General features: G+C 42.4%; 2 protein-coding genes and 1 pseudogene across 2 annotated transcripts; 1 reads left to right on the top strand and 2 right to left on the bottom strand.

Moving 5' to 3' along the window:
- The first annotated feature begins 46,497 nt into the window (after positions 1–46,497).
- On the top strand, positions 46,498–49,896 carry LOC139415066 (myristoylated alanine-rich C-kinase substrate-like). Its single transcript, XM_071162829.1, has 2 exons — positions 46,498–46,877; positions 48,044–49,896. Exons 1-2 carry the CDS (start codon positions 46,782–46,784, stop codon positions 48,731–48,733), a joined length of 786 nt encoding a protein of 261 aa, XP_071018930.1. The 5' UTR covers positions 46,498–46,781; the 3' UTR covers positions 48,734–49,896.
- Positions 49,897–53,470: 3,574 nt separating this feature from the next.
- LOC139415404 (histone deacetylase 2-like) lies at positions 53,471–58,452 on the bottom strand (annotated as a pseudogene).
- Positions 58,453–62,416: 3,964 nt separating this feature from the next.
- LOC139415557 (heparan sulfate glucosamine 3-O-sulfotransferase 5-like) lies at positions 62,417–143,351 on the bottom strand. The gene is made up of 3 exons (XM_071163666.1): positions 142,950–143,351; positions 63,977–64,118; positions 62,417–63,737 (listed from the first exon to the last, which is right to left on the bottom strand). Exons 2-3 carry the CDS (start codon positions 64,081–64,083, stop codon positions 62,804–62,806), a joined length of 1,041 nt encoding a protein of 346 aa, XP_071019767.1. The 5' UTR covers positions 64,084–64,118; positions 142,950–143,351; the 3' UTR covers positions 62,417–62,803.
- Between the last annotated feature and the right edge of the window lie 828 nt (positions 143,352–144,179).

The following is a 144,179-nucleotide window of genomic DNA, read 5'->3' as shown; positions in this document are numbered from 1 at the left end:
AGCTGGTTGAGAGAAGGCCAAGAGTGTGCAAAGCTACCATCATGGCAAAGGGTGGCTATTTTTAAGAATCAAATATGAAATAGGAGCAGGTCACCTGTGTTCATCGACCAATGAGCTGTCAACCCTCATTCCTCAGCCTGATGAGAGCACGGGACCATAATCAGTGCCGTCATCACTGGGAGACATCATTAGACACACATGGCTGATCCTCTATGGCCAGCCTCTACACACTGGCTCTCAAGCTTCGGTAACAACTGCTGCTCCGCTATGTGATCCCAGGCCCCAGGAGTGCTAAGCACATTAGCACTGCTACTAAAACCACTGTCTCACTCTTCCCCCCCCTCCAGCCCTCAGCCTCTACCTCCAGCCGCCACCTCAGTCCTCAGACTCTACCGCCAGCCTCCATCCCCAGACATCACAGAGACAGAGAGAGACAGAGACAGAGACAGAGACAGAGACAGAGACAGAGACAGAGACAGAGACAGAGACAGAGAGAGAGAGAGAGAGAGAGAGAGAGAGAGAGAGAGAGAGGAGAGAGATATGTTAGATGGAGTACAAAGGGACTTGTGAAGTGAGACTATCATCATTATGGCTGGGTGTTTTTATGCACAGTAGCAGTCAGGCAACTGTATATTTGGCGAACCAGTGAAATGCAGAGGTGCTTACTGTAACTGGCAGGTGATCAAACATTAAAGGTCCAATGCAGCTGCTTTCATCTCAATATCAAATCATTTGTGGATAACAATTAGGTACCCTACTGTGATTCTTTTAAATTAAAATTGTCAAAAATTTAAAAAAAAATAGCTTAGCAAAGAGCACTTTCTCAAACAAAATTTTTTTCTAGGGCGGTCTGGGAGTGTTCTGAGTGTGGAGTGGAAAACTGAAACAATCTGTTTTTGGCACAGAAGTTTGGAAGTCTCTTTCTTATTGGTCTATTAATTCATTTATCACCTGGTGATGTCACCAGGCAGGCCAAAACTCCATCCCACCAAAACAGGCTGAAATGTAAGGCAATCTTTTCAAACAGCTTCATAAACACTAAAATGGCATTGTCATAATTTCACAGGATTATTCCAACATCATAGTGTGGCATAGTGGCAGCCATTTTTATTCTGCAGGGAATTCATATAACAGACGAGCAGAGCACCTTCTACTTTTTGGTGTTCAGAGCCAACCTGTTAATCATAGGCAGTGTTGGCACTGGCTGGCCCCTGATGCAGTGCAATGTTTCGTAATTCAATGATGATTGTAATTTATTTCCTTGTTAGAATATTTTTCTTGAGGTGAGCAATCAGTTGTAAACCAATAAAGGAATGTTGGCTGAGTAAGCTATTGTATGATGTGTGTGTGTGTGTTTGATTGCGTTTTGTGAAAAGCAATTAATAATAATAATTCATAAGGCCTTGAAACAAAGATCCGATGGCATGAAGAGAACAGAAAGAGTGTCTGTGATCATTTAATGTATATATTCTATATCTCAATGAATAGGCCATTTCCAGTTACAACAGGGATGCTGCTGAACAGTGGTCTTCAAGGAGAGACAATTACTATATTAAGGTAATCACATTTTTTGGAAGACCTTTCCACTGTGTCTTTCATGTCTAGCGCTATAAATATGTGTAGCTTAAATCACTCTTTGAGGAATTGCTATTTTTGGATAGAAAATGTGCAATAATCAAAATAGATGGGAATTAACTTTAAATATTGAGGTTTGTTGACAGTTTTGCCATCTCCTTTTAGAGGCCTCACAACCCTGGTGTTTACTGGTAGTTCAATTCTGGAACTGCCTAAAAGGTTCATATTAGAGGAAGCGCTTCTATCACAGTTCCCTTTTCTCGTTCCAATGCGTCATCTGGGTTCTGCAGACAACAAACATCACTGAGTTATCAGAAGCTCACCGCCAGACAGACTCATAATAACACTGATACAGTATGTTGCTCCACTAGGTGGTAATTTCAGGACTACCAGTGACAACAACAAGAGTAATGGCAGTGTTCACATGTGTTCGTACAGTTCAGTAGGTGTGAGAAGTTTGGAGAAGACTTTCCTTTTCATCCACTGTAAATCTAACTGCAGGGGCTGGTGGTGGGTTTGTCTCCAGCTGTGCTCCATACAGCATAATGAGAGGTAATTACTCTACATGACAAGTGAACATTACATCCCATGCCACAACGGCAGCTCTGAGTCAGCACCCAGCCTGTTTACTTTGGGAGAGGAGAGCGTTTCCCAGTGATTCATGACCTCAGACAGATCTCTTCCCACAGCCCAGGACCACTTATCTCAGCACAGTTAGTTCATCTGGGAAACCTGTCCTGCATCATTAATAGCGACTAAGAGTTATAGTTATGAGTAAGAACATAGCCAAGTTCCACTAAACTACCTCTCATTTTTAAATTATTATTTTTTAAATATATTTATTATATTTACATTTATGTTATTTAAATTTTTATATCATTTTTATATATATATATTTTTTTCAAAATGGTCCCGGAGAAGAATGCAGACGTTTTACGTGTCCCCAACAGATTTTGGTTTTTTGTTTGTTTATTTACGTTGTTTGTAACTTTTTAAAACGTATTTTGTGCATAATGTTGCCGCTACTGTCTCTTATGACCGAAAACAACTTCTGGACATCAGGACTGCGATTACTCACCACTGACTGGCAGAAACCTTTTTTCCTTTAATGAGTCTGACGAGCCCGACGCGAACAATATACTGCTTTCTTGGGAACAGGCCCAGATCCCTGTGATATGCGTGAAGAGGAGGTGGAGAAAAAGGGTCTGCCTTCTGAGAGTTCGTAGGCGATCGAATAAACCCCCACTTCTGTCCATTCTGCTAGCAAGCGTGCAATCTTTGGACAATAAAAGAGATGACCTACGAGCAAGAATAAACTACCAACGGGACATTCAAAACGGTAATATCTAATGCTTCACGAAGTCGTGACTAAACAGCGACACTATCAACATACTGGTTATACACTGCACCGGCAGGATAGAACAGTGGCGTCTGGCAAGACAAGAGGCGGCAGACTATGTATTTTTGTACCGGAGCGCCAAGTCTAGGTCCAAGAGGCTTCTAAACAGCTCCTACCCTCAAGCCATAAGACTCCCGAACACCTAATCTAATGGCTACCCAGACTATTTGCATTGCCCCCCCCCCTACTTTCATATACATATTACTTCAACTAACTGGTGCCCCCGCACATTGACTCCGGTACCGGTACCCCCCTGTATATAGTGTCTCTATTGTTATTTTACTGCTGCTCTTTAACTACTTTGTACTTTTATTTCTTATTCTTATCCCCCCAAAAATTAAACTGCATTGTTGGTTAGGGGCTCGTAAATAAGCATTTCACTGTAAGGTCTACTACACCTGTTGTATTTGGCGCATGTGACTAATAAAATGTGATTTGAGTATTACGATTCCAACTGTTTTAACACTCTCATATCGCATCATTGGATCTGTAACATATCATAACCTATATTTTCTTTAGACAAACAGCACAGTATATTGTGGACAGTTTCTGCCGACACTCTCTGTTTGTTCAACTGTTTACCCTGAACAGTAACAAAATAAATATCACTCATTCTTAACTCGCTTGCTGAGTTAATAAAACGGCTGCATGCACTTCAAACAGTTGGACATCTGATAGTGTCTACTAGGAAAATTGTATCGGTTAGTGCAGCTGATTGCAATGTCGCTGTTTAAGATTTAAGTGCAAACCTTTAAAGGGCTTTGGGGACTTATCATTTTGTTTCAATATTTTCAGAAAACATTCTTGGCCTCATTGGCGTCAAGTCTTCCATGACCAATGGTTTTAAGAGCTTTCATCATAACCATCAAGGCCAAGAGAGAAAAAGTTCTGCCGTAACGTTCTCAAGATAAGTCGAGCGAAGCTAGCTAAACAAAACAAACTAAAAGGGTGTTTCGAGTGGGGCAATATGAATGAAGTGTAAGTGAAATGGTAGGGCCAGCAGTTCATTTTGGTGTGTGTCTTAACTATTAGGTAACTCCTATTGATTTATTGGCACTTGTCTCATCTTTATCCAAGACAAGCCCTGTTGGTGTATTTCGAATGAACGATTTTATTAAGTAGTGTATGTTAATCCTCTCAACATATCCTATGGTGTGACTTGTGTATTTATCGGCTGTTCAGCTCAGGCACATATCAGTTTAGCCGGGGATTTTATAACATTAACTGGAGACCTGAACTTTGACCTTTTAGCCTGAAACTGCAAAACAATACTGTATGTTCAGTCATGTGAAAAACTCCATTCAGACTAATGAGATGACACAATGAGCAAGTCATGTATCATCAGTGACTGCACAATACTGTACGGGTCTAGAACGCTAAAGAAGCAATGCTGTCTGGAATGTGATGATCATTGCTAGACATTCAGTTCATGCCTTTAGATTTTCTCTGCACATTTCTTCTGCATGCTCTGCATAGATGACTAGGTTGATTGTTAAGTAATAAACACAGTGATAACAGGCAACATATAAACAATACACTAGGGGCAATAATAAAAAAAGATCACAAATTAATTCTACACATTTTAATAAAACAAATTTTGTCTCAGCTAATTCTGTAATCCTTCCTGCAGCTGAACAGCATTGCACCACATTCTGTGCTCTTTTAATCACTGCCGCCGTAATTATTTCAAATCCCATTATCATTACAATACATACATAATACATTAGTTTCTCTGTTAATGAAACACTGTTTTCTGCCTCGATGTTACGATCATTAAATTCACCAAGGCCACTCTGGACCTCTTAGCCTAAGGAGAGGGAAGTACTCTCTCTGTATAAGCACGGCCATGGAATAGAAAAACACCACAGACCTCCAGACATAAAACTAATGCTGTTTACTTCCCAAAAATAATAGTTTGAAGTTGAAAACCCCTGTGGGACTGAATGGGCCAGGTTTAGTTGCTGTGTTCCGGATGGTCTTTATTTTAGAGCCTGTCAATCACAGCTAATGACATGACCAATGAATCTATCCGCCCATGGGCCTGGTTACAGCCTGTTCCCTGCCACTTGGCTGTGAATGGAAAGCCAATGGCTTTTTAAATGTCTCAGTGTGCTGGAGCACTGAGCTGTAAGGATGGATAGAGAGAGACAGATAGACTGCTGGAAGGGAGACGGTCAGTAACTACTGAAGAATTAGTTTGAATACCTAATAAGTTGTAAGACGCTAGGACACGTTTTGGGACATGCTTGCAGTAGCTGTTGTAGATCATTGCAAAGACAATATCATGCTTACCTATGCTGATATTGGTACATACAATGACAGTGAAATGAATTGTGTTTCAATATAATTTACCAACCTGATTTTTTTTTAAACGACCACAAAGATCAAGCGAAGCCATGCCAACGGATGTACCCACGCTGCACCTGGCTCCAGCAGATGCTGGACTCCAATCCTAGCAGAGCCTGGGAGGGAGACTGGATCCGTGGGAAGAGTTCCTCAGACTCCTGTTTTAAACATTAGCAGGTCAAGGTGTGTCTTCCTCCTCACCGGCTCTGCTCTCTTTTCTCACACTATTAGGAACAGCAGCAGCTCCAATATCACTTGGTTAATTGGAGTGGCTTTAAATGGATGACATCATGACCCAGGCATCCTAGTACTTAAAGCGCTGGCGTGGAAGAGATGCAGACAGTGTCCCCTGGGGTTCTGCCCAGTTGTTCCCCCTACATGGTAATGGTTACCTTCACGTCTATGTGGATTTTTTCACTCTGATTTGGTCTATGTCCTAGTAACCAACTGACCATCTCTGAGAAATGTGCCGTTAGCTATAAATATCTTAGGGAATTAGGTTGGCTATAGCATATTGAGGCTTGACAATTGTTAAAGTATGATTGTTACAGTACTTTTTGAAGATGAGTGAAGTACTTGGATTACGTTTCAAATTCCGGGTTTGAAACTGCTGGAGTGTGTGTGTGTGTGTGTGTGTGTGTGTGTGTGTGTGTGTGTGTGTGTGTGTGTGTGTGTGTGTGTGTGTGTGTGTGTGTGTGTGTGTGTGTGTGTGTGTGTGTGTGTGTGTGTGTGTGAAATCAAGATGTAAAGTTTTTATAGCAGAGGTTAGAAACCCTACTCTCTCCCAATAGAGGAGTCTCTAAAAACCAAATAATAGTTAGCCCCTTTCATGCGCCACAGCAGGGGTTGAGGGACAAATCTGCCAACTTCAGAAGCCCGCCACAAACAAAAAGAACTCTGATGTTGGGTGTTGCTGCAGCTGTTATTCACCTTGAAACCCTCGGTGTGTCTGGGGCCTGGTGTAGATCACAAGAGGAAAATGGCAGGTTCCTATTCACATAGTTTCAGGAAGAAAGACCAACCATCTGCCAAATGCCTCCTCACATTCACACTGCACCATTGAAGCCGTGCTTCTACACCTGCATTGCTTGCTGTTTGTGGTTTTAGGCTGGGTTTCTGTACAGCACTTTGAGATATCAGCTGATGTACCAAGGGCTATATAAAATAAATTTGATTTGATTGATTTGATTTGATTGATAATGCAGGACAAAACTGCACAATGCAGGAGTCACGACGACACCAACCTGAATGTCAAGTAGTGTGCAGCTATTGTTTTATGGTTTTATGTGTCTAATCCTTTGTGTGTGTGTGTGTGTGTGTGTGTGTGTGTGTGTGTGTGTGTGTGTGTGTGTGTGTGTGTGTGTGTGTGTGTGTGTGTGTGTGTGTGTGTGTGTGTGTGTGTGTGTGTGTGTGTGTGTGTGTATTCCTACATATTAAATATCAAGGGAATGAAAGTAGGATTGGAAGCATTTACACCTACTTTAACTGTTTTGACATTATGTGAAAAAGTGTTTGTGGGGAAGTACCACTGGAATGTGGCTCCCTGTCGTTAGAGGCAGAGAAAGAGCACAAGCATTTTTTTGTAGGCAAGTCAGTTAACAATTCATTCTTATTTGCAATGACGGCCTACCAAAAGGCAAAAGGCCTCCTGCGGGGATGGGGGCTGGGATTAAAAATAAACATAAATTAAATACAAATATTGGACAAAACACACATCACAACAAGAGAGACAACACAACACTACATAGAGAGAGACCTAAGACGACAACATAGCAAGGCAGCAACACATGACAACACAGCATGGTAGCAACACAACATGACAACCACATGGAAGCAACACAACATCGCAGCAGCACAACATGGTAGCTGCACAAAACAGGGTACAAACGTTGTTGGGCACAAACAACAGCACAAAGGGAAAGAAGGTAGAGACAACAATACATCACGCAAAGCAGCCACAACTGTCAGTAAGAGTGTCCATGATTGAGTCTTTGAATGAAGAGATTGAGATAAAACTGTACAGTTTGAGTGTTTGTTGCAGCTCGTTCCAGTCGCTAGCTGAAGCAAACTGAAAAGAGGAGCGACCCAGGGATGTGTGTGCTTTGGGGACCTTTAACAGAATGTGACTGGCAGAACGGGTGTTATATGTGGAGGATGAGGGCTGCAGTAGATTTCTCAGATGAGGGGGAGTGAGGCCTAAGAGAGTTTGGGTCTTGCGATGGGTGTACAGAGATGACCAGTTTACAGAAGAGTATAGAGTGCAGTGATGTGTCCTTTATGGAGCATTGTTGGCAAATCTGATTGCCAAAGGGTAAAGAACATCTAGCTGCTCAAGAGCACCATTATCTTCCAATCTATAAATTACGTCTCCATAATCTAGCATGGGTAGGATGGCCTTCTGAATCAGGGTTAGTTTGGCAGCTGGGGTGAAAGAGAAGCGATTACGATAGAGGAAACCAAGTCTAGATTTAACTTTAGCCTGCAGCTTTGATATGTGCTGAGAGAAGGACAGTGTACCGTCTAGCCATACTCCCAAGTACTTGTATGAGGTGACTACCTCAAGCTCTAAACCCTAAGAGGTAGTGATCACACCTGTGGGGAGAGGGGCATACTTCTTACCAAACCACATGGCAGAGAAAGTTTGTTGGACACTAAGGAAGCTTTGTTGTAGAGCGTTTAACACTAAATCTGGTGAGGGTCCAGTTGAGTATAAGACTTTATCATCTGCATATGAATGGGTGAGAGTGCTTCCTACTGACTGAGCTATGTTGTTGATGTAAATTGAGAAGTGCATGGGGCCTAGGATCGAGCCTTGGGGTACACCCTTGGTGACAGGCAGTGGCTGAGACAGCAGATGTTCTGACTTTATACACTGCACCCTTTGAGAGAGGTAGTTAGCAAACCCGGCCAAAGACCACTCAGAGATACCAATACTCCTTAGCCGGCCCACAAGAATGGTATGGTGTACCATATCAAAAGCTTTGAGCAAGTCAATAAAAATAGCAGCACAACGTTGTTTAGAATCAGGGGCAATGGTGACATCATTGGGAACATTTAAGGTTGCAGTGACACATCTATAACCTGAGCAGAAACCAGATTGCATACCAGAGAGAATACTATAGACATCAAGAAAGCCAGTCAGTTGATTATTGACAAGTTTTTCCGAGACTTTTGATAAACTGTGCAAAATAGAAATAGGCCTATAACAGTTAGGATCAGCTTGATTAAGCAAGATTTTTGTTTTACATTTTACTCATGCTCTTATCCAGAGTGACTACATACATTTTCATACTGGTCCACCATGAGAATTGAACCCACAACCCTGGCATTGTAAGCGCCATGCTCTATCAACTGTGCCACACAGGACCCATGATAACAAGCTTTCTTAAAAAATTTGACAGATGCAGAAACAATTAATAAATTACGCTGAAAATAACTTCAATGTTCAATGTTTTAATACTGCCTTCTGTGGCAGTTGGCTGTAATCCAAGGTGACACGGTCCTATTAAGTTAAATCATTCAGATGGAAAGGAATGAGCTCTGGCAAAGCCCAAACCAAATGATGAGCTCATCTATACACTTCCTCTGTCCATTGAAGCCAGATCACCTGAGCAGTGCCACTGGTCCCTTTAACACCAATACATTGACTACCTAAAAAATAAAACTTTACCAACACAAAGAGGGGAGAGAGTAACAGAATGTCTCCTACAAGTTTCCTGGCCGCCTGGCATTATTTGGTCTTCTGGGCACCACCGACAGTGGCACTAAGGTTAGTTAGACCTGTTCAGGGGGAACTACAAGGCTGGCATGGAAGGACCCCAATCAAAGCAGCTTTTGTGAGCTGGACCAAGACTGGCATGGGGGCAAGGAAGAAGTCCGCAAGGAAGAGGTCCGCAGGCAAGAGTTTTCCTGGGATTGAATGGCAGCACTTGCAGACCAAGAACCGTTGGATAAGTAGGGTTGGAGAGTTCCTGACTATAGAGACAGGCAGAGCTCAGCTCAATGATATTGGTGTGAAGATGAGTAGCTTTGAAACTAGAAAACTGAGGCCTAGTATCAGCTGCCTCCCAAAATGAAAAAAATTGAGAAAAACTAAACATACATCTCAGTGGTTGCCAATAGCCCTGTGAATTAGAAGTCAATGGTTCAACGCCAGGCTGTAATCAGCTCTCGTATCAGTCTGATATTACCATGTCAGGCCTCACAGCCAACTCCTGGATGGGAGCACAGGGGAGGAGCTGGGGTCATTACAGTAAGGGTCACAGGGCTAGCTGGAGAGATCTTTCTAATTGAGCTCACTGAGGGAATAGAGACATTTCTCAGGACCCATGCCAGCATGACTGTTTCACAAGGCAGTCAAAGTGTCAGCCATGTCAATGTAAAATTGTCCAGCTCTTACTTAAAAAGCACAGAGTTTCTTAGCCTCCATTTCAAATCAATGCAAATAAGAGCTCAGGTAAAGTTACTGTGGAAGAGATACCCTAGAGCTTATTTTACTCAACATAGTGTTTGTGCGCCTGATTGAATCGCAGAAGGATGACACTTGGACAGATTCACAACAACTTTCTCAGCTATCAGTATTTTGAGTTAGGAGCTCAGTGTGGGCTGACAGAGCTTGATGAAATATTTCACAGGGAACACTTCTATTTGAGTGAGAGGATTTCTCTTCGTAAACTGCCTTTATCAGTGTACTCACAGAGGCAGATTGACGCTTGTTTTGCTAATCAGAGAACTAGCTTATAGCTTTGAGACAACCTGCCTTAATGACCTTTTACTGCAGTGGACTAAATCAGGGTCACACAGAGTGTTTCTTGGTAGTCTTAAACAAATCTACTTTGAAACATGGTTATGGGCTTTAATTAAAAAAAAGAAGACACCTGTACCATGTCAGATATAGTGTTGAAATGTTTTCATCACAATATTACACTTTACTGTATATATACACATCACAGAAGACTGAAATATAACAAAACCATTTGACATAGAAACACCAGATTTTCTGTGTAATTTTTAAAAAATATTATTAATTATGAAAAATATGAATAACATTCCACCATTGAGGCCACTAGGTAATTTGATAACAGGAAAGGTCTATGATGTTTACTGCACTGCACTCCACTCAACACACACAGTCATAGGTGTTCAGACACACACAGTTCAGAGTCAGTTTATAGCTATGACTCTGTGACTCTGTCAACACAGATCCATGATTGGCTTTCCATGACAACCAGCAGTCTAACTACTGCACTCCCGCAATGACAACAGAAAGTCACCAGAGACTCTGACTGTCTGTCAGAGGGGAGGGGAGAAAGTCAAACATCTCATATCCACTGAGGGGTGACCTTTCAGTGTGACTCCAATAACTAGACAAGTCTGTCTGGGCCTCACAGCCTCTAGTAATGTGACTTTTAGATGAGCCCCTGCTGTAATCCCCTTCTTTCCAATGAGAAGGCTGTGACTGATGACTCATCTCAACACAACAGAGTAAGAAAGTCAATGAAAGCGAATCATCATGATTTTACATAATTGTTGTTTGATTGTGTTATTCTGGAAGGTCGGCCTTTGAAATGAGTTAATCATACGTTGTCTTATGCTAATTAATCATTTAAAATATCTTCACAGAGTAACAATTTGAGAATTGTTTTTACAATCCCATTATGAGTGTATGTGCCTAACTATCAATAGACTTTAAAAGTGCCAACAATGGCTGACATCCATGGCTTTTGTTTCGCACACTTGTCAGGCATTTCAACTGAAATGTTCAGTGTCTCGACAAATATGAGATATTTTCAATCTATTCCCAACGAACTGAAATACCATAAAATTTCAGTTAAACACAGAGTCTCAAATAGCAGCCTGTCCCTTTTGATAGCAGAGCAACGGCACACATTTCAGCAGATAAACGCCTGTTTCTAAATGAATTGTTCACGAGGTTTCCATGAGTTACCATGAATTGATTACAAGGTTTAATGTTTGATTTGTTACATTAAATAGTTCAGTAATGACTAGAACAAATTATTGCAATCATCCATTTTTATCGCCTATCAGAAACTGCTAGCCATTGGCTGCTAACAGCTGAATACTGCTAGCTAACTGGCAAGCACATAAATAGTCAACAAGGTCGGGAGAACAGACCCCAAGAAATTGTCTCGTCGCCATCTAGTGGTGAAAATATGAACTGCTAACAATGCACAGTCAAAGGGGAGGATAATTATTTTTCTGTCACGGAAAAAAAATACAGAAATAGAGGCCTACTAAGACAAAATAAATGTGACACAGATCATAAATGATAACACATGTTAAAACATAGTGCTAACATGTGATAACAAATGATAACACATAGTGCAGGAAATGAAGAAATGTATTAAAATGCTGGAACTGAATGCTGGAAAAGAGCAAAAGATGTGTGCATTAAGGAAATAGACGCCTGGCTCAAATAGAAGCCTGTCTCTAATAAGCACCTGTTGTGTCCAGTGATTTCAGCAAATAAATGCCCAGGCTATTAATTGAAGTTTTACAGTAAACCAACATATTACAGATATCTACAAACTATGTATTACACGTGTAGGTACACACACAAAAAAGGAAATACATGTACATATTGAACTAGCTGCCACCTGAAATAACTTGGTATAACAAACCCAGAACCTCCTAAATATCCTTGCATGAGTGAAAGTGTTATTATGTAAAGACTGTATAAGCTTAGGCTGAGCTCACTGTACTCCCAGATTTACTCGAGTGAAAAAGATTGTGAGGCTGACACATAACAGTATATGCACAGACTGGCTCATTTGAAGCCCCGGGGTGAAATTAAGTCTTCAATATCACTTTCAGAAGATTTACTGAAAATGGAGCAGCCTTCAACTCTCTATAGTCCTAAATTCACAACTAAAAGCATTCCCTTGCCTTCAATCTTGGGGGATGTGTATGTTTAAATACATCGATTTATCTTGGGTCCTTTTGTTATCAAAACCTTTCTATTCCACTGGTTGCCATGGTATAATGCATACAGACTGGAAAATCTAGTTGTGGGGAAACAATGGCAGCAGAGATGAAATATCAGACCGTGGACCCCTGGGGGAAGGGTGAAGGAGAGTCTTACAGAAAGTCTCATTGTGATTTCCACACTAACGTTTATATGGGGAGAAAACAGGTGTGAACTGGTATACGAAGAGGAAATAAGTCAGCGTCACAAGAGCAAGATTTCTATTTCACATGTTCTTCATTAAAAGTGATGGAAGGAGACAGCTGTGTAGCTCACCAGCCTGTGTTATCAACTAGCACATGCTGACTGTATCGAATTAACCATCACATTAACAGTTCTCTCATGCTTTAATTTGTGAAGGAATGTTTTGACAGCATCCCGCTGTCCACACTGTTTCAGTTGACTATCTGAGGTAGCAGTAAATGCTCGCAGATTAGTTACCCATAATAAATTGTTGTTACCGACACATTTCCAAGATTTGCTCCACACCAAATAACTGCAGAGATCAACCAGACATCAGATAGTGTGCTTGTGCTGCACTCTAATAGGTTGGAAAACATAGGGTCAGTAGCTAGTGAGGAAATTGGTTGTATTGATTTCATACACAGGGAGAAAAGGCTTTCATTCTTATCCTTGGTAACAGGTAAAGGAGGAGGTGGGTCTGCTTGTCTCTCCGTCCGGGAGACGAGGGGCGTCTGCCAGCCATGGTGTGGCCATTTGCCATGTTGCAAACTGCCGCAGCAGGGAGACGGACAGACAGACAGACAGAGTGATGTTTGTCACCATTGTTATCTGAGCCGAGCCGAGCCTGGGCAGTTGGCAGGGTAGATTTCACCCATTGTAAATGTGAAGTGACAGTATGTTATTGTGATAAGTCAGAGTCAGGCCGGTCTAATTTCGGGGGGCTGTGTTGTGTTGGCAAGGTGGATGGAGGCAGAGTGTGGAGTGGGCCAACTTTGTAATGAGATCTGGGCTCAAACTGCCCCTTTTCATTTGTGTGAAAAACGGCTACATTTGGAACAGTAAAACATCCATTTACAGCACTGATTATTGCTTTCCTGGTAAATAGCTACCGATCCGTTTGTTTGGAACCAACACAATGTATTTTTTTCCTGTGACTAATATTATACCACTAACAGTAGAAATTGGTGTGAATTTTCAAGTCAGAAATGGTTATATTACTATGACTTTTGGTCTATTGTGAACAACGATTGTATATCACAAAAGGGGGTAAATATAATTGCCCTCTTAACCCATAAGAGTATAAGCCCTGTCTAAACTCGGGAGGAGGGGAATTGTTTTAAGGTCATACCAAGGATCATTTAGCTATTTGAGTTTGAATGTTAAGACCCCTTGAAGTATAAATAAATAAATGGATAACACATGTTATTTGGCTTTACTGCTATTAGCCCATACAAACACATTGAATAACAGATTCACTACATGGAACAAGCGCTCTTTCACCTTTTACTGCAGATGTGGAAGTATGACATCGGAGGATGCGGCGGATTGAGACCCATCCAATGCAAAAAACAGGATATCTCTACATTAAACTGATTAGCTTATGCCAATTCGATTTCAGTGGGGGCGCGGACTTCGACTCTAGAGGGTGTTAAAATGAATTAGATTTTTTTAAATCTAGATTTTGCTTTGTTCTGGTATTGAGTGGTGTTGTTGTGAGTGTGCAAATTTTCAAGATGGAGACAACATTACTGACCAGTGACCACTGACAGTGCAACTCAACACGTGGGGTGAAAAAAAAGAGAGAGGGAAAAAAACAGCAAACATGGCTGGCAGTGAATTGTGGGAGCATATGGCATGGGAGGGGAGGAGCAGCAGGCGCTATCCGCGTGGCTTAAAAGAGAAATGGACAAGAGAGAGGCTGAGTCTATCACTATCACTTCTCTCAGTGTCCACCTCAGAATAGGCCAGAGAGACTCTCTCCCTGTTCAACAGCCCACCACCATAATTTTAGGTCACCCATCCACCATATTGGAATTACATCCATCTGCATATGTGCTTTAATTATTCCCCAACAAAAAATGGAGGAGCCTGAATGAGAGACAGAGAGAGAGAGAGAGAGTGATGGGGAGGGGGGGTGGGGGCAACATCAATATGGGAGGGGAGCAGCCCACCATTTGCCACTTGGAAGGTCAGGATGATCCCTCACCTTCCCTCCCCTTCCTTCTGTCCCTTCGCCAGCCGCCTGTGCATCACTGGGGCATTGTGGAGTTGTTGCCATGGAGATGTGGGTCAGAGCGCTGATGTGCGAGCACCCTGTGGCTTTGAGGCTGGCAGCGGAGTGAAAACAGCCCAGACTGGAGCACATAGTAAACTCTGCTCTGAATCTAGGTCAGGGGGATTCTCCAGAGCAGCGGCAGGCGGTGACTGAGTTGTGCAGAAGTTGTTGGGGGGGGGGGGGGGCTGGAGGAAGGGTGGCGGTATACAGGAGGGAGTGAAAGAGGATGTTCGGGGAGGACTGGTGTGGGGGTGTGGTGGCTGAAGTGGAGAGCAGAGGTACTGCTAAAGCAGTTAAATGTTTGTGGGGGTTGCTATCAGCATTACATTTGATTACTGCTCTGCGGACATTTTTCAGGTCTTGAAAGTTAACCCTGAGGTCATTCAAAAGATTTGTATTTTCATTTTTCAGACCCCTTGCATTTTCCACATTTTGTTACATTACAGCCTTATTCTAAAATTTATTAATTTAAATAAAATCCTCAGCAATCTAAACAGGTTTTCGCTTTGTCATTATGGGGTATTATGTGTAGATTGTATTCACACTCTTTGCTATGAGACTAAAAATGTAGTTCAGGTGCATCCTGTTTCCATTGATCATCCTTGAGATGTTTCTACAACTTGATTGGTGTCCACCTGTGGTAAATTCAATTGATTGGACATGATTTGGAAAGTCACTCACCTGTCTATATAAGGTTCCACAATTGACAGTGGGACGAAGGTTCACCTTCCAACAGTTCACCGTCCAACAGGACGACCCTAAGCACACAGTCAAGACAACGCAGGAGTGGCTTCGGGACAAGTCTCTGAACATCCTTGATTGGCCCAGCCAGAGCCCGGACTTGAACCCGATCGAGACCTGAAAATAGCTGTGCAGCAACGCTCCCCATCTAACCCGACAGAGCTTGAGAGGATCTGCAAGGAAGAATGGGAGAAACTCCCCAAATACAGGTGTGCTAAGCTTGTAGCGTCATACCCAAGAAGACTCAATGCTGTAATCGCTGTGCGGTGCTTCAACAAAGTACTGGGTAAAGGGTCTGAATACTTATGTAAATGTGATATTTCAGTTGTTTATTTTTTATAAACGGGCAAAAATGTCTAAAGCCTTGTTTGCTTTGTCATTATGGGTTATTGCGTGTAGATTGATGAAGAAAATGGTTTTTTAAATTAATTTTAGAATAAGGCTGTAACGTAACAAAATGTGGAAAAAGTCAAGGGTCTGAATACTCTCCGAAGGCACTGTATATACACATGATAAGAGATCCATTAAAATATACAACATGAATTTTATAATTTTCTTTAAGATACTCCTATGGAATTAGATATCCATAACAAAGTCCAAACAAATACATTCTGAGTGTAGTTTTGGATAGTTTTTAAAATAACATTATTAATTTTTAAATGCACAGGGGAGCCAAATCATACACATTTAGGAAAATGTGCCTTGTATTGTGTTCAGGTCCTGTATAAGGCATATGAATGGCATAAGCTCTGCAAAAAGCAAACAGGTGGTTCTGCACATCTTAACTTCATATTTATCACTGGATGTGTACTGGAGGCGAAGTCAGGTGCAGGAGAGCAGAGTGAAGTGAACAGGCGCACACTTTATTCCTGTAAAATAACAAAAGCACAAACAACGTGCCCAAAACACGGAACATAGACACATGTCTGGCGCATAACAAAAGCACCAATAGAAAAAATACACGTAACACAAACAATTTTACACAAAGACATTATGGGAAACAGAGGAATAAATACATGTAGATTGATTCAGGAATGAAAACCAGGTGTGCAGGAAACAAGACAAAACAAATGGATACATGAAAAATGGAGCGGCGATGGCTAGAAAGCCGGTGACGTTGACCGCTGAACGCCGCCCGAAAAAGGAGAGGAGCCGACTTCGGCGGAAGTCGTGACAGTAACCCCCCCTGACGAGCGGCTCCAGCAGTGCGTCGACACCGGCCTCGGGGACGACCTGGAGGGCGAGGGTGGAACTCACGCAGCAGTTCAGGGTCCAATATATCAGCCACCGGAACCCAGCACCGGAACCCAGTGGAGGAGTGGCAGAGCGAGTTCTGCCCCATCTCTGTCCAGGGCACGAACACCGCCCACTCCCCCGGCCAGGACCGTAGAAACCTGCCCACATCCTGGTTCACTCTCTCCACTTGCCCATTACTCTCGGGGTGGAAACCCGATCAAGACCTCCAAACGTTCCATGAATGCCCTCCAGACTCTCGAAGTGAACTGGGGACCCCAATCAGACACCCCTTAGGCACCCCGTATTGCCGGAAGACGTGTGTAAACAGTGCCTCCGCAGTCTGTAGGGCCGTAGGGAGAACGGGCAGAGGGAGGAGACGACAGACCTTAGAGAAACGATCCACAACGACCAGGATCGTGGTGTTCCCCTGTGAGGGAGAAAGATCCGTTAGAAAATCCACCGACAGGTGTGACCAAGGCCGTTGTGGAATGGGTAAGGGATGTAGCTTACCTCTGGGCAGGTGCCTAGGAGCCTTACACTGGGCGCACACCGAGCAGGAGGAAACATAAACCCTCACGTCCTGAGCCAAGGTGGGCAACCAGTACTTCCCAGACAGACAGCGCACCGTCCGACCAATCCCCGGATGACCAGAGGAGGGTGATGTGTGGGCCCAATAGATCAACTGGTCATGGACAGCAGACGGAACGTACTGACGCCCGACGGGACACTGGAGTGGAGCAGGCTCCTGCTCAATGTTCGCGTCCAGCTCCCACACGACTGGCGCTACCAGGCAGGAGGCCGGGAGAATGGGAGACTGATCCATGGGCCGATCCTCTGTGTCATACAGCCGGGACAGTGCGTCTGTGGGACAGTGCCTTCACATTCTGGGAACCTGGTCTGTAGGACAGGGTAAACATAAACGGGTAATGAACATGGCCCACCGTGTCTGACGAGGATTCAGTCTCCTAGCTGCCCGGATGTACTCCAGGTTGCGATGGTCAGTCGAGATGAGAAAAGGGTGTTTAGCCCCCTCAGGCCAATGTTTCCATGCCTTCAAAGCCTTAACCACAGACAACAGCTCCCGGTCCCCCACAACATAGTTCCGCTCCGTCGGGCTGAGCTTCTTCTAGAAGAAAGCACAGGGGCGGAGCTTCGGTGGCGTGCCTGAGCGCTGGGAGAGCACAGCTCCGATCCCAGCCTCTGACGCGTCCACCTCCACTATGAATGCCAAAGAGGGATCTGGAAGGGCCAGCAATGGAGCCGAGGTAAACAGAGCTCTTAGGTGCCCAAAAGCCCTGTCCGCCTCAACCAACCACTGCAGACGTACAGGACCCCCATTCAGCAGTGAGGTAATGGGAGCAGTCACCTGGCCAAAACCCCGGATAAATCTCTGGTAGTAATTGGCAAACCCTAAAACTCTCTGCACCTCTTTTACCGTGGTGGGAGTCGGCCAATTACGCACGGCTGCTATGCGGTCACTCTCCATCTCCACCCCTGATGTGGAAATGCGACACCCTAGGCATATTCTGGGGGAATGCCCACGGTGGATACCTGGTCTGGACTTTCCACTGTGGTAGCACCAACGGAAACCCTTTCACACCTCCCCGAGCACTCTCACGACCACCCTGTGAGAGCCCTCTGTTGCCAGGAAATAGTGGGATTATGATGAGCCAACCAGGGAAGGCCTAGTACCATGGGAAACACAGGAGAGTCCATGAGAAAGAGACTGATTCTGTCCTCGTGACCCCCCTGCGTCTCCATGGCCAGGGAGATGGTGGCTTCCCTGATTAGCCCGGACCCTAATGGTCGACTATCCAGAGCGTGAACCGGGAAAGGTCTATCCACAGGAATAATGGAGATCCCTAAACTAAGGGCCAACGCTCTGTCGATAAAATTCCCAGCTGCGCCTGAATCGACGAGTGCCTTATGCTATGAATGCGGGGAGAACTCAGGGAAACAAACAGGTACAAACGTCAGAGTGCCCTGCCTGCTGCCTCGACTCCCAGAGGGACCAACCCGGCACCGACCGGCAGTGTGCCCTCTGCAGCCACAGATGGTGCACGTGAAGGCCCCTCCTCCAGCCTCCCTACGGGCAGCCCCTCCCAACTCCATGGGCACCGGAGCGGGAGTGCTGGGAGATGGAACCGACAGAGCCCTCTCAGGACGTTCAAGGATGACCAGCAGGTTATCCAACCAGATGGACAGATCCACCAGTTGGTCAAAGGTGATGGTGGCATCCCTGCAGGCCAACTACCGTTGGACGTACTCTCTCCCTTCCTGATGGAGCTTGGTGAACGGTGGCCAGGTATAGGTCCAGTTGTAAAAGGAACCCCTGGCACTGTGCGGCCGTCCCATCATACTCCCTGGGAAGGGAGAGACGCATTCCACTGAAACTGGATCCGGACGGGATGGGTAGAGATAACCCCGGTTGAGCTGGTCGAGGCGCTGAAGAGACTTCCTGTCTCTCCCAGCAGTCCATAGTCTGGACAACGCGATCCATCATGGCACTGAGATGATGTAGCATGTAGGACGCGTTCCTGGACTCCTCTGACCAGGGTAACTGCTCCTGCTGACTCCTTGGTGGGTGTAAGATTCTGTCACTGGATGTGTACTGGAGGCGAAGTCAGGTGCAGGAGAGCAGAGTGAAGTGAACAGACTCACACTTTATTCCTGTAAAATATCAAAAGCACAAACAACGTGCCCAAAACACGGAACATAGACAAATGTCTGGCGCATAACAAAAACACCAATAGACAAAATACAAGTAACACAAACAATCTTACACAAAGACATGATGGGGAACAGAGCAATAAATACATGTAGATTGATTGGGGAATGAAAACCAGATGTGCAGGGAACAAGACAAAACAAATGGATACATGAAAAATGGAGCGGCGGTGGCAAGAAAGCCGGTGACGTCGACCACCGAACGCCGCCCGAACAAGGAGAGGAGCCGACTTCGGCGGAAGTCGTGACAATATTAAAGGGTTATCATAGGAAAAGATGCCATTCTTATTTATTTAACATTCCTTCACTTTTTCCTTTAGAGAATGGCAGGTTTTCTGAGTGTTGAGTCTGTCAGCAACAGGACATGACAACTTACCAAATTGAAAGAGGGCCACCAAGGGCCATCATAACAAATCCTTAAATCGCCTTGTTGTGTCACAGTAAATACTCCCTAATACTGTTATGCAGTCTCTCTCTCGCCAACATAGTTTTTCATGGCCTTCGATGTGATTTCCCACATCGGGTTCTGAATGGATTATTAATGTCTTTGTGTATGTTTGTGAGTATCCATATGATGTTTGTTTCAGAGTAAAAATATCCATCTGTCTAATCTAGCTTCAGCACGGCTACTTTTATCACATGACAGTATACAGTACACAGGGAGGTGTTTGTCTCTATAGGCCTAGATTACTATGTGAAATATTATGTTATTAAAAGAACAGTGTCTGATAACATCATCCGGGCACATCAGGGTTTTAAACATCCATTAAGGTTAAGTCACATTTTGTGGGAAAATACGTCCAAAAGACCTGAATAGTCTTGGCTAGTCGAGAGCCATACCTCTGCTAATACTCTCTTTTAGGGCAAAATTCTAAATTATTTTGACTAACTGCGAACTTTCCAGAGGAAGACTCAGAGAGTCCAAAATGACCTGTTTAATAATTTGCTTCATTTGCTTTATATGAAAATATCTGAAGCTAACATTTCACTTGAAGTTTCAACAAGCCTAGTTATTTGGGCATTTTCTATAACTGACATACAAAAGTCTCCCAGAGGGTCTCCCAAAGCCCTCAGCACCACAGTCATTCAACCTCGGTCAATCTTTGACGTCCGGAAAACTTGCAACAATGAACTTTTTTTTTACTAGCAAACCAAAGAGAACAACACAAAAATAGGCAGGCTAAAGTCAGTGAATAGGCCTAGTGGCATCCACTACTTTTGAGAGTGTCCCTGTCCCAAAGAAAACACAGATTGGATGCTGGCAGTAAAAGGGTGGTGGTGAAACCGGGGAAGGACTCTCTCTCATCATGCTGATTCACAACTATGAAGGTAAGGCTAAATGAGTAACTTATTCAATAGCAAACACTTAAATCTCAAAGAACTAGGAATAACACAGCATCATGTATTATTCCTCCAAGCTCCTGACTTGCCATTTTCAGCAGCTTAATACTGATTCAACAGTGGGATTTGTCACAGCTCACTGCGTGCTGATTGCACTCCGTCACAAACAACATTGGTAGTCTTGACACAAGTCCCTCAGAAATAGATTTGGTAAATGTTTTGCGTACACCTGACGCCTGTTTTGCATATTTATTATACAACAGTGTAGTAAGGTTCAGCACTGGCATTAAATGCAAAGGACAGACAAATAAAAGCTTGGATACAGCAAACAGTGTAGCTAGCAAACGGGGAAGAAGCCAGTGTCTCAAAAAATAACATTGATCTATTTTTCTAACAAGAATCTCAGTGACCATTGACCACACAATGTGCTGTGTAAGAATCAGAAATGTTTGACAACATGCACTTATTAACCAGTTATAAGAGTAGCCTACAAATACTTCAGAATTCAAAAAGGCACAGTGAATGAGATATGGTTGCCATACTTGGTGATGACCCACTGGTCAACGGCGTCAGTTCAACATCTAGTTTTGATTAACATTTGGTTGAGTGAATTCAACTAATGTGTGAATTCAACATGAAATCAACCCAAAATGTCTCTGTCATTGGATTAAGGTTCAAAGTTGGGTGAATTAAGAGAAAATGCCCTTACACTGATGACTTTTTCCAAATCCAAAAAGTACCACGTTGAATCAACGTCATCACATTGATTTAGGGGGGGGGGGGGCGTGGAACCACATTGATTGAACCAGTTTTTGCCCAGTGAGGAGGCTTTTATAAAATACTTACATAAGCACTAAATTAGTTTCCCAAAATACCTTTACCGTGGAAAACTTGTTTCATTCTTTCACTCAAGCAAACAGTACCAAAATCAAAGTTATCTATAATATCTACTTACACTACATGACCAAAAGTATGTGGACACCTGCTTGTCGAACATCTCATTCCAAAATCACGGGCATTAATATGGAGTTGGTCCCCCCTTTGCTGCTATAACAGCCTCCACTCTTCTGGAAAGGCTTTCCAGTAGATGTTGGAACATTGCTGCGGGGATTTTCTTCCATCCAGCCACAAAAGTATTAGTGAGGTCGGGCACTGATGTCGGGTGATTAGGCCTGGCTGGCATTCGGCGTTCCAATTCATCCCAAACGTGTTCGATGGGGTTGAAGTCAGGGCTCTGTGCAGTCCAGTCAAGTTCTTCCACACTGATTTTGACAAACGATTTCTGTATGGACCTCGCTTTGTGCACAGGGGTATTGTCATGCTGAAACAGGAAAAGGCCTTCCCCAAACTGTTGCCACAAAGTTGGAAGCACAAAATTGTCTAGAATTTAATTGTATGCTGTAGCGTTAAGATTTCCTTTCACTGAAACCAAGGTGCTTAGACCGAACTATGAAAAACAGCCCCAGACCAATATTTCTCCTCCACCAAACTTAACAGTTGTCTCTATTTGGCCAGGTTAGGTTTTCCTGACATCCACCAAACCAAGATTCATCCATCGGACTGCCAGATGGTGAAGCGCGATTCTTCAATCCAGAGAACGCGTTTCCACTGATCCAGAGTCCAATGGCGGCGAGCTTTACACCACTCCAGCCAACGCTTGGCATTGCGCATTATGATCTTAGGCTTGTGTACAGCTGCTCGGCCATGGAAACCCATTTCATGAAGCTCCCGACGAACAGTTTTTGTGCTGATGTTGCATCCAGAGGCAGTTTGGAACTCAGTAGTGAGTGTTGCAACCGAGGACAGACCATTTTTAAGTGCTACACGCTTCGGGACTTGGCGGTCCCGTTCTGTGAGCTTGTGCAGCCTACCACTTTGCGAATGAGTAGTAAGGCTGACTATTCTCCTTGACATTTCCACTTCACTATAACAGCTCTTACAGTTGACCGGGGCATCTCTAGCGGGGCAGAAATTTTACGAACTGACTTGTTGGAAAGTTGGCATGCTATGAAAGTGCCATGTCACTGAGCTCTTCAGTATGGGCCATTCTACTGCCAATGTTTGTCTATGGAGATTGCATGGCTGTGTGCTCGACACCTGTCAGCAACGCGTGTGGCTGAAATAATTAATTTGTAGGGGTGTCCACATACGTTTGTATATATAGTGTATATTTCTAAGTTACTTAGTAACCAGTGTTTCATGCCTAGTTCAGAGCAGCTTGATTATTTTCTGAAGAACTTTTATTGCAAGACAGCTGATTGCGTAAATGTTTTTATTGTTAGCCCACTCAAAATTAAGAAACTGCTGGTTTAAATAGGCTAGACCATAGAAATATGTCCAGTATAAATAAAAATGTGAGGACTTGTTGAGGACTCGAAACGCAACACAGAGAGACAAGAACACGTACATCAGCATGGATTACCCACAACTCTAGGGAAAACGTTGAGATGTTCAATGATTGTTTTCAGCAGAACTAACACAGAAAAAAACACACTACATAGTTGAAAGCAATATGGAATTAAAAAGTTTTTCTGGCAACAGATCATGCATGCCATTGTATGCTCATAGTTTTTCCTTTGACCACAAAAACCCATTGACCATTAGAAATATCATATTGATGACTGTTCTATTTCCTACTAGAAATTAAGTGCAGAGAGATGTACGTTTCATATTTACACTTTCATGGGGATTCTCGTTGAAAGGAGAGGGCGGGATCGCCTGTATCGGTTCCTGCAGTTTTAAATCAGCCTTTTCTCTTCTCCAAATACTGTGTTGCTGACGTACAACTTAGAGATGTTTAGAACCTCCTCCAACAATGTTGTCACTTGTAACTGAATTCCCCAAACAAAAGGATTATTGTGTAACCAGGGAGTGTGCTATCACTGCAGACACCTGGAGACCTTTTATTCTCAACGGGCAAAGAGCAGCACAACAAAATCCTCACAGAAAACACTTCTGTGCACCTGACACAAAAGGTGATTCTTTTTTTTTCAGGGGGGGGGGGGTTATCGTATTTCCTTAAAGGTAAAAAGGTGGAGAAAAAAAGTCACATAAATTTTGACCCAGACATAAATGACAGAGATACTTTTTTAAATATGTGGACAGCCAAAACATAGTTTTGTTAGGGCCTATCATTTGAAGATTTTCTTATTGTGTTAGATGCTTACCCCATATCACACTGTTTCCATGTCGACTGATTTCTTTATTCCCTGAGAAATTCCATGCAGGCCATGGCCTTGCCATTCTTTTCATGAAAGCTCAACCCAAAGCAATTAGTTGGCTGTCAGATACAATATGTAGGGGGCTTGGGAACATAACATTCATGGACCTTACAAGACCTTTCAAAAGCCCCCAACAATGCACATCCGGCATTCCAGGCTACATACACTGTATGCATATATACCCTATAGCATGGGGGACTGTTCGCATTCCACATCGTAAAGGAATCATACAAGTGAGCCATCTGATCTAGTCTAAAGGGCTCACAATTAGCCTGTGATGGAGTACAAGAGGTCTGTGAGGTACAGTCTGGGGAAACACAGCCCAATTGTGATCAACCCTTTAATCCCAGCCGATTCAATGAGCACACGGATCTGTAAAGCATGAGGCACCGAACCCAGCCATAGTGGCAGGCCAGGCAGTGCAGTATAACTCCAGCCAGGGGATTAAACTCAGGCAAGGGTAACGGTTCATGTGTATCATATAATTACGAATTTCCTTCCATCCATCAAAGTGAATTACAAGCGAGACGGAATATAATGCAATCAGTCTGTTTCACGGTATAATTTCTTATCTACAACCATAATAAATGCCAGAGATGAGTTCCCTAGTTTTTATGCCACCTGAGAATTGGGGGTGGCAGGTAGCCTAGTGGTTAGAGCGTTGGACTAATAACCCAAAAGTTGAAAGATCAAATCTCCAAGCTGACAAGGTAAATATCTGTTGTTCTTCCCTTGAATAAGGCAGTTAACCCACTGTTCCTAAGCCATCAATGAAAATGAGAATATGTTCTTAACTGACTTGCCTAGTTAAATAAAACATTTTTTTTAGAGGGACCTATCCCAGACACTGGAGCATAGGCCTACATCTAGTTCTGAAGCAAAACATGCATCTGTGAACTTCCCCATCCCCACTCCCCATAGCCCTTGAAAGTCAATGACCCCTTCAAAACCAGTCTGACGCCGTCTTCAGTTTATCTGCAACAGACGAAAGGTCCAAACAAGCTTTAATTTGCTTGTCTCTGTATCAGTAGCTGTGGCTGACGATGTGGCTGTTCACAGGCAGACTGATAACAACATTAGCATGCCATAGGCTGAAGACTGGGAGCTAAACACCCTCCATTAATCCAGGGCTCAATCAGCTGCAGAGCAGACAACTAACTACCTCCAGAGGACTCCAGAGACACATCCTGCTTCATTTATCAGGGCTGTTGTCTTCCACATTGAGCTTAATTGATACCTAATCTATCAACAATTGCCCTCTCTCTCACAATAGGCTTACACCTGACCAGAGGCTGTAATTGTGCATCGTCCATTGACGCGTACTGTGTGGGGCAGCTGCAGTGTTTGAGAATGAAAATGAAAGTTGTTTATTCTTGTCCTAAACAGGGATGGGTGCCAAATGGCCTGTGAGGAACATGAAATAGCTTCACCACTGATTTGTTGTGTGGTGAGACGCCAGCTTGCTGTCACAGTCCACAGGGCCTCACAGACCTGCATCTGTGGCCCACATGTCATCTCCACCGAGAGGAGAGCAGAAGTGGCCTTCTGTTCACTTCTGTTTGTCTGCCAACAGCCTCTCAAGAGTGTCACGACTCTGTGGATGAGGTGTCATCGCCCCACTCACAATGCTGATAAAAATAACTGTCTAAACATTCAGCAGAACAGGGGACGTCATAGGCTGAGAGTGTCTATTTACATGGCAACCTTGTGTCTACAAGTTGGTCCATTTGGTTGTCATGTCGTCATCAGGGGAGATGTGCCATGTAATTCCAACCCTGATGAGAAATACACCTTTGTAGAGCAGTGGTTGAAATTGCATGTTAATGGTGCATGTTTTTAAATGTTTTAATGTGAGAATCATTCAAATAGTGTCACTAATTACAAGCTAAATGTTTGTTTCCTCCAAACTGGCATTCACTCAGTTAAACAAATCTACTTTGAAACAAATGTAACGTATTAAGTATACACCTCACAAAAAAAGAAGACTATATATTATAGAAATATATTCAATTTTGAATTTGAATCCCAATATTACACTTTATATACATCACTGAAGACTGAAATGCTGGAGAGGAGATTCAGTGTCAGACATCCTGCTTTAAAGAAGAAGACATTTTGAATTAGTAACTATCTTTCAGACTTTATCCTGTGTTCTAGTTCAGCAGATTGATACAGGCATCTTCTGTTGTCTATCAATGCTTTGGTGTTTTTATCCTTCCCACTGTCAAAACGTGTAATATAAAGCAATCCTTAAATCCTAAGACTAATAACGGGAAATTATTTTAGTCTTGTCTGAAGTGTAATTTATTTCCTCCAGTGCCTACTGCAATTTTAAGTTATGTTTCATCTTTGCTGGATCTTGTATCAATTATTTATGCTACCTACAAGCTTTCTGCTACAGCGCTATTTGTTGGCCCTGTTTCAATCAATTAACTTTATTCTTCCAGTTAGGGAACTTTTGTTTGGTGTGGTTAAAAAAACAAACAAACATGAAAACATAGTAGGCTACAAAAACATACTGTTCACACTTGGCAACGTCATTATCATTATCATTGCCATAGACATTGCAATAGAGCAGAGCTCTATACTAATAATCAGGTTTGAAGAGTAACAGTGCATTCGGAAAGAATTCAGACCCCTTGACTTTTTCCAAAATTTTTACGTTACAGCCATATTCTAAAAGGAATTAGATAAATTAAAAATGATCGTCAATCTACACACAATACCCCATAATGACAAAGCTAAAGGTGTTTAGAAATCAAATCAAATTGTATTTGTCATACACACGTGTTTAACAGATTTTATTGTGGGTGTAGCAAAATGCTTGAGTTTCTTGCTCCATCAGTGCAGTAACATCTATCGATCAATATCTAACAATACACACAATCTAAAGTAAAGAAATGGAATTTGGACAAGCAATATCGGAGAAGCATAGACTAAGATACAGTACAATAGGGGAGAATACAGTATACACATGAGAAAATATGTCAACATTATTAAAGTGACTAGTGATCCAATTATTAAAGTGGCCAGTGATTTCAAGTCTATGTACAGTTGAAGTCGGAAGTTTACATACACTTAGGTTGGCGTCATTAAAATTAGTTTTTTAACCACTTTCTTGTTATTAACAAACTATAGTTTTGGCAAGTCTGTTAGGACATCTACTTTGTGCATGACCCAAGTAATTTTTCCAAAGACTGTTTACAGACAGATTATTTCACTTATAAATCACTGTATCACAATTCCAGTGGGTCAGAAGTTTACATACACTAAGTTGACTGTCCCTTTAAACAACTTGGAAAATTCCAGACAATTATGTCATGGCTTTAGAAGCTTATGATAAGCTAATGGATTAATATGAGTCCATTGGAGGTGTGCCGTTTAATGTATTTCAAGGCCTACCTTCAAATTTCAGTGCCTCTTTGCTTGACACCATGGGAAAATCAAAAGAAAGACCTCAGAAAAGTATTGGAGACCTCCACAAGTCTGGCTCATCTATGGGAGCAATTTCCAAATTCCTGAAGGTACTATGTTCATCTGTACAAATAATAGTACGCAAGTATAAACACCATGGGACCACGCATTCGTCAAACCACTCAGGAAGGAGACGCGTTCTGTCTCCTAGAGATGAACGTACTTTTGTGCGAAAGAACAACAGAAAAGGACCTTCTGAAGATGCTGGAGGACACAGGTACAAAAGTATCTATATCCACAGTAAAACGAGTCCTATATTGACATAACCTGAAAGGCCGCTCAGCAAGGAAGAAGCCACAACTCCAAAACCGCCATAAAAAAAAGCCAGACTACGGTTTGCAACTGCACATGGGGACAAATATCGTACTTTTTGGAGAAATGTCCTCTGGTCTGATGAAACAAAAATAGAACTGTTTGGCCATAATGACCATTGTTCTGTTTGGAGGAAAAAGGGGGAAGCCTGCAAGCCGAAGAACACCATCCCAACCGTGAAGCACGGGTGTGGCAGCATCATGTTGTGGGGGTGCTTTGCTGCAGGAGTGACTGGTGCACTTCACGAAATAGATGGCATCATGAAGCAGGGAGATTTTGTGGATATATTGAAGCAACATCTCAAGACATCAGTCAGGAGGTTAAAGCTTGGTCGCAAATGGCTCTTCCAAATTAACAATGACCCTAAGCATACTTCCAAAGATGTGGCAAAATGGCTTAAGGACAACAAAGTCAAGGTATTGGAGTGGCCATCACAAGGCCCTGACCTCAATCCCATAGAAAATTTGTGGGCAGAACTGAAAAATCATGTGCGAGCAAGGAGGCCTGCAAACCTGATTCAGTTACACCAGCTCTGTCAGGAGGAATGGGTCAAAATTCACCCAACTTATTGTGGGAAGCTTGTGGAAGGCCCGAAACTTTTGACCCAAGTTAAACAATGTAAAGGCAGTGCTACCAAATACTAATTGAGTGTATGTAAACTTCTGACCCTCTGGGAATGTGATGAAATAAATAAATAATGAAATAATTAATTCTCTCTACTATTATTCTGACATTTCACATTCTTAAAATAAAGTGGACCTACAACAAGGATTTTTTACGAGGATTAAATGTCAGGAATTGTGAAAAACTGAGTTTCAATGTATTTGGCTAAGGTGTATGTAAACTTCCGACTTCAACTGTATATAGGGCAGCAGCCTCTAATGTGCTAGTGATGGTTAGTGATGCTAGTGATGGTCTGCAAACTTGATGATTGAGTTAGAGGCGTGCATGGCCACGCAGTCATGGGTGAACAGGGGGGGGGGGGGGGGGCTAGCACGCATTCTTGTGGGGCACCAGTGTTGAGGATCAGCGAAGTGGAGGTGTTGTTTCCTACCTTCACCACCTGGGGGTGGCCCGTCAGGAAGTCCAGGACCAAGTTGCACAGGGCGGGGTTCAGACCCAGGGCCTCGAGCTTAATGATGAGCTTGGAGGGTACTATGGTGTTGAATGCTGAGCTATAGTCAATGAACAGCATTCTTACATACTGTAGGTATTCCTCTTGTCCAGATGGGATAGGGCAGTGTGCAGTGCGATGGCGATTGCATCGCTGTGGATGTATTGGGGCGGTAAGCAAATTGAAGTGGGTCCAAGGTGTTAGGTAAGGTAGAGGTGATATGATCCTTGACTAGTCTCTCAAAGCACTTCATGATGACAGACGTAAGTGCAAATGGGCAATAGTCATTTAGTTCAGTTACCATTGCTTTCTTGGGTACAGGAATAATGGTGGACATCTTGAAGCATGTGGGGACAACAGACTGGGATAGGAAGAGTTTGTCAATAAACACTCCAACCAGCTGGTCTGCACATGCTCTGAGGATGCGGCTATGGATGCCTTCTGGGCCGGCTGCCTTGCGAGGGTTAACACACTTAACTGTCTTACTCAAGCCGGCCACAGAGAAGGAGAGCCCACAGTCCTTGGTAGCGGGCCGCATCGGTGGCACTGTGTTATCCTCAAAGTGGGCGAAGAAGGTTTTTAGCTTGTCTAGAAGCAAGTGGCTGGTTTTCCCTTTGTAGTCCGTGATTGTCTGTAGACCCTACCACATACGTTTTGTGTCTGAGCCATTGAATTGCTACTCCACCTAGTCTATACTAACGTTTTGCCTGTTTTATTGCCTTACGGAGGGATTAACTACACTGTTGTATTTGGCCATATTTCCAGTCACCTTTCCATGGTTAAATTCGATGGTTCGAGCTTTCAGTTTTGCTCGAATGCTGCCATCTATCCACGGTTTCTGGTTAGGGTAGGTTTTAATAGTCACAGTTGTTGCAACATCTCCTATACACCTCCTGATAAATTCAGTCACTGTATCAGTTTATTTGTCTATGTTGTTCTTGGAGGCTACCCGGAACATACTGTATCCCAGTCTTCGTGATCAAAACAATCTTGAAGCATGGATTCTGATTGGTCAGACCAGTGTTGAATAGTCCTTAGCACGGGTACCTCCTGTTTGAGTTTCTGCCTATAGGAAGGGAGGAGCAAAATGGCGTTGTGATCAGATTTGCCAAAGGGAGGGTGGGGGAAGACCTTGTAGGCATCCGGGAAGTTGAAGAAGCAACGGTTGAGTGTTTTAGCAGCGTGAGTACTACAGTCAATGTGTTGATAGAACTTCGATAACTTTTTTCTCAAATTTTATTTGTTAAAATCCCCAGGTACAATAAATGCGGCCTCGGGATATGTGGTTTCCTGTTTGCATCAAGGCCAGTGAAGGTCTTTGAGGGCCGTCGTGGTATCGGATTGAGGGGGAATATACACGGCTGTGACTATAACTGAGAAGGGAATTCTCTACGGTCGGCATTTGATTGTGAGGTATTCTAGGTCGGGTGAACAAAAGGACTTGAGTTCCTGTATGTTATCACAATCACACCATGAGTAGTTAATCATGAAACATACACCCCTTCCCTTCTTCTTCCCAGAGAGATATTCTTCCTGTCTGCGCGATGAAATTAAATGAGAACCCAACTGGCATAACGGACTCAGACAGTATGGTATATCCCGAGAGAGCATTGTTTCCATGAAACAGAGTATGTTATAATCCCTGATATCTCTCCGGAAGAAAATCAGAGATATCTGCAGTCCACCCATGGTAAATTCAATAGTTTGGACATGACTTGGAAAGGCACACACCTGTCTATATAAGGTCCCCTAAGCCATGAGGTTGAAGGAATTGTCCGAGGCAGGATTATGTCGAGGCACCGATATGGGGAAGAGTACCAAAAAATGTCTGCAGCATTGAAGGTCCAAAAGAACACAGTGGCCTCCATCATTCTTAAATGGAAGACGTGTGGAACCACCAAGACTCTTCCTAGACTGGCCACCCGGCCAAACTGAGCAATCGGGGGAGAAGGGCCTTGTTCAGGGAGGTGACCAGGAACCCGGTGGTCAATCTGACAGAGCTCCAGAGTTCCTTTGTGGAGATGGGAGAACCTTCCAGAAGGACAACCATCTCTGCAGCACTTCACCAATCAGGCCTTTAGGGTAGAGTGGCCAGATGGAAGCCACTCCTCAGTAAAAGGCACATGACAGCTCTGTTGGAGTTTACCAAAAGGCAGCTAAAACTCTCAAACCATGATAAACTAGATTCTCTGGTCTGATGAAATCAAGATTGAACTCTTTGGCCTGAACGCCAAGCGTCACATCTGGAGGAAATCTGGCACTATCCTTTCGGTGAAGCATGGAGGTGGCAGCATCATGCTCTGGGGATGTTTTCAGCATTAGGGACTGGGAGACTAGTCAGGATCGAGGGAAAGATGAACGGAGCAATCTACAGAGAGATCCTTGATGAAAACCTGCTCCAGCGCAGGAGTGGCTTCAGGACAAGTCTCTGAATGTCCTTTTGCCCAGCTAGAGTCTAGACTTGAACCCGATCGAACATCTCTCTAGAGACCTGAAAATAGCTGTGCAGCGACGCTCCCCATCCAACCTGACAGAGCTTGAGAGGATCTGTAGAGAAAGATGGGAGAAACTCCCCAAATACAGGTGTGCAAAGCTTGTAGTGTTAGACCCAAGAAGACTTCAGGCTGTAATCGCTGCCAAAGGTGCTTCAACAGGGTCTGAATACTTTTTTTTTATACTGTTTTGCTTTGTCATTATGGGGTATTGTGTGTAGATTGACGAGGCTGTAACGTAAAACTATTTGGAAAAGGGGTCTGAATACTTTCCGAAGGCACTGTATCCTTACATCACTTTGTCCAGCAAAGACTCAACATCAAAACTCAAAAGAACAGGCAACAAGTCTTCTGTTTCACCACTCACGCCACCCTGTCTGCATCGCAGCAAACATCGGGAATCTTCCCCTACAGTTGAACAACTTTTACATTTACTGCTACCCCAGTAATCACTCCTTTCCATAGTGCCCTTTTCTTGAGAGCAAAACAATTCATATCATTTGTCCCCATTGTCACCACAGACTCATCTTTATCCTGACCCTCGGTGCAAGCCTCGGGCTCCGAGAACTTCACCACACCTACCCCATCAGACAATTCGCCCTCACTCACTTCCATGTCTCCTCCTGTCTTCGATCTGGCATACAGCTCACTCTGCTTACACTTTCTACCATTCTTCTTTAACAAACCATCTCCCCTTTCTCCGCCATTTTTAACCGATTCAAGCTCCCCCTCTTCCTCCCTCTCTCTCTTCGACCACCTCTGCCTCTCTTTTTTTCCTTCATTCCTCCAAGTATACGTATCCTTATGATAATACAGCACTTCTCCTGACATACATCTTGTTTTGTCCCTCTCAAGGAACACCAATGTAGAACTAACTCATAGTTCTGGGCCAGCTATGTGAATCAACTTAACTACTTCCTGTTCTCTCCCAACAATTAGAAAACATCTGACCAATGATAATAGAGCAGTTGTTGCCAGGTAGATAAACAATACCAATACCCAAACAACTGGGGTGTATTCATTACGCCGATTCTGTTGCAAAACGTTTTTCAACATAAACTGTTGACTCAAACGGAAAACATTTTGCAGAGAAAACAAGAGTTCCTATTGGACAAATTCAGGTAGGTAATTCCCTGTTTTGTTCCATTTGCTCTGTTTGCTTCCGTTTGGTTCCTAAACGGTAAACGATTTCCATTGCAAGACGTCATGAATAGACCCCTGATTCACTATATTTTAGAACTACACGTAACAGTGATTTATGGCTCTATTCAATCTGTAACGCTGAAGCATTAGAAATCTTGCAATAGAAATGTAAAGGTAATTTCCGATTGAGCCAATATATGCAGCATTTACTGTGAATGCAGTCAATAATAATATTCCTCATCAAATAATCCTGCAACTGTATTAGTAATCACAATGTAGTAGAGGCTAAGGAATACGTCGTTTTTCATACCGGCCATCAGCTCAAGATGAGTCATCACTCAGAGACAATGGTCATCTATTATCAGCTAGGGTGGGTGATGACTTCATGTCACGTTTTGCATCAATAAACAATGCTGGACAAAATATTGATGCGGTGTCCTCTTGAGCGGACACATTTAAGGAGCAAGAGGAAGTATGTAGGGGTTTAGCTGTCGCTGAATGAGCTGAAAGATCAGAGCGGCTACTAAGGGCCAATTAGAAAGAATGTTCTCTTAACTAGCTGCCAATAAAGGACCACATCTGCAGCTAATGAAGGAGCAGAAAAGAAAAACAGAAGAAAAAATCAGTGGCAGATTAAGACTGTGTTGACAAATCAGAGCAGAGTCAACATAAACTACTTAACGTATGCAGAATGGACATTGAGGAGAAGTATGTTTGCAATGCTATTTTCATGACAAACCCATGGGTGAGCTTGGTGCTCCTCTTTTAGCTCCTGAAAATAATGTAGTCCTGGAGTCCTTGAACAGACAGACTGAACACAGATTCCGGAGTGTTTTAGGCAGACAACACATCCAATAAAGTAGGTTCTTGACCAGCCAAACAGAAACAGATGTTAAATGAGCAGAAGAGAAGCTCTCCAAGCTCTTAACCCTGACACTCTGATGAAGAATAAGCTGGCTACTGTCAGCTAGGCTGCTCTGTGTTAATCTATCTGCGTTAACAGCAGTAAATCCACTGGAAACAACTGGTTTGATAGTCTACAAAGCACTGTTTACCTTTCCAAAGTGGCTTCTATAAACTGCCTCTTCAGATTTCTACTTTAAGCGCTTCACTGGCTACAATACATTCAATAATGGAATCCTATAGTACAGTAAACTGATAAAACTCCTGGCTCCGGGTCTTTATCTCTTTCTACAGGTTTAAGGACTGATCCTGTCTTGAGATGAACTAATTACAGTGGTAATCTGGGATGATCTGTGTGATAGCAGCAGGGTGAACGGTACAGGACTGATCTGATCTGATCTGCATGATGAAGCTGAAGCATGCCCCAGCCCACACTCACATTAGCCAAACGCACATGCTAGTCAGTCAACTGTAGGCCTACAGTATTATCCCAAACCAATCCATTTGCTCTAATTTTATTTTTCAAATCCAGATTTCATCTGTTTCTACCGAAAGGCCCCAGAGGATTGTACCATTAATAATCTGTCAAAGAACATGAATGACAACTTTTAAGGGGACTTTCTCTATGGGGCACAGTATAACAGTGACTGTAGATTCACAGTAGATTCATGTCTTAATCATACAACTATCTCAGCAATTAATTTTGTAATACAGTAAATAGCCTAAAATGAAGGCTATCTTACAAACTAACATTAAAATGAGTTATACATCCATGGTTGCTGTTGTTGTGTAATAATATAAAGTGCACATGTTCAAGATAGCACGTATAGGAATTGGAATTTGGTTGTGCTCCTAGATGGCTGAAAGCATAGTAATAACACATAGAAAACGTTGCTAACTTTTGGCTGTTCGTGGATATAGGTTGTAATCTTAATGATCAACGCCACAACCAAATATTACCATATTACCCAATTATCCACGTTGAAATTACGTGGTGTGCCCAGTTACATACAACGATAGATACTTTGAATTTCATTGCTTTTCATAGGAAGTGCAGCTGCACAACAATCCATTATAGTAGTCTCACTGTAGCTAGTTGGATACTATGGTGATAGAATTGACAGAGAAGATCACACAGAGTGGATCCACTCCATTCTGTTCTGATGATGATATCCGTGGATGTGCAGTGCCTGCCTGTGTAACGTTAGTGTTTTAGGATTTAAAGGGAAGAGATTAGGTGTACAGCCTATGCAGGCCTAATCAACAGAAACATACCATAATTAGACCTTATATATTCTATATTACTTGGCGTTTGACATTATTATTATCTGGCCAATTCCCCAGTTAAGTGATCTTGAACATGCCCGATTACCTGGTCACTGATTACAATTTGACAGGTGATTGATGTTGCTTTTCTGTGGTAACCTAACAAATGAAAGGAAGTGAGTTTTTATATTGTAGATGAAACGGCTTTATTGACCCTCTGCTAAGCCTTCGCTCACAGATACAATCTGACTTCTTGCCAAATACTATTTTTGGCCAATGTTTTTCTTCCGGGAGTTACCCTATACAAATAAGGATTATTTTACTTTGGTCTATTCAATACTGAGGCTTTATGGGCTATTTACTTACATGATTGCTGCTGTTGGACAAACAACAGGTGCATCAGGGCTGTGCAGGCAGGGGCTTGCAAGCTGTTATCCAGGCAATTGCCTCCCTCCCCCACCACCCAAAACAATCTCTCTCTCCAAGGTTACTGTTATGCTAGTTGACTGGCTGCCAGAACAGAGCACCTCTCCCAACAACAATACAGTGACTAGGGTCTGGTTTCAATGATGGACTTTTTTTGCCTACGTCCCTACTTTATCCGCTTTAATAAAATACAAAACAGTAGCTAGCAAGATGGTACATGAGTGCATTTCACAAGTGGCTAGTTTGTGTCAACTACCTTAACCTTAATCACTGCAAAGATTTTTCCTGCAAACTTTGGTTTTGAATTGCGACGTTCAGACATGTCTGCCTCGTAATCTGTTGGGAGAGTCCCCAGCAAAGTTTTTTCCCCTCATCGACATAGGAAGTGACAAAGTTTCTCATTGCAACCAGACCCTAGTGTTGCTTAGGGTCAGGTTTTCAGGAGTAGCAGGGGATGCACATGCCACATTGTGGTTTCCAGATAGATTAGTAGGTCTAACCACACCACAAAAACACAAAAACAAGGTTTAATGGACATCCGGAATTAGCTAAGAGGCTAACTTGCATCATTGAGTCACACTACTTATTGTTTAGAGGAGCAGAAACAGCAAACATTAAATTCTGAACCTGGATTGGTGTTTACTTTTTTGCACATTTTCTACCAGCTAAATGGATTAATTCCAAATTATACATTATAGGATATACCATGTATTTAAAATCCTACATGTGGAATTCCTCAGAGCACTGCAACGTGCATTTATTCATCGCCATTACTAATTTGTCCTTTTTGTGATTTATGTAAGACTTAAAACACTCAAAATGCAAGAATGAGCACTGCCAAATTGAGATAAAGGGTTGAAGAGGAACTCCTTTCTCCTCTTGTGTAACTATGTATATATCTGTGCAGGCTGGGCCTCTGAACCAACCTAGCAGAAAAGATGGAAGATATCGTCAAACTCCCTGATACATCACCATCATTATGAAATTATATTTGCATTACATTCTTTGGTAAGCACAGTGGAGGCTGAAGAAGGGAGGACGCCTCATAATAATGGCTGGAATGGAGTGTAATGGCTGGAATGGAGTGAATGGAATGATATCAAACACCACTCCATTCCAAAATCATGTGTTTGATACCATTCCATTCACTCCATTCCTTCCTTTGGCCGCCTTTCCTTCCAGTTCTCTGCTGCCAATGACTGGAATGAATTGTAAAAATCGCTGAAGTTGGATACTTATATCTCCCTCACTAGCATCAGCTATCTGAGCAGCTTAGCGATCACTGCAGCTGTACACAGCCCATCTGTAAATAGCCCATCCAACTACCTACCTCATCCCCATAATGTTTTTATTTACTTTTTTGCTATTTTGCACACCAGTATTTCTACTTGCACATCATCATCTGCACATCTATCACTCCAGTGTTAATTTGCTAAATTGTAATTACTTCGCTACTATGGCCTATTTATTGCCTTACCTCCTTACTCCATTTGCACACACTGTAAATATATTTTTTATATTGTGTTATTGACTGTACTTTTGTTTATCCCATGTGTAACTCTCTGTTGTTTTTTGTCTCACTGCTTTGCTTTATCTTGGACAGGTCGCAGTTGTAAATGAGAACTTGTTCTCAACTGACCTACCTGGCTAAATAAAGGTGAAATAAATACATTTAAAATGTAAAATTCTGACCATTATAATGAGTCGTCCTCCCCTCAGCAGCCTCCACTGGTTATGTATTTATTTTTCTCCACCCCATGCTGAACGACTCATTGAGAGTTATTCAAATTCTGTAATTATGTTAAATCATGCACACTTTTGCCTCCAATGGGTTGCAACAAGTAAAATGAGAACCAACTCAAGTGCTTACACCAAGCAGTAATTATTTTCTGTATGAAAACTAAGTCAATTGGATTCGAAGCAAACTGATAGTCATCTTGTTTGGAGCTGGACTACCGACCGACTCATACTCAAAATGCTTGACACTGCAAACCACTGAAACCATGTTTGATTCATCAGCATTATGCACTGGAATTTTTTGTTGAAAAAGGGAAACGTTCAGTTTATGTCACCATTGTCTGAGTACAGACAATCAGAGCCTAGGTAATCTGGAGAGCATCATTCATTGTGTGTCATCACCAACACACTGAGCCTAAATAGAAGCTACTCCTCCGATAAAGAGTGATGTTTTTATTCAAGGCACAATCATGCCAATTAGGGATACTTTCTCTAATTGGAAGAGATTCAAAGCACTTTTAAAAGGGAAGTTCACCCATTTTGAACAAGTGAAAATAAGTTTACATGGAAATAGGGGTGAACTTCCTCTTTAAAGTAACTTGAGCAGTTCCAAAAAGTATTTTGCTTGTAAACATATCCATACATCTAAACACTGGCTCGAACAACTCATTCATGCAAAACACAAATCTCCATTGCCATCATTGACTTTGCCAAATATATCGATCAAGAAAGACTTGTATTCATTCCATAATTCACCCATATGGCAGCATTTAAAACTCTTTTGATCAAAAACATCCCAACTTTGTTCCTGCTTTGTGATTTTCAATCAAATGATTTACATCAATAAAACACAATGTGTTTTTTGTCAATAACTGTTACAAGTGCAAAATGTGCCAATTGATCCGTCCATCAATCACATGTGGAGAAGACTCCTCCCACTTATGGCCTAAAGGTGTGGTTATTTATCTCTGATTTAACTGATGAGAGGGAAGCTGGAATGCCTTGTGGGGGCTACAAGGTAAACAACAGATGTAGACTGACAGTGAAGTACTTACTTACAGGCCCTTCCCAACAATACAGAGAAGAAAAAAAATTATAACACAAAGAATAAATACACAATGAGTAACAATAACTTGGTTATGTACACAGGGTACCAGCACAGAGTCGATCTGCAGGGGTAATTGAGGTAGATATGTACATATAGGTAGGGATAAAGTGACTAGGTAACAAGATAGATAATATACAGTAACAGCAGCGCATGTGATGAGTCAAAAGAGTTCGTGCAAAAATGGTTAATGATAGTTAAATAGTTACCTGGACTAACTATTTTGCAGTCTTATGACTTGGTGGTAGAAGATGTTCAGGGTGCTGTTGGTTCCAGACTTGGTGTATCGGTACCGCTTGCCGTGCAGTAGCAGAGAGAACAGTCTATGACTTGGGTGGCTGGAGTCTTTGACATTTTTAAGGGCCTTCCTCGTACACCGATTGGTATAGAGGTCCTGGATGGCAGAGAGCTTGGCCCCAGTGATGTACTGGTTAGTATGCACTACCCTGTAGCGCAATGCGGTCAGATGCCAAGCAGTTGCCATACCAGGCAGTGATGCAATCAGTCAAGATGCTGTCAATGGTGCAGGTATAGAACTTTTTGGGTACTCTGTCCCTGTTCTTGTGCCCCTTAAATTCCTGCTTTAAACCACCTCTTATCTCATGCAACACACGCAGCAGCAGGCCTGTTTACTGAGGTCAGAGGTCAAAAATCCCAGACACGTGTTTGTCATTAATTGGGAGCAACAAAATAAACAGCAAACCTGGTTTCAAAAAACAGATAAAGCAACACCTCGTGGCACAACGCCTCTCCCCTATTTGACCTAGATAGTTTGTGTGTATGCATTGATATGTAGGCTTCGTGTGCCTTTTTAAAAATGTATGTAGTTCTGTCCTTGAGCTGTTCTTGTCTAATGATGTTCTGTATTATGTCATTCTGTATTATGTTTCATATTTTGTGTGGACCCCAGGAAGAGTAGTTGCTGCTTTTGCAACAGCTAATGGGGATCCTAATAAAATACCAAATACCAAATTTGGCCAATGGGACAATCAAAGGAGAGGTGGCAGGGGATCAAATGAGAGGGGGGCAGGGGTGTTTACTCCTCAGGCCATAGGGGGACCGTTGGTTGCTGGGGGGCAGTGAGTGGAGTCTGAGGGGAGTGGAGAGCACCACACCCAGGAAGGAGGAGCCCAGCTCAGTCAGTACCATGGTCAAGAATAACAATATGTGTCCCCCAAATGACACCCTATTCCCTTTATTGTAGACTACTTTGATCAGGCCCATTGGGCTGAAAAGTATTGCACTATGTAGGGGACAGGGTGCCATTTGGGAAGCAGATATGTCTAGGCTGTATTGTGTATATCATGATAATTTACTGTGATCAAGATTTAACCAGCCAGCCATCATGTTGTGACAACTCTGTACTGTCACATATTGGGCAGAAATGCTACTCCAATATGTGCAGCACATGTTCTATTGAAGCATGGCCACTGGCCATTATCATGTCCTTACTTCCTGATTCTAGCTAGGAAGAGCAGTGATTATCCTGGGAAAGAAGTCAGTCAGATAGACTAACGATATGACTGTAAACATTCAGTGCACATAGCTCTATGCCCACCATTCGTTCATTATATCTACAAATAACACTGGTTGGGGTGGCATCGACACTAACTGGCATACCAAAGATACCGGGATCATAAGCTTACACAATGCCGTGGCTTTTCTCCCTGTGGTCTAAGAGGGGGTACGGACAGGATGGTGGTCAGATTGAAACAGTGAGCTTGGCACCCACCGCGGCTGTCGGGCTGAACAGTTACTCTGGGAGACAGACACATGACGGTTCTGTTCTGGTGCATCTGTCAGACGGTGGCATTCCTGCAGCTGCAGCCTGTGCTGAGGCAGCGATGTGTGCAGACAAAAAGTCTTATCGAACCACCACACAAACAACAGTCTGCCCCTTCCAACCCCACCACCACTCTCCACTCCAAACCCCAGGGCCTGCTTTTAATCAATTGTATCTCTCCATAAGGGGTGGCGGTGTACTCTCCATCAGTCATAGGAGAGGGCCATCTTAGTGTCACTGATCAGAGAAGCACAATTGATCTGACTGAGCCTGATCCCTTCTGCTATCTGGCTGCTTGTGAAAGACACCGATGATAGATGCTTCAGCATTCAAGGTGAATAATAATGAGGTCTCTTTCAAGGATGTGTGGATGGAATGCTTTCATGCTTTAAGGTTGAATGGGAGCGACTGTTTCCTCCTGTACTAATGAGAAACATTTTACATCACCTTGGGATTGTGTAACTATTACTTCCAGCTGCCCATGCCCCCACATACACACACTCACTATTTCAGTAATTTAACCAGAGATTAAGAGATGACAAATTGATGACAATGAACAATATATTGAACCATTCATAACATTTGGCAATGCCTGTGTTGGCTTCATTAATTAGTGAATCAAAATTATTGTGTGATAAAATCTAATTGGTGTCATCAGCAAAGAAAAATGGGAAGTACGGTAGAAGACAGCAGCAAGGTCATTGATATAGATTAGGAATAACAATGGTCCAATTATCCAACCCTGTGGCACGCCACAGGATATCTTGGCTCGGGTAGATGCACAGCCGTTTGCATAAACACATTGCTCTCTACCATAAACATAACTATATAGCCAATTATATGTATAATCATGAAAATTGTAACAATGCCATTTAGAAAGTAATATTTCATGATCATCCGTGTCAAACTCTTTGGATAAATAAATCAAAATGCCAAGAGTGTATTCATTGTAGTTCAGGGCTTGAAAGATTTTATCCACAAGTTGCAAAAGAGCCATATCTGTGGAGTACTTGAATGTTTACCAAGATCATTAATATGTAAACACCTAAATACAATGATGCATTTAAGTCACACTTGGGAGCACTGGGACTTTGACTTTCCAGTGAATTTCCTACAATGTGGTACTGTGGGGAATATAAAACATGATCATAATTCCAAAAACACTTTGCAGTAAAACACAAATGTAATTCACTTGCATAATAGAAGCATTTCCATAACAACAATTGAATGGTGTTCCTTCCGGTGTTGTGCTGCTCCCACTCACAGATGTGAAGAGGCTGAGGGGATAGTTAACAGGCCCTGCATGGGATGGGTCCTAGGGGATAGGGGAGTGGAGAGGGAGGGTAAAACCATGTTGCATGCACACCCAGTCCCGCTGCTTAAATGCTTCAACAAGATGGCAGAAACCAGGGCTTTAAAAATGTCACATATCTTACTACTTCTGTTTCAGAATGTGATCTGGTGGATAAATAAAAGCCATCTATGTGGAGAGTGGAGTCGCTGTGAGAGATAAGCTAGGCTAGCACACTGTGGTGTTTGAAATGCAGGGGCTTGAATCGCCATCTGTGTCAGCACAGAGGCACACCCAAAACAGAAGGAGATATTCCCCCAATGCACCCAGGGGGGTGGGGTAGTGGTGCAGAGGAAGAAACAAAGCAACGGGAGCAGGAATCAAGGCCAGATCCACAGAGGGGAGTGGAGACCTGCAATTATTAGCCCAGCAGAAGCTGTTCCTCCTCTACCTCACACAAAAAACTAAGGCTTATGAAATAGAGTATTATATTTCCACATCTTTTGTGCAGACTGGGGTGTCTGGTTCCTGTACCTTTTGTTGGTACAACTACATGGACAAATATTAGTTTAGCCATTGAGGTTGAGTGGAGGACACAATGGGCACAACTAATAGGATTCCTGTAATGGTGGTGGAAAAGCTGTGTGGACTAACATTTACGGTTGGCCAGATTGAGTTTTAAAGAGGTTCCTTTCACCTCATGTCCCTGTCCTATTCAGCCAGGTCACCAGGCTCCTCCCTAGTGTTTTGTGTGCAGCTATTCACAGCTCTCCCTCCATCGCCCAGTGCCTTCACCTCTCTGCTTCCTCCTGCCCTCAGTGCCGTTACACAACATTGACCCTAAACAAATGAATTATTACATTCCTAAATGCTGAAGAAATGCTCAGAGCAAGGCTATTGAATGTTTTCCTATGAGGCAATAGAAAAAAGTCAACATTGACAGAACCAATAAGAAACAGGGAAGTAAAAAAAGAAAACAAAGAGAGTGTGGATCTGTATTCAGAGGATTTCAGTGATTCTGGTCATACTTTGGTGCTGTTGTTAACAGAAAGCTAGATATTGTTATCACTATATATTAAAGGTATACTTCAGGATTTTGGCAATGAAGCCCTTTATCTACTTTTCCAGAGCCAGATGAACTTGTGGATATCATTTTTATGTCTCTGTGTGTAGTTTGAAGGAAGTTACAAACTAACGTTAGCGCAATTGCTAAATTGCTGAGTTTCAGAAGAAAGTTATTTGATTCTGGCCATTTTGAGCCTGTAATCGAAACCACAAATGCTGATGCTCCTGATACTCAACTAGTCTAAAGAAGACCAGTTTTAATGCTTCTTTAATCAGAACAACAGTTTTCAGCTGTGCTAACATACCTGCAAAAGGGTTTTCTAATGATCAATTAGCCTTTTAAAATTATAAACTTGGATTAGCTAACTCAACGTGCCATTGGAACACAGGAGTGATGGTTGCTGATGATGGGCCTCTTTACGTCTATGTAGATATTCCATTAAAGATCTGCCGTTTCTAGCTACAATAGTCATTTACAACATTAACAATGTCTACACTGTATTTCTGATCAATTTGATGTTATTTTAATGGACAAAAAATATGCTTTCCTTTCAAAAACAAGGACATTTTTAAGTGACCCCAAACTTTTGAACGGTAGTGTATGTACTGTATACTGTATCCTTCACTATATAATCTTAGTATCTATTGCATCTTAGCCGCTCTGTCACTGCTCATCCATATACTTTATATTTATATATTCTCATCCCATTCCTATACTTGATTGTGTGTATTAGGTTTTATTGTGGAATTTGTTAGATATTAGGTTTTGTTGTGGAATTGTTAGATATTACCTGTTAGATACTGCTAAGCTGTCGGATCTAGAAGCATAAGCATTTCGCTACACTCGCAATAACATCTGTTAACCATGTGCATGTGACCAATGCAATTTGATTTTATTTATTTATCAGGCTCATACAAGAGAGTACAGTTGACTGTATTTTGGTGCTGCAATTGCACTGCAAACCGTGTACCTTTTTGAACACTCACTTCCCCCTAGGGCCAATCACTAGATGTCAACAAGCCTGTGCTGTGAGTAACTGAAACTTTCGGGAGACCACTTCCTCCCTTCTGCAGAACCCCCCTCCCTCCTCCTCCCCTCTCCACCACTGCCAAAACGACTGGAGCTTGTTAAACCATCATTTAGCTGAGAGAGTGACAAGGGGGAGACTCAGAGCTCAAGAGTGTAGCTGAGTGACTACTCTAAGTGGCTGTAGCTCCTGATTGGCTGCCACAGTGTTTACTGTGATATGTCATCTCACCCAACACACTACTCTTTCAATTCAATTCAAGGGGCTTTATTGGCATGGGAAACATATCATTGCCAAAGCAAGTGAAGTAGATAATATACAAAAGTGAAATAAACAATAAATATGAACAGTAAACATTACACTCACAGAAGAGCCAAAATAATAAAGACATTACAAATGTCATATTAGATATTTAAATAGTGTTGTAACGATTTACAAATTAAAGTACAAAAGGGAAAATAAATTAGCATACATATGGGTTGTATTTACAATGGTGTTTGTTCTTCACTGGTTGACCTTTTCTTGTGGCAACAGGTCACAAATATTGCTGCTGTGATGGCACACACTGTGATGTTTCACCCAGTAGATGGAGTTTATTAAAATTGGGTTTGTTTTCAAATTCTTTGTGGATCTGTGTAATCTGAGGGAAATATGTGTCTCTAATATGGGCATACTTTGGGCAGGAGGATAGGAAGTGCAGCTCAGTTTACACCTCATTTTGTGGGCAGTGTGCACATAGCCTCTCTGCTCTTGAGAACCAGGTCTGACTACAGTGGCCTTTCTCAATAGCAAGGCTATGCTCACTGAGTCTGTACATAGTCAAAGCTTTCCTTAGGTTTGGGTCTGTCAATGTGGTCAGGAATTAATTATTTTTTTCTAATGTGTCAAGTAATTATCTTTTTGTTTTCTCATGATTTGGTTGGGTCTAATTGTGTTCCTGTCCTGGGGCTCTGTGGGGTGTGTTTGTGTTTGTGAACAGAGCCCCAGGACCAGCTTGCTTACGGGACTCTTCTCCAGGTTCATCTCTCTGTAGGTGATGGCTTTGTTATGGAAGGTTTGGGAATCACTTCCTTTTAGGTGGTTGTAGAATTTAACGGCTCTTTTCTGGATTTTGATCATTAGCGGGTATGCATTATTTGGTGTTCTACGTTGTACACAGAGGATATTTTATCAGAATTCTTCCAAGGGGAGCTGTTGAGAAAGGAATGTGCAGGGAGAGAGAATGGCTATCAGTTTTATCACTGACCCTGAAAGGCTCTTTGCCCCTGACCTGTCACCTGAGAGGAGAAAGTCTTCACCCATCATGTGTCACCATTCCTATCTCTCAGATAAGTGAAATAAGCAAAGTGCCATAAGCTATTTGTCCAACTTGGGGAATGTGTGTGTGTGTTTGTGTAACACCACAACTATGAAACTGTGGACAAACTATTTTGCAGAACCATGGCCAGACAGGGAAGTGTGAATAGGAGATGGTCATCTTTACTGTGCTTTTGTTACCACACATCTTCACAATGGAAATATGGCAACTTGCAAAATGAATGCAAGACAGAAAGACAGACATACATACACACTAGTGATAAATCAAATCATGCATAATATTTCTGGATGCTTACACAAACCAATAGGGTTTGCAAAGTAAGGCAAAAACACATCAAGGTTTAACTTTATCTTCTAAGTTCACTTAATAATCATCTCTAACATACTTCAAGAGAACATATATTTAACTAGGTTTTCAATACAGTAAAAGTATTATTTCAGTCCAGCTAATGTGTCTTGGAAAAGCAGAGAAGAAAAGCAGAATGGTGACCACTTAGGTTCCAAATTAGTCTCCAAAAAGTTGTGCATAATGCCAAAAGTATGCAACTTCCGCAATCAGTCAACTAGGGGTGTCCTCAGCAAAGTAGATCCCCTGAATGATTTAGCCTTACATTGCAGTCAGTCTCTCCACTTTTGACAATTGAATCGCAGCGTCATGTCCTTCTCATTGGGCTTGTTTGACATTGCAGCCGACTGTGCAGGCGACAGCCGACTGACAGATCTACAAATAAAATTGCGTCATAAATAACTACTCATTATTACTTGTACATCAGTCAGTCACAATTTACCCATCATGCATTAAGTTTTGATTATCTCGAACACGGCCGCTGACTGTAATTAAATATCCGAAGACCTAACTTTACGAAAATACAAGTCACCACCCAGCATTTGTGCTCTAGTGCGCTCAATAACGAGTTCTCTCATTCACCCTCCTCAAGATTCCGTGGAGTTTTGCATACCGCGTTCGAATGACACTACTCTGCTGAGACGCTGGCGGTGTGCTGAAAGCTTTGTGCAAGTCTACTACTCGCCTCTCCTTGAAGCTTTGACCTCAGTTAAACCGGTCAGATTACCATGGAAACATGATGATTCCGAGCGACAAGACAATAGGAGAACACTGAATGTTTGAGTTGAGAAAAAAATGTGCTCAATAAATCCAAATACGATTATTTCCATAGACTACATACACATATATCACTGCCATGCAATAAGTATTGCAATCAATGAGGGAAAAGTACAGTTAGACCATGTTGTCAAGACATTTGAGAATTTCCACAGCAACGTTTTTGAAACCTCTTGACTTTAAACATGTATTCAGTAGCCAAGGCTATTGCATTTTATATAGCTTTAATTTAAGCCTGTCGCCCCTCCCTCTCGTTTCGTTTGGTAGGCATAACGGGACACTAAAATATTATTCGTTCAATCAATGTATTGTGTATACACACGGTGTGCATTGAGGGGAAAACTGCACCATAATTGCTCATTATTAATATCCTAACTGACGTTTTGTATACTGTAGAATACATAGAATGATGCAATCCATTCGACGGTATCTTTATTAAAAATAAACATCTTAAATTACAAAAAATATATAAACGTAACTTAAATGTGGTTCATATTGTGATTTGAGATTAATTCCTTACAAGATGGCAAAGGCTTGAAATGTGCATTTTATCAATATTTGATTGTCTCACATAAGCAGTATTTTTTCAATATGAAAAACAGCCGCCACTAAATATACCTTCTATGAACACTGTCTGTTTCAAGTGAATCTGGCTGTATTCAGAGCACGTTCTGAAAGCGGTGGCTGCTCGAGCTCACCGAGCCAAAAAGCCAAACACCAATTTCTGCCTAATGCAAATGCCGATTCCTCATATTCACATTACATAATTGAGATTAAATTGTTACAAACAATAATGTCACCCTAACAAATGGATCATTATTAATCAATAATTAGGTATGACTTTGTTATGAGTGATTAAAACGTATTTCAAACCTCTGTATGCACCATAATTGGCCAAATTACCTTCTCGGTCGACTTTTTTTAATTTTGTGATTTTGAAAGTAAAATGTGTTGCCGCGACAAGATTATTTTTTTCATATTTGTTACAATCTGAAAAAAATCCATTGTTTCACTCGTTTTTAAGCCTTGCCCACTCTCTGTGTGAGGACTCTGATTGGCTGTATCTGAGCGCGGATGCCGTCATCGCTTGGAATGCTCATTCATCTGTGTACTTGGGCGTTGGACTCCGCATCTTATTAGCAACAAGGGAAATTTCTCCATTTTCCACCCTGTCTACAGCGAAAGCCACAAATCTGGGATTTTTTATTACTTCTCTTCAGTTGGCAGGTTTTCTGACATTTTCCCATTTTGTTCACTGCGACTGGACTTTGATTGCTTCTCCAGTAAACTTTTCAAAGAGGAACCTTCGCAAAGAGCTTGCGTTTAAAAAAGAGGCTAGTGGTCTTTGTTCGTTTTTTTGGATCTGTTGAGTTTCTTTGTTGGAGCGAAAGCATGGGAGCGCAATTCTCCAAGACAGCTGCAAATGGCGAAACCGCGGTTGAAAAGCCTGGAGAGGCTGCCGCTTCACCAACCAAGACCAATGGACAGGTAATTGCGTTTGTTAAATGAAATATATGTATACGGTTGGTTTGCGTAAAAGTTTTCTCTGCGTTATTGTGGGCACTTATGGAGACGCACGCCGGGCTGTTGGAGCAAACGACCACGATGGGAAAACATTGATTCACAAGATTACATGTTCTATATAATCAGTACTATTTGATCATTGAGTTGAAATGTAATTTCTAAAAAATATATTAAGTCAAACTGATTTGGATAATTATGTGCATACAAATGCTGTAAATTAAACTCGTTTTCATTGATTCATTTGCGATGTGGGGATTTCCACACCGTTAAAATCCACAGCCTTTGTTTGAAATGTCTGATTGTGAGACTTTGGGAATTGGTATCACATTGTAGGGTCGGTCCATAGGTGGCCATGAATTGCTAAATGGCAATTGGATCGGTAATATTTTGAATCAAAATCATATTCAAAACTGAGCACAAATGTAGTAACTTGATGCTATCGGTAAGTGAATGGGGGAGATGCACGACGCCAACAATGGCTTGCCACGGTCTAGCTAACATCACCTCGCCTTTTGTTAGATGCTCGTGTAGAGAACAGGGATGGTTACTATGACACTGAAGGCAGCGGAGCCACATTCGATTAATGCGCCCGTCCTGTAGATCTTATACTAAGTGTTGGAAAGGGTGGTGTTTATGAACGCGATATTGCAACAACAAAAATATGATTGTTTGAAGGTTCTGTGTAGTTTGAGATATCCATCTAGACGTTGCTCTGCGTAGTCGGGTGTATTAATGAGCATCTGCTGTTTTAATGAGCAGCTGCTTTGCGTTGGTGCTTCGGTATTGGAGAGACTGGCAGAGGCGCATCGCCCCCTAGTGAAACACCCGAAACATTGCCTCCGTCATTGCTAGAATCAGCTCATTCTCGCTTGTGATTAGTGGGAAAATGTTTCAATCATGAATCACAAAAAAAAAATTGAATTCTTAACTCGCAAAGTAATTACCGCCGCACGTGCCAAAAAGCCCAGTGATACTAAACAGGTAAAAACTTGAGATGAGGCTATATGCTTTTGTCTCAGTTGAATTTGTGGTGTCTACTGCCCCTTGTGTAACTGTGTGGCAATGGTCCACGCCACACATTATATTTCCACGTTTGTTACTTGTATGATAAGACTTCAATTTCTCTTTAGGAAAATGGCCATGTGAAAGTGAATGGGGATGCCTCTCCTGCAGCTGCCGAGTCAGGCAAGGAGGTGCAGGCCAATGGCAGCACCACAGCTGAGGAGGCTCCAAAAGAGGAGGCTGCGCCTGCAGAAGTGGCGGCAGTAGATGGGGTGAAGACCGAGAATGCAGAGACTGTGTCTCCAGCAGCTGAGGGTGAGGCCACCAAGCCGGAGGGAGCCACGGCTTCAACCAGCAATGAGACCCCCAAAAAGAAGAAGAAGCGCTTCTCATTCAAAAAGTCCTTCAAGCTCAGTGGCTTCTCCTTCAAGAAAACCAAAAAGGAGACTGGCGATGGGGCAGAGGGTGAGGAGGCTGCTGCGTCCACTGAGGAGGCCAAGGCTGAGACAGCCGAGGCCCCAGAGGTCACGGCAGAGGGTGAGGAGGCCAAGCCTGCTGAGGGAGAGGCTGCACCTGCTGCTGCTGAAGAGGAGGCCAAGGAAGCAGCTAGCCCTGCAGAGGCCAAGCCTGAGGAAACAGCAGCAGCCCCCGCTGAGGAGGCCAGGGTAGCCCAAGCCACTGAGGAGCCAAAGGCAGAAGAAAAGCCAGCTGAGCCTGCTGCTGCAGAGGAAGCACCCATCTCGGAGGAGGCTGCACCTGCAACAGAGGCTGCATCCAGTCCAGAAGCCCCCGTTACTGCAGAGGCCGCTGTTGAGTAAAGCTGGAAACTCAGAGCAAAACAGAATAAATTAAAAAGGAGAAAAAAAGATAATCAAAGAACATTTCCCTGTTTGTATGTTGGAGTGGTGCCAGTTGATGGCTTTGGAGAACTTGTCTACAACCAGGGATATTTTAAAGCTTTCCTTTTTTTGGTTTTCCCTTCCCCCTCCACAAACCTATCTCGGTCCATTGTTACTACCATTCCAACGGGCAGAGGTGGGTGGCTTAAATGTAAAACTACAGAAAAATACATCCACGCTCTGCCATATATTTTTTGCATCAGTATTACATGTTTTGTTTTTGCATTTTTATACAAAATGTAAACTTGTCAAAATGTATGGACATCCCCATGGTATGAAGGAGGTGGGGAAAAGTTGAGTTGTAAATGAAGGGGATTTTGGGGTGGGCAGGGGATGGAATAGAAGGTGGCACAATTGTGCCACAGACTGATGTAAAGAGTAATCTTAAAAAATTTGAATGAAAAGACCAACACCTGTGTACCACGAGAGTACCATGCGATTTACAACACTAAGTCATTTTTACTATGAGACAAAATATTAAATTCCCAGAGCTAGGTTTAGGAAGTCATTTAAAATAAATCATAGGAGCTTTTCACTTCTCATTAGCTGTACCAGTCAGTGATTCAGTAGAAATACAAGTTGTATAGGCTTTATTGTTTATTGCTGGTTTTATGACCTTAATAAAGTGTAAGTATGTATAGGCGGGGTGTTTTTAACTGTGATTATTGTACAAATGAAATCTTGATCTCAAGAAGCACATGAAGTTTGCAGCTCTTTTTCCACCCGCTCATTTTTGTAAGATAACGAAAACAAATTCATCCTGGAAGACCTTTTAAGCAATTTTGAACTCAACCAAGCTGTGACAAGTGGAATGGTTACTGTTTATATACTGTGGTATGTTTTGATTACAGCAGACAATGCTTTTCAGTGGTCTTTGACGAATTAAGGAATCTCTATCAGATGCAATGTTTGTGTAGCATCTTGTCTCTTTCTTTTCTTTTGTAAATACTGGAGAAGGTTTTACCAATTTGACTTAGATGGAATGTAACTTTGCTTACAAAAATTGCTATTAAACTCCTGCTTAAGGTGTTCTAATTTTCTGTGAGCACACTAAAAGCAAAAATAAATGTGAATAAAATTTGTGCAGCATCTGTGTTTTCATTTAACCCATTTCTGTTCAGTTAACTGTAAAGATGGAGGTCGTAAATTGAGTAATTTCAACAGCGAAGTGAAGACTTGTCATCATTGGATACAAGTGTGTTAACAGTAGTGTATTCAGGCTAACTGCTTTTTCTACATACTCAAAAGTTTAGGTATGTTTGCAAAAGCACCTTGCCTTAAGCAACAACACCGAGATGGTTTTGCTGATCAAAGCCAGTGTCAATGCCCCTCGGTCATATACAAAAGTCCAACATGGACTCCTCAATGGTTTGGCCTATTTAATCTCACATTATTACAACTAGCATAAACTAGGTCTAACTTGTTCAAAGCCTTTTAAAATCAAGTATGGACCTGAATACAGTGCCTTTGGAAAGTATTCAGACCCCTTGACTTTCTCCACACTTGATTGTTACAGCCTTATTCTAACATTGATTAAATTCATTGTTTTCCTCATCAATCTACACCCCCCCCCCCCCCCCCCCCCCAAAATATGGTTTAAGCTTATTTATAAAAAATACAACTTACAGACCCTTTGCTATGAGACTTGAAATTGAGTGCATCCTGTTTCCATTGATCATCCTTGAACTGTTTCTACAACGATTGGAGTCCACCTGTGGTAAATACAATTGATTGAACATGATTGGGAAAGGCAGACACCTGTCTATGTAAGTTCCCACAGTTGACACTGCATGCCAAAGTAAAAACCAAGAAATAATGTTGAAGGAATCGTCCATAGAGCTCAGAGACAGGATTGTGTCGAGGCACAGATCTGGGGAAGGCTAGCAAAAAAATAATGTAGCATTGAAGAACACAGTGGCCTCCAACATTCTTAAATGGAAGAAGTTTGGAACCACCAAGACTACCTAGAGCTGTCCGCCCGGCCAAACTGAGCAATTGCGGGAGAAGGGCCTTGGTCAGGGAGTGACAGAGCTCCAGAATTCCTCTTTAGAGATGGGAGAACCTTCCAGAAGGACAACCATCTCTGCAGGACTCCACCAATCAGACTAGATTCTCTGGTCTGATGAAACCAAGATTAAACTCTTTGGCCTGAATGCCAAGCGTCACGTCTGGAGGAAATGTGGCACCGGACTTGAACCCGATCAAACATCTCTGGAGAAACCTGAAAATAGCTGTGCAGCGACACTCCCCATCCAACCTGCAGAGAAGAATGGGAGAAACTCCCAAAATACGTGTGCAACCTTATTAACGTCATACCCAAGAAGACTCATGGCTGTAATCGTTGCCGAAGATGCTTCAGCAAAGTACTGAGTAAAGGGTTTGAATACTTATGTAAATGTCTAAACCTGTTTTTGCGTTGTCATTATGGGGTATTGTCTGTAGATTTGAGGGGGTAAAAAACAATTGAATCCATTTTAGAATAAGGCTGTAATGTAACAAGGGGTCTGAATACTTTCAGAATGCACTGTACATGCGTTTGTCACAGGGATCAGGTTTTTTTTCATTGCAAGTTCCACTATTAGAGTGCTATTCCACCTCAACATCAGATGCTGTCTACATCACTGACATTAACCACGTTCACGTTTGCTAATTATATTTTGACTGGTGTGAGATTGTAGAACAATAGTTATTCTGTGACTGGTACAATTTGAACTGAAAATATAAAAAAAGTCAGTGCAGATCTATTGAGCAGCTCATTGCTGTAGCAAGAGACCGTCACTGCAGACTCAATACTTTGCAATGACGTTGAACAATGAATCGATCACAGACCCACCCAAGACATTAAAAGAAACCATCAATACGGTGGTTTGAAGCTACACATGGACAATGCAATATGCTTATCACAGATTTTGTTTCAGGGCCAGGGGTCCCTCCCAGCCAGGTTAGCTCACAAGTAACCTAGTCAAAGTTCGCAAGGAGCCCATGTTTAGAGACTAAAATGCACCTATTTTACAGTAGCTGGGGTAACACCTGGCAGTAGAAGGCCCGGCTACAGTGTTTACATGTTATACGTTAGTTTCTATTGTAGCTTAGGGCCTATATGGGCCATATATTCTGTAAGGAGGTGTTCATTAACCTGTTACCATGCTCTTCAGCTTCAGAGACTCAATGAATGGTGTTGCAGACACACAACATATTTTGATGTCAGATGCATTGGGTACAAACCTTTTCAAGGAAAGGCCTATTTCACAACAGACTAGTCATTTGGCATCTGTTCCTGTTCATTTGTTGCAGAAATAGGAAAGATTTCATATTAGCCCAGTTTACCTACTACCTAATGAAGATTGTGGCTTCTTGGTCAAAACTGTGGCAATGGCCTGTGCAACAGGTTCCAAGTAAAGTGAAATTGGCAAATGACTCAATGAGCAGTTGGGGAGCTGCAACATTGAAGCATATATCATTCTGTATCAAGTTATGTTATACAACATTGCAATAATTGCAACAAAACTAAAGAGCATGTTATACATGCCTCATAAATTGTCAGTTAAGAACCAATTCTAGTTGCCCATAGTTGCAGGAAGTAGGGGTGCTGAGGGTGCTGCAGCATGCCCATTTATTTGTTTGTTTTTAAATGTTTTTTACCCCCAAAATTTGGGGGACACAGGCCTTTATTACTCCGGTCGTCGTGTTTTTTTCAATCAAATCAGTGAACTACGCCTTTATTATTCCTGGTGGGAGCACCATATAAGCGAGGGTGGAAGGCCGCAACCCAACATATCTTCCCACAGCTATGGGTAGGCCAAAAATAAACATGTGCACATGCTACTCCAATTTTTTAAATCCACACATGCTCGTTTCCCTCTTGCAGGTGCATGTAATCACTAATACTATTAAGTTGCTGGACTGCAAATCTAAATATACTTTGTCTGTTCTTCAGGTGTAAAGTCCACACAACTTGAAGATCAAGGTTGTATTAGCTAGCAATCATTGCGGTTGAAATAAATAGGCCTAAATTGTAGGTGTGTGTTGATGAAAATAATGACCTGTGTATTGTAGGTGTTATAACGCCATCGTGTGGCTGCCATGTAATGCATCAACCACAAAAATCTCTAGTGGGTTTTGTATCTTAGATTTGACATAGTACATTATGCATATTTGAAAATACAGTACATTATTATTTGTAAACAGAGTAAAACAACCTTATATATTGGATTATGATAGGGTTGGTTACATTTAACCTAAACTCATGGCATTTAAAATGTATATTCTTCAGGAGTCAATGGGTATAAATCATTTAAATGATCATGGTGGATTTAGCATATTTTGCCCATACTTTAACTGATTTCTAACTACTCCAATTCATACATTCACACTAAGAATTAGTATACAAAGGTTGTAATTGGCAAATGCAAAATATCACATGTTCAACAAATATGAAATGATAGTAGGTTCAATTACGGGAACACCCACATCATCTTCTCTAAAAACATTTCATTAATTAAACGGTGGATATTTCATTCAGAAGATAAAGCACGTCACACTATAAGTGCATTCAAGGAGTACCAAAGGGAAGCATGGTAAATCCAGGTTGGTGTTGTGAATCCTAGAAATCAACTGTTACAGTACATAAAGGAAACTAAATCTAAGTGATTTCAATTTGGGAAATGATTAAACCATTATTTCAACAAAGGTCTAAGCTTGCACAAGGTGTCTTCTATTTGTAGAGGACAAACATGTCCTGTTTCTATAGAGGAAGCCTAGCTGGATTTTTAGCCGTTTACAAAGTTCATCAACATGCATTTTAAAAGACTGTTTATCATCCAACCACATCCCTAAGTATTTATATGCAGATACCTGATTCATTCGAGAACTATCTAAGCTCGTAAGTGCAAGTATATTTTCAACCAACTTTTTGAATCTATTAAAAATCATAAAATGTGTTTTCTTTGCATTTAAAACACGTTTCAGATGTATAAAAGACCCTTGTAATATCTTAAAATCTGTCTCACTAATTATCCAATTCACTACCATCACCTCCCTTCAGGAGTGGTAAAACAAAAGCTGTTTTCCAAGCTTTAGGAATCTTTCCTATCACTAATGTTTGATTAAAGATGTGCATCACTGCACTAGCAATGATAGGTGCCGCACACTTGAGTAAATATGGATCCAGATTGTCAGTGCCTTAAAATCTATAGCAGATAGTGCAGATAAGACCTCATCTTCTGTGACTTTTTGAAAATTAAAAACCGGCTTACTGTTTTCCACATCAGCTGAAGGCCGAGGGGCTGAAACAATAGACCGGTCAGGACCATGTTGGCCATTTTTTCTTTCAAAAAGAAAATCAGCAGAATTAAAATCTTTATCAAAAGCATCACAAATTTCAGTTCGGCCACTGATGATCCCAGATTCTGATGTAATTTGCTTCGGTAGGGAAGTCAAGGAGTTTCCTGGTTTAAGTGAGTTAACAGTTTTCCAGAATTTAGAGGGATCACCAGCAGACTCTGTCATAGCATCAAGAAAATACCTAGATTTAGCCTTTTTATTCCTCCAGTCCATTTATTTCTCAATTGCCTAAAAAGCAGCCAATCAGATGTTTCACCAGTTTTCCTCGCCAAAGGCCCATGCTTGATTCTTTTGCAGGAAAATGATTTTCAAATCACAGGAGAACCAAGAATTAGTTACATTTGTTTGCCTAATTCGCTTTAACGGGGCGTGTTTATCAGCCATGAAGATAAATATTGATGAAAAGAAAGAGAACGCTATAACTGGGTCTGCTATGCAGTTTACGGATAAAAGCTTGAATAAAAATATTTTCCCAAGAATTCCTATGGATAATAGATAGACACATGATCATGTACAAATGTAAGCAAAATTAGAAATGATTATGTTTTAGTAAAAAATGATATCTTTGGGCTTCTTGCTGTCAATTTGTAGTCTACAAATGTTTAATAATTATGTTCTGGCTCTATGACCATCTGCTCAAGAAAAAACGAATTGGTCCCCAGCTAAATCTAGTCGATGATCCCTGATATAGAAGGTGTGTAATGGTTAGGTTGTTACGAATGCACTGACATAAGTTGCATTTCGGCAACTTTTAAAAAACAACTTTATATCAGAGTTGTCTGTTGTTCACATGCGTATCTGCCCTCTCATAAAATTGCTAGAATGGTCCCACCTGATCTCGCCTGCCTTCCATCTTTGAGGGCATGCATTTCCATTGCTAGAGTGGTCCCTCGACCACCATGTCAATATAAGAAATGATCTTTGATACAGATCAATGACAATAAATATAATGCTTCAGTTATGTAGTCTGACACAAGGGAGTAGAATCAGCCGAGATGAGCTGCCCTTACTGCCACACTCGGGACTGTCCATGGAGAGATCACAGTGCCACCATGTGGCTGAATCAGGCACTACTAGTCTGCTCAGTCTTCACACTAGAAAGAACAGATGGAAAAATGAGAGTGCCATTTCACCTCCAATAAGACACTGTCAGGTCTGAATACATTTGTGACTACCTCTAATAAATCATAAATGCATGGTCCAACTATAAGCATAGTCCTGACAAGTGAATATAGCAGAGACCACAGTCACTCTTACCTTTGTGTCTGTTCTCTCAGTGCTTGTTTCTTTTGCATTCACCTCTTTCACCTCTAACAGCACAAATATACACATATATCAGGAAGCTACATCACAAGCGGCATTACATCAAGTTATCACCACTTGGATGAAATATTGCTAGGTGCTTTTCTATTATCACATTGAACTCAGTGCTCTTGCCAGGTTTGTATTCAGGATAAGTTCTGAATACTCACCAACTTACTCTTTCTTCTCCTCTCGCCCTTTGTCTTCCTCTACCCGGGGCCGCTTTGTTCTTTTTTGTTATCGGCCACGTTCCTCATTCCTTCCTGTCCCTTGTCCTCCGAGTCAGGGAACTCCTTATCGTAGGCTATCCTCTTGTCTGAAGCACTGTTTGAAACGAGACAGGAAGTCACCATTCAGATGCTGCTGCTGGCAATAGGATCCAAAATGGGATCCAAAATGGGATCCAATAGGATTGAATATGGAAAATACAGCCGCTGATACAATACGAATGGAACCGAGGACTCACTGGAAAACAGTAGAGTTTACAATCCTGGCAAAAGAACATACAAATTAAATAGAACCCCCTGAGTGATATAACTGCAACAGAGAGTATTTACAGGGAAGGTCAATGAGATGGTTCAGAGGTTGTAATGGGTTAGAGGAGGCGTGTCTAACCGGACATGCGTTTGTCAGGGTCCTCTGTATCCTCGTCCACTGTGTCATCAGGGATGGCATCCTCAGGGATAGCCTGCATCTGCACCACTCCCGGGGCGTTGGGTAGCATCCGGTTCTTAAACAGAAGGGTTCTCAAACAAAGGACATTGCCTTTAACGCAACGAATATCGGTGCAGTAACCACCATCAGCCCAAAAGCCCACGAGAAGGCTCTAAGAAATGTGGATAATATGACAATAAGGAAAAAGTAAGTAGACTACAACACCCCCACCAGAATACCTGTTTCATACAGTACTGGCAATGCAGATGCAACAACCTCACAATGCAAAATTGATGAATATGACACATCCAACTGGAGTTACTGAAGTACATGCGATATGATACATCTGACAGACTCAGTCCTTACTTGATCTTATCCATGTACTCTGATATGTTCTGGTTGGTCATGTTAGATGGGCTGATGTGCAGCTTGAAGTCAGGCTCAAACTACTCAAAGTAATCGTTGTATGGCAATTCTGAAAAGAAAGATAAAACATAAGGAAAAGTTGCACCCATCTCAGTGAACTAATCCATGTGAATTGTTTGCATTTGATTGTTAGTGTAGATCAATTCCCCATGACATATATCACCAGTAGTACATTTAATGTTAATGCCTATAATTTCTAATCTACAATGTTACCTTGGTTATGGTAATTTCTGTTAATGCATTCAATATTATTATTCCAGTCTTCCCGTTATCATTGTCAGAGTGGGCACATTGTTTGCAGAGAGCAAAACCTATGCTTCAATTGTGAGGAACAAGTTTTGGTTTATTTAATTCAATTTACGAGTTAGTCAATTTAGTCATTGTCTTTTTTTTGGAGAACTCCTGCCAATGTTGAGCTAGGACGCGCACACAGAGAAGTAGGCCTTGCTGGCCTGCCTGTTATAGGCTACCTGGCCTGCCTGTAAATGTAGGCCTATAAATGTGCCCATTTGGGGATCTGATAGTATTTCTGATTGGCTTAACACACCCCAATTAATGACATGTAGAGCTTCTCAAAGTAAGGTTTTCTTCACCTCAAACTTCAAGCAAACAAAGTCTGTTTTTACATCCATTAAGAGTTACAATAGTTCCTCAATGTATTTGAAAAATTGTTCCAGCTCTCTCCTTCTCCATAACCACTCTGCCTGAAAGGGGAAAATGTTATGCTCTGATCCAGTGGAAACGTCATAAAATAGGCCTACCTGATTACTTCTTATCAGTGCTTGACTTGGACTGAAATAGGTTCTATTTCTACCTTGCGGCTGCAATGTTTTTATTTGTTGGCTTTATGTAGTATATTTTAACATAGTGGGCAATAGAAGCCACTTTTAAGGTTTGTATCATTTTTGATTTAGATAGAATTTTCAAACACCACATGACAATGATTGAGATATGAAGACATTATTAAATTAAATGAAGATGTGAATATGAAAACCATAACTGACATGCATATCGTTAGAAATGGTAAGATAATTTGTCATTTCACATGACAAAGGTGGCCAACACCTCATGTAGCCTATTACTGGCAACTTCAAGAGAGTAATGGCATAATCTGCAAAAGCCAGCAGGAGCGGGAGGAGAATAGTTGGGTAAAGTTGAAGGTTTTTCTTCTGGTCTTCTAGACCTCTGGCGCCCTCTTGAGGCATTTGTCTTATTTCATCAAACCGTAAGCTCAATGCGTATAGTTGATTTTATTAAAACACATAGGGTATGTCTATATATGGAAAAATACACATTAAAAAATGTTGACCGATCAATTGGTCAAAAGAACAGACAACCTTCGGTGGACCAATATTTTTTGGGGTCGGGGACTGCTCTAATGTCCTCACACAATTGGTGGAACAATGACATTCTGCTTAGTCAGCTGGTATTACGTAAATCCTGGTATTAAGTAAATCCTTTAAAAGTATATAAATTAGTGACCCGCTGTGTTTGTCATTATACCCCATTATACAGCTTTGTTTGTAGAAACTGTACTTATACAATTATTGCATCTGAGCTCCTAGGGTGTGAGGCTCTCTTTTTCTTTTTCAATTGTATTAAGTAAACCATGAAAGTACACCGGTCTCAGTGGCCTGAAAATTTCCTTCCAGGATACAGGTCTTGGCACTGAAATGAGGAAAGCGTCTTAAAGAGGCAGGGATATGGGGTATTTTGAAAAGGGTGAACAACTCTAGAGGTAGACCGGCATGGCCGATTAATTAGGGCCGATTTCAAGTTTTCATAACAATCGGTAATCTGCATTTTTGGACGCTGATTATGGCCGATTACATTGCATTCCACGAGGAAACTGCATGGCAGGCTCACCACCTGTTACGAGAGTGCAGCAAGGAGCCAAGGTCAGTTGCTAGCATTCGCGAAAAATGCAAAATCGTTGCATCGAAGTACCTAACCATATACATCGTTCTTAAACTTAATACACAGAAGTATATTTTTTAAACCTGCATATTTAGCTAAAATAAATTCATGTTAGCATGCAATATTAACTAGGGAAATTGTGTCACTTATTTTGCGTTCATAGCACGCAGAGTCAGGGTATATGCAACAGTTTGGGCCGCCTGGCTCGTTGTGAACTAATTTGCCAGAATTTTAAATAATTACGACATAACATTGAAGGTTGTAATTTAACAGCAATATTTAGACTTAGGGTTGCTGCCCGTTCGATGAAATATGGAACGATTATGTATTTCACTGAAAGAATAAACTATAGTTTCCGGATTTGACCATATTAATGCCCAATGGCTTGTATTTCTGTGTTTATTATATTATAATTAGCTTTTTTACATGGCACATATTGCACTTTTACTTTCTTCTCCAACACTGTGTTTTTGCATTATTTAAACCAAATTGAGCATGCTTCATTATTTATTTGAGACTAAATATATTTTATTTATGTTTACATTAAGATAAATTTAATATTTTATTTAAGATAAAATAAAAGTATTCAGTGAAGACTGACAGAAAACGTTTGACCTCTGTCATTGCCAACAAAGGGTATATAACAAAGTATTGAGATAAACTTTTGTTATTGACCAAATACTTATTTTCCACCATAATTTGCAAATAAATTCATTAATAATCCTACAATGTGATTTTCTGGATTTTCTTTTCTCATTTTGTCTGTCATAGTTGAAGTGTATCTATGATGAAAATTACAGGCCTCTCATCTTTTTAAGTGGGAGAACTTGCACAATTGGTGGCTGACTAAATACTTTTTTGCCCCCCTGTATATGTGGAATTATGTATTTGCTGAGATGTGGGCAATTAATGAAGGTACCAGGAGTTTCTAGTTCTAATTGAATTGAAATGACAGACTCAATACAATGACCCAGTGATTATTAATGAAATGGGATTGGCGCCCCCCCTTGGGTTGTGCCGTGGCGGAGATCTTTGTGGGCTATACTCGGCCTTGTCTCAGGATGGTAAGTTGGTGGTTGAAGATATCCCTCTAGTAGTGTGGGGGCTGTGCTTTGGCAAAGTGGGTGGAGTTATATCCAGCCTGTTTGGCCCTGTCCGGGGGTATCATCGGATGGGGCCACAATGTCTCCTGACCCTCCTGTCTCAGCCTCCAGTATTTATGCTGCAGTAGTTTATGTGTCGGGGGGCTAGGGTCAGTCTGTTATATCTGGAGTATTTCTCCTGTCTTATCCGGTGTCCTGTGTGAATTTAAGTATGCTCTCTCTAATTCTCTCATTCTTTCTTTCTTTCTTTCTTTCTCTCTCTCGGAGGACCTGAGCCCTAGGACCATGCCTCAGGACTACCTGGCATGATGACTCCTTGCTGTCCCCAGTCCACCTGGCCGTGCTGCTGCTCCAGTTTCAACTGTTCTGCCTGCGGCTATGGAACCCTGACCTGTTCACCGGATGTGCTACCTGTCCCAGACCTGCTGTTTTCAACTCTCTAGAGACAGCAGGAGTGGTAGAGATACTCTTAATGATTGGCTATGAAAAGCCAACTGACATTTATTCCTGAGGTGCTGACTTGTTACACCCTCGACAACTACTGTGATTATTATTATTTGACCATGCTGGTCATTTATGAACATTTGAACATCTTGGCCATGTTCTGTTATAATCTCCACCCGGCACAGCCAGAAGAGGACTGGCCACCCCTCATAGCCTGGTTCCTCTCTTCCTAGGTTTTGGCCTTTCTAGGGAGTTTTTCCTAGCCACCGTGCTTCTACACCTGCATTGCTTGCTGTTTGGGGTTTTAGGCTGGGTTTCTGTACAGCACTTTGATATATCAGCTGATGTAAGAAGGGCTATATAAATAAATTTGATTTGATCAAGGAAGAGTCTCAGTCTTTGAACCACATAATAGATTACGAGACAAAACAGAAATAATGAATGACTCAGCTGACACGTGTTTAAATGTAATTTTAATTCAATCATTTTTTGATACAGAACAACACACTTATGATACAGGATGGCTATTTGCACATAAGACAAATATGTTAATTGTAGTAGAATAAGCATTAGATGGTTTGACAGTAACTAACAAATTACTTTTTTTACTGTGGCTTTTCACCAAGGGGAATGACAAACATGTTATTAATACTGGAGAAAAAGAATGAGAACAAAGTTACCACTTAAATCCCTTATTCAACATTTAAATGCTTGATGTATGAGGACGTCATCGGAGTCAGAATTTTATGAGATATCGATGTTCCCATTCCCTCATGAGAATCTCCTACCCTTCTACAGATTTCTGGGTTATATTACGGATACAAGTACGTAATGGTAGTTTGAGAAAAATTAAACTACCTAAAAACAACATAGAAACAAATAAAAGTAGCACATGTTTAAAGAATGATACTGGAAGAAATGAAATAACACAAAACTACATTAGAGAGCCCATGCTTTGTCAATTGTATGTTCAATACACATGCAGGAGAAAAGCAAAACCAAAATGAGAGGACTGTAATAAATGCAAGACTATCACACTTAGAACTGCAAGAACATGTAAGCCTACGTCTTTGTCAAGGTTGTTTTTATATGAAACATTGCCACATATATAGCTTCATGATATAGCCTTTAAATATGTTAAATGTATGTGTTGTTGACTGACAATTCGTCTTTTAAAATCCACATGTTCACTTAACATAATCTCATGTTTATCGCTCATTGTAGTATACCCTTCATTCAATATTGAGTTTATAATGGGCACAAGTGTCAGACAGGTGAATTATTATGAAGAAAGATCAGGTGCATTAAACTGAATTGTTTTGTAATCACACAACTCACAAACCCTTTATCCTCTTATGCCCCCTTACATATTAAGAAACAAACATACATTGATTCCATTACAGATTTTGGTCACATTGTCATTCTCACAGGGGAGAGTGGGGTATGTTGAGCCATTTTTACATTCAGCCTCACTACGACAATATAGTATTCTTTTTAACAAAGATATCTACATATATTTCAGGATGTTGTGTATCCCTGGAAATAATCATAATTCATGTAAGCATAACAGTTTTAAAAACATAGTTTGTCAAAAACTAAATTGGTCTCTTTGCACAACTTATCCCAGAGTAAATTGAGCATAGGGAAAAAGTTGAGCCACCTTGGGGTAAGTCGGTGTAGGTGCCCTGTGACAGTGGGTGATGGTGGTCAAAGTTTAATTCATGGAATGGGGGTGAGGTATATTTTACTGTACATTTCAAATGTATGCCTATATTCAGATATAGATGGATCTGTTAAATATGACTTACCCTTGCATTTCTTGACAAGTTGTCTGGGACAGTGATATTGTTTCGATGTGCCAATTCGTAGGCAAGTTCACTGCATTTGAGGCTACTAAGCCCATGAAGCTGGTCTGCGATATTCTGGATATGTTTAGCAAGCTCAGACTCCATGTCATCAGATAAGACCTTGTGTGTCTCTGTTACTCTGTCACAGCCTCTCTTTCACACAGGTACATGTTTGTTTTCATTTTTGTCAATGTACCTCAGCGTCATTCAGTACATTTTTTCATCCCTTGGTGCTTCTGGAATGGACTTTTTCCCTTCTCTCACTTCCTTGGCTGCTCTCTCAAGAACCTAACGGGGGGCTAAATCCCTGCATCTTTTACATTTGTATACACAGGGAATGATTAGGTCTGCTCTATAACAATACAAATGCAGTATATTGAGTTAATATGCATGACACATTGCAAAAATACTATGCATATTATGCATAAACCTGACTATATGTAATCATAATCTGTATGGGGTATGGTGGCCATTGGCTCAACTTACCCCAAGGCAAACATTTTTACTATATTAGCCCACATAGGTACAAGGATGCGCTTTCATGCTAGGTTTAGGACCTCATATTGTAGCTTATAGAGACCCCAACTGGTATACAAAACAATCCACCTTGGTTTAGATACAAGCCGCATGAAACCTATAACACAATACATTCATTTGCCCTAACTTGCTTACCAATTTGTCCATGTGTTTTTTTCTTCATAGACTCCATGAAATGACGACCTCTTCCTTAATATTTGGTCACATGGTACATTTTGTGTATGGTTTCCTAGAAACAAGGAGTAGCTCAACTAACCCTTCGGCTCGACTTACCCCACTCTCCTCGACGTATTAAATTCAATCAAAGTGCTTTAAATGTCCTTTAATATTGTTGTGGTTGACATCTTGAAAATGCCAACAGAACAACTTCAGTTAAGAAGTTCAAATAGGCTAGGCCTAGACCTTCCCTTAGTTTCTCAGGGCCAGTTGAACGTCCTCCCAGTAATCTGATAAAACTTCTGATTGAAGGGGTGGAAGAACTTCCTCAGTTTGGCCACTACTGAGGGGTCCACCTCAGGGTGGATGCGCCCCTTGCTGCCTGCCAGGCACTTGTTGAAGACATTGTTAAATCGCAGGCAGTAGAATCCCCTGGTGGCATTGAAATACAGGTTATACCGGCTGATCCTGGAGGGGAGGTTGAGGAAGCGCTCGACGAGCTGCAGCTCAGGCAGCGGGTCTGTGATCAGACGGTCGCCGTCCACAATGTGAAAATGTTCCACGGGGAAGAACTTCAGCCAGCGCTCCAAGTGCTTGGTGTAAATGCTGGTCCGTACCGCCTTATACTTTGTGTTCACATCACACGTGTTGCCGTCGATGGCCAGCTTCTCAAACTTGTGGTAGGTCTTATTCTTACGCTCCTTGCCCTCCAGCACCTGTGTGTAGTCGGACACAGCTCTGGTGGTGGGCTCACGCACAATAATCAACAGCTTGATGGAGGAGTTCATCTTGAAGATGCGTTCGGGGACCTCCTCTGTGATGAAGTAGGCGGGGCTCTTCTCAATGGTGATCTGGTGGAGGAAGGAGAAGGGCATCTTCTCCCGGTACCAGTCGATGCCCCGGGCGTAGTTCTGTTCGTTGTCAAAGAAGTGGATCTCCTGCGAGGCCTTGACCACAGCTGGGTGCAGGTTGAGCATCTCCAGCAGGGCGCGCGTGCCCCCCTTGCGCACTCCGATGATGATGGCCCGTGGCAGTTGCTGCACCAGGTTGTGCAGGCGGATCTGCTCTTTGGTGGCATTGCCCTTGCGGATCTCGTGGAGCAGACCACGCTTATACTGCAGGGTCCGGAGAGGGATCTGCTCCGGCAGGTGAGGAGGGCCCAGTCGGCTCTCTATGGGGCAAATAGGCTGCAGCCTGGAGGAGGGGAAAACACAGAAAGAGACATTTAGTTCTATATAATAATTTCATCAATAAACTTTAGAGCATTTTTGAATTAACTTTAAACACATTGTTAAATACAATGAAGTCTTATCATAATCTAATCATATATGATCAAGATTTTGCTATTTGAAAAAAATATTAGATTATTTATATAAACTAAAATCATTCTATACTTGACATTCAACAGGCATTGCTTTCAGCAAACAACGTACCTATCCAAGCTCCCAACCCTGGCCACTAGATAGAGGAGACTCCCAATAGCAAGGCTGCCCAACAAGAAGAGCTTCTGTCTCAGCAACGCCTGCTGTTTGAATAGCATGGCCCTCCATCAATCTTCAGGACTGCGTCTTCAGCCTGGGGACGGGAGAGCAGAGCACATAAACCACTAATCACTGGCGAGGAGAGAGACAGACTAATGTTTATTAACACACACTAAATCAAGTCTTACAAGTGATTAAGCCAAACTCACAGGAGCCTGCAAAGTGCTGCAGTGCCATTAGAGCAGACGGCTGGGGTTAGTCGGGTTCCGTTGTAAAACGTTTTGTCTGTTGCAAAACGTTATGCAACAGAAACCGTTTACTCCAAACGTAAAACGTTTTCCAACAAAAAATATAGTTTCTATTGGGCAAATTCAGGTAGGTCCCTCCACGTTTGGTTCCGTTTGGTTCATAGAGTAACAGTTCAACAGTAAAAGGTTTCCTTTGGAAAACGTTTTGCAACAGACAAAACCGACTGAGAATATATATATATATATACAGTAGCAGTCAAAAGTTTGGACACACCCACTCATTCAATGATTTTTCTTTATTTTTACTATTTTCTACATTGTAGAATAATTGTGCAGACATCAAAACTAGGAAAAACACATATCGAATCATGTAATAACCAAAAGAGTGTTAAACAAATCTAAATATATTTTAGATTCTTCAAATTAGCCAACCTTTGCCATGATGACAGGTTTGCACACTATTGGCATTCTCTCAACCAGCTTCATGAGGAACGCTTTTCCAACAGTCTTGAAGGAGTTCCCACATATGCTGAGCACTTGCTGGCTGTTTTTCCTTCACTCCTTCACTCTGCACTCCATCACTCGTCCTTGGTCAAATAGGCCCTCCTCAGCCTGGAGCTGTGTTTTGGGTCATTGTCCTGTTAAAAACAAATGATAGTCCCACTAACTGCAAACCAGATGGGATGGCGTATCGCTGCAGAATGCTGTGGTAGCCATGCTGGTTAAGTGTGCCTTGAATTCTAAATACATCACAGACGGTGTCACCAGCAAAGCACCCCCACACCATCACACCTCCTCCTCCATGCTTCACGGTGGGAACCACACATGAGGAGATCATCCGTTCACCTACTCTACATCTCACAAAAACACTGCAGTTGGAACAAAAAATCTCAAATTCGGACTCATCAGACCAAAGGACAGATTTCCACCAGTCAGACTGAGACCACTCAGCCTGTGACAATCTGCCAGACCACTGACTCAAACAGCCCTCATTCCCCTTCCTTTATAGTAGAAGCCTCAATCAAGTTTCTAAAGACGGTTGACATCTAGTGGAAGCCTTAGGAAGTGCAATTTGACCCATAGACACTGTGTATTCGATAGGCCAAGCTTTGAAAAACTACAACCCTCAGATTTCACACTTCCTGGTTGGATTTGTCTCAGGTTTTCATCTGCCATATGAGTTCTGTTATACTCACAGACATCATTCAAACAGTTTTAGAAACTTTAGAGTGTTTTCTATACAAATCTACTAATAATATACATATATTAGCATCTGGGACTGAGTAGGAGGCAGTTTACTCTGGGCACGCTTTTCATTCAAAAGTGAAAATGCTGCCCCCTATCCCAAAGATGTTTTAAGACATGAAGGTCAGTCAGTCCATAAAATTTCAAGAACTTTGAAAGTTTCTTCAAGTGCAATCGCAAAAACCATCAAGCATTATGGTGAAAATGGCTTTCAAGAGGACCACCACAGGAAAGGAAGACTCAGAGTTACATCTGCTGCAGAGGATAAATTCATTAAAGTTAACAGGACCTCAGATGGCAGCCCAAATAAATGCTTCACAGAGTTCAAGTTACAGCCACATCTCAACATCAACTGTTCAGAGGAGACTGCATGAATCAGGCCTTGATCGAAACCTCTAATAAAAGGTGAATAATAGGATGAAGAGACTTGCTTGGGCCAAGAAAGCAGTCAGTCTCTCACGAGAGAGTTAGCTCTCATTCCTAGGCTTTTCTACAGACAATGGAATTCTCCGGTTGGAACATTATTGAACATTTATGATAAAAACATCCTAAAGATTGATTCTATACAACGTTTGATATGTTTCTACGACCAGTAATCTAACTGTTTGGAATTTTTGTCAGACCTTTCCGCTGGAAGTTGCACGCGCGTTTAGATTTGTTTACCAAACGCCCTAACAAAAGGAGGTATATGGACATAAATTATGAACTTTATCGAACAAATCAAACATTTATTGTGGAACTGGGATTCCTGGGAGTGCATTCTGATGAAGATCATCAAAGGTAAGTGAATATTTATAATGCTATTTCTGACTAATGTTGACTGCGCAACATGGCGGATATATCCGTACTCAGATTATTGCATGGTATGCTTTTTTCCGTGACGTTTTTTTAAAATCTGATGTTTTGGAACTACTGAACATAACACACCAATGTAAAATGAGATTTTTGGATATAAATATTCACTTTATCGAACAAAACAGACATGTATTGTGTAACATGAAGTCCTATGAGTGTCATCTGATGAAGATCATCAAAGGTTAGTGATTAATGTTATCTCTATTTATGCTTTTTGTGACTCCTCTCTTTGGCTGGAAAAATGGCTGGGTTTTTCTGTGACTTGGTGGTGACCTAACATAATCGTTTGTGGAGCTTTTGCTGTAAAGCGTTTTTGAAATCAGACACTGTGGCTGGATTAACAAGAATTTTATCTTTAAAATGGTGACTAATACTTGTATGTTTGAGAAATTTGATTTATGAGATTTCTGTTGATTTGTATTTGACGCCCTGCAATTTCATTGGCTGTTGGCGAGGGGTTCCGCTAGCGGAACAACACAACTGATTGGCTCAAACGCATTAAGAAGGAAAGAAATTCCACAAATTAGCTTATAACAAGGCACACCTGTTAATTGAAATGCATTCCAGGTGACTACCTCATGAAGCTGAATGAAAGAATGCCAAGAGTGTGCAAAGCTGTCATCAAGGCAAAGGGTGGCTCCTTTGAAGAATCTCAAATATAAAATATATTTTGATTTGTATAACACTCTTTTGGTTACTACATGATTTCATAGTTTTGATGTCTTCACTATTATTCTACAATGTAGAAAATAGTAAAAATAAAGAAAACCCCTGGAAAGTCCAAACTTTTGACTGGTACTGTATATACAGTGCCTTGCGAAAGTATTCGGCCCCCTTGAACTTTGCGACCTTTTGCCACATTTCAGGCTTCAAACATAAAGATATAAAACTGTATTTTTTTGTGAAGAATCAACAACAAGTGGGACACAATCATGAAGTGGAACGACATTTATTGGATATTTCAAACTTTTTTAACAAATCAAAAACGGAAAAATTGGGCGTGCAAAATTATTCAGCCCCCTTAAGTTAATACTTTGTAGCGCCACCTTTTGCTGCGATTACAGCTGTAAGTCGCTTGGGGTATGTCTCTATCAGTTTTGCACATCGAGAGACTGAAATGTTTTCCCATTCCTCCTTGCAAAACAGCCCGAGCTCAGTGAGGTTGGATGGAGAGCATTTGTGAACAGCAGATTTCAGTTCTTTCCACAGATTCTCGATTGGATTCAGGTCTGGACTTTGACTTGGCCATTTTAACACCTGGATATGTTTATTATTGAACCATTCCATTGTAGATTTTACTTTATGTTTTGGATCATTGTCTTGTTGGAAGACAAATCTCCATCCCAGTCTCAGGTCTTTTGCAGACTCCATCAGGTTTTCTTCCAGAATGGTCCTGTATTTGGCTCCATCCATCTTCCCATCAATTTTAACCATCTTCCCTGTCCCTGCTGAAGAAAATCAGGCCCAAACCATGATGCTGCCACCACCATGTTTGACAGTGGGTATGGTGTGTTCAGGGTGATGAGCTGTGTTGCTTTTACCCCAATAGCGTTTTGCATTGTTGCCAAAAAGTTCAATTTTGGTTTCATCTGAGCACCTTCTTCCACATGTTTGGTGTGTCTCCCAGGTGGCTTGTGGCAAACTTTAAACAACACTTTTTATGGATATCTTTAAGAAATGGCTTTCTTCTTGCCACTCTTCCATAAAGGCCAGATTTGTGCAATATACGACTGATTGTTGTCCTATGGACAGAGTCTCCCACCTCAGCTGTAGATCTCTGCAGTTCATCCAGAGTGATCATGGGCCTCTTGGCTGCATCTCTGATCAGTCTTCTCCTTGTATGAGCTGAAAGTTTAGAGGGACGGCCAGGTCTTGGTAGATTTGCAGTGGTCTGATACTCCTTCCATTTCAATATTATCGCTTGCACAGTGCTCCTTGGGATGTTTAAAGCTTGGGAAATCTTTTTGTATCCAAATCCGGCTTTAAAATTCTTCACAACAGTATCTCGGACCTGCCTGGTGTGTTCCTTGTTCTTCATGATGCTCTCTGCGCTTTTAACGGACCTCTGAGACTATCACAGTGCAGGTGCATTTATACGGAGACTTGATTACACACAGGTGGATTGTATTTATCATCATTAGTCATTTAGGTCAACATTGGATCATTCAGAGATCCTCACTGAACTTCTGGAGAGAGTTTGCTGCACTGAAAGTAGAGGGGCTGAATAATTTTGCACGCCCAATTTTTCCGTTTTTGATTTGTTAAAAAAGTTTGAAATATCCAATAAATGTCGTTCCACTTCATGATTGTGTCCCACTTGTTGTTGATTCTTCACAAAAAAATACAGTTTTATATCTTTATGTTTGAAGCCTGAAATGTGGCAAAAATATATATAAATAAATAATATATAAATATAAATAAATATATATATATATATATATATATAACTTTCTAGATTACTGTGACTTCCATTCAATTATAACGTTTCAGAGGATTGAGGAGCTAAAGAAAAACCAGCAGTCTAGAATAAATACTGTAAATTGGTGCCACGTGAAAATAGTTCACCTCCAAAGTCTGGAAACAGGATAGAAATGGTATATTTGGATGTTGTTAACTAGATGTTCAAACCATTTTGTCACACACACATACATACACACACACGCACTATCATGTTCTATGAAAAGAAAGCATCACTGTGAGAAGCTGCTGCATGGGAACAAAACAAAAATGATCAAAAGAAACAGAAAAACCTGACCTCAATTCATTGTAGGCTACACTTCATCTACTGTTGTAATCTAGAACAGATCCTAGTATTCACAACATTATATGTGTGTTTTTTTACACTTTAGAGCGGAAAGGGATTCATCCCCAGGGCCAAGTAAACATTATTTTTTTGTCTATCTTGATTACGGCTATCGAACAGGAGTACATGCATAGAAATAGAATGAATAGAATGTACAAATCATTTACTTGAATGGGGACTCCCATTAAACAAATAATTTACTTGAATGTGGACTCCCATTATACAAATAATTTACTTGAATGTGGACTCCCATTATACAAATAATTTACTTGAACTGGGACTCATTGTATTCATTCTGAATTGGGACCCATTCTAATTATTCTAATCCTATCCGGTAGACAAAACCCAGATTGATCATTTTTGAAAAACTCCGCCCAGAGACTACTGTTGGTGCTAATAGTGTAAGATCATCAATAACCATCTGCCTCAGCACATCTCCCTTGTTGTGATTAGCATACAAAATAAAACTGCTGTGTCTTTATCGTGTACAGCATGACTCGTTTGACCTTCAATGATGTAAAATTAAAACCTGTTCCCCTGTTAAACCAAGCGGGGGCAGTATTTCATTATCTAAGAATGACATCAAAGTACTGTGACTCTCACAGACATCACCGTTTTTTTTCTACAAGTCTTTTATCGGGCTCCAGGTTGAGACATAACAGTGGTTTTTAGTAGTTGCAGATGTTTAATATTTTAGAACAATTATAAGAGGGAGCAGTAGAACACTCTGCTTTGCAAAGTTATGTAGACTTAGGCTATTGACATTTGAGTCTAGAGAGATCATTTTTGCAGGTCTGCAACATACTGATGTTTGTAGGCTTTACAATTGAAAGTAACTGCTGTTATGATCAGCAAATGGAAGCCCACTTCCTCCCCAAAGAATAACCACCAACTGACAAATTACACAGCCTTGACTGTTTACCCCTCTGGAACCAGAGAGATCAGTCTCCAAAACCAATTAGCAGATGGCTTAGATCAGTGGTTGACAAACCTTTAATAGTGCTGTACCCGTTCAAACATTCAACCTCCAGCTGAGTACCCCCTCTAGCACCAGGGTCAGCACACTCTCAAATGTTGTTTTGCCATAATTGTAAGCCCGTCACACACACACACACACACACACACACACACACACACACACACACACACACACACACACACACACACACACACACACACACACACACACACACACACACACACACACACACACACAGGGCACAAATAATAATATAATAATAATCAATATTTTTGCTCTTTATTTAGCTATCTTACATATAAAACCTTATTTGTTCATAAAAAAATGTGAATAACTCACCACAGGTTAATGAGAAGGGTGTGCTTTAAAGGATGCACATAACTCTGCAATGTTGGGTTGTATTGGAGAGAGTCTCAGTCTTAAATAATTTTCCACAGTCTGTGCCAGTATTTAGTTTTCATGCTAATGAGGGCTGAGAATCCACTCTCACATAGGTATGTGGTTGCAAAGGGCATCAGTTTTTTAACAGTGGAGGTTGTTTAAGTACCTGCGTAATTGCGCATCCAACTCACTCAGGTGCTTCGCTATATCACATTTGACATTGTCCGTAAGCTTGAGTTCATTTGCACACAAAAAATCATACAATGATGACAAGACCTGTGTGTTGTCCTTGTTAATGCACACAGAGAAGAGCTCCAACTTTGTAATCATAGCCTCAATTTTGTCCAGCACATTGAATATAGTTGTGGAGAGTCCCTGTAATGCTAGATTCAGATCATTCAGGTGAGAAAAAACATCATCATGCAAGCGGTCAGTGTAATTGTTTCAAAACATCTCCTGCCATGTCACTGATGTGTCATGAAACAGTGTTGTTTAGGGCCTCCCGCAGTGCTAGCTGTGCCACCAAAGACTCTGGGTTTGGGCCCAGGCTCTGTCGCCCCCAGCCGCAACCGGGAGGTCCATGGGGCGACGCACAATTGGCCTAGCATCGTCCGGGTTTAGGAAGGTTTTGGCCGGTAGGGATATCCTTGTCTCATCGCGCACTAGCGACTCCTGTGGCGGGCCGGGCGCAGTGCACCCTAACCAGGTCGGCAGGTGCACGGTGTTTCCTCCGACACATTGATGCGGCTGGCTTCCGGGTTGGATGCGCGCTGTGTTAAGAAGCAGTGCGGCTTGGTTGGGTTGTGTTTCGGAGGATGCATGGCTTTCGACCATCGTCTCTCATCGGGAGTTGTAGCGATGAGACAAGATAGTAACTACTAACATTTGTTTACCACGAAAAGGGGGTAAAATAAAAAAAATAAAAAAGAAACAGTGTTGTTTGATGAAGGCATTGTCTGTATATATTTTTTGGCCTTTTCCCCCAGCATTGTCCCAGCCATATCAACGGCAGCAGGAATAATTATTTTCTCCACAATAGTATGGGGCTTGCCTGTCCTAGCCACTCGGTAGCTTCTAGCCCCTTCTTATTAATGGTACCTGTTGCTTTTATACAGATCTTACTACTCAAAAGTCATCTTAATTTTCGCTCCAAACACTGCCGTGACTTATTTTTCAAATTGGCATGTTTCGTTATTAAATATCTGCTCAAGAGTGACGGTTTCCTGCGAGAGAGTATCAATTAATGTGAGTGGATGTTAATTATTTGACTAGGCTACCTGTATTTTACACTGTGTTGTTATTTCGCTCAACACTAGATGGTTTAATTTTATTTTTGGCAGTGAAATGAGGCTACTCAGGTGAGAAAAAAATATACACCCAAATGTATAGCCCCATTGGAAAATCTATTTTTATTTGGCGTACCTCCGGCGGCATTGTGCGTACCCCAGGTTGGGAATATCCGGCTTAGATCTTCTAAATACAATACGAGGTAGCCCGTTGGATGTTTCAGGGCTTGCAAACCATCACGGATTACCAAAGGAAACCCATCCGTGAGCTGCCCAGTGAAGGGTTCCTACCAGATGAGCTAAATGCCTTCTACGCTTGCTTCGAGGCAATCAATACTGAGCCATGCACGAGAGCAGCAGATGATCCGGACGACTGTGTAATCACGCTCTCCATAGCCAATGTGAGTAAGAACTTTAAACAGGTTAACATTCACAAGGCCACCGGGCCAGATTACCATCTTAAAGTTCTTACTCACATCGGCTACAGAGAGCGTAATTACATCGCCCTATAGCACTCACATCTGTTGCTTTGAAAGGCTGGTCATGGCTCACATCAACACCATCATCCCTGGACCCACCCTGGACCCACTCAAATCTGCATACCACTCCAACAGATCCACAGATGACGCAATCTCCATTGCACTCCTCTATTGCACTCCACACTGCCCTCTCCCATCAAGCTCATCACAAAGCTAAGGACCCTGGGACTGAAATCCTCCCTCTGCAAATGGATCCTGGACTTCCTAACAGGCCGCCCCCAGGTGGTGAGGGTAGGCAACAACACATCCGCCACTCTAACCCTCAACACAGGCGCCACTCAGCGGTGCATGCTTAGTCCCCTCCTGTACTCTCTGTTCACCAACGACTACATTGCCGCTCATCACTCCAACACCATCATTAAGTTTGCTGACGACAGGCCTGATCACTGATATTGATGAGACAGTCTATAGGGAGGTCAGAGACATGGCAGTGTGGTGCCAGGACTTCAACCTCTCCCTCTGCAAGACAAAGGAGCCGATCGTGGACTACAGGAAATGGAGGACCGAGCACGACCCCCATTCACATCAAAGGGGCTGTAGTAAAGTGGGTCGAGAGCTTCAAGTTCCTCTGTGTCTACATCACTAAGGATCTATCATGGTCCACACACACCAACACAGTCATGGGGCACGACAACACCTTTTCCACCTCAGGACGCTGAAAAGATTTGGCATGGGCCCTCAAATCCTCTACAGCTGCACCATTGAGAGCATCTTGACTGGCTGTATCACCGCTTGGTATGGCAACTGCTTGGTATCGAACTGCAAGGACCTACAGAGGGTAGTGGGTACGGCCCAGTACATCACTGGGGCTGAGCTCCCTGCCATCCAGGACTTCAATACCAGGCGGGGTCAGTGAAAGGCCCAAAATGTTTTCAAAGAGTCCAGTCACCCAAGTCCTAGACTGTTCTCTCTGCTACCGCATGTCAAGCGGTATTGATGTGCCAAGTCTGGAACCAACAGGACCCTGAACAGATTCTACCCCCAAGCCATAAGACTGCTAAATAGTTAGTTAAATATTTAACCAAATAGCTACCCGGACTATCATTGACCTGTTTTGATTGAACTTTATTGAACTCATCACATATGCTGCTGCTATTGTTTATTATCTATTCTGTCGCCTAGTCAGTTTATTCCTAGTAATATGTACATATCTACCTCAATTGCCCCGTGCCCCTGCACATCAACCCGGTACTGGTACCCCATGTATATAACCAAGTTATCGTTCCTCACTGTGTATTTATTATTACTTATATTATTATGTGTTATTACTTTCCTATTATTTCTCTATTTCTTTTTTACTCTCTGCATTGTAGGTAAGGGGTGTTGTCGTGCCCCATGTCGTGCTCTGCATTGTAAGAAGCATTTCACTGTTAGTCTACACTTGCTGTTTACAAAGCATGTGATGAATAGCATTTCATTTGATTTAATATAACACATAACAGGCATGTCGAGTGGGCTTTTGACTCTCGCTGTAACTACAAAATAAGTCATATTGCCTTGCCTGGCCTCTAAAGGGACTCTAGCCAAGCAATTGCTATTTTACCAGTCTAACAATATAGGAGAATAAACCCATTTAGCCAGAGGGCCAGTTCAGTCCCCTTGTTTGTGGATTCCCATTTGGAAATGAAATGTTTTTCATTACAGGTGATATCTTTGAGAGGGCTGGGGAGCGATTCACAGATCTCCTGGGGGGAGCTTTCATTTTAATGGCTCTTTGGTTTATAGAGGGTGTCATTTGCAGAACAATGCTCCTACTTACAATGCTGAAGTTGACTCTCAAAATCAATGTACTGTTTTTTGAAGTCCCAACCTACTTTAGAGTACACTTAATGTACACCCTTAGAATACCAGAGTGTCCATTCTTTCCTATCCTCTACTACGCTATGGTCAGGGACAGATGACCTACATTTGACTCAATTGTAGGTCATCTGTGGGAAACATATTCCCCTGCTACCCCCATATCTCTAGTAGTCTTACCAAATACTGATGTATTTAAATTCCTTCTATTCACTCAGACTGTTGAATCCACAGTGCTAGTCTAATCGTGTCTGAATTAATTGCCTCTTTCACATGATGAACCCTGACTTATTTTAGCACTGCAAAGATGTCTGAGAGACTTGTGGTCCAATTAGTTTTAGAGTAGAGTAATGTATCGTAAATTGCCTTTCAGACCAGTTTTCTTGACCCATGTTGTGAACCTCTGCAACATGATCATGTTTGCGCTTATCAGGAACATGTTAAATTTACATTTTGGTCATCATGAGCTAAGAAGAGTTGTGCACTGGCCATATGGGGTTTTCTCTATGAATCCCCAGTGTCAACATAAACAGTCAACACTTTATTATGAAATGTATTTGATCAAATATAAAAGTGCTTTACAGATGCCCAGTCTAAAACCCAAAAGAGCAAGCAATGCAGGGGAAGAAGCACAGTGACTAATGTGACGCTCCCTCCCTTCTCTGCCTTCTTGTCACGCCCTGAGCTTAGAGAGCCGTTTCATTTCTCTATTTGGTTAGGTCAGGGTGTGATTTGGGTGGGCATTCTATGTTTTCTATTTCTTTGTTTTTGGCCGAGTGTGGTTCCCAATAAGAGGCAGCTGTCTATCGTTGTCTCTGATTGGGAATCATACTTAGGCAGCCTTTTTCCCACCTAATGTTGTGGGTAATTATTTATTTTCTGTGTGTGTTTGTGTGCGCCACTGTTGCGGCTCGTTCGGTTTCTGTTTTCCTGTTTTTTTTGTGAAGGTTTCACTACGATTAAAAGATGTGGACGTACATGCATGCTGCGCCTTGGCTCATTTATGACAGGGAGTTTGAAGATAGTGAACGTGACAGAATTATCCACCACAAAAAGACCAAGCAGCGTGCGCCAACTTGGAGGACGAGCTGGACCAAGGAGAAGGTTGTGTCAGGGCACAAGACCCGGTCACGGAAGCCTGAGAGGCAGCTCCAAAAAACATTTTTTGGGGCGGCACACAGGGAGATTGGCGGAGTCAGGGTTTAGACCTGAGCCAACTCCCCGTGCTTACCGTGGGGAGCATGTCAGGTCAGGCACCGTGTTATGTGGTGATGCGCACTGTCTCCAGTGAGCATTCACAGGCTGGTGCGCTCTGTGCCAGCGCAGAAGTGGGTATCCAGCCAGGATGGGTTGTGCCAGCTCTACGCTCGAAACCTCCAGTGCGCCTCCACGGCCCAGTGTATCCGGTGCCTGCTCCACGCACCAGGCTTCCAGTGCATCTCCCCAGTCCGGTGAGACCTGTTCCGGTTCCACGTACTAGGCCTCCACTATGTCTCCCCAGCCTGGTAAGCCCTGTGGCAGCTCCACGCACCAGGCTTGCAGTACGTCTCCTCAGTCCGGTGAGACCTGTTCCGGCTCCACGTACGAAGCCTCTAGTGATGATCCATGGCAAGAAGCCTCCAGTGATTATCCATGGCCCGGAGCCTCCAGTGATGATCCATGGCCCAGAGCCTGTAGTGATGATCCATGCCACGAAGCATCCAGTGATGATCCATGGCCCGGAGCCTGTAGTAAAAATCCATGGCACGGAGCCTCCAGCGACGGTCCCCAGTCTCCAGCGACGTTCCCCAGTCCGGAGCCTCCAGCGGCGGTCTGCAGTCCGGAGCCTGCAGCGACGTTCCCCAGTCCGGAGCCTCCAGCGGCGGTCTGCAGTCCGGAGCCTCCGGCGACGATCCACGGTCCGGTTCCTCCGGCAACGATCCACGGTCCGGAGTCTCCGGCGACGATCCACGGTCCGGTTCCACGGAAGCGGAGGGATAAGCGTGCAGAGCGGGGTTTACACCCCGAACCGGAGCCGCCACCGAGGATAAAACATTTGGAATTACATGCACGCTGCGCCTTGGCTCATTTATGACAGGGAATTTGAAGATAGTGAACATGACACTTCTGGGTTTTGCTGTGCTTACTTCCTGCAAGAGATTGGTGGTCGTCAGTGTCGTCAGTGCTGATGGGGCACACCTGTGAAAACTCAGCTGTGGCATAAAGTCTTCCCCCCATATTCAGCAAGAGAATCCCTCTCTCCATGCATTCCTTTGGTTGTGACTTCGGCAGTTGACACTTAATTTACTGATCATGCCTCATCTGATTATTTTTGTAAGTGTTTACTTTATTTATGGAATAAATTCATTTTGTTATTCCTTTACTCAGTGTGTGGTATCCCATTGTTTGTTACAATCTTGAGCCAGGTTGTAACACTAGGAACAATTCCCTAGAAGGCAGGAACCTAGGAAGAAACTTTGAGGAACCACGCTCCAAAGGGGTGGCCAGTCTTCTTCTAACTGTACTTTAGTATTACATTGCCATCAGAAAGTATTCATACCCCTTGACTTATTGTACATTTTGTTGTGTTACAGCCTGAATTCAAAATGGATTAAATAGATTTTTGTACTACCCCTTTACACAAAATACCCCATAACGACAGCACAAACATGTTTTAAAAATGTATTGAAAATGAAATACAAAAATATCTAATTTACATACAGTTAGGGAAAAAAGTACGTTAATACAAATTAATTACTTAAAAATCATACAATGTGATTTTCTGGATTTTTGTTTTAGATTCCGTCTCTCACAGTTGGAAGTGTACCTATGATAAAAATGACAGACCTCTACATGCTTTGTAAGTAGGAAAACCTGCAAAATCAGCAGTGTATCAAATACTTGTTCTCCCCACTGTATATGATTTAGTATATGTAAAGACAATTTAAAATCAAGAATAGTCTGATGGGTGACAATATTAGAATATCATTTTCATTTTTGCTGTTTGTTATTCCTACTCATCTTGACGAAAGTAAATGTGGACAGTTCTTCCAAAATCTTCATGCGCCTCAGAATTGGATAAGGACACACACAGTTGCGTCCCAGATGTCTGTCTTCACTTGTATCCTGTGAGAAAGACCTGATCACATGATGGAGAGCCACGTGAGTGAGAGGTGCTTTGGAGCATGCAGCCGGGAGAAGGGAATTATCAGTGGTGGAAAAAGCTCCCAATTGACATACTTGAGTAAAAGTTTAGATAACTTAATAGAAAGTTTACTAAAGTAAAAGTGAAAGTCAGCCAGGAAAATACTACTTGACTAAAAGTCTAAATGTAAATAAATTCTTTATATTAAACAAAGCAGACGGCAACATTTTCTTGTTTGTAAAATGTACGGATTGCCAGGGGCACACTCCAACAAAAGATGCATTTGTGTTTAGTGAGTCCGCCAGGCCAGAGGCAGTAGGGATGACCAAATGTTCTCTTGATAAGTGTGTGAATTTAACAATTTTCCTGTCCTGCTAAGCATTAGAAATGTAACGAGTACTTTTGGTTGTCAGGGAAAATGTATGGAGTATAAAGTACAATATTTTCTTTTGGATTGTAGTGGAATAAAAGTAAAAGTAGTCAAAAATATAAATAGTAAAGTACAGATACCCCCCAAAAATACTTAACTAGTACTTTAAAGTATTCTTAAGTACTTACACTACTGGGAATTATAATTATTATATTCAGCCCAAGGGCACCAAACTGGTCGCAAAAGGCATGCATTTTTTTAGGGGGCATTACGGCCACACAAAGGGAATTTGAGGCATTATCAAGTGCTTGTCAAATTGTGAATGAAAGACTGATGACGTGTGTACAGCCTGCTCAAAAAAAAAATGAAGCAGAGCTTATGCCTTTCATGCAACTTTAAAAAAAACATCACTAGAGTCGCATCATGCAGCCTTAGAATGTATAACAAATCGAAACATAGAGCCTAACGTTTGTTTCACAAATTAAGTTACATAAATAACTCTAAATGAAGCATAGAGTAGTACCTGTTTCTTTGTTAACCGCTCAGCACAGAATAGCCGCATGTGCACACTTCTTCAAATCGCTTGGAGAAAACATCCTTTCTATTTGATTTAGCTATGCTCAATTGTATTCTTCATACTTTAAATAATACCAATAATGCCACAGAATTCTAAACAAATCTTGTCTGCTAAATGAACTGGTGTAGCCCACACCAATATGGCATAGCCAGATCAGGGCCTAACATAAGGACAACTCAGACTTGAAGATTACTGTTTACCGTTGCTCCCTATCTAACGTAACACAGCTTGAGAAAATCTGCAAGGAAGAATGGGAGATAATCCCAAAAGCTGATACAGACATACCCAAGACTACTCAAAGCTGTAGTCGCTGCCAAAGGGGCTTCTACAAAGTATTGACTCGAGTGTGAATACTTATATAAATTTCATATTTCTGTATTACATTTTCAATAAATGTGTGAGAATGTCTAAAAACATGTTTTCACTGTCATTATGGAGTATTGTGTGTAGATGCGTGACATCATTTTGTATTTATTTCATCCATTTTGAGTTCAGGCTGTAACACAATAAAATATGGATTATGTCAAGGGGTATGAATACTTTCTGAAGGCACTGTATATATAGTCTATAGCCGCAAAAACTAAGTTAGGAGCACAATAGTCTCAGAAGGCAATCGAGCAGCAGACTCACACAATGTGACCTAAATAAACCGAGATGAGCCTCAGAGATATTCCCTTTGATGGATTTGACAGAGAGAAAAGTTTGAACAATCAGAGTAGAGAGTGTACAGCTACTAGTGACAGAGGGAAATGAAGACTGACATGTGTTTTGATGCATTTGTAAGCAGGCAGGTCCTTTGAGAGAGAAATGGAATTGTATACAAATAAATTGAACAGCAGCATCAATACACATTTTGAGAAGGAATCGCTTTCACCTTGACAATTTTACTAGATTCTGGAAAGCAAGTTTATGACAAGATGCATTTATTTTTAGTTTCTCAGTTTTACAAAAAGTCTTGCTCTGTCCAACTCTGAGCAAATATACAGTTTAACAGACAACACAAGGGATTTACATTAATGTATGGGATTCTAGTCTTAAATCTGGTAGTCTCTTGTGTAGATTTTTTTTACATCAAAGCATGGATATCCATAATAAGGCACTCTGATATTTAAGTTCTCGGATAAATAACCTTTTATTCAGTCATTTTCTATTTTTTCTCATCTATGCTCCTGACCTTTTGTATACTTTTTAGCCAGTAGTTCAGAAAGTAACGTTCACAAGCCAAAAGTGGTCCCCGAAAATTGCTCATAGATTACACATGTCTGTTTAAAAATGACTTACTAGTCGAAAAAGTTCCAGAGCATGTCTGTAACTGTCTCAGAGCATTCTTACCTCTCAAATATTTATTGTATGCAAATCAGAGCTAGAGGGCAGACTATTTGTTTCCCACATTTATTTTGACTGACATGAGTTCTGAAGTACAGCATAGGCTTCAAAATACAATGTTTTTTTTTTACCACAATGCGTCCTCTGCAATTGCAAATAGCATGGAGATCATTATATGCTACATCGAGTAAATGTTTAATATCCACAGGCTACATAATAACAGTCATTTCAATATAGACTATTGCACCCTATAATAAAGCCCTCATATTAGTGTACTGTAGCATGTGCTTATAGACAGTGATACTGCATAAAATCTTGTTGACTTATTAAGGTGCCTGCTGTGTTCTGCTAATTATGTGTACACCGCTATGCTGCTGTTCTAATTCTCAGGACATCATGCAGTGGTCGGGTGGTAAGAATAGATCAGTGCTGCAGTTGGTCTCAGTGGAGTCCATGGTCGTCTGAGCTCATAGTAGAACACCTGAGTGGGCCAGTGTTGACAAGCCAGGGAAGACCCCCAGCACCCCCTATCCCCACCCCAACCCGCCCTAGTCTCTGGTCCTGCCTGCCCCTAAAGAGCCTCACAGAGTAGGGTCTCAGGGCTACTGCCTGCTAGGCTACTCCCTGTTTGTCACAAGGACCATGAGGACAGACAGGCGGCTAGGGCACAGGGACACCTGCAGTAGCAGCAACAGCAACAGTCAGAAGCTGTGGAGTGTCACATCACATGGATACCGTAAGAACTGTCTAGAGAAACACATTGTCTCTGATCTAAACTATCATGTCAGATCAATACCATTTTCTCCACTTCAAATAAACCATTGGGGAAACAGAATGTCTATGGGATTGAGCGGAACATTAGGAAATGGTAATGATCCACACGAAGAAGTGATATGAGGAACTATTTCCAGGAGGAACATTTTTCCTCAAACGAGTCATTGTTCACAGCAAATTACTATATTTTATTCAGAATCATGTCCCATCTTGAGTTATGCTCATGTAATGTGACTGCTGAATATTAGAGGTGAAATTCACTTACTTTTGGGGCAAGTACTTTGAGTTGAGTGATTTACCTCATACCATTTATTTGTAACACTGCTGCTGGCAAGAGTCCAGCAGCAGAGAAACTACCACTAGAATTGACAGTCTACTTGACACAGGAATAGGAATCTCATTCTCCATAGCTGACAGAAGACTGGGATTAATTGGAATCTCATTCTCCATAGTTGACAGAATACTGGGATTAATAGGAATCTCATTCTCCATAGCTGACAGAAGACTGGGATTAAAAGGAATCTCATTCTCCATAGCTGACAGAAGACTGGGATTAATAGGAATCTCATTCTCCATAGCTGACAGAAGACTGGGATTAATAGGAATCTCATTCTCCATAGCTGACAGGACTGGGATTAATAGGAATCTCATTCTCCATAGTTGACAGAAGACTGGGATTAATAGGAATCTTATTCTCTATAGTTGACAGAAGACTGGGATTAATAGGAATCTCATTCTCCATAGCTGACAGAAGACTGGGATTGGGCAGTAGACGGTGCACAAGGAAGGATACAGACTATTGATGTAGGCCAAACAACATTCCATCCCATTCATCTGAACATATTCATATACCAACTTTATTGGATCTCTCACATTTCGAAGTGGCTCTTTGTTAATGAAAAAAATCCCAATGAAGTTTAATGGAGACAGACTTTGGCCCCATTATTCCATCTAATGCCCAGTAATGCCATCTGAGGACAACGTGGATGGATGAAAGAGATGAAAAAATACAGAATGGTTATGAATAATTCACCAGTGTGTGTGAGGTTTATTATTATTATTGATCTGTATGCTTATGCACTGGGGAATGATTTTACTGTTCTGTTTGCATCCAGCCTCCACCCGAGCCCTTCCACCAGCCTCTCCAAGCCTTCATTTTGTGATATTACACCTACATTATTTATCACCAGCACACTGCATTGGCTTTGTCCTGAACTCTCCTCTGGCACCAACGTGTCTGCGTGCCTCAGTCCGCTCCTGGCTGCAGCCAGCCCAGCCGCCACCCCTCATTGTCCACAGACACACCCCCTCACACACATGCACACACTCACACACACACACACGCTTGCTTGCACGCACACCCCTGCTTGTGTCCATCCAGTGAGTCAGCTTTGAAGCTCTATACCACACAGACATGGACAGTGAATGACCCTATACTCAATAAGTCTACGCTGTGCTGCATTCTGTTATTTCAAAATACATTTCAAAAGTGCTGTTCATGTCCGTGGAGAGGATCCCACTCCTCACACTCCAGCTGTATGTGACACAACAGTGAGAGAATTATCAACATGTGATTTGGGGGAAATAGACAGCAGAGAAGCCCTGATGAATTGAGGCTGTTTTGAGGGTAAGTGGGGGGGGGGGGGATATAATCACGTCATTGTGCAGAAAAAGTGCTATCTCTTCAGGTCAACTGACTAAGCCATTCATGCCTTTGTGAAGACTTGATCCTCCCAGGACTGTCACGCCCTGGTCTAAGTATTTTGTGTTTTTCTTCATGTATTGGGTCAGGCCAGGGTGTGGCATGGGGTTTTTGTATTATGGTGTGTTTTGTCTTGGGGTTTTGGTGTGTATGTATTGGGATTGTAGCTAGTGGGGTTATCTAGCAAAGTCTATGGCTGTCTGGAGTGGTTCTCAATCAGAGGCAGGTGTTTATCGTTGTCTCTGATTGGGAACCATATTTAGGCAGCCATATTCTTTGAGTTTGTCGTGGGTGATTGTCCTTATGTCCGTGTTTATGAGCACGAGTATTAGGCTGTTTCGGTTTTCGTTCCGTTTATTGTTTTGTAGTTTTTGTATTGATTCGTGTTTACGTTGTGTTATTAAACATGGATCGAAATCTACACGCTGCATTTTGGTCCGACTCTCCTTCTCACCTAGAAAACCGTAACAAGGACATGACTAATGTCAAGCGACTTTACTAATGTCAGGCTCAATTAGACAACCTGAAAGTGCTTCAGCTCTTCATAAATGCCAGCTTTCCCTTTTAACTCCAGGCAAGCTGCTATCAGACACAACGCCAAATATAAAGACACTAATTGGTAGAAGTCCCTTTGAGAGGTCTTTAGAATATCCATACAAAGGTCATGCAGACATGGTCAGAGGAAGTTAACTAGTGGGGTGAAATAATAAACAGCATCACTGCAATTAACTCAAAAGACAATATCTGCTTTATTGCTGACTATGCTGCGACCTTGATGCAATAAACTCACAGCCTGGAGATAGAGAGGGAGAGACAAGGTTTATGCTTCTACCCCTCAAGACAAAGTCTGTCTATAGGGTGGCATTTACTCTACATCTAATTTTCCCACCCATTCTGAAGATGATATGAATGGCACCAAAGATCCCAGACACTGATGAAATACGAATCATATGTGCGCAAACAAACAATATTCACAACCTCATTTTGTCTATGTAAACTGGAGATATCCCTTGAAGTCAATTGCTTGATAACACTTGCAGTCACCCTGATTCTATCACATTGTCTTCCGACAGGTGGCGTAACTCCTATGGACGCTCGTCCCTCAATCGAGTACAGACACCGTCGTTGCGAGGTAAGACAAATACTTTCTCTATTTGTGTGACTTAGACTTAGCTTACTTCACAGAGGAATGAGATGTCATTTACAAATGAGGCACAGGAGAGCACCACACTTCCAATTAAAGACTGTCTGTTTGCATTAACAAACTTCAGCTAACTGCATTCGGAGCAGCCATGTTCTCCATGTGGCTGTGGTTTGCTTAGGTTTGTTAATGCAAACAGACATCTGTAACTGGAGGTGTTGTGTTGTGAACTGTCATTAGATACCCTGCATCGTCACCGCCACTGACGACTAACGAGATACCCTGCATCGTCACCGCCACTGACGACTAACGAGATACCCTGCATTGTCAACTAAGGGGCCTAGCCCGAAACATGAAAAGCAGCCCCAGACCATTATTCCTCCTCCACCAAACTTTACTGTTGGCACTATGCATTGGGGGGCAGGTACCGTTCTCATGGCATCCGGCAAACCCAGATTTGTCCGTCGAACTGCCAGATGGTGAAGAGTGATTCATCACTCCAGGAAACACGTTTCCACACTCCAGAGTCCAATGATGGAGATTTACACCAGTCCAACCGACGTCTGGCATTGCGCATGGTGATCTTAGGCTTGTGTTTAGCTGTTCGTCCATGGAAACTCATTGGCCGAGAAGCCGATGGGTTCTTGTGCTGATGTTGCTTCCAGAGGCAGTTTGGAACTCGATAGTGAGTGTTGCAACTGAGGACAGACCATTTTTACTCGCTACACGCCTCAGCACTCGGGGTCCCGTTCTGTGCCGTTGTTGCTCCTAGACGTTTCCACTTCACAATAACAGCACTTGACCGGGGTAGCTCTAGCACGGCATAAATTTGATGAACTGACTTGTTGGAAAGGTGGCATCCTATGACGGTGCCACGTTGAAAGTCCCTGAGCTCTTCAGTAAGGCCATTCTACTGCCAATGTTTTCTATGGAGATTGCATGGCTTTGTGCTCGAGTTTATACACCTGTTTGTGGCTGAAATTGCAGAATCCACTAATTTGAAGGGCTGTCCAAATACTTTTGTATATAAAGTGTAGGTACAGGTACCACATGGTATACACTGTCCAACTAAATGCTTACTTGCAGGTTCCTTCTCAACAATGCAACAACAATAAGAAATAATAAAAGAATACGAACATAACGTAAATAACTCAGTAGAATAGAATAGACATTTTAGCATCAGTATAACATAGGAAGGCACAATTTATAGTCCAATATTTACACGTGTATCAGGGAAGGGGGGATTTTACCATTGTAGATAAGTATGCTAATAGAATTAAGGCCTTTACTTTTATAGTTAAATATGCAAATGTTACTTGTGAGAGGGGGGCACGTGATGTACTTTAGTTGTGTGGGAATGCAATAGGGTGGGGGTGTACGAGGGGGTTATGGGGCGCCTCTGGCTGCCTTTCTCCTCTCTGGGGAGAACATGGGCCACATCTGACAGATGGGCTCTGTTCTGGAGCAGCTGGATCCCCTAACAGTTGTGCCCCCTAACCCCCCCTTCCCTATCAGCAGACTCTCCTCTGAAGGCCGGCTGGGCCATGTAGGCTGGCTGGCTGTGCTCAGTGCTCAGTAAAGCGCCCGGCTCGGCCATCGGCAGGCTGATGTCGGTATGTCTGTCTGTCTGTCTGGTACTCCACCAGAGGAGCAGTGCTGCACAATCACAACCTCCCGAGAGCCAGAGCCACTGCTGCTGCTTCAACTCCTCTGATTCAATTCCATTACTGCTACATGAACTTTGTTCCCTGCCTGTACTGGGCACTGCTCTGCCCCCCACTATTACAGCTAGCTAGGAGACTGGGCAGGCACGGCTAAAACAGAGGTTGTCAAGTGGAAACAACTTAATCCAGATATCCAGGGGAGACAAGCTTAGTTCTGTAGAACAGTGTCGTGCCTGTATGTTTCCTAGGCGGATACCATCATCTAGACATAGCACGCTGACTAGAAGGCTTTTTTTGTTGGCAGGATCTAAAAGGAGACATGCCTGCATGAGGGTGCATTAATGTGGGTATGTGTGGACTGTGTGTGTGTTTTGAGGTACGCGGAGGTTCCGGGGTTACCATAGCGCCATGAGGTAGCCTAGGCAGAGTTTTTTTGTTGATATATGAACTGAAATATCTGGTGGTGACCCACTGAATTGCAGGACTGATTACGGCAAGTCTGCTTTTATTGAGCTTAGCCATTTGAATGATGCAGCAAAACCAGATCAACAGCATCAGCTTTGTGTCTCCCTGCCCCAGTAACTAGAGGGAAGTGGACTGCGGTGTGAGGGGATATAAAGGCTTGCTTCATAGAGGGTTTTTCTGGACCACTGCTGAGGTGTGGTGATGTTACTGGTGCTTTACAGTTGCCGAAGCATCACCCAGGTGGCTGCTAAATTTCAGTAGTAGACGATCCAGCCTACCTACAGACAAGAAGCTGTGGCTATTAAAGACGAGGTGCTCGATGAAGAGCTTTGTGGCCTCTGTCAGATATCTCTTCCTCCCTGTCTGGCTGTACCATCTATGCTTCCTATTCCCTAAAAAGCACTGCTTTTGACTAGGGCACATAGAGCTGGTCAAAATTAGTGCACTATATGAGGAATAAGGGGCCATTTGGGATTTGGGACACATCCATGATTTTAAAGCTGGTCTATGAAGGGTCTGAGGGACAGCAGATCAAGGCAGGTGCACGTGGAGGTTAAAAGCTGACTAATGTGTAAGTTATCAGACTCTGAGGCTCTTGTCAGAGCTCTGGTAAAAGTTGTGCACTATATAAGGAATAGGGTGACATTTGAGATGCAACCCTGTGAGTCATGTGAAACATATCCCAGCCTTTTGGGTCAGCATTTCCTCATACTGGCTGCTTCTTCCTCTCTGAAGGTTTCATGTGCAATGCAATGCAACATCCAAGGGTATCTGCATGTAAGAAGGTTTTATATCCTAGTGCTGAAGCATCAGTACATTATATAAAGATATCAATTTCAGACATATTGCACACGATAATGTATCACAAGATATTGGTATGAAAATGGAGTACTGTAACTACTACTGTGGTAATGTATGTGCACACAGCTTTCAATTGTCATCCAGCAGTGGTGAAGATGAGGCTTATTGGTGTCTGCCTGAGTGCTCATGGGTAATGGGCCCAGGGTCGATTTGGTGGGGGAGAGGTGTGGGAGAGAAGGGGTTCTGGGTGGGGGGACCCCCTGGCAAGAGACAACAAAATGCACATGGACCTTTTAACCCATATATGCAGCAGGCTCTTCTTACCCAGAACATTCTCTGTGTACAGCCATCAAGATCCTTCTGATTCTCAGTGACAGGTCTGCTGCTCTGCCTTGCATAAAGAATCTACCCCACCAAGCTGTTTAACATTTCATCCATTCCGATCCGCAGAGACCTATTGGTGCCCAGGATTTCATTGCTCTATCAGGTTGACAGCAAACAGCCCATCTCAGCACAGCATGACATCCCTATTAATGCTGTTATAGTCTTATCTCCTATGTCTTTAATAGTAGACCAGCCACGTACAATCAAATCAATATTAGCATTTGACACTTTTTTCATTTGGGGTGGAAAACAATGATATTGAATCAAGCACCGGATCGATAGATTCAATCTCATGTTTCAATCACACAAGCAGTTTGTTCTCGCAGGGAATCTAAATGGAAATTCACAGTGGAGAACTGGAGTGAGTGAGATCCCCATCGCTGTTCCCTGCACTTGAATGGTTGTAGATACTTATCCCCTGCTGTAACAGACTGAAGCGAAGCAAGCACTCCTTCAGTCCCTGTAATGAGCTGATCCTGAGCACCATGTTCTCTCTGTAATTGGTTCCTTGTTAGTGTGCACCGCTCAAGGCCTCGTCTGGTCTACGAGAGTGAAAAATGGGAGATGTGAACAAGGTGGAGACGACAAAATGGGCTCCAGGGCAATTGCCTCAGTGGTGTCCCCTGTCCAGATAACTTTAACCCTGTTGAGTTGAATCATCACTGTTATAACTTAATAATCATGAACAAATGTGAAACTAGGAACTTTCATTAAAGTCTCACCACCATTACCATTAACAGAAAATGACTCAAGTAAAAGTGAAATTCACCCAGTAAATACTACTTGAGTAAAAGTCTAAAAGTATTTGGTTTTAAATATACTTAAGTATCAGAAGTAAATTGAATTGCTCAAATGTACTTAAGTATCAAAAGTAAAAGTATAACCATTTCAAATTCCTTATATTAAGCATTTATTTTTTTATTGACAGATAGCCAGGGGCACACTCCAACAATCAGACATAATTTACAAACAAAGCATTTGTGTTTACCGAGTCCACCAGATCAGAGGCAGTAAGGGATGACCAGGGATGTTCTCTTGATAAGTGTGTGAATTGGAACATTTTCCTGTCAAAATGTAACGAGTACTTTTGGGTGTCAGGGAAAATGTATGGAGTAAAAGGTACAGTATTTTCTTTAGGAATGTAGTGAAGTAAAAGTAGTACTTTAAAGTATTTTAACTTAAGTACTTTCCTCCACTGACAACATGCTTCCTTTTTGGATTAAAATGTCAGCTGACAATAGCTAAACCCACATAGAGTATATAGCTACTGTAGTCCCAATGCTGGTCAGTTCTGTTTACATCATGTATCCACTCCTTTAACAATTCATTGTCTCTAGACTCTCGTCCTCCTCCATCACACTCCATCAAGCCCAGTCAATGCCTCCGGTCAATCAGGCGATTGATTGTACTGACCAACCACAGCGTGGAGATTGCCGCGGCGGATCGGCTGATTAGTGGAACTGTCACACAATGTTAGACCCCACTGTGGGAGGAAGACCCTCTCTCTACCACTGAACACTGGGGAGATTCACACCATCTAGGCCAATAAGTGTGCCTAGTGTGCTGTCGCCCCGGGCGGGCAGCTTCTGGTGGTTTGCCACACTCTAAACTAATTGGCGGCACATTCGGATTCTTTCCTTAAGTGCCTGTTTCACCATGTTGCCAAACAATGTCCATCCTGGTGTCATTATGCATTAGCTTCATCACCAAAGTATATGTCATACTCTTAGAGGATTTGTCCATCACTACTAAAGGTAAAACAGAATCACCTGGGTGAGCGAAACAGAAAATTAGTTCTAATGGATCACCCCTCACTCCCGACTAATGGTGTCACTGAAGAACTGGCTCATTAGATCCATCTCATACAGCAAAGCAGTCAAATCAAATTGAGTCTTCGGAGAATACTAACGCATTAAATAGCTGATGTGCTATTAATAATGTATTCTAAATATATGTAGCCATGTTTTTCTGTTTGTGGAATACCTCTCAACTAGGAATGAAATATTTATTCTGGCCTGTTTGTGCTCCTGTCGATGTCGTCTAATACAGACTTTCAAACAGATTCACTTTTAGAAAGAGGCTCTGTTTTATTTTTTGTCAGACACAATCAAACTGAAATAAACATGATGTCCATCTACAAAACCCCATGTGAGAACATAGTTTGCGTGCTTCTTTTGTAAATCATATCGTATTTTGGGGTATTTGTGAATTTGTTGCAGGCTCTTTTTCTCTCAAATCTATTAGCAGTATGATTAAAACCAGCTCACTAGCTGCATATGAAACAGAATAAAGCAGCAAGGAATAACTTACAATCCATGTTTTTAACCTCTGTGTGCATCCCTACTCCTTCATCAGGGACGACAACATGGGCAGTAGCAGCTCCTGTCCTATACCTTCTTTTCAGCCATCTGTTAGAACAATCATTGCTCAAAGCCACACGGAGAAGTATTACCTAAAAGCTCAAAGTAGTAGAGTCTATAGTCAATCCATGTGTCACAGTGTGGAGAGGTGGATTTATCTAATGCATGGAGAACAATAATGAAATACTTTTTTTTCTCTGCAGAGAGACAGCACTGATGGACCACGCATTTGTCCTAGCTGAGAATTTGGAGCTCAGTGGAAGACTGAAAGGGAAGGAAGAGAGAGAACGAGAAACAGAGGTACGGATATTGCTCTGCATAGTATAGCTTTGCTCAAATAGGTTCTGACATTTGTCCTGCTTCCAAAACTTCCCTTCAGTTCCACAGCACGTGGCTCTGGTGACTTTATGAACAACTTAAAAAGCTTTGTATTAAAACATGTATTACGCCCCATATTATATCCATCATAACATTTGCACAATGGAAGAGGTAAAAGGAAAGGGAATTAACGCGGAGGTGAAAACCCTGCTATGTGGAGTAGAAGTGCAGCTCTGAAGCCATGCTAGAGAGAGAAGTCTCAAAAGAACTAAAGCCTTCTCTATGATTAATGTGCTCTGGCCATTTCCAGACATATTTGCCAGTTCTGGAATGCCAGGGCAATGCAGAGGGAGGGAGGCAATAAAACATAGAAGCTTGGACGCTCCACTTATTACAATTCATTATTTATAAGGCCACATTAGGTAGGCAAAACCCACCATTTCATATAGAAGGGTGCTCTGCCTCCAAAGCCGGGTGGATGGAATCGAAAAGCCTTGTTACACGAAATGAAGACTGCAGTGAGTACACGGCTCATGAATAATGGATTCAGTGTGTTGCTGTGTTGCTGAATAACACCATTCCTCCCTCTTCTCTCTCTCTCTCATTTTGTGTACGTGCCTGGTGAACCCAGTGCTTGCTAAACATATCTAAGCCATGCATTGACTGTGATCTTAGGAATATCTCAGAGTCCAAGCACTCTGGGGTAGGATAAAGACTTCATACATACGCTCTTACATACCATCGCACTGTACTTTACAGGCTCTGTCTAGAAGATGTCACTAGTGGCCCATTAGGAGATATTACAGTCTATACGTTCTACAAATGTAGGCAGAGATCAACTCTATTAACTGTTCATGTATTGGAGTGTAATGAAATATAGTATGTATCCAATTTCCTACTTCAGTGAGAGGATGCACAGTATAATCCTGTCAGTAGAAACTAGACAAGCGTATGATTAGAATCCGTTGAATCTTTGGGGGGTGAAAAAAAACACACAAAAAACAACATGCAATGTGTGATAGTGTGAATTGGAACTCCAGAATATAATATATTGTGTTTTCCCCACCTGGGCTACAGAACCTGCAAGCCATTTAGACTGTTAATGAATCACCTGAATTAAACTGTTAACACATGTTGCTATTTACTCTCAAACCTGAACAAATCTATTTTAACTCAAACTTTATTTCTGCCAAAGCTAATCAGACAAAACCTTCCATAAAAACCTCTCACTGTTGTAGCCTCCTAAAAGATCAAGTCTATTGCATGTGAAGAGCACTGTCATACGTATACAGTACATCAGAAGAACACAGTCATTCAACTCTCTTTAAAAAACATGTTGTCCTTCAAACTACATTCTCTTATAGCTAATACAGCACTGTACATCTCAAGCAAAATGATAACAAAAACCTCTATACACAATGTAATTATGCCAAAGTATCTAAGGCAAAGGCCTGTTTGAAAGGCCGTGGGTTATGCATCCATTTCGCCACTGTGTACCCTCGCCCTGGTGGCAGTAGACTGCTCGGTTACACCAGCGTGTCATCTGGCCACGTGCTGGATGTATTCCTCCGATGACCTCGTCCTGTTCCTCTCATGATATCAACTTCAATTATGGCCCTCCACAGGAAGGTTGCCTAGCACCGGGATACAGCAATATAAAGCCACAGTGCCTGGAGCAATGGCCCTGAATATTCCTTTGTTTTATGAAACTCCTGAATAATAGGAAATATGGAAATTATAACAGGTTGATTATAAAACAGGGAAGTGGTCTTTTTCGATTATTTGTGTCAATAGAAGACATTACTGAGGTTATGATGCAAAAGCTTGCTGTGTTCTCTTGCAGACCCTGATGTTAATATCTGTTATTTCCAAGAACTGAGTGCAATGTGTATTGTTTAAAACTACATACTGTATTACCAAAACCTAAAACAAGCTGTAAATCTCTTATAGCGTCACGCCCTGGCCACAGAGAGGCTTTTATTCTCTATTTTGGTTAGGCCAGGGAGTGACTAGGGTGGGCATTCTAGTTTCTTTATTTCTATGTTTTCTATTTCTGTGTGTTTGGCCAGGTGTGGTTCTCAATCAGAGGCAGCTGTCTATCGTTGTCTCTGATTGAGAACCATACTTAGGCAGCTTTTTCCCACCTGTGTTTTGTGGGTAGTTGTTTTGTGTTTGCACCAGACAGAACGGTTTCGCTTTGTTCCACTTTGTTAGTTTGTTTCAGTGTTCAGTTTGAATAAATAATCATGAACACGTTGCGCTTTGGTCCTCTTCTTCAGACGTTACATATAGTTTAAATTTGAACATCTGTATTACACCACCTTGTCAGGCCCTGATCTGTTTCACCTGTCTTTGTGCTTGTCTCCACCCCCCTCCAGGTGTCGCCCATCTTCCCCATTAACCCCTGTGTATTTATTCCTGTGTTCTCTGTCTGTCTGTTGCCAGTTCGTCTTGTTTGTTCAAGCCTACCAAAGTTTTGTCTCAGCTCCTGTTTTTCCCTAGTCTATCTTTTTCCTCATCCTCCTGGTTTTTGACCTTTTCCTGTCCTGACCCTGTAACACCCCCCCCCCCCCCCCCCTCACCCCCCACCCACCCACCCACATGTCCACTGCCTGTCTCTGATCCTGAGCCTGCCTGCCCTCCTGTACATTTGCTCCTGCTCTGGATTACCGACCTCTGCCTGACCTGACCCTGAGCCTGCCTGCCGTCCTGCTCTGGATTATTGACCCCTGCCTGCCTTGACCTGTCGTTTGCCTGCTCCTGAGGTTACAATAAACATTGTTACTTCTCACAGTCTGCACTTGGGTCTTACCTTGATTCCTGATATCCATGACTAGTCCAGTAAGGTGGGATTGACTCCATTTCCTTATTAGCAGAGACTGATGGATACTTCTTGATTCACCCTGAAGTGTGGAGCGATCGGGAGATGCAAGGGCAGTTCCAAACCAACACTCTATTCTTCTTGAGGGAATCATCTGACATTTCCATGCTGTACAGCACACCGAGATAGCAACCAAGCAAATCTGTACAGCGGCTCCTATGTTAGTCATTTGTGCTACATCAAGCTTTAACATCGGGGCCAAAGTATTCTGTCTCCTACAGTGAAAACTAACAGGCCTTCAATGTACACTAACCCTATGAAGCAAACGTTCTTCAGTACCAGGGCCAGTGTGAAATGGTCTCCCTCCAACAGAAGAATAACCTCCATTCTGACAGCCAGGCAGCATCTACAGAGTAATTCTCTGGTCCTACAACCTTTAACCAGTCTGCTGTTATACATGGTGAAATACATTTAATTATTGGTGTCTTAGCTGTGTTGCCTTGGCTTAGAACTCGTTGCATTGCACTTGGAGCAGCTATTGATTTCAGCTCGTGTTCTGCCTCATTAGAGCGTGGCCGAGCTCTGCCCTGCAAACTAAAAGGGAGCACCGTCGATCCATAAATAAGCCAGCCCAACAATATATTCTATTGAGTTGATGAAATATTGCAGCACCTGAAGGTGAGAGAGGGGCAGTAAGTAGTGCAGAACTTTGATATTTCTGCTGGAACATTTAGGGCACAACAGAATGGCCGATGGCCGCCTTTGATCGCATTGATTGAACGTTTCAGGTCTGGGACCTAGGCATCCCATTTGCATAGAATTAAAGGTCATTGCATCATTACTTTTAGTGCCATTTGCTTGTGGCCAGTTACTTGCATACAATTTTTTTTCTAAAAGGTGAGCTAACACTGTTATCCCTCCATCGTGATTCAACAGCCAGCTGATCATAAACAAAGCAGAAAATGCAGACTTCATAATGCCATTGTCCTTCAGCTGGTCTTGTCAAAGTGATAATGATTCAGCTGATGAAAATGTAAATGGCCTAAATGATGTATGTTTCTCTGTCAATACAATTAGCCGCAAGCTGTTGTCACATTTCAGCCCAGTTTAGTAGGCCTAGCACAGATACTCTGTGTATGAAAAAAAAAACCCGACTGAGGGGAAGAAAATATCTGAAAGCTCAGATGGAATAATCATATTCTTTTTTCTCATATTCTTGAATAATTCTGTGTATTTGATTTTTTTTCCATAATTGCTGTCATCTGTCAACACGCTTAGGACAGCTTACAGAAAGAACTCCATTTATATCCTTCCCTTCCTACTTCTTAATCGTTGTGCAAAGCATTCTGGGTAAACGTGAGATAAATCCCTCCAGTTCCAAAGAGAAATGAAGAATATTGATAGGTAGGCCTCTGTCTCACAGATGCCTGTATTTTATGGCGGATGGAAAGGAGAAAATTATTTCTCTGGTAGATCTGAGAAATGAAATTCCAGCCCCCTTCAGTAGCAGGGCTAAATCCGTCCTGATGGGTGATAACTCAAACATGCTTGAACAGTCTGAAATGTGGTTACAGAGCTGTGCCAAAACAATGTGTTTGAGATGGAGCTTATTTCACTTTTTTTTTCTGGCGGATTCAACACACTTAGCAAATTAACTTCATGCATATGCAGGTAAGTCAGATCTCAGACTGTAAGCGTTTCTCTAAAACTTGCACAGTAAAAATCCTTCCCCATCTGTCTGCTACACAGCGGGGCTACTGCAGGGCCTTGCCTTGGATTAGACTCCAGTGGGAGAAGCTCCCTTCCTTCCCTCCCGTCAAAGTGCTTCACACTTCCACCAAGTTGACAAATTTACCCTGACAAACTTTCAAGTAGTTACACAACAGAATGCTCCCTGTGACTTGATACAAGCTCAAAGTAAATATGATCTGGATAAAGATGTGGGTTGAAAATATTACTTGAGGTTATAGAGAAATACTTAGAAGTAAAAAGTTTATGGAAAACTGACAAGAAAGATAAATAAATAAACTCTGATCAGAAAAGTTTCTCTCAAAACCTCAAAACCTTTGTAGAGCTCATCTGTATAACATGTTCTTATACAGTGCATTCTGAAAGTTTTCAGACCCATTCACTTTTTCCACATTTTGTTTCTTTACAGCCTTATTCTAAAATTAATTAAATATTTTTTTTCTTCATCAATCTACACATAATACCCTACAATAACAAAGCAAAAACAGGTTTTTAATCTGGTTTCTCAAGGTCAGAGTCCTTTAGGTGCCTTTTGGCAAACTCCAACAGAGCTGTCATGTGCCTTTTACTGAGGAGTGGCTTCTATCTGGCCACTCTACCATAAAGGCCTGATTGGTGGAGTGATGCAGAGATGGTTGTCCTTCTGGAAGGTTCTCCCATCTCCACAGAGGAACTCTGGAGCTCTGTCAGAGTGACCATTGGGTTCTTCTTCACCTCCCTGACCAAGGCCCTTCTCCCCTGATTGCTCAGTTTGGCTGGGCAGCCAGCACTAGGAAGAATGTTGGTGGTTCCAAACTTCGTCCAAGTAAAAATTATGGAGGCCACTGCATTCTTGGGTACCTTCAATGCTGCAGAAATATTTTGGTACCCTTCCCTAGCTCTGTGCCTTGACACAATCCTGTCTCAGAGTTCTACAAACAATTCCTTTGACCTCATGGCTTGGTTTTTGTTCTGACATGCACTGTCAACTGTGAGACCTTATATAGACAGGCGTGTGCCTTTCCAAATCATGTCCAATCAATTGAATTTACCACAGGTGGACTCCAATCAAGTTGTCGAAACATCTCAAGGATGATAAATGGACACACGATGCACCTGAGCTGAATTTCGAGGTTCATAGCAAAGGGTTGGAATTCCTATGTAAATAAGGTATTTATGTTTTTGCTTTGCCATTATGGGGTATTGTGTGTTGAATGACGAGGAACTTTTTTATTTAATCAATTTTAGAATAAGGCTGTAACGTAACAAAATATGGGTAAAGTCATGGGGTCTAAATACTTTCTGAATGTACTGTATAGGCAATAAACATGTCCCCACTGGCTAAAAGTAAACTGATTATACACACACTACATGCATTTGATATCCAGTGAATAACAGCAGCACTACTGGCCAATGAAGTGTTAAAACAACCAGGTTCAAAGATTTATTTACGATATAGAATTATATTTGTGTTGTTTCCACATGCCAGTGATCTTAATTTGGTGATATTTTAGTGTGGAACTGTCACTTGATCTGAAAATAATCCTATAAACCAGTGACAGTGCTGACACATCAGCAGAAATATGAGAGGTGGGATTAATCATGCAGCCCAGGAATTGTGTAGACAGAGAGGTTTCTCAGCCTCTGCTAAAAGAGAGAAAGGGAGGGAAGGTGAGAAAAAGAGAGAGAGAAAGGGAGAGAGAGAGGAAGAGAGAGAGCGAGAAGAGAGCAGAAATATGGGAAGATTGATGGATGAGTGTGGGGGAGATTTAGTGGCCTGCCACCCCCCAGCCCAGACGATGCTGGCACCCAACCACCCCTCACAGTGTGTACAAAGGCAGGCAGCAGGGCTTGCCAGCCATCTCCCCTCTCAGCTCAACTGTTGACAAGTGAACACTGAACAGGACAAAGTCACCACCAAGGACAGGTAACCCTGCAGCAACATAAACAGTCAAGGCCAGACAACAAGGTCAGCTAATCCTGCGCCGTAATTTTCACTGCATCTGTTAGGCAACACTTACTACGACCATATAAACACGTGCAGTACTCAAGTACCGCACAACAATACATGAACATAAAAAACTCACCTACATACATCTATGTCACCTTGAGACAAAAATACATGGAGTCATCATTTTTTCAGGACTACATCTAATTGAAATGGTATGTAATTAAAACACTCTAATAAAGGAACCTTGTCCATTCTAGAATGCCCTTCTAACCAATCAGAAATGAGTATTCAACAATACTGTGGTATAAATCAGAGTAAACATCTGTAAATTACATTATTAATACATCTCTTTACCTCACACGCAGGGAGAAGCTCATTCACCTCTAGCAGGTATGATAAATAGACTGGCATACACCAGGGGGATACTGTGCTGTGTTAAAAGCGTCCAAGCAGACGAGAATAACACAGAACTCATTGCTATAACAAAACATTAGCATAAACACAAGCAGTTTTTTCCGGGAATCTTCTGGAAATAATGTATTTACAACCGCACTGCTTGTACTTATAAGGCTTAATTATTATGCTTTTAATGCTGTTTCTCTCTCCGCTGAAACAATCTTGGTCCGCCAAGCGCCTGGAAACCCTGGAAACAAGGGGTTTTAAGTATGATTCAATTGGACTTTCAGACAACATTATGTAAACAGATGGGCCACAGTGGTTAGTTACACAGCAAGTCTACTACCTTGTAATTACTATTGCCTTCACCTTCAACCACTTTGACCATCACAAAAGTATCAAGCTGTAAATGTAACCTGCCCAGGCAGGCTGGACTGCTAGCTACATTCTCCCAGACAATAGGAAGTCTCTGAGCTTAGAACTCTGAGGCTCAGGGAGGAATGCAATACAGACACAAAAGCACAAAATCCCCCCCAAAATTATTCACAGACCTTTCTCTTTATATAATGTATTGATTTGAACTGGCTTTAAGCCTCTCCAAAATGTATTCCATGCAGGCTGATGCAATGGGACTATGCTCCATCACAAGAATATTATAACATCAGTTTGGAGTAGGGGGCTCATGACAATCAATAAGACTCATATGCTGGGCTCTATTTCCTTGATCCTTATGGACTAGTAGCAGAAGGCAGAGATGGAGATAGGAGGAAGGCAGGCAATATTGCGATTACAGAGCTCTATAATGACCCCAAAGGTCACAGGGTCAAAAGGTCAAAAGGAAAGGGTGTTGTTGGTCTGACCTCAAGGAATGCACAGTACTTGAATCACTTAAAATAGTTAGTGTCATGACAGCATTGAAAGGAGATTAATCATATATGATAGGGTCATATTTTAAGGCCATTGAACTGTGTCCTCTCTCTGCTATCAGTGGAGCTATGGAGAATATTGCTCCTGTAGGATCCACAAAAACGCACACATTGCAAGTAAGAAAGCTTGTACACTGTTAGGAATGGGAATGTGTTTGCCTAGCGGTGCAGAACAAATATTAATTTAACTTATGCAAATAGGGATAAGAGTATATTCATTTTAATAATTAAAAAAGAGACAGCTCTCCATGCAACAGATTGCCGTGTCTTACACCTACCTAATTATGAACCACAGCCCTATGTTTTGATGAGGTAGAATACAACCTGTGAAGCAGGCACAGGAATACAGGATATATCCCAACATTCGCCCGTAGAGATGATAACCATCTTCACACTACTCGCAGGTGCAGTGTTGATTTCTGCAGTCAACTACAGCGCATTCTGAAAGTATTCAGACCCCTTCACTTTTTCCACATTTTGTTACGTTACAGCCTTATTATAAAATGTATTAAATAAAACGTATTCTTCATCAGTCTACACACAGAACCCCATATTGACAAAGCGAAAATAAATATTCAGACCCTTTGCTATGAGACTCGAAATTGAGCTCAGGTGCATCCTGTTTCCATTGATCATCCTTGAGATGTTTCTTCAACCTGATTGGAGTCCAACTGTGGTAAATTCAATGAATTGTACATGATTTGGAAAGGCACACACCTGTCTATATAAGGTCTCACAGTTGACAGTGCATGTCAGAACAAAAACCAAGCCATGAGGTCGAAGGAATTATCCGTAGAGCTCCGAGACAGGATTGTGTCAAGGCACAGATCTAGGGAAGGGTACCAAAACATTTCTGCAGCATTGAAGGTCGCCAAGAACACAAAGGCCTCCATCATTATTAATTGAAAAAGTTTAGAACCACTTACACTCTTCCTAGAGCTGGCTGCCAAGCCAAAATGAGCAATCAGGGGAGAAGGGCATTCCACCAATCAGGCAGTTATGGTAGAGTGGCCCGACGGAAGCCGCTCCTCAGTAAAAGGTAAAAGACAGCCTGCTTGGAGTTTGCCAAAAGGCACCTAAAGGACTCTCAGACCATGAGAAACAAGATTATCTTGTCTGATGAAACCAAGATTGAACTCTTTGGCCTGAATGCCAAGCGTTACTTCTGGAGGAAACCTGAAACCCTCACTATGGTGAAGCATGGTGGTAGCAGCATCATGCTGTGAGGATGTTTTTCAGCGCTAGGGACTGGGAGACTAGTCAGGATTGAGGGAAAGATGAATGGAGCAAAGTACAGAGAGATATTTGATGGAAACCTGCTCCAGAGAACTCAGGACCTCAGACTGGGGTGAAGGTTCACCTTCCAACAGGACAACGACCCTAAGCAAACAGCCAAGACAACGCGGGAGTGGCTTCGGGACAAGTCTCTGAATGTCCTTGAGTGGCCCAGCCAGAGCTCGGACTTGAAACGGATCGAGAGAGACCTGACAGAGCTTGAGAGATATGCATAGAAGAATGGAAGAAACTCCCCAAATACAAGTGTGCAAAGCTTGTAGCGTAAAACACAAGAAGACTCAAGTCTGTAATTGCTGCCTAAGGCGCTTCAACAAAGTACTGAGTAAAGGGTCTGAACTTATGTAAATGTGATATTTCAGTTTATTTTTTAAATATATATTTGCAGAAATTATTAAAAACCTGTTTTTGCTTTGTCATTAGGTATTGTGTGTAGATTGATGAGCGACATTTTTTAAATCAAGAATCAAATTGTGGAAAAAGTCAAGGGGTCTGAATACTAACAATGTAAAATGGCGCCGACAGATAGGGCAGCCATGCTTCTTGTTCTTAGGCAAATTGGCACTATTTAGATTTTTATGGGTTATTTCTTACATTATTAGCCAAGAATTGTGTTTGTTTTATGACAGCCTGGAAGAACTTTTGGATATCAGCATTACCAGCATTATGACCAGGAATACGACTTTCCCGAATCGGATCATATGTAGGAATTCCCCAGGGCAATTAAACTGATTCCAGAGGCTGATCCCAAACAAATAAAATTTACATTCTCAAGGAGATGATTTCCTTCCAGAGAGACATCAGGGATTATAACATACTTGGAAACATGGCTCTCTTGGGATACACTGTCTAAACACGAACAACCAGTTGGGTTCTCATCAACTGGAAGAGTGGCTGCTGCTTTTGCAACAGCTAATGGGGATCCTAATAAAATACCAACAAAAATACAAACACATTGACTGTAGTACTCGCGCTGCTAAAACACTCGACCACTGCTACTCCAACTTCCGGAATGCCTATAAGGTCCTCCCAGGCGCCGACCTTCGGCAAATCTGATCAGGACTCCATTTTGCTCCTCCCTTCCTATAGGCAGAAACTCAAACAGGAAGTACCCGTGCTAAGGACTATTCAATGCTGGTCTGACCAATTGGAATCCACGCTTCAAGATTGCTTTGATCACGCGTACTGGGATATGTTCCGGGTTGCCTCCAAGATTAGATAGACGAATACACTGATACAGTGACTGAGTATATCAGGAAGTGTATAGGAGATGTTGAACCCACTGTGACTATTAAATCCTACCCTAGATGGCAGCATTCGAGCAAAACTGAAAGAGCGAACCACTGCTTTTAACCATGGCAAGGTGACTGGGAATATGGCAGAATACAAACAGTGTAGTTATTTCCATCATAAGGCAATCAAACAGGCAAAACGTCAGAATAGTGACAAAGTGGAGTAGCAATTCAATGGCTCAGACATGAGATGTATGTGGCAGACTACAAAGGGAAAACCAGCCACGTCGTGGACACAGACGTCTTGCTTCCAGACAAGCTAAACACCTTCTTAGCCTGCTTTGAGGATAACACAGCGCCACCGATGCAGCCCGCTACCAGGGACTATGGGCCCTCCTTCTCTGTGGCCGACGTGAGTAAGACATTTAAGCATTTTAACCCTCGCAAGGCTGCCGGCCCAGACGGAATCCCTAGCAGCGTCCTCAGAGCATGCGCAGACCAGCTGGCTGGAGTGTTTACGGACATATTCGATCTCTCCCTATTCCAGTCTGCTGTCCCCACATGCTTCAAGATGGTCACCATTGTTTCTGTACCAAAGAAAGCAAAGGTAACTGAACTAAATGACTATCGCCCCATAGCACTCACTCTGTCATCATGAAGTGCTTCGAGAGACTAGTCAAGGATCATATCACCTCTACGTTACCTGACACTCTAGACCCACTTCAATTTGCTTACCGCCCTTATAGATCCACAGACGATGCAACCGCCATCACACGATGCCCTACCTATGTAAGAATGCTGTTCATTGACTGTAACTCAGCATTCAACACCATAGTGACCTCCAAGCTCATCATTAAGTTCGGGGCCCTGGTTCAGAACCCCATCCTGTGCAACTGGGTCCAGGACTTCCCCCCAGTTGGTGAAGGTAGGAAACAACATCTCCACTTCACTGATTCTCAACACAGAGGCCCCACAAAGGTGCATGCTCAGTCCACTTCTGTACTCCCTGTTCACCCATGACTGTGTGGCCATGCATGCCTCCAACTCAATCATCAAGTTTGCAGATGACACAACAGTTGTAAGCATGATTACCAACAATGATGAGACAGCGTACAGGGAGGAGGTGAGGGCCTTGGGAGTGTGGTGCCAGGAATATAACCTCTCACTCAATGTCAACAAAATAAAGGAGCTGATTGTGGACTTCAGGAAACAGCAGAGGGAGCACCCCCCTATCCACGTCGATGGGACCGCAGTGGAGAAGGTGGAACGCTTCAAGTTCCTCTGAGTTCACATCACTGACAAACTGTGTTGTCCACCCACACAGGCAGTGCGGTGAAGAAGGTGCTACAGCGCCTCTTCAACCTCAGGAGGCTGGGGCAATTTGGCTTGGCACCTAAAACTCTCACAAAATTTTACAGATGCACAATTCAGAGCATCCTGTCAGGCTCTATCACAACCTGGTACGTTAACTCCATCGCCCTCAACCGCAGGGCTCTCCAAAGGGTGGTGTGGTCTGCCCAACGCATCACCGGGGGCAAACTACCTGCCCTACATGACACATACAGCACCCAATGTCACAGGAAGGCCAAAAAGAAGACGAGGTCAGTACAGATGCATCAAAGCTGGGACCGAGAGACTGAAAAACAGTCTTAGAGGCTGCTGCCCTATATACATAGACTTGAAATCACTGGCCACTTTAATAATGGAACACTGGCCTCCCGGGTGGGGCAGTGGTTAAGGGCGCTGTACTGCAGTGCCAGCTGTGCCACCAGAGACTATGGGTTCGCGCCCAGGCTCTGTCGTAACCGGCCGCGACCGGGAGGTCCGTTGGCCTAGCGTATATATATATATATATATTCATTATTAATTCCATTCCTTTACTTTGGATTTGTGTATATTGTTGTGAAATTGTTAGATATTACTTGTTAGATATTACTGGACTGTTGGAGCTAGAAACACAAGCCTTTCGCAAAACCCACAATAACATCTGCTAAACACATGTATGTGAGCAATAGAATTGGATTTGATTTGAATGCACTGTATTTTAATGACCTCTCCTTTCTTCTTACCTCTCTATCTCCACACTGTATCTACATATACAATACCATTATATGCAATTGAATGTAGAGAACAAAAACATGTGCACGGGCAGCCTTTGTATTTGTATTTATTACTACTCTTCCTTGGGTCCAAACATATTAAAGCACTTACATTACATATTGTGGTATGCGGCAGGGAATGGTGAGGGGAGTGGTTATTGAGGGGAGATATCGTGCAGCCCGCTGGCTCCACCCCCGAGCCTTATATGGACTTCCTGCCCCAACAAGGTGAGGCTGATGTTCGTTAAGCCAGGGAGTGCTTGGGGATAAAGGAGGAAGCAGTCTGCATAAAGGGGAGACCAATGTGCATTATGAAAAGTGGGAGAAGAGAGAATAAAATCTGTGAGATCACCCGTTGTGACCTGGACTATCGGATTACCCCCCTTTTGTACTGAACCGGATTGGCTGAGGACCCGAGTTTTAGGATTACCCCTGGAGAACGGAACGGACAACAAAAATGGCTAGTGGACTGTGAAGTAATTGGTGAATTCCCCCTTCTTCCCCAATGTACAAAAATCCATAATAAACTCCCAATTTGCATTCTTGTTGTGCTCCTGGTGTATGTTTTGTTATTGAACTTGGTGACATGGAAACCCCACACCCTTGAGCCTGCTACAATATAAAACAAAAGATAAAACAGTACATCATATAACATTATTACACCACTACATATCACCTCAAGGCTTTACCTTGAGGTGATAAACAAGTCAATCTGTGTGCCTCCCTATCCCCCCCCTTTCATCTGAGAGGCCCTTAGTAGTAGTGTTCCTTGGAGCAGTTTTCCATCAGTAGGGTTGTAGTATCTACAGGAGACTGATAGACAGTGCCAGCTCAGTTAATACATAATGACCCCTTCAAAACATTAAATATGAATCTTAAAATAATGAATATTGAAGCAGAAAGTGAATATCCAACAGAGACTGGCAATACAAATATAGAGTAGACTCAAATAGAAGGTAGACTCAAATTAAAACAATGCCTTACAATATAGAGAAAGTTATCATGTTTGTTTTGTTTCATTTTAAACCTTGCAATAGGTGGAAAAGCAGAATGTGTTTGAGAGTGATCTGTGTCTATTAGCAGTAGTGATTGAGGTCTTCCTATTGGGAAGGGAGTCTTAGTTGAAGGAAACGGATATGGAGACCAGTGAAAGTAACAAAGTGAATGGTAATTGGCTTTCAGAAAGCATTCCAATAATGCAATGTCTTAGTAATGTGAAGAGGTAAATGTTTCAACACAAGGTTACATGACAAACAGGGATTGAGCATTGGGACTGATATGAAATTAGAGGCAGCCATCTGGTCTTTGTGTTAGAGATAAGCTTCCTGTGGAAAAATAGATAGACGCCAGTACACACTGTACTCAAACTGGTTGTACAGGACACAGTGAAGGGGTAAGGACAGTGTGGGAATTTGGGACAGTGTTATGAATAATTGAATAACACGTTTTTGACCATTTCCAATTATTATTATTCCTAAGGCTTCCACTAGATGTCAACAGTCTTTAGAAACTTGTTTCAGGCTTCTACTGTGAAGGGGGAGCGAATAAGAGCTGTTTGACTAAGAGGTCTGGCAGAATGCCATGAGCTAAGTCATGTGCGCGGCCATGAAAGTGAGCTGCGTTCCCTTTCATTTCTAAAGACAAAGGAATTGTCCTTTTGCAATATTATTGAAGATTTATGATAAAAACATCCTAAGATTGATTCTATACATTGTTTGACATGTTTCTACGAACTGTAATGGAACTTTTTGACTTTTTGTCTGGACTAAGTGCCTTCACCTCGTGAATTTGGATTTGTTAACCAGTTGGATATAGGGGGCGCTATTTTAATTTTTGGATGAAAAACGTTCCCGTTTTAAACAAGATATTTTGTCACGAAAAGATGCTCGAGTATGCATATAATTGACAGCTTTGCAAAGAAAACACTCTGACGTTTCCAAAACTGCAAAGATATTGTCTGTGAGTGCCACAGAACTGATGTTACAGGCGAGACCCAGATAGATATCCAATCAGGAAGTGCCGCATTTTTTTAAATCGCCTCATGCCAATGACTCCTTATATGGCTGTGAAGGAGCTAGGAGTCAGCTTACGTTTTCCACGTTTTCCCCAAGGTGTCTACAGCATTGTGACGTCTTTTTAGGCATTTCCATTGGAGAATAGCTGTAAGAGACCATATAGGGCGTGTGGTCGCATGATGTCTCCCGGAGAAAACCTTGCGTAAAATACTGAGGTAGCCATTTTTCCAATCGTTTCTTATGAGAAACCAACTGCCTCGACGGATATATTATCGAATACATATGTTAAAAACACCTTGAGGATGGATCCTAAGCAAAGTTTGCCGTGTTTCTGTCGATATTATGGAGCAAATTTTGAAAAAGGTTTGCCGTTATAGTTGAAGTATTTTTCGGTCGATTTCTCAGCCAAGCAGGATGAACAAACGGGACGTTTTTCGCCTACAAAAATATTATTTTTGGAAAAAAGGAACATTTGCTATCTAACTGGGAGTCTCCTGAGTGAAAGCATCTGAAGTTCTTCAAAGGTAAATGATTTAATTTGGTTGCTTTTCTTACTTTTGTGAAAATGTTGCCTGCTGCCAGCAGAGCCTAGCATAGCATTATGCCATGATAAACTTACACAAATGCTTGTCTAGAAAATCTGAGATGAAAGTGTTGTTATTAACAAAAGGCTAAGCTTGTGTTTGAATGTATTTGTTTCATTTCATTTGCGATTTTTATGAAAAGGAAAAGTTGCGTTATGGTAATGCGCTTGAGGCTATGATTACGCTCCCGGATACGGGATTGCTCGTCGCTAGAGGTTAACTAAATGCGCAAACAAAAAGGAGGTATTTGGACATAAATTATGGACTTTATAGAACAAAACAAACATTTATTGTGGAACTGGGATTTCTAGGAGTGCATTCCGATGAAGATCATCAAAGGTAAGTGAATATTTATAATGCTATTTCTGACTTCCGTTGACTCCACAACATGGCGGGTATCTGTATTACTTGTTTTGGTGCCTGAGCGCTGTACTCAGATTATTGCATGGTGTGCTTTTTCCGTAAAGCTTTTTTGAAATCTGACACAGTGGTTGCATTAGTATATCTTTAATTCCATGCATAACACTTGTATTTTCATCAACATTTATGATGAGTATTTCTGTAAGTTGATGTTGTTCTCTGCAAAATCGCTGGATGTTTTGGAAGCAAAACATTACTGAACATAACGCGCCAATGTAAACTGAGATTTTTTTAAATAAATATGAACTTTATCAAACAAAACATACATGTATTGTGTGACATGAAGTCCTATGAGTGTCATCTGATTAAGATCATCAAAGGTTACTGATTAATTTTATCTCTTTCTGCTTTTTGTGACTCCTCTCTTTGGCTGAAAAAATGGCTGTGTTTTTCTGTGACTTGGTGCTGACCTAATATAATCGCATGGCATGCTTTCGTCGTAAAGCCTTTTTTGAAATCGGACACTGTGGTGGGATTAACAACAAGTTTACCTTTAAAATGGTGTATAATACTTGTATGTTTGAGGAATTTTAATTATGAGATTTCTGTTGTTTGAATTTGGCTCCCTGCACTTTCACTGGCTGTTGTCAAATCGATCCCGTTAACGGGATTTCAGCCGTAAGAAGACAACCTTTATTATGATGATAGTATTACCATAATAATTAGATTGTATAACCCAGAACAAAGGGTTTGAAAATATGAAGTGTCTGGTTTTATGTTTTGATTTCCCTTACTTTAATTGAAATATGATATAGAAGCTAAACATGAAATGCTTACATTAAAATGTAATGATTATTACAAGTAATAAAAGGATGGAATGTGATGGAAATGTTTATGCTTTTCTAAATAACAAATTTCAGTGTTCTGTTTGTGCTTTTCTATAAACAAATTTCTATGTTCATGCAAGTGACTGATTGAACGCCTGGGAGAAATCCTCACTGTATTATCTGCAATTTGGTAGTAACCAAAGACCCTCGTTTTGAGAATGATATATCAGTTTCAAGGTCTCAGCTTAGAGAGAAGAAGCCTCGTGAGGTATTGGTCTGCCACATGCATGAACCAGTATTGGTCGGTCACACCAATGAAGCAAACGTTAATCAATTATGAATGATGAATAAGCTAAATCATGCACTATGGTGTGTCAAGTTTGTTGGAACCTCTCTAGCACTCTGATAATAAACAATGATTCATTTAACATTGACTTTGAGTGTCCCTGTGTAAGAATTTCCACGACACATGCTATACACCCGCTATTTGTTTTGGGTGAAGATCAAAGAAATTAAGGTATGGCGAAGGTGTGTCTAAGACACTCCATATTCTGACCTTGACTTAATTCCCTCATAATTCCACCACCTTTATGTGTGATGAAACAATGAATATGGTTGAGCAACCTATTGGTTTCAAGTGGAACAACAACTGTAATTTTCCCAATATAAATAGCACTATAGTCACTGCATGAGCAATTTGCATGCATACTAAATCCTCCGGCAGCCAACTTCGATCCAACCCCTACAGCAGCTTGCCTGATGGACCTACGTGTGTCTCTGGCACTTCACTCATCAGAGATTATGCCATTGATGAGGGAAGCAGTGTTTTGTACTTCAGAAAATCTGAGCGTACAGCCGTGGCGCAGCAGGACACCAGGGATGAAATCAAATTTGTCACATACACATGTTTAGCAGATGTTATTGCGGGTGTAGCAAAATGCTTGTGTTTCTAGCTCCAACAATGCAGTAATATCTAACAAGTCACAACAATACACACAAACACACAACCTACAAGTAAAATAATGGAATTAAGGAATATACAAATATAAGGATGAGCAATGTTAGAGTGGCATGGACAAAAATACAGTAGAATAGAATACAGTATATACATATGAGATGAGTAAAGCATAAATATGTAAACATTATTAGAGTGACTAGTGTTCCATTATTAAAGTGGCCAGTGATTTCAAGTCTTATGTATATGGGGAAGCAAGCAGGCTCTAAGGTGCAGGGTTACGTATCCGGGTGGGAGCCACCTAGTGATGGCTGTTTAACAGTCTGATGGCCTTGAGATAGAAGCTGTTTTCCAGTCTCTCTGTCCCAGCTTTGATCCACCTATACTGACCTCACCTTCTGATGGCGGGGTGAACATGCAATGGCTCGGGTGGTTGTTCTCCTTGATGATCTTTGTGGCCTTCCTGTGACATCGGGTGCTGTAGGTGTCCTGGAGGGCAGGTAGTTTCCCCCCGGTGATGTGTTGGGCAGACCACACCATCCTCTGTTGCGCCTTCTTCACCACACTGTCTGTGCGGGTGGACTATTTCAGATTGTCAGTGATGTTTATGGCGAGGAACTTGAAGCTTTCCACCTGCTCCACTGCGGTCCCGTCGATATGGATAGGGGCGTGCTCGGGAAGATGCCAGCATGATGAATCCAGCAAGCATCTGGACCACAGTGCTTCAGAAATATAGCTTTCTCACATCGAAGTTTGTGTCTGAGGTCACTGTCCAGCCGGAGGGGCAACCTGGCAGGGCATTGAGTGCCACGTGTAAGCTGCGGAACGCACATGCACATGCACACACACACACAGGCTGTGAACTGATAGATTTGTGAAAAGTGTTGAATTGCTTATGTTTTTGCTGTTGTTTTTATTAACCCTATTTGAAGGGGTTAGTCAGTGATACATGTTTAATATTGTATAAACATAACACAGCTTGGAGTTGGCACATTGTGAAATGTGCCATGACTTATAGTTTTTTCCTCTTCTTACATCTACTACTAAAGTTTAAAAAGCATTGGATTGGAATGAACATGGGCAAGAGAGTTTCATTGGGGTGCAACTTAGATTGCGTCGTCTATACGTATGTTGGGGTGGTATGCAAATTGGAGTGGGTCTAGAGTGTCTGGGATGATGGAGTTGATGTGTGGCATACCCAGCCTCTCAAAGCACTTCATGCTTACAGATGTGAGAGCTACAAGGCGGTAGTCAATGTGGCATGAAGCCTTAGAGTTCTTGGGAACAGGAATGATGGTGGCGGCCATCTTAAAACAATTGAGTATTACAGACTGGGACAAGGAGAGGTTGAAAATGACTGTGAATATGCCTGCCAGCTGTTCTGCACATGCTCTGAGAACGCGCCCTGGAATACCACCGGGCCCTGCGGCCTTGCGGGTGTTGACCTGATTAAAGCGCTTACTCACGTCGGCCTCAGAGAGCAAGATCACCCAATCCTCTAAGTCGGTGGCGGCCCACACACCAAGCACGATGTTATTATTGTCGAAGTGTCCATACAATACATGGAATTTGTCTGGTAGAGAGGCATCGTGGGCAGGTCATGGCTGGATCTTCCTTTGTAATCTGTAATGGAGTGTCAGAGCCTGTGTAATATGATTCCACCGTATTCCTATATTGTCCTTTTGCTCGGTTGATGACTCTGCAGAGGTCATAGAGGGACTTCTTGTATCAAGTGTCTTGATGACGCGAGAATAAAAATTGCCGGCAACCAGAAAAGCAGCCACTGGATGTACGTCTTCCTGCTTGTTTATAGCCTTGTACAGTTCATTAAGGGCCAGCTTGTTATTTTTATTGTACTGAGGTGGAATGTATACAATAGTCAAGACAACAGTTGAAAACTCCTTCGGGAGGTAGTAGGGTCGGTATTTGATCATCAGGTATTCCAAGACGGGTGAACAGTGGGTCGACACCTCCACCACGCTCGAATCAGCACACCAGTTGTTGTTGATGAAGAGGCAAACCCCTCCCCCTCTCGATTTCCCTGACTCCACTGTCCTGTCCGCACAGTGAATGGAGAAGCCATCGAGTTGGATAGGCTATTGGGGGTATGCTGTCCGAGAGCCATGTTTGAGAAAAGCAGAGAATATTGCAGTTTCGGTAGTCCCATTGGTAGCAAATCCATGATCGAAGGTCACCCATCTTATTATCAAGTGACCAGTAGAACAGAGGGAAGAGGTTAATCTCGCCAGGATCCCCCCTCTATTTTTTGAATGCCTTTTGACCAAGCAGTCAATTTTTTTATGATAACAAATGGCTTTAGCATCCACTCAGGTCTTATCCATTCTTTACAGCTGTGAGGCAGGGTTTTTCCACTTGCTCTAATATGGGCTGTTGTTTTTAACAGGGTAGGGAAAGGGAAAGGAGACCAAATGCTAATCCACTAATTTATAACATGATCTGGCATTGGACCAAGATGAAGACAAAGAAAGGTTGGTGAGAAACTGCAGTGTCACCCAGTGAGTTCACTTTTAGCCCTCCTGCATCAAGTTACTGTATTTATGTGCTGATCCAGCCTGGGGAAACAGATGTCCTTGAGTGCCGGACTCTAATTATTAATAGCTGAGAAGTTCCACACTTTATCCCAGTCAGAGCTGCTTAGAGGCACTATAGGGCCCTATATGGCCCTGGTCAAAAGTAGTGTATTATTAAGGGAATAGGCTCCCATTTGGGACCCCAAAAATGTGGGATGCAACCTGGGCCAGGGCCTTGGTCAACCTGTGCCAGAGCAGGATCCATAATGACAAAGCGAAAACATGTTTAAAAAAACCCAGAAATACCTTATTCACCTAAGTATTCAGACCATTTGCTATGGGACTCAAAACTGAGCTCAGGTGCATCCTGTTTCCATTGATCATCCTTGAGATGTTTCTACAACTTGATTAGAGTCCACCTGTGGTAAATTAAATTGATTGGACATGATTTGGAAAGGCACACACCTGTCTATATAAGGTCCCACAGTTGACAGTGAGTGTCAAAACAAAGATCAAGCCATGAGGTCAAAGGAATTGTCCGTAGAGCTCCGAGACAGGATTGTGTCGAGGTACAGAACTGGGAAAGGGTGCCAAAACATTTCTGCAGCATTGAAGGTCCCCAAGAACACAATGGCCTCCATCATTCTTAAATGGAAGAAGTTTGGAACCACCAAACTGAGCAAACGGGGGAGAAGGGTCTTGGTCGGGGAGGTGACTAAGAACACGATGGTCACTCTGACGGAGCTCTAGAGTTCTTCTGTAGTGATGGGAGAACCTTCCATAAGGACAACCATCTCTGCAGCACTCCACTAATCAGGTCTTTATTGTAGAGTGACCAGACAGAAGCCACTCCTCAGTAAAAGGCACATGACAGCCGGCTTGGAGTTTGCAAAAAAGGCACTGCAAGACTCTCAATATTTAGAGTAAGTATTACATCAATGAGTTGGCAATGCAGTTCACTTTTGCAAGGCAAGGCGCTCACACTAGAAACTAATGATGCCATAAGACAACAGATCATAACGCTAGGGAACCGGCTAGAATAAATTGCAATTACCTTTCAAAAACTAGCAACTTTTAAAAGTATTAATTTCCACTCCACCTTATTGTATAGGACACCTAGGGGCCGGGCAATATTTTTTATAGGATTGCCTTGTCAGGAGTGTAGATTTGTCTTTAGAGGCAGAGTGATCTTTAGTGGAAAATGACAGTGAATCATGGAAATGGGTCTCCTTAAAACATTATTTCCCATAAATTACTGGAACTCTGCTCAAGGTCAGCTGTAAAACTGACAGCCTTCAAACAACAGCGGCAGCAGCCCACTACTAGCCAAGGCTTCATCTCCTCCTCATCTCCCAGTTTATCAGCTGTTGCCAGTGCCACATGATCACTGACCAGCTTAAAGAATAGCACTTAGTGGCTACATAGTATCATGCTGAGACCTTTAAAGCTTGGTCAGTAAAACGCAGGACAGTTCTGTATGTGGCCAGAGTACAGACCCATAAGGACAGCCAATTAGCTAGTGTGAACAGTGAACCATAAAGATTTAAGTGGCTTTGAACTTCACCTTTGGTTGGTCTACCTCCAGTAGCATGCTGTACTTTATGAACAATCTCCATGGGAACAGGAAATACTGTACCCATTTTATTTTACTGGGTGCATAATAAACTCTCTCTACTTGTTCTTCAGTTGGCTGGTAGCAACATATCTGTGACAGCAGCACTCACACCCGGAAGTATCACTCTGAGAAACCCATAATCACTCAAATTTCATCATTCATTTTCCCTTTTATTTCTGCTGCATCAGGCTTTGTGAGTGATTTATGCAAATCAACTGAGCTAATGGTATTTCACTGACATATAAAAGTGGCCAATAAAAGCCAAGTTATGCCTTCTGCCTCCTGTGTTTGTTTGTCAGTTATGTTCAAGTGCTTGGTTTTCTGGTAAAACGTAAAGCTGGAACTTGTGTTTAAATAAATAAATAAAAAGCATCTCTATTGTCAGCACCCAAGGCAGAGCTTACAGTGCCTTCAGAAAGTATTCAAACCCCTTGACTTTTTCCACATTTTGTTGTGTTACAAAGTGGGATTAAAATGGGTTTAATTGTAATTTTTTTGTCAACGATCTGCACAAAATACCCTGTAATGTCAAAGTGTTAGAATTATTAGAATATTATTTTATTAAAATATAACACTCATACATTTTGATTACTTAAGTATTTAACCCGCTGAGTCAATACGTTAGAATCACCTTTGGCAGCATTTACAGCTGTGAGTCTTTCCAGGTAAGTCTCTAAGAGCTTTGCACACCTGGATAGTACAATATTTGCCCATCATTCTTTTAAATATTCTTCAATCTCTGTCAATCATTTTCAAGTCTTGCCCTAGATTTTCAAGACGATTTAGATCAAAACTGTAACTAGGTCACTCAGGAACATTCAATGTTGTCTTGGTAAGCAACTCCAGTGTATATTTGTTCTTGTGTTTTAGGTAATTGTCCTGCTGAAAGGTGAATATGTCTCCCAGTGTGAGGACAGACGCTGGAGACGAGAAGCAAGTACAGGGAGTGAACATTTAATGAAACACGGACATGAACAGAATACGGACAGCGTCTGGACAGGGGAAAGCAAAACGACAATAATGCTGAAACAGGGATCTAACTGAGGAACAGACAGATATAGGAGGGGTAATCAACAAGGTAACAGAGTCCAGCAAGTGCTGATGCGGGTAATGATGATGACAGGTGTGCGTAATGATGGGCAACCTGGCGCCCTGGACTGCCAGAGAGGAGGAGCGGGAGCATGCGTGACACCGTGTCTGTTGGAAAGCAGACTGAACCAACTTTTCCTCTAAGATTTTGCCTATGCTTAGCTCTATTCCATTTATTTTTACCCCCCCCCCCAAAAAAAAACCTAGTCCTTGCCGATGACAAGCATACATTAACATGATGCAGCCACCACCATGTTTGAAAATATGAAAAATGGTACTCAGTGGTATGTTGAATTTGCCCCAAACATAATGCTTTGTATTCAGGACAAAAAGTACAATTTCTTTGGAGTATTACTTTAGTGCCATATTTCAAACAGGATGCATGTGTGGAATATTTTTTGTCATTTATGTTAGTATTGTGGAGTAACTACAATGTTGTTGATCAACCCTCAGTTATCTCCTATCTCCTAAACTCTGTAACTGTTTTAAAATCACCACTGGCATTATGGTGAAATCCCTGAGCGGTTTCCTTCCTCTCAAGCAACTGAGTTACACCATCCAAAGTGTAATTAATTAGAGCACCATACTGAAAGGGATATTCAATGTCTGCTACCAATAGGTGCCCTCCTTTGGGAACCATTGGAAAACCTCCCGGCTCTTTGTGGTTGAATCTGAAATTCACTGCTCGGCTGATGGACCATACAGATAATTGTATGTGTGGGGTACAGTGACGAGGTAGTTGTTAAAAAATCGTGTTAAACACACAGAGTGAGTCCATGCAATTTATCATGTGACGTGTTAAACACATTTTTACTTGGGTTGAATACTTATTGACTTATTGACTAAATCTTTTTGTAAAAAGTTCTAAAAACATAACTCCCACGTTGACATTGTGGGGTATTGTGTGTAGATCAGTGACACAACATCTCAATTGAATACATTTTACATTCAGGCTGTAACACAACAAAATGTGGAAAAAGTCACTGTATCTAGTTGAAATTTCAGGAGAATTGAAGGGGAAATAAAATGAAGACAAAGACTGAAAGGGCAAACACAAGATGTGACTGATAAAACTGTCAGGCCCAAGTCCTCAGTGTCTACGTGTCAATTACTCCGATAGAGTTGATCAGGGAGATCGTTGTGTGATCGAGTCAGTAATCAGTGAAACAATACAGTCATTTAGGGCAAGCGCGATGTTCACAACCAGCACGATAAATCTAACTGCATAGGTGCTACTATGTCATTGTTTTTGTGCGTTGTATGTCTTGTGAAGACATTGTGGTCTTTTTATACATAGTGAGGTTCTTTTTTAACATATTTGGGCATTTAATAGACAGCAAAAACATAGCAAACCCATCAGAAGTGAGTCACTAGCTGTGTGGCTACCTCGCATCAAGGCTTGACATTCACTTTTTTAGCCATTTTTTACTAGTTCAAAAGCTATCTTTTTCAACATAGAGAATCAGACAAAAATGTAAACTACACTCTGCCTATTGGCTTCTTTGCATATTCAAGCCTGTCTAAAATCACTCAACTGCCCCTTTAAGGCTTTCTTGAAGGATGGTTGGCCACCTTTGGTACCCTATAAAATATTGCAATATTACAATTACAACCAAATACTTCGTCTTTATAAAATAATTCCAACCATGTATGTCATCCCTTGGGCAAAAGAATATGTATATGATTCAAAAAAAGACTATGGGACAGTTCTGGGTTGACAGATCAACAATGCGCAATAGGCTGTAGGCTACACGCAAATGTTCCAAAATGCAATTAGCTGGAAAACACTGTTCTCAAAAGCGCACCATACCTGCTAGTGGTTTCATGTGACGGAGATGAAAATATCAGAAATTAAGAAAGGGGAGATCTAAAGATGCATCAACTAGCATGGGTTACTAATATGAATAGGATTCAGTGGGGAACCCTCATGGCCTTCTAATATTTTTTCATATTATATGTTTAATATATTTATTATATTTAAAATGTAAAATAATTTGAATGACCTTCTGTTTTTCAGTTTGTGTTGGAAAGAGAAGGGTTAATACTGAACAGAAAAAAATATATAAAAATCTGGATTTGTCTTTGGAGGTATCTGAGTAGGAAAAATCTAGGTAGCTCAGCCAGCCATTGGCTAGGCCTTCAAACGCTGGACAGAAGGCCTCAGCAATTGAACTGTATTAGGGCAGAATTTTGGAGTGACACTGGAATGAACCACTCACATTTTGACTTGCAAGTGGGACTGTTCGGGAAAAAAATGTGATGTGTCTAGGCCTTCTGATTGAGAGCCAATAGTGAGCAATAGCCTTCCCAAGCTTTTGTTGTAGCGTGTGTGACAATGTCAGTGACAATGGCAGTGGCTGTAGCAGGTGTTGTTGAGAAGTATGTGGTGTTTAATTTAAGATCACCCTTTTCAAGACTAACTTTCAACAAGAAATTAAATGGGGGAGACCAACACCAGCACAACCAGGAGTGGTGCAACGAAGAAAGAGCTTTGAAAGGCATTTCAAGCTAAGAAGTATGAGTGCTATCCATGGATGACTGGGAGTGAGCAAACCAATAAGCTGTTCTGCTGGTATTGTCTGCTCTTCAGCACCGACAAGCACATCAACCAGGGCCAGTAATGGTTGGTTTCAAAGAGATCTAGCCAGTTTTACAGTTTTACAAAGTCAGCGCTCACCTGCGAGCTAGGGGGACATTTGGGGACACCATAGTGGACCTTCTGCATAACAAGTAGCAATGCAGAGAGAATCTTTCTCACAACGATGAAATCTTGTTCCAACCCAACCATTTAGTGACTTTTATAGTGTTAATAGTATGAACTTTCTGTACAAAAGAAGTAAAGATTATCACATGTGACCACCAAGCATTAGTTGACATCAGATTAACAGTTACTAACCTTGATTACGACTTCAACTCCATCTCAGCTGTTCCAATGTACATACTGAACCATATTCCTTTGATCATGGGCTACCAAAAAGCAGCAGGTGTAGACGCGGTGAAATTGAGGTGAAGATAAAACTAAACGGCGCTCCCCTCCGTTCTATTGGCAACTGTCCAGTCACTCGAGAATAAGTTGGATGAGCTGTTCGAGAGTCTCCTATCGGAGAGACCCATTCCACACATCTGTTTATTGTCATGAACATTCAGGAGGATGTATAAAATATACAACAGAAAAAAAAGAAAAAATGACTGCTTTCATCTGCTGAGCTGTGCATCCCTCAAAGGCGAAGGTGTTGCTAACATTTACAGCCTACTCAATCACTTTGCAAAGCTAATGTGTATAGGCCTCCTGGGCCGTATACAGAGTTCCTCACTGAGTTCTCTGAATTCCTATCGGACCTTGTAGTCATGGCAGATAGTATACATTTTTTTGGTGACTTCAATATTCACATTAAAAAGTCCACAGACCCACTCCAAAACGCTTTCAAAGCTATCAACGACTCAGTGGGTTTTGTCCAACATGTTTCCAGACCTACACATTACCACAGGTATACCCTGGATCTAGTTTTGTCCCATGGAATAAATATTGTGGATCTACATTTCATTCCACATAAACTATCGGACCACTATCTTATTACATTTGCAATCGGAACAAATATCCCCAACCAAGGATTACCAAAAGCTGTGCTATAAATTCTCGTACAACCCAAAGAAACTTTCACAAAGCTATCTAAAAAGCAGCATTCCCCATGAGAGGATGGCTTTCACTTCAGCAGTGATGAACTGCTGAAAACCTAAAAGACCACATTCCATAGCATGAGTTGGTGTTTTTGTGCCGGGAGGTACCACGGTGGAGATGGCTCGGGTATGGATAATGATGAGGGGGACCTTGTTTTGGGGGCCAGATCCTGGTTTCCACACAATGAAAACATTCTTTACAACAGATACTGTCTGCTGTGAATTATTAATTTATTTCATACAAATCCTAACCTTGTGACCCATTCCACACATCTGTTGTGTGCCATGAACATTCAGGAGGATGTACTTTGCTATAAAATGCTGTGGCTCAAATCTGCTTCTTGGGCTTTCAAGAATCATCTAAGTGTGGTTCGTCGACTAGCTTCATTGCAATAATTAATTCGATGTTATTAATACGTTTTGAATAAAGTAATATCCTGATTGGTGATAGACCTTGTCTCTCCTCATTATTGATTAGAATTTCCACGACCAGATTGGAAACCCTAATTGGTCTACACAAACAAGTTCTTGCCTGGTTTAGATCTTATCTGTCGGAAATATATCAGTTAGTCTCTGTAGATGGTTTGTCCTCTGACAAATCAATTGTAATTTTCGGTGTTCCTCGAGGTTCCATTTTAGGACCACTATTTTTTTCACTATATATATTTTACCTCTTGGTGATGTTATTCGGAAAGACATTGTCAACTTTCATTGCTATGCGGATGACACACAACTGTACATTTTGATGAAACATTGGGAAACACGTGGTATTTACATGCACCGGTGCTATTGATGTGTCTCTCACTGTTGTGTCCATGTGCTGTCTCTGTGTGAGCTGCAGCCCGAAGCAAAACTCATACCCTGACTATGCCGCTCGCATCACGTGCGTTGCAAAATAAAATGTGAAATCTATATTATTCAATTATTGCACCCACACTGCTCGCGCGAATCAAAGAGTGTCTGCGTTGCCAAGGGCTAAAGTAGAAGTCAATTCTATTTGTGACGCAGATCGCGGTGCAAGTCCTGCCTCTCCCATCTCCTCATTGGTTTATAGAAGCAGATACCCACGTGCCATCTCCTCATTGTACAGAGCTGCCAGGGCCACCCTCCTGTCCAGAGGCGCCAGAACCGCCCGTCAGTCCGGAGCTGCCAGAGTCGCCCTTCACTCCGGAGCTGCCAGAGTCGCCCTTCAATCCGGAGCTGCCAGCATCGCAGCCCCTCGGTCCAGATGTGCCCCTCAGTCCAGAGGCACCCCTCAGTCCAGAGGCGCCACCTAAGTGGGCCAAGACTGAGGTGGAGTGGGGTCCACGTCCCGCACCCGAGCCGCCGCCGTAAGGAAGGCCCACCCGGATCCTCCCCTTTAGAGTCAGGTTTTGCGGCCGGAGTCCGCACCTTTGGGGGGGGGGGTGTACTGTCACACCATGAGCAATGCCAAGTGTCGGCTGGAATTGGTGTAAAGCTCGCCGCCATTGGACTCTGGAGCAGTGGAAATGCGTTCTTTGTAGTGATGAATCATGCTTCACCATCTGGCAGTCCAACAAACTAATCTGGGTTTGGCTGAGACCAGGAGAACGCTACCTACCCCAATGCATTGTGGCAACTGTCAAGTTTGGTGGAGGAGGAATAATGGTCTGAGGCTGTTGTTCATGGTTCGGGCTAGGCCCCTTAGGTCCAGTGAAGAGAAACCTTAATGCTACAGCATACAATGACTTTCTAGACGATTCTGAATGGAAGAAAGTCCCCACAGCAATGTTTCGACAATTAGTGGAAAGCCTTCCCAGAAGAGAGGAGGCTGTTATAGCAGCAAAGGGGAGACCAACTCCATATTAATGCACATGATTTTGGAACAAGATGTTCGATGAGCAGGTGTCCACATACCTTTGGTCATGTAGTGTAAGTATATACAAATCTCAGAGAGAAACTAATTACTCTGATAGGCTAGATGTATTGCCCTCTCGCGCCAGCCTGGTGGAGATATTATCTGATCTGTGTCTGGGTGCCACAGAGTCTTACATCTTACCATGCATGCGGTAGCTTAGATGTCTCCGAGACTTCTGGCAGGTTCTAGAACTCACCATGGCATAACAGTAGCAAGAACCATGAAAGCGCAGAATACCGCTACGCATACACGGTATACAAATAACAATCTCTATACAATAACATCTACTGTCAAATACTCATGCAATTAAGGCAATGCTTGCAACTTAGACAATAAAACAACATACACAATCTGAAATATACAGCTGCAAGATAACATAGTACTATTACAATACAATACAAGTACTATTAGTAACTAAGCATCGTTTAGCAGCTTAAAATCCCCTACTGTAGGCCCCACAACTCCCTTAGATGCAAGCACAATCTTTCTAGTAAACACAGTCAACTTGTTCATCAGCCAAAAACGATGTCTTCTTCCGAGGACTATAACACTCTGACCTGGGGAGGGAGGGGGAAGAGTCCAGATGTGCATTTGGGCTTGGCTGAATCCGAAATGCTGAGATGGATAGCTGGGGGGCTGTGGGGGAACTAAGGGGACTGTGAGGGAAAGTTAGGTAGAGAGGAGGGGAGCAGGTTAGCCTTTCTTACAGTCCGCCTACACAATATAATGTTGGGCGCATTAAGTCATTCTCTGTTTCTGTTATTTTCTCGATTTTTTAAAATTTGATATGTTATATTGGAATGTTTTCCCCAACTGAAGGCCTAGGTCCAATATGCACTGTTCGCCACTGTTGGATTATGCCCTTTGTTGCTGGACAATAAAATAACGATTTGTAAACCAATAGAACATGAGAAAATGCTGGTTTCAATGGCATATGAAGCGTTTATAAAATAATTCCTTCAACATTTCTATGGTGGTATTTTGTCTGGACTAAGCTAATTTGAAACAAAGTAAGACATAATTCATAAAATTACATAAAACGTCCAGGTTTTAAACAATGAAGTTTATGGTTAAATAGTAAAAAAATGCTGACCACCTCCACTCAGATTCAAGGTAAGTGATGTGCAGTGGGCAACAGGGCAGGCACTGTCCTTCACTCACTGGTCTTGTGACCATTTGATCTGAATAAACCGTGCCTCGAGTATGTTGACAGAATCAAGCCTTTAGCTGTTAATTATCTTTCATTATATTAGTAAAACACGACTGCCGTTTAGCCTAGGCTATATTTATGTAATTAAAAGTAACTTTTGGCAACATTTTCTGGCACAACCCTCTTTTCAGCATCGGTTTGGACATGAGGCTGTAGCCAATATGCACTACACTTTGACATGTAGGCCTTTGTATTTATGAAAAATAGATTTGAATATTATTCCCATGTTGGCCTCTCTGATCCAATTCTTATTGGAGTATTTGTTTGATATTGTGATTTATTTTTTACTTGTCCGTTCGGATAACTGAAATCTATATTCTTGTTGTGAGACATTTTTTTTTTTACTTGCCCCGGGAAAGCGGACAAGCATTAGTGTCAAGCATTGCACATCATCCAAACTTTATGCACCATCACAACACAACGGCATAAATCCAATGTTTACCCACAATGGAGAAGGTACAGCCTCTGAGAAGATACAAGAGTGTTGGATCAACTCGACAGAGGACAGGCATTTTTTTTCCGGGCAAGCGGGGCAAGTGTCGAGCCCTGCACATTATCCAAATGTTATGCACCATCACAACACAACCCAACGGCACAAATCCAATGTTTACCCACAATAGACACAATAGAGTAGGTGCAGCCTCTGAGAAGATACAAGAGTGCGGGAGCAACTCCACAGAGGGGCGAGGGCACACAGCAACCTTGATGGTAAGTAAGTACCAGCACTTCCTTTTCTTCTTCTTTCCCATGGCAGACTTGGAAGCTTTTAAAGCGGCTGCCTGCAAGTGTTCAGATAATGTAGTTTTCTCTGCCCACGTAATTACCCAGCTCAGACAAACTGCATGTGCCAGTCACCTATTACCACCCTGAAAATAGAGTTATGACTCAGCAGCGAGCAGGCCTGGCGAGCCAGGCTCTGCCAGGCCCACCCAATCAGATTGACCAAAACCCCCAAAATAATACATTATTATTTAAAAAAACTCCTGAGCAATCCTCCCCTCTCCTAAATAGTACACAACCCTGAAGAAGTTTAACCAATTTTGCTCTTACAGTCTATAGAAAGTGTCAAACTTAAGTGCCATTTAATGTTAGTTAAAGCTAGCCGAACCACAAACCAGTCCATCAGTGTCACTGGCATGCCGCTTGCATCAGGTGCGGTGTTTAGAATGGTTTCAGGCAAATTGCATTTTGAGAAATGATTAAAAATGAAGTTTTATTGGATGCTTCATTACATGTGTTGCATGATACACAACATATACAAAAGTATGTCGACACCCCTTCAAATTAGTTGATTCGGCAATTTCAGCCACACCCGTTGCTGACAGGTGTACAAAATCAAGCACACAGCCATGCAATCTCCATATGGTGGTGCAGCGGCCTAAGGCACTGCATCTCAGTGCAAGAGGCATCACTATTATGCCTGGTTTGAATCCAGGCTGTATCACATCTGGCTTTGATTGGGAGCCCCACAGGGCGACGGACAATTGGCCCAGCGTTGTCCGGATTTGGCCGGAATAGGCCGTCATTGTAAATAAGAATTTGTTCTTAACTGACTTGCCTAGTTAAATTTTAAAAATTCAATTCAATTATTAAAAAAAATAGACAAACATTGGCAGCAGAATGGCCTTACTTGTCACGCCCTGGTCTTAGTATTTTGTGTTTTCTTTATTTATTTGGTCAGGCCAGGGTGTGACATGTTTTTTTTTTATGTGGTGTATTTTGTCTTGGGGTTTTTCGTAGGTTTTGGGATTGTGGCTTAGTGGGGTTTTCTAGCATAGTCTATGGCTGTCTGGAGTGGTTCTCAATCAGAGGCAGGTGTTTATCGTTGTCTCTGATTGGGAACCATATTTAGGCAGCCATATTCTTTGAGTGTTTCGTGGGTGATTGTTCCTGTCTCTGTGTTTGTTTGCACCAGATAGGCTGTATAGGTTTTCACGTTACGTTTTTGTTTTTGTATTGTTTGTGTTTATTCGTTATTAAACATGTATCAAGAATACCACGCTGCATTTTGGTACAACTCTCCTTCACAGCAAGAAAACCGTTACAGAATCACCCACCACAACAGGACCAAGCGGCGTGGTAACGGGCAGCAGCAGGAGCAGCGTAATAAAGACTTCTGGACTTGGGAAGAAATCCTTGACGGGAGAGGACCCTGGGCAAAGCCAGGGGACTGTCGCCGCCCCAAGGTGCAGCAGGAGAAACGGCAGCAGGAGCAGAAAGAGAAATGGACGTGGGAGGACGAATTGGACGGAGAAGGACCCTGGGCTCAGCCTGGAGAATATCGCCGCCCCAAAGAAGAACTGGAGGCGGCGAAAGCGGAGAGGCGCTGGTATGAGGAGGCAGCACGGCGACGCAGATCGAAGCCGAGAGTCAGCACCAAAAATGTCTTGGGGGGGGCTCACAGGGAGTATGGCGACACCAGGTAGGAGACCTACGCCAACTTCCTGTGCTTACCGGGGGGCTGGAGAGACCGGGCAGGCACCGTGTTATGCTGTGGAGCGCACAGTGTCTCCAGTGCGGGTGCATAGCCCGGTGCGGTACATACCAGCTCCGCGTATCGGCCGGGCTAGAGTGAGCATCGAGCCAAGTGTCATGAAGCTTACATGGCACCAGCCTTGAGCACGGTGTCCCCGCTTCGCCTGCATAGCCCAGTGCGGGCTATTCCACCTCGCCGCACTGGCAGGGCGACCGGGAGTATTCAACCAGGTAAGGTTGGGCAGGCTCGGTGCTCAAGAGCTCCAGTGCGCCTGCACAGTTCGGTTTATCCAGTTCCACCTCCACGCATCAGCCCTCCGGTGGCAGCTCCCCGCACCATGCTTCCTGTGCGTGTTCTCGACCCAGTACCACCAGTGCCAGCACCACGCATCAGGCCTACAGTGCACCTCGCCTGTCCAGCGCTGCCAGAGCCTTACTCCGCTCCAGCGCTGCCGGAGTCTCCCGCCTATCTAGCGCTGCCAGAGCCTTCCTCCTCTACAGCGCTGCCGGAGTCTCCCGCCTGTTTAGCGCTGCCAGAGCCTTCCGCCTCTACAACGTTGCCGGAGTCTCCTGCCTGTTCAGAGCTGCCAGTCTGCAAGGAGCTGCCATTCTGTAAGGAGCCGCCAGTCTGCAAGGAGCCGCCAGTCTGCAAGGAGCCGCCAGTCTGCAAGGAGCCTCCAGTCTGCAAGGAGCCGCCAGTCTGCAAGGAGCCACCAGTCTGCAAGGAGCTGCCAGTCTGCAAGGAGCTGCCAGAGCTGCCAGTCTGCAAGGAGCTGCCAGAGCTGCCAGTCTGCAAGGAGCTGCCAGAGCTGCCAGTCTGCAAGGAGCTGCCAGAGCTGCCAGTCCGCATGGAGCAGCCAGAGCCGCCAGTCCGCATGGAGCAGCCAGAGCCGCCAGTCTGCATGGAGCAGCCAGAGCCGCCAGTCAGCATGGAGCAGCCAGAGCCGCCAGTCAGCATGGAGCAGCCAGAGCCGCCAGTCAGCATGGAGCAGCCAGAGCCGCCAGTCAGCATGGAGCAGCCAGAGCCGCCAGTCAGCATGGAGCAGCCAGAGCCGCCAGTCAGCATGGAGCAGCCAGAGCCGCCAGTCAGCATGGAGCAGCCAGAGCCGCCAGTCAGCATGGATCAGCCAGAGTCGCCAGTCTGCCAGGATCCGCCAGTCAGCCAGGATCTTCCAGATCCGCCATTCTGCCAGGATCCGACATTCAGCCAGGATCCGCCAGTCAGCCAGGATCCGCCAGTCAGCGAGGATCTTCCAGATCCGCCAGTCAGCCAGGATCCGCCAGTCAGCCAGGATCCGCCAGTCAGCCAGGATCTGCCGGAACCGCCAGTCAGCCAGGATCTGCCAGAACCACCAGCCAGTCAGGATCTGCCAGAGCCAACTACCTGCCTGAGCTTCCTCTCAGTACTGAGCTTCCTCTCAGTACTGGGCTTCCTCTCAGTACTGGGCTTCCTCTCAGTGCCGAGCTACCCCTCAGTGCCGAGCTACCCCTCAGTGCCGAGCTACCCCTCAGTGCCTAGCTACCCCTCAGTCCCGAGCTGACCCTCAGTCCAGTGGGGCCTTTGGTGAGGACTACTAGGCCAAGGTCGGCGGCGAGGGTCGCCTATCTAAGGACGCAAGGAAAATGGACTAAGACTTTGTTAGAGTGGGGTCCACGTCCCGCGCCGGAGCCGCCACCGTTGACAGACGCCCACCCGAACCCTCCCCTATGGGTTTAGTTGTGCGGTCGGGAGTCCGCACCTTGAGGGGGGGTGGTGTTCTGTCACGCCCTGGTCTTAGTATTTTGTGTTTTCTTTATTTATTTGGTCAGGCCAGGGTGTGACGTTTTTTTTTATGTGGTGTGTTTTGTCTTGGGGTTTTTCGTAGGTTTTGGGATTGTGGCTTAGTGGGGTTTTCTAGCATAGTCTATGGCTGTCTGGAGTGGTTCTCAATCAGAGGCAGGTGTTTATCGTTGTCTCTGATTGGGAACCATATTTAGGCAGCCATATTCTTTAAGTGTTTCGTGGGTGATTGTTCCTGTCGCTGTGTTTGTTTGCACCAGATAGGCTGTATAGGTTTTCACGTTACGTTTGTTGTTTTTGTATTGTTCGTGTTTATTCGTTATTAAACATGTATCAAGAATACCACGCTGCATTTTGGTCCGACTCTCCTTCACCGCAAGAAAACCGTTACATTACTGAAGGGCTCAGTGTCTTTCAATATGGCACCGTCATAGGTTGCCACCTTTCCAACAAGTCAGTTCGTCAAATTTCTGTCCTGTTAAAGCTCTCAGGTCCACTGTAAGTGCTGTTATTGTGAAGTGGAAATGTTTAGGAGCAACAACGGCTCAGCCGCAAAGTGGTAGGCCACATAAGCTCACAGAACGGGACAGCCGAGTGCTAAAGCGTGTAGCGTGTAAAAATCGTGTCCTTGGTTGCAACACTCACTACCGAGATCCAAACTGCCTCTGGAAGCAATGTCAGCACAAAAACTGTTAGTCGGAAGCTTCATGAAATGGTTTTTCATGGCAGAGCAGCCACACACAAGCCTAAGATCACCAGGCGCAATGCCAAGCGTTGGTTGGAGTGGTGTAAAGCTCACCGCCATTGGACTCTGGAACAGTGAAAATGCGTTCTCTGGGGTGATGAATCACGCTTCACCATCTGGCAGTCCGACAGACGAATCTGGATTTGGTGGATGCCAGGAGAACGCTACCTTGCCCCAATGCATAGTGCCAACTGTAAAGTTAGGTTGAGAAGGAAAAATGGCCTAAACTGTTTTACATGGTTCGGGCTAGGCCCCTTAGGTCCAGTGAAGGGAAATCTTAAAGCTACAGCATACATGACATTCTTGACAATGATGTGCTTCCAACTTTGAGGCAACAGTTTGGGGAAGGCCCTTTCCCTTTCCAGAATGACAATGCCCCTGTGCACAAACCGAAGTCCATACAGAAATGGTTTGACGAGATTGGTGTGGAAGAACTTGACTGGCCTGCACAGAGCCCTGATCTCAACACCATCGAACACCTTTGGGATGAATTTGAATGCCGACTTTGAGCCAGACCTAATCGCCCATCATCAGTGCCCAACCTCACTAATGCACGTGTGGCTGAATGGAAGCAAGTCCAAGCTGCAATGGCCAAAATGTAGTGGAGAGCCTTCCCAGAAGAGTGGAGGCTAGGGGTCGACCGATTAATCGGAATGGCCGATTAATTAGGGCCGATTTCAAGTTTTCATAACAATCGGAAATATTTTTGGGATGCCGATTTTGACAGTTTTTTTTATTTTTTATATACCTTTATTTAACTAGGCAAGTCAGTTAAGAACACATTCTTGATTTCAATGACGGCCTAGGAACAGTGGTTTTTTTATCTTGTCAGCTCAGGGATTCAATCTTGCAACCTTACGGTTAACTAGTCCAACGCTCTGACCACCTGCCTCACGAGGAGCCTGCCTGTTACGCGAATGCAGTAAGAAGCCAAGGTAAGTTGCTAGCTAGCATTAAACTTATCTTATAAAAAACAATCAATCAATCATAATCACTAGTTATGGTCACATGGTTTATGATATTACTAGTTTATCTAGCGAATGCGGTGCGTGTACCAACGTGTACCTAACCATAAACATCAATGCCTTTCTTAAAATCAATACACAGAAGGACATATTTTTAAACCTGCATATTTAGCTAAAAGAAATCCAGGTTAGCAGGCAATATTAACCAGGTGAAATTATGTCACTTCTCTTGCATTCATTGTACAAAGAGTCAGGGTATATGCAACAGTTTGGGCCGCCTGGCTCATTGCGAACTAATTTGCCAGAATTTGCCAGAATTGTACGTAATTATGACATAACATTGAAGGTTGTGCAATGTAACAGCAATATTTAGACTTAGGGATGCCACCCGTTAGATAAAATACGGAACGGTTCCGTATTTCACTGAAAGAATAAACTTTCTTACATGGCACATATTGCAATTTTACTTTCTTCTCCAACACTTTGTTTTTGCATTATTTCAACCAAATTCAACATGTTTCATTATTTATTTGAGGCTAAATTGATTTCATTGATGTATTATATTAAGTTAAAATACGTGTATTTATTTTACTGAGGTCTTGGCTGATTTCTTTTGATTTTCCCATGATGTCAAGCAAAGAGGCACTGAGTTTGAAGGTAGGCCTTGAAATACATCCACATGTACACCTCCAATTGACTCAAATTATGTCAATTAGCCTATCAGAAGCTCCTAATGCCATGACATTGTTTTCTGGATTTTTCCAAGCTGTTTAAAGGCACAGTCAACTTAGTGCATGTAAACTTCTGACCCACTGGAATTGTGATACAGTGAATTATACGTGAAATAATCTGTCTGTAAACAATTGTTGGAAAAATGACTTGTGTCCTACACAAAGTAGATGTCCTAACCAACTTGCCAAAACTATAGTTTGTTAACAAGAAATTTGTGGAGTGGTTGAAAAACAAGTTTTAATGACTCCAACCTAAGTGTATGTGAACTTCCGACTTCAACTGTACATACTGTCTTCGGGACATAGCTCATCCTATCTATCTACTGTTATACATACATTTTCCTACTTATATACTGTCCATACTGTCTATACACACCACATATTTATATTCCGGACTCTGACATTCGTCGTTCTTTTTCTTTTTTTTTTCATCTTTTGAAATTAGTTGTGTGTTAGTATTTTTACTGTTAGACATTTACTGCACTGCTGGTGCTAGAAACACAAGCATTTCGCTGTGCCTGTTTTAACATATGCTAATCTCTGTGTACATGATTTGAAATGACATAAATAATATTGCACTGTACTGTATATATTTAGACTGTCTTTTCAGTGTTTTGAACTACATTTCAAGCAAGATCTGTCTTCCTGCCTGATTTCCCCGAGGAGATCCAATTAGCTTGTTTTCTCTCCCCTTTGATCACTTGAGCTGAGATGTAGCAACATGAAGTCATTCCCAACTGATGAGTTATCTTATTTGTCTCTAAGCGCAAAAACACCAGAAGAGTCTCTGGGTTGTCATTGTATAACTAGACCCATGACAATTCCACACATATATGTCCAAAATGATTGGCACCCTTGATAAAGATGAGCAAAAATCGATGTAGAAAATAAATAACACACATACTGATCTATATTGTATGCAAAAGAAATTGGGGAAATCATTTTATTTTATACTAACACAATTGCTCAGAGAACTATTTGATCACTGATTTAATATCTAGTTTTACAATGAGTCATTCTGAACATTTCTTCCTGACAACTCTAAAATTCTTCTGCTTTTTTTGCATGAACATCACACAGTTGGAGTTGGTCTAGACATAGATACAGGCAAAGTAACAAGCACAGTGGTAAACTTGGCTTCGCTGGCTCCGAGCCCACCTAGTAAACAGAATCAGGAAAATAACATTTGTCTCTCAGACCTCAGTGCTCGGTGTAGACTGTAGAGGGTAGAGAGAACCCCCTCTAAAGTAAATTTATAGTCTCACTCCAAGGCTGCCATGTGCTCCAAGAGCAAGTCACATCCATAATGCAGACAGGGTAGAGGAAAGGAGCCATGCATAAAATAAGCAGAGCCTTCTTGATGGCAGTGCTTCCTGACCTGAGGTGGCTCCATTTGGCATGGCCGCCACTCACTGTTGAGGCGGTGATAATTGTAGATTGCTGAAATCATTGACCAGGAGGGCCTCTAAATGGCATCTACAGGCTGAAGGATGAATGGTTAAGGGCAAGCAAGCCTGATTGATACCGCACACACAATAACATGGACAATCTGCTTCAAGATGACCGCAAGGCAAAGTGCACACAAGCAGTAATCCAGTCCCGAGTGATGATCAAGTTCCCAGGAGTATCGTTTTCCTTACACCGTGTTGAGTACAGTGACTCAGGTGTTGTGAGTAAAGCAAAAACAACTGTTTTTTTTACTTCTTTCAGCATGAAATTGTTTTGTCAGGGGGAGGAGAGAAAGGGAATTTTACCCCAAAGAGGTCCCCAGTGAAGTTTCTTGACTGTGAGATTAATAAACCATGAAGAAATCATTAATAAGTCATGCTCTGCTGTGTTGACAAATAATGAAGAGTGCATCAGCTGGGGCCACAGAGTAAATTAAATCACACACTCAGCCAAAAGTCATGTAACAGCCAAGGCAACAGCTATTCCCACGAAGCAGCCCTTTCTGTGCATGCTGTGTGCTGTGATGCATCACTAGTTAAGAAACCCAGCAGAAAATGAAAGCTCAGGTGGGTTATAAGTGTAGAAGTGCGGACGGCTCTATTTCAGTTGTTATTGTGATGGCTGGAAGGTGAACATAGTTTCTCTGAGGCACAGCACCACAGTGACCTGTCAATGCTCAACAGATCTTCAGCTATCACATGAGAGGTTGTTGATAGGAACCGATGACATCAAAATGAATACTTTTTCCGGTAAAATGGAATACAAGAGGCATTGACTTCAATGTGGAGGGCCCTGAGATCTATGGATTGTTATTGTCCATTGATACATCCTGTGTAATAAGATCCTGTCAGTTGCTCCCTCCCAAGTCCCAATGCTAAGCTATGAACCTTGGAAATAATATTGAGTGGATTTGACTTCATAAAACATGGCCACTTTAATATATTTTTTAATAGGATTCTGCGGTTTTTACGGAGGCTCATCTAACCATGGCCACTGTTACCATGGTTTATTTACAGCGGGTATAAACATGCATTCCAATGATTAGAGCTCATATAAACTCTGCCTCATAACCCGACTGTTGATAGTCATCTATTTTCTTTTAGTTGCAGATACTGTACAATAATATCATGTCTAAACTTTCATGGCTTTATCATGTCTAGACAGAGCTGTATAATGCATATCGCATCGCAATGGGTTTATTTACAACTTTTTCCCCTTGCCTTGGGCTCATAGTGCAGAACTGTTTGACAGGATATATTACACATATAGTATGTAGATGTAGAGTTTTGCCTTGGCCATGTCTTCCTAGCCACAGCTCTGGAAATGTGTTTGACCCCACACAGGGTGGCCTGCATCAATCTTCAGCAACGTATGACACTTCCGTCCTCACTGACCACGCACGCAACAGCCGGCCATTATATTCATGGCTTGTTATCAATAATCTCTTGTTTCGTGAAATGGTGTTAAAAGGACACCACCGATCCCACAAATCACAGAGCAGCAAATCCATTTAGACACAGAGCCACGTCTATTGGATTTAATTCTGCTGAACCAATACTATGATGCAGCGTTTGACTGATAAGAACAACGGCATACCTTGGAAATAAATCTATCTATTTGCACAAATGAGTAGCACTGCTTATGCACTACTTGGGAACTGCTCAGGGACATATTTGAATTGAATAAATACACCTAATATCTGTCAAATGACAAGCATGAGGGATAATTGAGACACAGATCTATTCACTCGCAGACTCGCAGTCATGGAATTATTCAGACCAAAAGCAAATATGTATCTTCACTCTAGTAAAAGTGTTCATAGTTGAGTCTGAGTGATAGCTTTCCCTGCTCCTTGGGCTGAATCAGCACCATAGACAGCAACCCTGCAGACTCCTTCACTCAGCCCTGCTCTGCTCTCATCTATAGATCCTGTACTACGAAGCCCTGGGGCTGAGGATACTGTAGCCTGCCCTACACAGTCTAGGAGGGAGGTCTGTCCCATAGAAATATCATCGCATTATAGTTCTGTGGTCTGTCTATGCCACTGGTTGCATTGATAATGGTTCCAACACATTAGCTGTCGATGTCTAACACTTGAATGTAAATATATGTATTCAATAGTATTTAAAGGAACACCCCAGAGGAAGTTGCCACCACTATTTAGATGCAATTTCCTGTCCTATAGAGAAAATGCATATTTAGGTTTCACCTCTAAAGAATGATGAAGGCTACTGATACATATTCACAAATTGGGTTTGGGGAATTTCCACGTGGAGTTGATAAACATCAACAAATAAGGCACTGACAGCTGTCAGTGTAGCTAGCTAGCATGCTGACATTATCTAGCTACCTAGCTAATGTTATCTGTTATTGCTGGGTTTTTTTTTAACTACACCGTATTCAAAAGATTAGCCAGCTGGCTCAACAGCTGGTTCTGGAGCTGGATTAGTCATGCGTATTGATTTAGAGAGAACCACTAAATCAAATCTACTCACTCTTATTTTTACTATTTTCTATATTGTAGAAGTGTGTGCAAAGCTGTCATCAAGGCAAAGGGTGGCTATTCGAAGAATCTCAAATAAAAAACATTTTGATTTGTTTAACACTTTTTTTGGTTACTACATGATTCCATATATGTTATTTCATAGTTTTGATGTCTTCACTATTATTCTACAATGTAGGAAAATAGTAAAAATAAAGAAAAATCCATGAATGAGTAGGTGTTCTAAAACTTTTGACCGGTAGTGTATATATGTACATCTACTGACCTAGACAGTAGCTAGAGCTCCAGAATGGATGACCTCGCTCGCTGCAACCCCCAGTCCATCTCCCCCCGGTCCGTGTCCATACCCCCCTCCCTTACTCCCACCCTACATCCTCCTCATCTCCATTGCACCTTGCGATGCAGAGGCTGCACCTAATCTTGGAAGACGCTCAGCTGTCCGCTGCTTAATGGAAGTGGCTGTCGGAGATGGAGAGCACCTATGACCTGCAAATGCATTTGTTGACCCTGAGGTCATCAGCTCCGGTGCTCAACGCAAACTGTTATTCTCAAGGCCTTTTTGTCTGCTGCCTCAGCTTTTACCCCCCACCACCTACCACATCATCCAAAACGCAGAGAGAAACATGGAATAATTAAAAATACATCCCAGTTCATGCATGTATTGTGTTCATATGAACTCAACACTGCATGTGTAAGTAGCAGAGTCTAGGGTAAGTAGTGAAGCAATTGAATGAACCTAAAGCTTGAACAGTGTACTTTTCTTCTACTGTAGTTACATTGTTGTGTTGGTTACAGTGTTTTGGTACATTAGCATTAGGTCAGATTTCTGCATATAATATAATTAGTACAGCAAATTTAAAAGACAACCCAGCAAATGTGATGTTGTGTAAAAACACAATTGTATGCAGCGGAAAGGGCCAAACTGGATGGCTGATGCAGTGTTGTGGAGTAAACAGAGAAACAGAAAGTCAACAGAACCGCTTTGAAGACTAAAAGACCATCAACACTTACAATTGAGACCTCTGGGATATTACACAGCTCAGGAAAACGCCATTTGAGAGAGAGAGAGAGAGAGAGAGAGAGAGAGAGAGAGAGAGAGAGAGAGAGAGAGAGAGAGAGAGAGAGAGAGAGAGAGAGAGAGAGAGAGAGAGAGAGAGAGACTGGATACAACCATGGAACATGCTTACAATGTGTGAGCACAGAGATGTCGAAACAAAAATGACTAAAAACTGAATTATTTTCAGTAAGCTTAAGAAGCAGGTTATGCAGCAGGCAAGGCTGCAGCTCTGAGAGGATAAAAACCTGTAGGTTACATCCCGGAGGATGTACTGTACCTTGACTTGTGCCAAGCTCCACTTGCACCTCATTCTATCCGTGACAAAAAATGTAATGATGGATTGTGTGTGCATCTGAGAGAGCAGAGGAGTGCAAGAGGTGCACTGGAACAGTTTCAGCAAATGTTACACACTAATATTCCCAAATTGAATACTGCATTTGAGTGTGGTTATTTCCACTTTATTAGGAGACACAACAAAAAAAATACAAAAAATAAAGCTAGCCATGAAACAACCCTGCACATTAATACTTGAGCACATGCGCCAAAAAGTAGAGGGAAGGGGAGTATTTGTAATTGTGGGATCTGACATTGAAACGCATTAGGTGAGTCTTGTTTTAATTTAGATTTTTTATTTAACCTTTATTTAACTGGCAAGGGCAAGGGCACTGCACTCTCAGGCCTGGAGAGGGCTCAGACACAAAACTTTACGTTTGGCCGAGTGAGAACATGAGTTTCTAAGCAAAAGTGACAGTTTTTGCTTTCAGGATGATTTTAATATTTCAAAAAGCCAACAGTGTCAGAGTACTTTAAGTCGAGGTCCCTGATAGTTCTGCTTGAGGGTAATGATCTTATGATAGTAATATTGTTTGCTGTAGCAAGGCATTTCCATCAAAAAGGACCCTTGAGCACCAACATGGGAAGTTCATAGGAGCATATCAAATTGGGTGTCAAATGAAAGTTACAGTAAGAGTCCATATTTGGGGGAAATTAAGGCATACAGTATATACATTTTCAACCATTTTCCATCTTACAAATTAGGCATAAGTAAAGGCTTTGTTTTCTGGATAAACAGATAGAAAGGGATCTTAGAAAACATCTAACAGAAAAAGCCTTAAAAGGTATCAGAAATACACTAAGTGTGCAAAACATTAGGAACATCTGCTGTTTCCATGGCATAGACAAACCAGGTGAATGCTATGATCCCTTATTGATGTCACTTGTTTAATCCACTTCAATCAGTGTAGATGAAGGGGAGGAGACAGGTTAAAGAAGGATTTTTAAGCCTTGAGACAATTGAGACATGAATTGTGTATGTGTGCCATTTTGAATGGCCAACACAAAATATTGAAGTGCCTTTGAATGGGGTATGGTAGTAGGTGCCAGGCGCACCGGTTTATGTCAAGAACTGCAACGCTGCTGAGTTTTTCACGCAGTTTCCCGTGTGTATGGTCCACCACCCAAAGGACATCCAGTCTACTCAACACAACTGTGAGAAGCATTGGAGTCAACATAGGCCAGCATCCCTGTGGAAAGCTTTCTTCACCTTGTGGAAGGGATTCTTAATGTTTTGTACACTCAGTGTACATCAACACACAATAATGTTGACGTAAAAACCACTGACAACTAATATCAACACATATTTAGTTTTGGATCAATTATTTACCTTCTGTAAGAAGCAGTAACTTTTGCCTTGTAAGTCCATTACCAAAAACCCACATATCTTTAAGATATTTTCTCATTTCTGTCCCTCGTGAGGGGGGAGGATAATGACAGTTCACAGAAGTAACAAGTAATTAGTGCTGAGGATCGGTTATTTTTCGTTCTTAAACAAAAGGCACTGAATTGGTGGAACGACCCACTACCTTCTACAAACACGTCACTAAAATCTAGGATACTTGTTTAGTCTATGTTAAACCATTATGCTCCATAACATAGTTAGAACATAGTTGTTCTAACATAGTTAATCAGATGCCAGTAAGAGTTGGAGTTAAGATGATCTAGCAGCTCTTCCTTCACCTGTCGGCCTTAAGAAAGGGCCTGCAGTCTATTGCATTAACCTAATGTTGAATATCTTATTCAAATGCATGCAACAGATTGCATTGTCTATTCAAAACAGTGTCCTCAACAGCATCATTCTCTTATTGTTCTCTAATTATTATTGGTGGTAGGGCAGCACTGGAGTCAGGGCCGTCAAACTAAAGGACAATGCTGGTGTTCTGACTGACTATTTTAGGGCTTTGACGTGGGCGAGCACTGGGTGTCACTCAGCCTATGTGCCCTACTCCGTGGGCTAATTGATGACTAAAGGAATGCTGTAGCTTCCTAGCTCTGCTATGTGAGACCAATTGAATATTAATGGGATTTTGCTGTTTTGACAGCAGAAACTTTCCAGTTTCACAGCCTTTATGGCCTCTGACATGTCTCTTATTAACGCCCCTCGGGCTGCAACAGGGTGACCTGAATACGCAATCAGACACAAGACTGTCCTGAGAATATAATAAAGTTATGAGGAGAGGAGTCTGCCCTCTCAGAGATTCAGGGAGTAAACTGGCTATGAAATGAATCCATTTTAGAGGAGCTGGTAGACTGATATTCTGAAACCATGTAAACTTGATCCTCGTGTTTGTTATACTGCCTGCAAGCAAAACACAAATCAATCAAATGTAATCGTTGATCCACATAAGCACTGGAGATCAAACATGAAGGTTTTGTCATGGTTTAAGTGATCAACGTTCTTATGCATTAGGAAAAGATGTTCACATGAATCAAAGCAGTCCTGGGTCAACTTCTTTCCCAGAACATAGTTTAAATGGGCAGCAGGGTGTTCTAACTGGTTTCCTGTGAGAAGTCAGACGTGCCCAGGAGACATCCAGACCATTTCTACCTAAAACCTTCCTTGGTTGGTTCTCTTGAATTAGTCAGCTTGCTATTAGATGAAAGTCACGCAGCCTCCAGCTCCCCCCCAGTTCCACTGCTTATAACACACCCAGACAGGGTGGCCAGCACTGACAAGAATATCCCATAGCCCTTTTCCTCTTCCTCCTCTTCCTCCTCTTCCTCCTCCTCTCTAAAAATATACAGCAAGTCAGTAGAATTCAACATAGAACTTTAAGACTCTTTACATTCCATGTGGCCTACATGAAGTCAAAAGATGTCTCGAGTGATGACGGGCTGAACAGAAGCACTTTGCCTTGTGGTTACACAGTTCTGTCCTACACAACCTCGGTACATTCAATTATTCATGTATATAAACCCTTAGCCTGACCGGAGGCCCTCGGCATTACATCTACAACTGTGACTGCACATTCCCAACACAACCTACAGTACAGTCAACTTGGGGAAAATACCACACCGTAAGAATTAAAAAAGCATGTGCTCCCCTATTAATTCCAATAAATTATTATCCTGTCAGTTTCACGCCAGTATTTTATTTCACTAGTTTCACCGAATCATTCATCTCTTTTAGTGAGAAAAACCAATAAAAAATGAGAACTATAAACTTACACAACCTTAGATCTGCTCTGCTCCATATTTCTTCTCTACTGGTATCAGTGTGAAGGCTATCTGGGTAATTGTGTTTTGCCTGCTGTTCTTCTTTTCTAAGTGCATCTGCTTAGACCTCAATTACAAGGGGCCATCTCTATAAGAAAGGGAGGTAATTGAATACGGTGTGGGTCATCCCATTTATTAGTATGACTCATCATTAACACTCTGGCAACAGAGATCGATACAACGTAAGTGAAAAAAGGACTTGAAAACAAGGCTCAAACAGCAACTAAGCACTCCATCAGATAAATGCCGCCCATAACTCAGAGTGGGTAGACTAGAGAGAGAGAGAGAGAGAGATTTTTCTCTGTCCGAGGGCCGGTTAGATTACTCCTCATCAGCATCATTCTCCAGTGGCTCAGCCAGATCTGACTGACATCAAGCACTCCAGACTCCATGTCCCTGTCTCTCCATTCATCTCTGTATGTTTCAGGTTCACGTCTCCTGGCCGCCAGTAGCAGTATGTCCAAGATGGCAGATTCCTAGATGTTTCAGTCTGTGGATGTAAACTCAGGGTTGAGGGTTAAATCAGAGGAGACTGTGTACAGAATTTGTATCTCAATACTATTTGACTTGAATCAAGTTGTCAACCCATCCATTTTCATTTGCCAGGATCCATCTAAGAGGCTTGTCTAACTGTCCTATCGCAGGCAATTTCCTGTTGAAAAGTGGAAATATTAAACTCAAAATACTCCGGGGCCTGGAACCGATGCCGCTGTATGACTGCCTCTGAAAGACTCTTGCCTCGGTACAAAATTGTCAAAGCCAATCTTTATGCAAGAAATAGCCTCAGCAATCCTAGCTAAGCCGAAAGAACCCAGTGGAGAAACTGGGTCCACGGTACACACTATGCTCGCTCTGCCAACACTGCTAAGTATTCATGCTTATTGTTTCTGTCCCTGGACGCTGAAGACTTTGAATCTTTAAAATGATACAGGGCAGTAAAACTTGTAGCACTCCATCCACAAGCCCTACAGGGGATGCATAGCTCTCCCAAAGACATGGGGTTGCCATGGCAACTCTGAGAGCACCTCCCTATAAAACGTGTAATTGATAGCGGTGAATAGCAGCTCAAAATGAATCACGCTTCTCTATCACTTTGTGTTGTATTCTACTGTCAGACAGATCAAATCTGTATCCCTGTAACTCTGTGCTCCTGTGTGGCCCAAGTTAGGAGAGTTCTCTATCACTACATAAAAAAAACTGACAGACTTGTCTAGACGTCCTAAAAAATATCAAATCATCTTCGCCAAGAATGGGATGTTGTTTCACTAGCATAAATCACCAAAAATAATCTAAAGTCTTTATACTGTAGTAAACACTAAACCAGACATATGACTTGGTGGTATTGTTTGTGATGCCACTTGTAAGGTAACATTACAGAATATATTAGTTCTCATATCTTGTTCTCAGCAGAGTGAATTGAAGAAGAGAAATTAAGTCCCTTCTCTCTCTCTCTGTCCTTTTCCCCCTCATTCTTGGCAGACATGGGGGCCAGGAAGGCGATTTCTGTGAAATTGATGAACCTGACTCTCATTTAGTTATGTATACCATTAGTCAACCAAGCTTCAACCGTGTATATTGTTTACGGTCAAGACTTCAGCAGCGACGCACTAATGCAAAAGAAAACAAGAAAATGCGGAACCCTGACGCAACTCGACACGCCACAGAGGAGAAGGGAAAAAAACACCACAACTTCTGTCTGTCTGTGAAGTGATGAGTGAGTGCTCTGCAGTCAGACAACAAACAAATATTGCTCTCATCATTTTTGTCAACAGAGAGGTCAGGCTGGAGAATGATACCCTGGACACAGCCGGAGAGGAAGGCAGATCAGATAAAACTTGATGTTTATCAATTGATTCACAAGCGTGAGACTTTATGAAGCTTTAAAGGGGGAAGGGGAGATTGTAATATCTTCCCCAGAATCTTTTTTTGTGTTGCCAGATCTATGCCAGAATTAAACATTCATTTAAAACTACATCTTATAAGAGACACTTTATGTATAACATTTGAACGATCTTGAATGATCTGATCTTGTGTTTGTATTCAGCCAGTGGCCAACATGGTCAGTCAACAGTCAATCACTTGTGTCATATGATTGAAAGCTGTGGAAAGAGCTGGACAGAGACACACAAGGGATGACTGACATGCATAGAGGAGATTATGCCTGTTATTAGGAATGTTGACCTTCTCTCTGCAGCTTTCTGCATTGGGTCTTCCATGGGACTGAACATACAGTGCATAACAGAGCACACATTCCTCCACTCAGGTCACTCACTATTCCTAATAGAAGCCCTGCTACAGGTGCGCTATCATGGCTTAGCCTACAACAGAGACTGGGTGGGGTACGATAAGTAATGAACAGCGAGAGCTTGCAACAGGGACGATGAGGAACACGGGAGGGAGCGAGGTCGTAGGCATCACTCACAGAAGTAGTCGTCGTCATTATTTATGCATTCCAAAGTCATTTACACACAGTACAGAGCACTGGTAGTAAATATGGATCCATGATAGGGGTAATTCCCTGCGTTTTCATTCAACGGCTTTAAAACCACAAGCACCACAGAGGGAGAGCTATCACTTTCATTGTTCATCCAAACAAAAACCTGTAGCAAAAGCTACTCAACATATCACCAATACTATGGCATGCATTTTTGTACTTCTAATTAAACCATGCTTATATCATATGTGAAATAAAAATGTGTGTTTGAAAGAGAAGCTCAATTGGAAAAAAGAAAAGGAGAATCAGAAGCACAAACTCTAATGTAAGGATTCCAATGGTAAACCCGTGAGAAGGGCGTCTAAATTGCTTCAGATGAATCCTGAGAATGAAACCCATATGCCCAAAGTATGTGGATTGTGATATTGTTTTGGAAGGTGCTAGTACGCACCGCTGTCCTTCAGACGTTACACAGCCAGACCTCCACAAATCATTACTGGGAGGTATAACAGAGCACACTTGATCAGACCCAAGAGGAACAGAATGCAAGGGAAGAGCAGATCGGTCTGTGAATAATGATCACAGTCACCTTAGCTATAACTCACCAGCCACAGGTAGATGACTTAGATAGGGGTGTCAGCACAGAGGACTGACACATTTTTTACATGATATGCAGCAGCTTTTAACACCTTTGCCCATCTCTTCTCTTTCTCTAATTGCATTCATTGCAAGCAAGCAATTCATCTCAGTTGTTGTTCTGCAAACACAATGGATTATTATGGATCAGAAATGATGACACTGCTTCATAAGGGCATGCTTCTACTGTGTATGTTTTTAATGGTTTATCTTGTATACTAAATACATTAAATTAGTGCTTCTGCACCCAAACGTGAATAAAATGTAACATAACTAGCTTGGGTTTTGAGAGATGGAGAAAATGTATTTACCATAAAGTACACTGTAAACTCTGAGTGACAGGTTACTTACTCTCTCTCTCTCTCTCTCTCTCTCTCTCTCTCTCTCTCTCTCTCTCTCTCTCTCTCTCTCTCTCTCTCTCTCTCTCTCTCTCTCTCTCTCTCTCTCTCTCTCTCTCTCTCTCTCTCTATATATATATATATTTCTTTCCTGGGAGTTTTACAGTGCTTGGCAAGCTCTCCAGCCAGGCCTGTTGTTTCATCAGCCAGTAGCAGGACACCTCATTTTTTACCTCCAGAAGGTCAACAGAGACTGGCCTGTATTCAGCTTTCAGCTTCCTGCCTGGGAACCCTGCTGCAGCCCTACCCAGCGGGAATCATTAAGATCAATACAACAATATGGTGCCCTGGCTGCCTCCCACTGTTTGCCATTATGGCATTTATTATCTCAAATTAGGCTTTCGACAATTCAGCAGCCCTTAGTTCATCCCTGTGGTGTACTGTTGCCTATGTGGGGTGGAAGGTGAGTGGAGAGGGGAAAGACACTCCTTTCATGAGATCCATCCTTTGCTTACAGTTTCTGCTGAGAAGGAGAAGGATATCAAGCTCTCTAGTGAAGTCTACTGGTGCCCATGTTTTATTTTAATTTGATTTATTTCACCTTTATTTAACCAGGTAGGCCAGTTGAGAACAAGTTCTCATTTACAACTGCGACCTGGCCAAGATAAAGCAAAGCAGTGCGAGTTACACATGAACAAACGTACAATCAATAACACAATATTTTCTTTTTAAATAGAAAAAAACTATGTAAAGTGTGTGCAAATGTAGAAGAGTTGGGAGGTAGGCAATAAATAGGCCCTAGAGGCAAAAATAATTACAATTGAGCATTAATACTAGAGTGATTGATGTGCAGATGATGATGTGCAAGTAAAGATACTGGGTTGCAAAAGAGCAAGAGGGTAGGTAATAATATGGGGATGAGGTAGTCGGGTGTGCTATTTACAGATTGGCTGTGTATAGGTACAGCGATCGGTAAGCTGCTCTGTCAGCTGATGCTTCAAGTTAGAGAGGGAGATATAAGACTCCAGCTTCAGTGATTTTTGCATTTTATTCAGGTCATTGGCAGCAGAGAACTTGAAGGAAAGGCGGCCAAAGTAAGTGTTGGCTTTGGGGATGACCAGTGCAATATACCTGATGGATCGCGTGCTATGGGTGGGTGTTGCTATGGTGACCAGTGAGCTGAGATAAGGTGGGGCTTTACCTAGCAAAGACTTATAGATGACCTGGAGCCAGTGGGGTTGGCAACGGATATGCAGTGAGGGCCAGCCAACGAGAGCATACAGATCGCAGTGGTGGGTAGTATATGGGGCTGTGGTGATAAAATGGATGGCATTGTGATAGACTACATCCAGTTTGCTGAGTAGAGTGTTGGGGGCTATTTTGTAAATTACATTGCCAAAGTCAAGGATCGGTAGGATAGTCAGTTTTATGAGGGTATTTTAGTTTTACTAGCATTCAAAAGCAGTTGGAGGCCACAGAAAGTGTTGTATGGCGTTGAAGCTCGTTTAGAGGTTTGTTAGCACAGTGTCCAAAGAAGGGCCAGAAGTATACAGAATGGTGTCGTCTGCGTAAAGGTGGATCAGAGAATCACCAGCAACAAGAGCGACATTGATATATACAGAGAAAAGAGGCGGCCCGAGAATTGAACCCTGTGGTACCCCCATATAAACTGCCACCGGTCCGGACAATGGGTCCTCCGATTTGACACACTGAACTCTATCTGAGAAGTAGTTGGTGAACCAGGCGAGGCAGTCATTTGAGAAGCCAAGCCTATTGAGTCTGCCAATAAGAATGTGGTGATTGACAGAGTCGAAAGCCTTGGCCAGGCCGATGAAGGCGGCTGCACTGTCTTTTATCAATGGCGGCTATGATATTGTTTAGGACCATGAGCGTGGCTGAGGTGCACCCATGTTCAAGACTGAGCTGGAGAACACAGAGGCAGGTGGCTTAAGGTAGTTATGCCGTTGTCTTTTTACCCATGTTGAACATCCAATAACATGGTACTGCAATGTGTAGATACTAACGTGGTTCATTCTGCCATTGCACATTATTCAGTATTGGTCTGTGTGGTTTATGTCTTTGTTTACACAGACTGTTATAGAGGAGGTTGGACACTTAACTAATTGCAAAATACCTATTATAAATGCAGAATAATGATGACAGGCCAATCTACACTGCAAAAAAGCATCTGTAGACAGTAATGAAACTAAATCACCACAGAGAAATGAGCGGAAGACACAAAGAGATAAAAACTAACACAGAACAAAGAGCCTACACATAGGAAATGAAAGAGAGTGGAGGCTGAGAGACAAAGAGAGAGAGAGAGCGAGAGAGAGAGAGAGAGAGAGAGAATCTGTTGATGTTATCCATTATTTGGTGGTATTGTTACATATCAAATCGAAATCAATTCAAAATCCAATTGTATTTGTCACATGCGCAGAATACAACTTGTGTACACTTTACTGTGAAATGCTTGCTTACGATAAAATACTAACGCAGGAGGAATGAAATAAAAAACACAAGAATGGAGCTATAGTATATACAGTGAGTACCGGTAACAGATGTACAGAAGTAAGAGGTAGTTGAGGTACATATTTACAGTACATGAAGGCAGGGCAAAGTGACTAGGCATCAGGATAGATAATAATGTGTGTGTGTGTGTGTGTGTGTGTGTGTGTGTGTGTGTGTGTGTGTGTGTGTGTGTGTGTGTGTGTGTGTGTGTGTGTGTGTGTGTGTGTGTGTGTGTGTGTGTGTGTGTGTGTGTGTGTGTGTGTGTAATGTGTATGTATGTATGTGTGTTTGCATTGTGTTGGTCGGTCTGGTATCACTTAAAACTCATGAATTTCATTGGCATAGGAAAAATATGACTGGATAGCACATAGCAAACTTAGGGTGCAATACAACCAGCACTTTCCTGTCTAAATCATCCTTCAAAAGAGAACACAGAGAAACCTCAAGAGTAAACCTGTGAACCAACACAATGCAAACACACATACATACATTACACACACAAGGTTTTACTGCTAACCTACAAAGCATTACATGGGCTTGCTCCTACCTATCTCTCTGATTTGGTACTGCCGTACATACCTACACGTACGCTACGGTCACAAGACGCAGGCCTCCTAATTGTCCCTAGAATTTCTAAGCAAACAGCTGGAGGCAGGGCTTTCTCCTATAGAGCTCCATTTTTATGGAACGGTCTGCCTACCCATGTCAGAGACGCAAACTCGGTCTCAACCTTTAAGTCCTTACTGAAGACTCATCTCTTCAGTGGGTCATATGATTGAGTGTAGTCTGGCCCAGGAGTGGGAAGGTGAACGGAAAGGCTCTGGAGCAACGAACCGCCCTTGCTGTCTCTGCCTGGCCGGTTCCCCTCTTTCCACTGGGATTCTCTGCCTCTAACCCTATTACAGGGGCTGAGTCACTGGCTTACTGGGGCTCTCTCATGCCATCCCTGGAGGGTTGATTCACTGATGTGGTCATCCTGTCTGGGTTGCCCCCCCCCCCCCCCCCCTTGGGTTGTGCCGTGGCGGAGGTCTTTGTGGGCTATACTCAGCCTTGTCTCAGGATGGTAAGTTGGTGGTTGAAGATATCCCTCTAGTGGTGTGGGAGCTCTGCTTTGGCAAAGTGGGTGGGGTTATATCCTTCCTGTTTGGCCCTGTCCGGGGGTGTCCTCGGATGGGGCCACAGTGTCTCCTGACCCCTCCTGTCTCAGCCTCCAGTATTTATGCTGCAGTAGTTTGTGTCGGGGGGGGGGGGGGGGGGGGGGGCTAGGGTCAGTTTGTTATATCTGGAGTACTTCTCCTGTCCTATTCGGTGTCCTGTGTGAATCTAAGTGTGCATTCTCTAATTCTCTCCTTCTCTCTTTCTTTCTCTCTCTCGGAGGACCTGAGCCCTAGGACCATGCCCCAGGACTACCTGACATGATGACTCCTTGCTGTCCCCAGTCCACCTGGCCGTGCTGCTGCTCCAGTTTCAACTGACCTGAGCCCTAGGACCATGCCCCAGGAATACCTGACATGATGACTCCTTGCTGTCCCCAGTCCACCTGACCGTGCTGCTGCTCCAGTTTCAACTGTTCTGCCTTATTATTATTCGACCATGCTGGTAATTTATGAACATTTGAACATCTTGGCCATGTTCTGTTATAATCTCCACCCGGCACAGCCAGAAGAGGACTGGCCACCCCACATAGCCTGGTTCCTCTCTAGGTTTCTTCCTAGGTTTTGGCCTTTCTAGGGAGTTTTTCCTAGCCACCGTGCTTCTACACCTGCATTGCTTGCTGTTTGGGGTTTTAGGCTGGGTTTCTGTACAGCACTTTGAGATATCAGCTGATGTACGAAGGGCTATATAAATACATTTGATTTGATTTGATTTGAATGATACATTAAAATACACTAACTCTTGTGTTTATAAAGCAAAGACCCTCTTCAATCTACCTACCCAATCACTAGAAGCCCAGACCTGTTTTAAGATCTGAAAATGTCTGACATGGGAGCTCTATTTGCACATCAGAGTAATCAGGTTCTATTGATTTTAATTTGCTGGATGAAAGTGAAAACTTTGAGAACAGGTCTAAGAAAATACAGTACATGACCAAAAGTATGTGGACACCTGTTCTTCGAACATCTCACTCGAAAATCATGGGCATTAATATGGATTTGGTCCCCCCTTTGCTGCTATAACAGCCTCCACTCTTCTGGGAAGGCTTTCCACTAGATGTTGGAACATTGCTGCGGGGACATGCTTCCATTCAGCCACAAGAGCATTAGTGAGTTCAGGCACTGATGTTGGGCGATTAGGCCTGGCTCGCAGTTGGCATTCCAATTCACCCCAAAGGCGTTCGATGGGATTGAGGTCAGGGCTCTCTCATTTCATGAAGTTCCCGACGAAACAGTTATTGTGCTGACTTTGCTTCCAGAGTCAGTTTGGAACTCAGTAGTGAATGTTGCAACGGAAGACAGGTGATTTTTACGCGCTGCACGGTCCCGTTCTGTGAGCTTGTGTAGCTTACCACTTCACAGCTGAGCTGTTGTTGCTCCTAGACGTTTCCACTTCACAATGACAGCATTTACAGTTCACCGGGGCAGCTCTAGCAGGGCAGAAATTTGACGAACTGACTTGTTGGGAATGTGGTATCCTATGACGGTGCCACGTTGAAAGTCAATGAGCGCTTCAGTTTAGAGTAGAGTATATATAGAGTATATTAGAGTACATCCTAAAAAGCAATCTGTAAGTGAATGTATCTCAAAAGCTATCTCTATATGACGTTTTGTTTTATCATCAACAATTTTTATGAACTGCCTGTGTAATGCATTTAGTGATCTCTATCACTCCCATAGTACGGTATATACTAAAACATGCTATAAGAATTCATAAAGCAATTTACAGCAAATAACAGCATAAACACATACTGTAGAGGCTGTGCATGTTTATAATACATCAACTATAAACAGGTGATAAAGTGTTACAAATGAATTTAGTGGAAATATATTTGAAATTCTGGAGGTTATTACATGGTTATTAGATGGAGATATAGTATACTTTGTGTCCAATACAGAAGTTAGTTTAACTGTGAACTGAAAGGCCGACAAAAAGAAAACCTTTGTTTGTTTGTTTATACATATTATATTATTAAATCATGGGCAAAAATAATGATGTCTAGAAGGTCAATTTGAGCTCTGTCCTGACAGGTGGAATTATTGAGGAAAATGCAAAGGCCTATTATTTCTATGAACTAAGTTACTTTGGGATGAAAACATAAAATATGTCAATACAGCCTATGCTTCCTTCTAGTTACCTGTCTAAATGCCTTAGTGACGAATTAGTCGGTAGAAAACAGCCTAGTCAGGACCCAGCGCTGTACCGACATTGTGAAACGCACGACACGTCTAGAAAAATGTTTTGAACCAGCAAAATGTTACTGTACCTGTACGGCATCCTCCTCGGGACACGGCTATCCTCTCAGCAGCGAAATGCACAAAAACTGACGCAGTAGAGGTCAGAAAGCGCCTACACATAATCAACTTGCCGCAGGCTAGAGCAGGTGCTTCTCCGTCTCAAGCACCAACACACACTGCCGGAAGAGTTGTCCCGGAGCGAGTCGTCTAGAAAATGTTCTGGTCGGCTGTTTTCATATGCTCTCAAAGTATTCTAAACAATCATCTCGATGGTTCCAGACTGTCACCAGTCTTGGCGATAAGAAGACAGGTGTAAATCTGCTAAATTAGTGGGATATTAATGGTGTTGGTGAATCTCAGAGCTGTCCCGCGGAAATGTTAGATCTGCATTAAAGTACGTCCACTCCTGTTCTCTCTGGTTTTAGGGGACCTTGAACAAATACTGTGCTGTTGAAATATGCGCGTTCAAGCTTTTGAGTTCCAAATACAATAGGATCGCCCCCCACCACAGACCTCGACCAGTAGCAGCAGACTTCTGACGGACGACTGATGTTGAGAGTTTGGGCGTGTTTCTTGGAGAAGAAAGGTGGATGCGGAAAAGACATGCAGCTCAGCTCAGACAAGAAAAGTGATGGTCGGAGCTAGTGCAATAAGTTTCTTGTGAAGTAGGCTACTGCAACTTCCATGATCAAATGTGAATCAAATTAGCCTACCATAAAAACACATGTGGTCCTTTATATAAAAATCCTCAGCTATGTAGAATGTAAATAATTCATAACCAGGGCAAATTGTGTGTGTTATTGACAAAGAGAAGTCCTTAAATATCCATAAAACCAATAGTACCACTTAATATTTGAAAGACTTTCCAGGGGCTTCATGCTTGCCACTGTCATGACATTACATAATAGGACAATTAGCAGATAACCCATATCATCAGCTCTACTGAGAATGCCCTAGATAATTTGGCACTGAAGTCGGTATTTGATAAAGATGCATCCAAAGCATAACTTTGGACGCAGTGCCACAAATATCAATTAGTACATTAGAAGATGATCAACCTCCTAATACAGTTGTATATAATATTGATAACGAGGCTTCTCAGTCACTAGGCTAGTTTGGTCACAAAAGCTATTTGAAGAACTAGTCTGGATGTGTAGCATTCACAGCTGCCAGATGGTCATACGTTAGATTTTTTAATTATTCAGTCATCCCAGAGCAGATTGAATCTGTCAAGCGTAAGAAAACCTGGCTGGTCTTTT

Source organism: Oncorhynchus clarkii, chromosome 8, assembly GCF_045791955.1.
Source record: "Oncorhynchus clarkii lewisi isolate Uvic-CL-2024 chromosome 8, UVic_Ocla_1.0, whole genome shotgun sequence".
Taxonomy (NCBI): domain Eukaryota; kingdom Metazoa; phylum Chordata; class Actinopteri; order Salmoniformes; family Salmonidae; genus Oncorhynchus; species Oncorhynchus clarkii.
Note: the sequence above shows the minus strand (reverse complement) of the source record. Positions and strands in the feature narration are given on the sequence as shown.

Excerpts from the sequence above, each read along its gene's own strand:
- LOC139415557 (XM_071163666.1), bottom strand. The coding sequence starts at position 64,083 with ATGCTATTCAAACAGCAGGCGTTGCTGAGACAGAAGCTCTTCTTGTTG. Across the intron at positions 63,738-63,976 it reads AGGGTTGGGAGCTTGGATAG|GCTGCAGCCTATTTGCCCCA; the intron begins GTACGTTGTTTG and ends CCCCTCCTCCAG.
- LOC139415066 (XM_071162829.1), top strand. The coding sequence starts at position 46,782 with ATGGGAGCGCAATTCTCCAAGACAGCTGCAAATGGCGAAACCGCGGTT. Across the intron at positions 46,878-48,043 it reads CAACCAAGACCAATGGACAG|GAAAATGGCCATGTGAAAGT; the intron begins GTAATTGCGTTT and ends ATTTCTCTTTAG.